This window comes from Amyelois transitella, chromosome 10 (genome assembly GCF_032362555.1).
Source record: "Amyelois transitella isolate CPQ chromosome 10, ilAmyTran1.1, whole genome shotgun sequence".
Taxonomy (NCBI): domain Eukaryota; kingdom Metazoa; phylum Arthropoda; class Insecta; order Lepidoptera; family Pyralidae; genus Amyelois; species Amyelois transitella.
The window spans coordinates 10,392,503-10,536,681 of record NC_083513.1 but is presented as its reverse complement, the minus strand read 5'-3'; the positions used below and the strand labels follow the sequence as shown (position 1 = coordinate 10,536,681).

The 144,179-nt window shown below is 35.8% G+C and overlaps 2 protein-coding genes across 2 annotated transcripts; one reads left to right on the top strand and one right to left on the bottom strand.

Annotated features, from left to right (window-relative positions):
• The first annotated feature begins 14,261 nt into the window (after positions 1-14,261).
• On the top strand, positions 14,262-15,289 carry LOC106133061 (uncharacterized). Its single transcript, XM_013332661.2, has 2 exons — positions 14,262-14,325; positions 14,784-15,289. The coding sequence occupies exons 1-2, from the start codon at positions 14,262-14,264 to the stop codon at positions 15,287-15,289; spliced, it is 570 nt and encodes a 189-aa protein (XP_013188115.2).
• A 52,295-nt stretch (positions 15,290-67,584) lies between these two features.
• On the bottom strand, positions 67,585-141,407 carry LOC106133081 (uncharacterized). Its single transcript, XM_060946181.1, has 8 exons — positions 140,678-141,407; positions 97,648-97,856; positions 96,921-97,056; positions 92,684-92,892; positions 81,658-81,793; positions 79,492-79,625; positions 74,751-74,952; positions 67,585-68,318 (listed from the first exon to the last, which is right to left on the bottom strand). Exons 1-8 carry the CDS (start codon positions 140,754-140,756, stop codon positions 68,233-68,235), a joined length of 1,191 nt encoding a protein of 396 aa, XP_060802164.1. The 5' UTR covers positions 140,757-141,407; the 3' UTR covers positions 67,585-68,232.
• Positions 141,408-144,179: the final 2,772 nt, after the last annotated feature.

Below are 144,179 nucleotides of genomic sequence, written 5' to 3'. Positions count from 1 at the left end.
TTCATCTTTCCACTTGCCAAGATCTCTGCATACATCTCTCGCTTCATCTATATTCATTCATAACTCTCTTCATGCAAGCTCGTCGGTATCGGGTACTTTTGACTTGACGTTTTACCAGAACGTCTTCGATATGATCAAGGTAAGTTCGTCTAGGTCTTCCCACTCCACTTTGTATATTTGCTTAGTCAACCAACTTTCATTCTTTATTTCTCGACATGGCCCACCCACCCAAACCATCTACGCATTCTCTTTTCAATTCCTGATACTACATTTTCTTTCACATCACCACATTCCCTTATCACGCTGTTCCTTATCCTGTCACTCAATTTCACACCGATCATACTCCTAAGTGCTCTCATTTCGTCACTATTTCGACACATTTATTTTTTGCAGAACCACTGTCTTTTTGTCCCAATGGTACCGTTAACTAAATTACTGTTTAAATAGTCTCAAAATATCACTAGCAAAATTTTTGTTTTTTACTTATTCAAAACCATGGCATAGCGTGGAAGACATTGCGTTTGCGATGTAGTTACCTTTTGTACTGTTTATATTCTTCTGTTTTGTTCTTTGTATTCTTTAGTGCCATAATGTTTTAACTTAGGTACTCTCTGGAGAACCAGAGGTTTAGTCTTTTCAAGGTTCTGACATTGAACTAATTTAGGAGTGCGGAGTCAGATGATTTTAGCAGAATGATTGTTGTTGGGCTTCTGGGATCGTGGGGTGTATGATTAGCGTACAAGTTATCTTCTGTAACCCGTTGATAGTTATTTGTGGTGACTACCATCGATTTTGTGTGCAGAAAAGGTTAATTGCTTATAAATATGGAACCATAGCCTTATACCATTAACTCAATGCCAACAATTCTTATCCGTACATTTTAATTACAAAATCAAGACTTAATCAAATTCTAACAAAACACGTCAACACTGTAAATGTTGACCACCGTTTCTCAAACTATAATCTGGATGCCGGACGAGTAAGCCAATGTTAACAAAGCTGGCAATGGGTCCAGGTATAATAAATTCACAGCTAATCCACGGCTGCGGCTCTCAAACTGCTGAGCTACAAAGGCTGCTTTAGTAATAACGGACAAGATTGGATGGTTTGGATACTGTTCGATATAATGTTGAACTAGCTTAATGATGCCTTCTCAGCTGAGCTACATTTGGGGGGTTATACTTTATTTATTATCTTTGCTTTTGTTAGCGTTGTATCTAGAGACAAGTCAAACTGAGATCCTGCTATGACAATGTAATTGTAAAGAAGATTGAAGAATGATTTGTGTGCAGGAGAAGATAAATCAGGTCATTACTGTTAGAATAAGTGAAAGCAGAGAGTGCAGTGAGTACGTTAGTTTATTTCATTTTAGATAAAATCATAGATACACATTAGACAAGACACAGCAAATGACAGAAGATAATAAGAAGTAGTTCTTATTTTTAATCTACTTGACACAATATACAATGGCCAGGGTGTTCGTTATTGATATTGAAACCATGAAGATTACCTTAAAACTAAGGTCACGATGCAGATCTTCTAAAGAAGAAAGTCCAATGTATCAAAGCGGATCTCAAACATTTAAGCATGGTGGCGTAGAGGGAGCAGCCGCGTCAGGAATATGAGCGAGGGCAGTTCATGCTCCGTGTGGTTTTAGTGGGTTCAAGCTCCACATAACCCGTCCAGCTTCCCGTAGCCGGCCGGGTAGACGAAGGCCTTTCCACACGTTAAAAAAAAATGTTAGCGTAGAGGGTGCAACTGGGAACACATAATGATAGTAGAGAGACGGCTCCGTACTGATCATTAGAGAACACATAAAGCTCTAATGGGACCCGATTCACTCATTCCCTAAGTCGCCTTTTACGACATCTATATTATGAAGAACCAATTTTGTTGGCATATCAAAATCCGGTTAATCCTCGAAGCTTGTCCAATCACAGCTATATGATTGATTATAAAGGTACGTGCACAAAAGGGAGCTGATCCTAAATCAACATGAGGTCTCCGAGTCTTGATCCATTCTCTAATAGCGCGTATTTCTGTTCGATGAAATCGAATTTTGATTAGGTAATGGATCTTGATAAAGTGACAAATATAATTGTAGATTAAATTTGTCACAAACAGTTTTAAGTGATAGACATGAGGTTTCTGGCAGGTCATAAGGAAAATTGAATGTTACTTGTAAATAAAAAATAGAATAGTTGAATAAAAAAATTATTTAAGTGTGGTCACTTAAATTCGGAATCTTGTACCCTTGAAAGATAATACATACATATAATCACGTCCATATCAGACAGGCAGACAGAGCCAACAGTCTTAAAAATACTGATAGGCCACGTTTAGCTGTTTGGCTTAATGATAGAATTGAGATTTAAACAGTGACAGGTTGCTAGTCCGTCGCCTAAAAGAAGAATCCCATGTATCCCTTAGTCGCCTTTTACGACATCCATGGGAAAAATATGGAGTGGTCCTAATCTTTCTTTTCTAATGGTGCCGAAAACCACACGGCGTAGAAAGATAATGTTTGTAACTTACAGCGTTACAGTCTATTGTAAAATTGCCAGATCTTTTAGCCAACCCCTAGCCGAGTAACATTCAATCAAAGTAAAAAGGAATTCTTCTTCTTCCTCCTGGCACAAAATCAAATTCAAAATGTTTATTTATTATTATAGGATACTATCATATCGCTTTATAATTGTCAAATCTTTTGGTTTCACAACATTTGTTTAAGGTCAAGTAAATTAATGAAAACTAAGTTTACTGCCGCTTCCAGTGCGTCAGTGCAGAAGAAACGGTAACAAACTGCACTGCAGCATTTACAGATTACATCCTCATCATTCTTGAGAGGAGCCCGGGGAATGCCTTTGACCATGGGTACTGGATTGAGTGACTTTGAATGGATCCTGGATTGTGTGACTTTGAATGGATCCTGGATTGAGTGACTTTGAATGGAACCTGGATCGAGTGACTTTGAATGGATCCTGGATTGTGTGACTTTGAATGGATCCTGGATTGTGTGTCTTTGAATGGATCCTGGATTGAGTGACTTTGAATGGATCCTGGATTGAGTGACTTTGAATGGATCCTGGATTGAGTGACTTTGAATGAATCCTGGATTGGGTGACTTTGAATGGATCCTGGATTGAGTGACTTTGAATGGATCCTGGATTGTGTGACTTTGAATGGATCCTGGATTGAGTGACTTTGAATGGAACCTGGATTGAGTGACTTTGAATGGATCCTGGATTGTGTGACTTTGAATGGATCCTGGATTGTGTGTCTTTGAATGGATCCTGGATTGAGTGACTTTGAATGAATACTGGATTGGGTGACTTTGAATGGATCCTGGACTGAGTGACTTTGAATGGATCCTGGATTGAGTGACTTTGAATGGATCCTGGATTGAGTGACTTTGAATGGATCTAGATTGAGTGACTTTGAATGGATCCTGGATTGAGTGACTTTGAATGGATCCTGGATTGAGTGACTTTAAATTGATCCTGGATTTAGTGTCTTTGAATGGATCCTGGATTGAGTGATTTTGAATGGATCCTGGATTGGGTGAGACAGGTTCAAACCTCCGCAATCTTTGCAGGCAAAGTCAGGAGGACGAAGATAAAGGCGAGCGTAAAGAATAACGGTATTCAGAACATTTGATTGTCGATGTGATCCCAAAAGATATAAGTCACAAACAACCATAAAATCAAGGACGGCGAACATAAAAATCGTCCCAAAACACCTTTTTGTGAATATTTCTATGACGGCAGTGAATTTATAGAGCTACTAGCTGTTGCCCGCGACTTCGTACGCGTGGAAGAGTCTGTCGTGGTTATTCTCCGTTGTATGCTGTAAAAAGTGTTATCATAAATGTATTTTTGTACAAACTTATTTTTGACGTACTGTTTTTTTTATCCAAAATTATAAAACACCCAATCAAATCTTTTCCACACCTGTTGTTGTTAAATACATAAGCAATTTAAATTTTCCTATGCTTAAAAGGTCATTAATTTTTTATTGGTACGTCAGATAGTTAAATAAATAGATGGGTAACATAACACATGGTAAAAATAACGCTGATCATAATACACTGATATCCATATAAATATCAAATATACCAATTATCCAATAGGGATAGGCAGAAAGAGTATTCCTCCTTGCGAAGAACCTTTTTAAAACTACATTCATGGTTGTAGCATCGCGTGAAAATCCCGCTGTAACTAATTCGCGTAGTCAGTGACCAAGACTCAAACTCATAACTATACATATATTGTCTGTTCTACATGCTTTTGCCGTAATTTCGCGTAATTAAAAATTATGAGAATTCCTGAAACCCATATTTTAAAAAAGCGCCACCTATTGAGAAAAAGCCGTTCAGCCCGCACAATTTTAACGCCACCTACAAAAGACCATAGGTCTTTCGATCCCACAGAAATTATAGTCTTTGCGGAATTAAGTAGAATAACCATAACGTAAAATATAAAATATCTGAGCCGCGCGGCGTGGTAGGTACATCGCAAGCCACAACTGTCTGTCTTCCTATCCTTATTCTAGTGAGTTATCTTAAAAGATGGACATATACTGTCGCAGACATTTTTTTAGATTATTTTAAGAGAAATAATTTTTTCTTACATATATTTTTGGTATCTTGAACCGTTTTCGCAGCGCACGCAACGGAAGCCCTCAAGGATGAATAATTATCCTCGTTTTTTTTCACATTTTCCATTATTTCTTCGCTTCTTATAGTTGCAGCGTGATGTTTTATAGCCTATAGCCTTCCTCGATAAATGGTCTATTCAACGCAAAAAGAATTTTTCAATTCGAACCAGTAGTTCCTGAGATTAGCGCGTTCAAACAAACAAACTCTTCAGCTTTATAATATTAGTATAGATTTAGCAAGCGAAGCGAAGCTAGTTATTCAAATGAAACAATCAATGAAATGAACGAACAAATTAATAAATAAGTAAACAAAACCAAATGAAATAGTTAAGTTAGCGCGACAAAACGACATCGGGTCTTCCCATCCTCCCTAAGGGGAAGGGGGTCGGAGTGATTGGTCAGGGCTTTTGGCCCTCTTCAATCATCGCTGCCTGCGACTGTAGGTCTTCACTGGGAGTTCCCATCGAAGGCAGCGAGGGGAGGGTTTCACCCGACGGTCCGGAGGGCGGGCGTGGAGCGGCGCGATGCCGCGCAGGTGGTTGTGTGAGGACGCGTCCGCCCTCTCGAACACCTTCGTGGCCAGCCGGGCCACGAAGTCGTATAGGCTCTCCCACTCCAGGTCCCTGAGGATCGTCGAGTTCCTCACGTAGCGCGTTGCTCCGACGACTGCTCTGAGACTTTGGTTTTCTTGTGCTCTGAGTCTTCTCTTGTTGGTCTCAGAGCAGCATGCGTACCACGCCGGGGCCGCACACGTGAGGCGGGATCTGACATACGTTCGGTATTCATAGCGCGATTTAAAATACACGCAGGCGCCATCTAGTGATTATGTCCCAAAGTTATAAAAAAATATTTGTTTGTTTTATATTTTTTTTTTACTTTTACTTTTTAATAACCACTAATGTAAATCCAATATTTTATGGCGCTTACTTCAAAAACGACGACTTGCAACCCCTATTTCACCATTGTGAAAGATTTTTTGAAATTCCTTTCTTAGCAGACGTCTCCAAGTCATAATCTATCATACTGCCATCTTGTATCTCCATTGATTAAAAATTCACTCCGCGCATTTAGCGCCACCTATGTAAGAGAGCACAGGTTTTCGCAAATCCCACGGGAACGATAGTTTTTTCCAGAACGAAAGGTATCATATGACCTTCTCCATACTCTGAACTATATATATGCGAAATTTCAAGAAGATTAATTCTAAATTCACTCCGCGCATTTAGCGCCATCTACGTAATTAGCGCCATCTACGTAAGAGTGCATAGGTTTTTTACTAATCCCACGGGAACGATAGTTTTTTCCAGAACGAAAGGTATCATATGTCCTTCTCCATACTCTGAACTATATATATGCGAAATTTCAAGAAGATTGATTCTAAATTCACTCCGCGCATTTAGCGCCATCTACGTAATTAGCGCCATCTACGTAAGAGTGCACAGGTTTTTCACTAATCCCACGGGAACGATAGTTGTTTTCAGAATGAAAGGTACCCTATGTCCTTCTCCATACTCTGAACTATATATATGCGAAATTTCAAGAAGATTGGTTGTGTAGATATCGCGTGAAAAGAAAACAAACAAACAAACAAACAAATTTACTTTCGCATTTATAATATTAGTTAGGATAGGATAACAACTTATTTGAAAGCCTCATATAATCTCTTAGGAAGTTACCTAACACCCAACCTAATACCGTTAAGTTCGTTTTCCACTAAAGGGGAAGCATCGCTTGAGAGCAATACGGCTGATTAATTATTTATTTTATATTTAATAATTATTTAATAACATGATACACGTAATAAAATACATTGCGTGAACTTTTGTTTTGATTTACATATGATGGAAAAGTCAATTTTTAAAAATCAAAATTATTGAAAAAATAAATTGGCTATGAATGAATAAAATATTGAATAACTTTTATTTAGGCATCATATCCAAAAAGGCAATGATTAAGGTAGTCGCCAAAGAAATAAGGTACATGGCACGAACAATATGCCTCTTTTAAATCGCTACTTAAATATGAATTTAGTAGATAGTGTTTTAGTAGCTTTTTAAAAGAGGCGTATTGGACTCGCCCAAATAAAGTGTTATGTATTTCGTTATATCTTAGGTAGTTTTTTGTTCATTAATACTTTAAATCAACCAATGTTAGAGTTTTTTGTAAAACTTAATAAAAATCACTTTAACAAAATAAAGGAAAAAGTGGAGAATATGGGTTCCAATTCATGTCTTTAGTGGAGAGCCGTGTGGTTCCCGGCACCAATAGAAAAAAGAATAGGACTACTCCATCTCTTCCCCACGGATCTAGTCAAAGGCAACCAAGAGATTGGTTTTTAAACTTGAGATTCTTCTTTTAGGCGATGGGCTAACAACCTGAACGTGGCCTTTCAGTCTTTTCAAGACTGTTGGCTCTGTCTACCCCACAAGGGATATAGGCGCGATTATATGTATGTATGTCTTTAGTAGTAGTTATAATAAGATTTAGGTTATGTGACGTCAATAAGTGATACCTTGTATCCAATTTTGAAAATAAATCTATTATAGCGGGCAACATTGTAGGCCCTTCCGGGGAGACATCGCGTCACCCTCCGCCCCCCTCGTCCATACCCCGCCGTTCCCAGCGCCCGCGTCGAGGACCGCCCGTGCGCCTCATTGAACAAGTCAGTCTTTAAACAACGCGCGGACCGGCGCGGTATGCACTTCTTATTAGCGAGCGAGTTTTGTTATTTCTTTTTATAAGTTACCGAAGTAAAGTTGTTATCCCGTAGTTGGGTTTCACTTCTCAATCTCGCCCCGCTATACTATTCTATTCTATTCTAGTGGAAATCTTACCTTAGGATCGATAATGCAAATTGTATGTAAAGATGAGGGGGAATTTTGGAAGCGGAGCCGATCCAATCAGTGAATCTTAATAATATGTATCGAATGTTTAGTTTGTAGAGGTACCGCGAACCCTTTATCTTAAATTAGCTTCATAGTAGTTCGTCTATAGCAGTTAGTTGATAAGATTTAAAAGGTAAATGTAGGGCCTATCAAACAAAAGAGTAATGAATGTGGATGAAACGAAAAAGTTTGCACGGACCGTGATAAGTGGAAAGATGTAGTATGTAGATGTAGTCTATGTCTAGTTAACAATTACATATTTATCATTATTTATAATCACGTCTATATCCCTCACGAAGTAGACACAAACCCAACAATCTTGAAAAGCCTGAAAAGAAAAAGCTACAATCAGCTGTATGGCTTGATGACGGAATGGAGATTCAAATAATGACAGGTTGCCAGCCCATCGCCTACAAGAAGAATCTCAAGTTTATTAGCCATTTCCTTAGTCGTCTTTTACGATTTTTTTTTATTGGTACCGGGAACCACATGGCACCCTTAATTACGTCTCTAAACGCATAATAAAATACTTACTACTATCGCGTACAAGGTCTAAATGCTTAATATTATATAATAGTTTTACCTCCAAATAAAGTCAAGATAAGCTTTCAGATAAGTCTCGAACTTTGATGTACTTCAAAGAAGCTCCTTTGACCATGACTTGACATAGACTTTTAAAGAAACAGCCATAAACTTTTTTCTCAACTGTGGTTAAAAATAAAGAAAATATTTTTAGACGTATTTTTTGCGAAGGATCCAATGGTTGACTGGCAGATAATAATGCTTCTAGCATAAAGTCAGCCAATTGTGATACACATTTGTATTTTGTGCATTGAAGTTTGAATAAATAGATATATACAATTCTTCCTCGTTTTGGTCCCAGTCACATACTTACCTCTTTGGAGAGCAACCCGGAGAGTCTTTTGACCACTACCCTGGATGGGGTAAGTCAGATTTTACACGAAGCGACTCCCGTCTGATCTGCATTAATGCAACTGCATTTTTTACATACTTAACCTATATTGGATATTGACATGACCTTGACCAGTACGTCCCTGATTTGATCAGGGTAAATTCATCAAAGCCATCCCCTTTCAACGTCAATTAAAATATATACATAAATACATATAGTCACGTCTAAATCCCTTGCGAGTTAGACAGAGCCAACAGTCTGGAAAAGACTGAAAGGCTACGTTTATGGCTGAACTGGCCTTCATTATGGAATTGAGATTCTAATTTGTAGCTCAACGCCTACAGGAGGAGTGGATTATATTCTTAAGTGCCTTAAACCATACATACATTACATTACATATAATCACGTCTATATCCCTTGCGGGGTAGACAGAGCCAAAAGTCTTGAAGACTGATAGGCTACGTTCAGCTATTTGGCTTTAAGATAGAATTGAGATTCAAATACTGACAGGTTGCTAGCCCATCGCCTAAAAGAAGAATCCCAAGTTTATAAGCCTACCCCTTAGTCGCCTTTTACGACATCCATGGGAGAGAGATGGAGTGGTCCTATTCTTTTTTCTATTGGTGCCGGGAACCACACGGCCTTAATCCATACGGCACAAAAATACATATTTTTATTAAAAAACTTACCAACTACGATAACAAGTAAGTCAAATGTAGTAAAAACAACTCGGCGACAGAAAACTTACGGCTCCTGTGTCAACTATGAAAACGTATTCAGTTCACAATGTTACGAGTTGAACAAGAATATATTGCGTTAGGACGTGTCCGGCCAAGGCTCGACTTGGGAGCGAACTTGGTCAAATTGACGACCAAGTGAATTTGTAACTCAGACGTCCCCATGACGCGTGTGTGAATGCTGCCTGATTGTGCATACAATATTTTTGGTTTGAGGTTCTGTGTATTTTTTTTAAATACATACATACATAAAATCACGCCTCTTTCCCGGAGGGGTAGGCAGAGACTACCTCTTTCCACTTGCCACGATCTCTGCATACTTCCTTCGCTTCATCCACATTCATAACTCTCTTCATGCAAGCTCGGCTCGGCTATTTTTGTTATTATTATAAAGAGTAGATATTTATAATATATATCTATCTATAGTCATACTTTATGTATGTAAACTGTATTATATGTAAGTGTATAAAGTTATCTATTATTCTTTTTTTAACAGTCTTTGCACCACCCGTACATCCATCTTAGTTTGGTCCAAAGGTTCGACTGACAGAGATTGCCTTGTAGCATTAAGTCCACCTGTTGTACGTTTTACATGCATAAAGTTTAAATAAATAACGTTACGAAATCAAATCTGGGTTCTATGGCCTTGCATATTGCATGTGCGCAATGAATCTGAATTTAAGATAGAAATTGAATACCCAATGTAAATGTCAGGTCATTATTAATTCTGTACTGTGCGCTAACGGATTTACATGTGTAAATTTTACGTTAATCCATCTAGATTGATAACAGACTATCGTAGAGTGAGTCTCTAGTAGTCCGTTCATTTTTGATCCTTTTTTTTTGTTATACCGGACAAATTACACAGATTGAGTTAGCCTCGAAGTAAGTTCGAAACTTGTGTTACGAGATACTAACTCAACGATACTATATTTTATAACAAATACTAATATAGATAAACATCCAAAACCCAGACCAATCAGAGAAAGTTCTTTTCTCATCATGCCCTGGCCGGGATTCGAACCCGGGACCTCCGGCGACACAGACAAGCGTACTACCGCTGCGCCACAGAGGCCGTCCTACCGTTTTAGTTACGTGTTCACCCCTTTGGAGACATGAAGTGGGTCTTTGACCATAATCAGAATATAAAAGTCTGTTCTTCCTCCTGGTTTTAGTCCAATACTACCCCCATTTAGTTACAAACTTACCTCTTAGAGAGCAGCCCGGATTGCATATTTTGACCACGATGCAGAATTGGGAGGTCTGATAGGAGTCGCTTCGTGTAAAAACCTGATTCACCCAATCTGGGATCCATGGTCAAAGGCACATCTCAGACTCCTCTCCAGAATGGTGAGGATGCAACTGGGACTAAATCCAGAAGGAAGAAGAAATAGCATATCTATACTAATATTATAAAGCTGAAGAGTTTGTTCGTTTGTTTGAATGCGCTAGCATTCAAACAAACAAACAAACTCTTCAGCTCTTCAGCTTCTCATTACAGGAACTACTGGTTCGAATTGAAAAAAATCTTTTTGTGTTGAATAGACCATTTGTCGAGAAAGGATTTAGGCTATATAACATCACGCTGCAACTTTTTGGAGCGAAGAAATAATGAAAAATGTGAAAAAAAAAAACGGGAAAATTTATTCATCCATAAGAGCTTCAATGATGCCAAAAATAACTATTCCACGCGGACGAAGACGTGGGCACAGTTAGTATCCAATAAAACTAAAAAAGAAAGATAATTGTTAATACCAAAGGTTTTGATATTACCGGCTGATCCCTAACCAAACCCATATATTGAACAAGCAGATCTGATTCAGCTGAAACTTTTTGATTTAATTTATAAACTTGTTTGGTTTTATCCATCCGCGCGGGAGTTTGTAAGTCATACGGAATTACCAACACCGTTGTTCAAAATTTTACATGGTTCATGTACTGATAAGTTAGATTAAGTAAAAGCACCCGTGGTAAAGTTGTTACAGTAGCTGGATTGTAAGCGTGTGGTGTTATGTTCTAATTTCAATGTAGTCTCATCATCATCAATGTATCTACATTTTCGAGTGATTGTATGTATGTATGTATGTATTTTTTGTGAGTGACGGTCAAGTAGGAATCATATATACATGTAATCACGTCTATATCCCTTGCGGGCCACTTTCAGCTGTTTGGCTTACTGATAGAATTGAGAGTCATATAAAGTAAATTAGCCTATCCCTTAGCCGCCTTTTACGACATCCATGGGAAAGAGTGTCCTATTCTTTTTTCTATTGGTGCGAAACCACACGGCGCAGAAAGATAATGTTGGTAAGTTACAGCGAATACAGATTAGCAAAGTTAGTTCAGATGTCACTAATCATGTGGAAATATGCAATACATACATTATCCCAACGCGTGAATGAATATTCATTCATTAAATAGTTCCAAAAAGTTTCCTTTAGTCGAACTCAAATGCGTTCGTGTTTAACATCAAAGTGGAAATCCTAAAACCCTTAAGCCGAGTTACGAATGTACAAACTTTTGACGGCAACAAAAATTTTGAATACCAATCGTATTGTTATAATTATAAAGATCATTTCGGTAGTAAAAATAATGCGGTATAATGGCAATGTGGATCCAAGAGGCAACTTTATTTAGCGACAATTGCCGACTAGGTTTTGCCAACTAATTGTATAGATTAAAGTTTGGATCGCTTACCAACTTTGTGCTTTTGATTTGGATTCAGTTGGGGTGAAACAGTATCAGATGATCACGATAGTTCGAATAGAATAGGTAGATTTATTTTCAAAATTGTATACAAGGTATCACTTATTGACGTCACTTGACATAAATCCAATTATAACTACTACCGCTTCTAAAGCGCGGAACAAACTATATATACTATCATTTTCACCGTACATCAATAAACAAATCTATATTCTCCTGTTATAATAAATAAAATCCTATAATTAAGCCATATAGCTGAACGTGGCCTTTCAGATTTTTCGAAACTGTTCGCCCTGTCTACTTCCTATGAGACGAAATTATAAACATGCATGTTTATTGGAAGGTAATAACTAATAGCCGTGTGGCTCCCGGCACCAATACAAAAAAGAATAGGACCACTCCATCTCTTTCCCATGGATGTCGTAAAAGGCGACTAAGGGATAGGCTTACAAACTTGGGATTCTCTTTTAGGCGATAGGCTAGCAACCTGTCACTATTCGAATCTCCAATCTATCATTAAGCCAAATAGCTGAACGTGGCTATTCAGTCTCTTCAAGACTGTTGGCTCTGTCTACCCCGCAAGGGATATAGACGTGACCATATGTATGTATGTAATAACTAAAACGACATTCGTCTGAACAGTATTGGTTTTTATTCCTAGTACTTTGTCAACATCGGCTCTTTGAGATTTTCCTTCAGCTGTTTTTCAGGTTGCCCGTGCCCATAACTTTACGCTCCATTTGCTATTGTTTATACCCTAGTGTATTATGCCTTCTAAGTTTGGATATTTGTGAAGTTGACGTTGTTGTAGAAAACGCTACAGTGCAGTTTGTTACCGTTTCTTCTGCACTGACGCCATGGAAGCGGCAGTATACTTAGTTTTTAGAAATTTATTTGACGTCAACCAATGTTGTGAATCCAAAAGATTTGACAATTATTAAGCGATATGATAGTATCCTATAATAATGAATAAAAATTTCGAATTTGAATTTGAATGCAATTTGCCGTCCGCATCAGGTGCATGCGATACTTTACTATTTGTTAACATCACAATAGCTTCATGATTTGATAATTCAATTTGAAACAATGAAGGATTTAAAGATAAGTAGTTAGGATTAACTATATTTAACCCTTTAAGTGACTGCCGGCTGCAGTTACCCCATACGGTATAAAGACGCGATAACTTTGATAAGGGAGAAAAGATATAGGTTCTACCTACCCCTTCGAGAAGATTATATTAATATAAATAATTAAGAATCAATAGGTAGGCTTATAAACTTGGGTTCCTTCTTTTAGGCGATGGGCTAGCAACCTGTCACTATTTGAATCACAATTCTATCATTGAGCCAAACAGCTGGAAATGGCCTATCAGTCTTTTTAAGACTGTTGGCGCTGTCTACCCCGCAACGGATAAAGACGTGATTATAATGTATATGTGTATTAATACATAATTGAATTCTCAATAATTTTCAGAGGTAGTAATGTAAACTTCAATTAACATGTACGAGTATGTATTTACTGTAGAAATACAAATATTTTTCCTGAAACTCCTTGTAAATTAACTTTTAATTACATTCCTTTTAAATTCATGCTGATAAATGTTCCAAGTTACTAAAATTTGTAGAACTTGGCGCTTTTTAAATAATTATAATACATTTTTTGTAGTCCAACAAAATACCTAAGTAAATTCTTTTTTTAAGTATCACTTTATTACAATTATTGAACGTGTTCCAAAAATAGAAATAAATATAAAAGAATAATTAAACTTATGTTTTGGAATTCCTTCAACGCATATCTCTTCCCCAATTCATACAATTTGGGAATTTTCAAGTCAATAGGCCTTATCTCGTTTCTCACCATACAGATAGAGGTCAAACGCGCTCAAATTATTATATATTGAAAAACATACATTATGGAATAAATCACCAGCTAAGTCACTCCAAAACTTGCGATAAGCAATACCATGCTGTAAAATAAATAGTTATGTAGTTAAACATCTAAAACCAATGTCAAGTATAGGCTTAATTTGAAATTCTGGGGCGATCGAAATAAAAAAACAAATGGAAATGCAAAATGTACGTATGCAAATTTTGAATATTTTTTTTTTATATATTTATGTACATCAAGAAAAATATGTATGCAACTTAAAATATAGAGAAATTCAGTACAAGTAATATTGTTCAAAAATATCGCACACTGCTTTCTCGTATAGATGATATGATTTAGCGCGCGCACCGGCAGTGTTAACTGGGCCGTATAGAACAAATGCTATTGTGCACTACTTTTATTTTTGACTACACTTCTGTGATATAAGGCACCTGTTGTGAACGACATTATTGCAGTAGCCCATGATACGAGATCAATATGTGGTGTTCAGTTTCAATTATAATCGTTTTAGGATATGTCAGTGCCCAAGAACTTACTGAAGGTAAATGTTTGATGATTATTTTTAACCAAAATTTTATTTATTTTAACAATGTTTTTTAGTATTATCATTAGCCAAATAGCTGGACGTGGCCTATCCATAGTCTTTTCATAATTGTTGGCTCTGTCAATCTCGCCGAGGGTATAGACGTGATTAGTTACATATATACATATGTATGGGTTTTATTAACATACAGTAGATTTTTTTTATACATTAAAAATTTGACATTATGTTTCTTAACTTTGATGGTTCTGGAATTTACATCTGCCCTTAATTATTAATTCAAGAGTCAAGAAATACTAAAGTTAGGCTTAAATTTCTGTTAAAATTTGGCATATATAGAAATAAAAAGTGAACATTTTGTCAAAATTTTTGTGGAAATAACAATAAAATGCTCAAAGGTTACGATTATATGTATATTTCACCGAAGTCATGTGCTATATACGAATTTCCCTTTACAGACCAATACTCGTCAAAATTAGGTCATCTAAAAGAAATACCCAGACGATTCGAAGTTCGCGGCAAACAAAGCAATCTATTCACGAAATACGTCAATGACATACAAAAAATAGCCGACGCGAACAACTTCACTGTACTATACAAAGTGAAAGTGGACTTAGCTAAGCCACAAAACAAGAAACATTTGAAGAAGATCACTTTTAAGTCAAAGAAGGTGAAATCAAAGAAGTACAATGTGCCGCTGAAAAAGCAGAGTATGAAATTGTCCAACTTCGAGATCATGCTAAGAAAAATCGCAGAAGAGAATGGCGTACGTGGTAGAATGCGTAAAGTAGATGAACACGAACACTTCACGACTGAGAATGTACTGTTACCGCAATTCTATAACAGCAAACAGTTCAAATTTCTCAAATTCAAACCAGAAGTGAGCAGAATCAAAATAAATTACACCAAAATCGTTAAGCCTGTTAAAAATAAAGTTATAACTTTGACATCGAAAATTGAATGAAATTTTTAAGAATTTTAATTCAATTTAAGGATATTTAGTTCTTAGATTTAAAAAAATATAGGAATTGATGTTGCAGCAGAACAAAAGGCAAACGATTTGTCAGCAATAGAATAGAATAGAACAGATATAAAATGTATTGTATAAAAATTCAAATATTTGTATCTACATAAGCTATGATAAAGCACAAAAGTGTATAAATAAGAGTAAATATCTGGCCATAAAATTGGTCCCCAGTTTATAAATATAAATTTAATTCTGAATATTATGTACAAATATCCAATTTGTATAACAGTTATAATGTTGTTGTCAAATATATGTAAGTGAATGCATGTAAATATAATTATTTTTATGATTTTTTTTTAATAAATACTTAAAAAAATATTATTTAATAAATCGTTCTTACAATATAATTTTTTTTTTTAATTGATCATAATATGACCCAAAGGAAATTAATAAAAGTTAATTCCTACATGCCCTGTCCGGGAATCGAATCTGAGACCTTGGTTGGGTTGAACTTCTACGCAAAAATGTACTTATAATTTTCATCTTAGGTAAAGCTATAAAGTAAATGGTTTTTCTTAAGACATTCGTTTAGTTTCGTTCTAAATGAATTCGCGTTACCATTTACTGACAATTAAAAAATAAATGGACGTTGTAAAAGTCGACTAAGGGATGAGGTTATAAAGTTGGGATTCTTCTTTTAGGCGACGGTCTAGCAACCTATCACTATTTGAATCTCAATTCTTACATTAAGCCAAATAGCTCAATGTGGCCTATCAGTCTTTTCAAGACTGTTGGCTCTGTCTACCCCGCAAGGGATATATACGTGATTACATGTATGTGTAAAAAAAAATTAAAAGCTTCGTGGAATCGTTGGCACCCGCATTTCAACAGTCTGTTAATATTTGTCAAATGACTAGCTTTTTTTCTTGAATTTCATTTCATCGAATTCACATTTTGTTGGCAGTATACGCAAAAAATATTTTATACGTATGTATACACATACGAGTACATGCATATTATAATAACGACTTTTTTCCTTACTCACAAAATAATATTGTTTAACTGTGGAAACTGATTTCTATGTGTAAAATCCACACATAAAGTACATATACACATACTCATTAAAACACGATTTAAGAGAACGCCATGGTGATAAAAGAAAAAGTATATTTCAGAGGATATAACGAAGGTAAAATTATAGTAGAACGATACGAATTAGTATTTATTTTATTTATTTATATATTTATGTACATCAAGGAAAATAAGAATAAAACTTAAAATAAAGAAGAATTCAGTACAAGGGTAATACTTATTTGTAGAGAAATTTCTTCCAGCAGGCTTTACAACATAAATACATACATAAAATCACGCCTCTTTCCCGGAGGGGTAGGCAGAGATTACATCTTTCTATTTGCCACGATCTCTGCATACTTCCTTCGCTTCATCCACTTTAATAACTCTCTTGATTCAAGCTCAAAAACTTTTAACAAACGTAAATATATAATTTTATTTCCTTGAAACTCAGTTCCATTGTAATCAGATCACTTCCTTGGTAAATGTTGTCGGGCGCAGCTTAGCGAGTGATGCGTCGCGATAGCCGACACTTACCTTCTTTGTTAATGATGTGACTTTATGTCAGGGAAATATCGATAAAATAGAAATTAAGTCCAACAATTTTTAGTCAAATTTTTCCTGGCTCAGATCAACTTGTGAAATGGCTGTTTAAGATATTAATGTAAGTATATTTACTTTATTTATTTAAAGCTTACTTAACTTCTCTGCGTAACTCAGAGGTAACATAATGCTTTTAGCATTAATTCCTCCGACTGTATCAATATTGATCGTATTAAAGAAAATTAAGTAATTACTATAATGCATTACTGAAAATAAAAAAATAGCCTCTTTTCATCTTTAAATAAGGGGGGAAATTCGAAATTTGTCTCAATTGTGCAAATGATTAAGTTCAAGGTTTTAAGAAAACGAATAAAAAAAGATGCCATTACACTGTTCTCAAAATCGTGTTATCTTATGATCATATTAAATTAATATAAACTGATAATTATAAAAATAAAATGCACTAATTAATTTTCATCTTAAATTGATAGATGAATTTTAGAAATGAAGTTAGAGTTAACAATTAGAAGACTTCAAAGCCGCATTCAGCTAAATAACTTTATCATAGAATTGATTGATTCGTCTAAAGAAATAGAACATCGATAATCCATACCGAACAAGGCACATCACTAGCGCACAGAGACTGCACGTCTAAAGTGTTGATGGTATCGTCTTAAGAACCGACTCTCTACTAATGTAAGCTCCTTACTGTTGTTTTGTTTTTAACCCTCAATGCAAAAAGCAGAGTAATATATAAGTTCAGTTTGATTACTTGTGTGATCGTTTAGGTTTTAGATCATAGGTAAATTTTAATCAATTTAAATTTCTGAGAGGGATGAAATTATAGATAAATTTTATTTTGTCTGTATTTTTCGTTTCTGCCGCAGTGCGCTTGTCTGTGACACCGGAAATCACAGGTTCAAATCCCGGCTAGGGCATGATGAGAAACAAACTTTCTCTGATTGTCCTGGGTCTGATAAGTATTTACTATAAAAAATAATATCGTTGAGTAAGTTTTTCGAGGCTTGCCCAATCTGTGTAATCTGTCCCGTATTTAATATATTTAAGTTGCTGAAAAGCAGGGATTTTTTATTAAATAAATTTAAATACATTCGCAATGTTTAAAATTACGAAATTGAAATGAATGTTATTTGCTGTAATAAAGTAAAATACAATATGAAATTATCAAGCGAAAGATTTTATTAAAATTCAGTTCATATTCATCTTCAGCACAATAAACAAATAATAATTAATTTAATTATTTTCGTTTAATATCAGGCTAAAGTTAATATTTTCTGTGCCGAGTGGTTTCCGGCACCAATAGAGAAAACAATACGATCACTCCATCTCTTTCACATGCATTCCGTAAAAGGCGACTAAAGGATAGGCTTATAAATTTGAGATTCTTCTTTTAGGCGATGGGCTAGCAACCTGTGACTATTTAAATCTCAACATACATACATATAATCGCGTCTTTATCCCTTGCGGGGTAGACAGAGCCAACAGTCTTGAAAAGACTGATAGGTCACGTTCAGCTGTTTGGCTTTATGCTGGAATTGAGATTCAAATAGTGACAGGTTGCTAGCCCATCGCCTAAAAGAAGAATCCCATGTTTATAAGCCTATCCCTTAGTCGCCTTTTACGACATCCATGGGAACGAGATGGAGTTAACACCAGCACCAATAAAAAAAAAGAATAGGACCCTTTTTTATTGGTGCCGGGAACCACACGGCACGTTAAATCTCAATTCTATAATTAAGCCTATCTGTTTTGACAAGAATTTAATAGACTGAGGCTCTGTCTACCCCACAAAGGATATAGTCGTGATTATAATGTATGTTAATAATTTATCAACGGAATGGAAAAAAGTATTATTTTCAACACGTGAATGTAATATTTCCGTGATGAAAACACATACATTGAATCCGTGGCGCCAAATATTAATATTCTTGATGGCGTAAGAGCAGAGAATTACTGAGTCATTTGATTCATTTAGAGTGCGCAATTTACAATTTCAATGAGCTGAAAAATTTATACGTTTATAACCTATTCTTGATATTTTCATTCATTCATATAGTCACGTCTATATCCCTTGCGGGGTAGGCAGAGCCAAAAGTTTTGAAGAGACTGGTAGGCCACATTCAGCTGTTTGGCTTTATGATAGATTTGTGACCTAAATAGAGACAGGTTGCCAGCCCATCGTCAATCATAATCATATAATCCCAAGTTTATAAGGGCATCCCTTAGTCGCCTCTTACGACATCCATGGAAAATGAGATGGAGTGGTCCTATTCTATTTTATATTGGTGCTGGAAACCACACGTTGCACTTAATATTTTCCATGGGCTTATATTAAGTGCAACGTATTAAGATGATACCTTGTTCTTCTTCCTGGCTTTAGTCCCGGTTGCATCCTCACCTATCTAGAGAGGAGCCCATGGTATGCCTTCGACCTTGGATCCTGGATTAAGTGAGTCAGGTTTTTATTCGAAGCGACTCCCTTTTGAACTCCGCAACCTTTGCAGGTTCCATGGTTACACATCCAGTTGCCTAAATGTGCAGGTTTCCTTACGATATTTTCCCCAATTGTAGGAGCATCGGTTTGTATTCAAACTAATGTACATAACGTTGAAAATAGTCAATGGTACATGGCCGAGGTAGGATTTGAACCTGTGCCTCTCTGCGCAACATGCATTTTAACCGGGCACATACATACATACATACATAAAATCAAGCCTCTTTCCCAGAGGGGCAGGCAGAGACTTCCTCTTTCTTTCTCTTAACCGGGCACCTTACAATGATACCTTCATCGTTATTAAATTAAGGCTAGGTAATCAATTTTACTTTGATGTTCTTATTATCAAGCTCTGTATTTTGTCCCCTATATATTTATATTATTCTATAATGCCGTGTGATTCCCGACAATAAAGAATAGGACCACTCCACCTTTTTCCCATGGATATAGTTAAGGACGGCTAAGGGATAGGCCTAATTTGATTTACGAGCCATAATGCGCGCTCTAACACAATGCAAACTCAATGCGTAAAACAAATTAAAATGCATCCTTACTGCAGTAATAAATAAACGTTAACCAGTGAACTGATGTGCTTGTAACTTGAATATTTTTATTACAAACGTGTGTAATTGAACATACATACATACATATAATCACGTCTATATCCCTTGCGGGGTAGACAGAGCCTACAGTCTTTGTAATTGAAACTGATAAAATTCACTGTGTTGATTGTATATTTTCTTTAAGAATGTCTTTCAAATGTTACACAGATTAAGTTATTGTCAAAGTAACGTGTTCGATAGCTATTCAATGATTCAAAATACTTCACTACTATAAAAAATAATACATACATGCATACATATGGTCACGTCTATATCCCTTGTGGGGTAGACAGAGCCAACAGTCTTGAAAAGACTGATCGGCCACGTTCAGCTATTTGGACAGTATTGAGATGCAAATAGTGACAGGAGCAACCTGTCACTATTTGCAAAATTTATTTAAAAAAAAATAATTAAATTCCTAGTCGCAATACGGTCTACGTTATCTAGACCGTAAGATTTAATTATACATACATACATATGTCATGTCTATATCCCTTGTGGGGTAGACAGAGCCAACAGTCTTGAAAAGACTGATCGGCCACGTTCAGCTATTTGGACAGTATTGAGATGCAAATAGTCACTATTTGCAAAATTTATTTAAAAAAAAAATAATTAAATTCCTAGTCGCAATATAGTCTACGTTATCTAGACCGTAAGATTTAATTATACATACATACATATGTCATGTCTATATCCCTTGTGGGGTAGACAGAGCCAATAGTCTTGAAAAGACTGATCGGCCACGTTCAGCTATTTGGACAGTATTGAGATGCAAATAGTGACAGTAGCAACCTGTCACTATTTGCAAAATTTATTTTAAAAAAAAATAATTAAATTCCTAGTCGCAATAGTGTCTACGTTATCTAGACCGTAAGATTTAATTATAATACATACATATGTCATGTCTATATCCCTTGTGGGGTAGGCAGAGCCAACAGTCTTGAAAAGACTGATCGGCCACGTTTAGCTATTTGGCCTATTGACAGTATTGAGATGCAAATAGTGACAGGTTGCTAGCCCATCGCCTAAAAAAAGAATCCCAAGTTTGTAAGCCTCTCCCTTAGTCGCCTTTTACGACATCCATGGGAAAGAGATGGAGTGGTCCCATTCTTTTTTGTATTGGTGCCGGGAACCACACGGCACATAAAAAATTATACTTGATTATAACCCTTGCAGTCGGGTATTATTAAAATAATAGTAAAAATTCGTGTGGTTTTATGCACTTCAGATACTTTCCCATGAATGTCTAATAGATATCGTGGGCGACTAAGGGATACGCCTATAATATTGGGATTCCTATTGTAGGCGATAGGGTAGCAACCTGTCACTATTTGCACCAACTTTTGCTGAGCTGACTTTTCAGTCCGGGAATTGAACTTAGAACGTAAAGTGTGTAAGTTCACTGAACTCAACAAAAAGTCAAGTATAGAATATTTCATTTTTTTCTGTATGTTCGTTAAACTGTTCAACAATTTTCGCTATTCATGTATTCATTAGTTACGGCGTAGACAGAGTTAATAGTCTCGAAAAGACTTGAAGGATGCATTCTGCTGAGTAACTGTCTTAATAATTGAAAGTCAACGAAATCCTTAAGTTTTTTAAGGATTAAAAATTCGTTGTACGTCAAATACCTTTAAATATAGAAAAAAAAACAGTGCTTCGATAAAAGACACTTCGATCACGGGACATTTTGAGCTTATCATGAGCTCTCGATAAGAACAGATTCGTCCTAAATCTAGCACTTTACAGTCTAGAAACTTCGGCGCGCCGGATCGAATAGATTTGCTGTTGAAGAATGAGTTTCCAGTGTCATTTGTGATGTAGCACCGTTTATCTTAAGGTTAAGATTATCTCGACTTTTCTTGTGTGCCGTGTGGTTCCCGGCATCAATAGAAAAAAAGATAGGACCACTCCATCTCTTTCCAATGTTGTCTTACGAGGCGACTAAGGGAGGCTTATATACATATATAGGATCAATCTTTTAGGCGATTCACTATTTGTATATAATATCTATCAATAAGCCAAACAGCTGAACGTGGCCTTTTAGTCTTTTGATTACTGTTGGCTCTGTCTATCCCGAAAGGGATATAGACGTGATCATATGTTTGACTTTTTTTGTATACCTAAGATGACGATTACTATAGAGTTTAATTAAATTATAGCTTTTACTTCGTAAAATATATGTAGCTGTATCTAAACTGATTACCTTGCGTGGAGTGAGTGTGGAGAACGTGGATAAAACGAAACGGGGATTGCGATAACATGTAGGCTCTGTCCAATCACCCAGAGAAGAGATGTGATTATGTAATTTAGTAGTAGTAATAGCCAGAAGGTTACGTTTACTAAAACAAAAATAACTTATCTCGATACTCGTATAAGTATCTAAAATTGATATAAATTCTTATAAATAATGAATACGTATAAAAATAACATTCAAATTTGCCTAGAAAAAAATATTGTGACAATACCTACCTACAATTTAGTAGTTTACAAACAAACAAACTTATTATTGACACAGATTTTTTTGAGGATAAAAATCAAAAGAAATATCTTCCAGACTCATTTATTTCACTTATCTCCAACTTAGGTCTTGAAAACAGACTTCAAGTCTCTAAGTTACTGGAAATTATCAGGTTCAATCAGCGTGTATTGAAAAGTTGGTAGCTACCGCGTTCCCTGAGGAATGGACGATAAAACTTGTTTATTTGTTCACGGTTCAAGAGCGTCTATGGTCGAATTGGTAAGGTGCCCGGATAAAATGCGTGATGCGCAGAAAGGCACAGGTTCAAATCCCACCACGGCCATGGACCAATGACTATTTTTTAAGTTATGTACATTAGTTTGAATACCAACCGATGCCCCTACAGTGAGGGAAAACATCGTGAGGAAACCTGCATATTCAGGCAGGTTAAAGTTATATGTACATTAGTTTGAATACTAACCGATGCTCATACGGTGAGAAAAAACCTGCATATTCAGGCAAATGGATGTGTAACCACGGATCCAATTTGGGTTAGGTTTACCTGTAAAAGTTGCGGAGGCCAGACGGGAGTCGCTTCGTGTAAGAACCTGACTCATCCAATCCAGGATCCATGGTCAAAGGCATACCCCGGGCTCCTCTCCAGAGAGGTGAGGATGCAACCGGGACTAAACCCAGGAGGAAGAAGATTTGTTCACGCTTTACGAAAATGTTATTCCCACTAGCGTTAAGCGAACGTATCTTGATCAAATTAAGGACGTCCTGGTAAAGGGTCAGGTCAAAAGTACCCGAAACCGCCGAGCTTGTATGAAGAGAGTTATGAATGTGGATGAAGCGAAGGAAGTATGCAGAGATCGTGGCAAGTGGAAAGAGGTAGTCTCTGCCTACCCCTCCGGGAAAGAGGCGTGATTTTATGTAGGTATGTATGTACTAGCGTTAGTCCAGGTTACATCCTCACCTCTCTCGGGAGGAGCCTGAGGTACGCCTGTTATAGCAAGTCTATATTGGGTAAGTCAAGTTTACGAAGCGACAATAAGCAACCTTTGAACGGTAACTTAATCCTATTTCATTAGGGGATCATGGTAACATACACTTGTTTAAATGTGCAGATTTACAAGCGATATTTGACCGATGAAGAAAAACATCGTTAGCAATCAAACTAATGTATAAGAACCCAGCAAAGAGTCGTTACTACAATAACCGTGGAAGTATTGATCCTGTGCTTTTCAGTGCATGCGCAAGTGGATTAGTTTTCACTTTAAAATTTAAAATTTATTTAAAAAAAAAATTAAACTCCTGGTCGCAATATAGTCTACGTTATCTAGACCGTAAGATTTAATTATACATACATACATATGTCATGTCTATATCCCTTGTGGGGTGGACAGAGCCAACAGTCCTGAGATACTGATAGGCCACGTTTATCTATTTGGCTTAATGATAGAATTGAGATTCAAAAAGGGACAGGTTGCTAACCCATCGCCTTAAAAAGAATCCCAAATTTGTAAGCCTATCCCTTAGTCGCCTTTTACGACATCCATGGGAAATAGATGGAGTGGTCCTATTCTTTTTTGTATTGATGCCGGGAACCACACGGCACTTAGTTTTCACTTTAAATTTAAAATTTATTCGAAAACAATTTAAATCCCTGGTCACAATATAGTATACGTTATCTAGACCATAAGATTTAATCTATACTAACAAAATAATCGCGATTGCGTGAGGATAAGCCGTCTATTGCGTAGAGAGTAAATTAACGCCTAAACTCAGTTTGAAAGCCCCAACACGTCCCTTCAAACAACCTAGAGACATAGAACTGTGACATGATTATGAACTTAGATGTAGTATCAAGTTAATATATAGTACCAATTATTGATAACATACATAAAAGCAAGCGCCTTTCCCGGAGGGGAAGACAGAAATTGCGTATTTCCACTTGCTGGAAAGTAGAAATGGAAGAATTATTTTCTTTCTTTCCTATTACATATCGCAAGAGGTACAAATCATGTTTAAAAAATGGTTTTTTTTTTTTTTTCATAACTTACATCTGATAAGGTTATATATACTTATATAATAAATATTTTAAAACCTCACCCATGCCATGAACAGAATTGTTAGTTGCAAGCCGATGTAACTTCTTCTACAGAGTAATATATCTATGATACAAAACTAAGCCCAGAATCAGCAAATTACAACATGCTATCAATTAAAACTTCAAGTCGAATTCGATTAACACATAATTTGACCCGGCTTTATTTTGGTTAATTTAACTTGAAAACTCCAACCATGATTAATGGAGCTGTTATCTATAGATATTCTAACGCATTAATTTTCAAAGTTTTGACTGCTGCAAGGAATTTGACGCCATTCGTATTGGTGACTGTTCTGATCTGTAAATAAGATGATTTGTTTTATTTGGAAATTATTTTTCATAATTATCTAGAATGATAATAATATTGTATTGTCATATCCCTCGTTAGACAATTTTATCTGAGTAGCGTCCATGGTGAAATTGTGATAATCAGACAAACATAGGCACACTATATATACACACTATATAATACATCTCTTTTTTGCACCAGAGGTTAGAATAAAAAAATAGGTTAAATTAAGAACACTCTCGACTAATTCATCAATACTTTAAAAACAAAACTAAATAACATACTGAGCTATCGTTCCACAGACAAACACATAGATACGTCAAACTTGTAACACACCCCTTTTTCTGCCGCGGTTAAAAGGGCAGCATGTAACTGGGACTAACACCAGGAAGACTAAGAAAGTATTTGATGAATTGTACACTCCGTAAGAAAAGATTGTCAAGGTGATGCCAGCCGTAACGCAAATAAACGTAGCTAAATCACTTGTGGTAGAATTTGTCCCGTCAATTTATATGAGACATAAATCTAATGGGATAGCGCCGGATCTAAGACACAGTATGATTTAGTGCAGTAGGGTAACGCATGGAGGTGAATTTTATGACATCGAAAACAATAGTGGGGATTTGTCGGACAAGTGTGTAAATAATTTACCCACGTCTATCCACTTATAGCTCTTTCTTTAGTGTTTATTTCTATGTTACTTATCGGATTTAAAGCGATGAGAGGCCTCTAAAAGTTCTGACAAGCAAAATTATTTGGATCTGCTACCGTTCTAAAAACAACCAGGACAATATATAATTCACTAGATATTTAATAACGAGTACTATTGTACGCTGTGTCGAGGGAAATAGTTTCAAGTAGGTAGGTACCTAAATACTTATTCTAAAAAATACAATATTTACATTTGTTTTCAATAACATTAATATTATAAACATTGGTTCAATAATGATGTTTTCGAAGGTTTTTTCAAAGCTCTAGGTCAAGTTTAACAGAATTTTAAAAATACTATTCAGTTTACATACTTACATACATATGGTCACAGCTTTATCCCTTGCGGGGTAGACAGAGCCAACAGTCTTGAAAGACTGAATGGCCACGTTCAGCTATTTGGCATAATGATAGAATTGAGACTATAACTATTCAGTTTAATTCTTCATAAATGTGCACTTATTGTACACAACTATATTCTATTGTACACAATACCGCAAAATAAATAATACGAGTATCATACTGTGGTTTCAAGTGAATAGCGTTCGAATATTATCACAGCGTTATGGTTTCTATGTGGTTGCGTAGTGGTATAGATTGACCATACATACATACATACATACATATAATCACGTCTATATCCCTTGCGGGGTAGACAGAGCCAACAGTCCTGAGCGGACTGATAGGCCACGTTCAGCTATTTGGCTTTAAGATAGAATTGAGATTCGAATAGTGACAAGTTGCTAGCCTATCGCCTAAAAAAAGAATCTCAAGTTTGTAAGCCTATCCCTTAGTCGCCTTTTACGACATCCATGGGAAAGAGATGGAGTGGTCCTATTCTTTTTGTATTGGTGCCGGGAACCACACGGCATTGACCACTTTGTCATAATTTTGTTTGCGTAAAAAGATTGATTAACGCGGATGAAGCAAAAAAAAATTTAATAGAACCGGCTATTATATTCTTCAATGTGTACGTATAAAAAACAGACTAGTGTTGCCGATTCATATTATGAACTATCGATAACGTTTTGGATAGAAAATCGATAGTATGAAAAAAGTAATAGTATCGATACTTACACAAGAACAACAAATAAAACGACAGCGATAAACAATGCTATCGATAACATTATTCTTTATCAATAGTATTCCTTTGAAACCGGTTTTCATTCTGAGCAGTAAAATCGTCCATTAGTTCTTTTAAATTATATATTACTTATAAATGTGTTGTTGATATATGAAATAAAGGTTTATTCGTTAATCGAAACTTCGATTCGATTAAAATTACCGATAATAAAACTATCGATTGTTCAGCCTCACTAACATAGACTTATTTAAATAGTCACACTGCATTACCGAGTCTGTGGCATTAGGTACATCACGCTCAGATTTTGTCGTTTCATTAAAGAAGCGAGTGAATCTTTCGCGAGAACGCTTCTTGCGAATTTCGATTTGATTTCGCGGTTAGCAATTTTGCTCTATACATTTGTGATAGATTTATGCGTTTTAATATATTTTTTGTTATTCTTAAAACTCGAATCTTAATTTACTACATATGTGGTACTACGCGTATGACTTTCAGCAACAATGAAAAAATGCCTTATAAGCCGCTAAATTAAAGGCCCCTCACTACCATCTCCTTTTCCCAGATTTACAATTAAAAATTACATCAAAAATAATCACACGAAATTTTGATGCAAACAGATTACTTATACTCGGACGATTGGACTCATCCGCACGGCTCGATGTTCATTTTCAAGTCCATAAATACTTCCGTTCCCTTATTCCATCTGGGACAAGTATATAATGTTTGTACACCCTTTTTTAATCAGTCGTGTAATGATGGCTTATAATCTCATACATACATAGGTATTGACAAAATCCAAAATAGCCACTGTCTCAAACTATTAAAAGGCAAGGAACCAGCAAAGCCACTCCAGGGTAAGTTTCGAAACAGGGATGTTTTTGTGAAACTTTGCTCTGCCATCGATAAGAAGAACTCACACCAGCTGTAAAATAAATTAAGCAAATTTAATAAGAAAAGGGGCTCCCCTGCTGAGCTTAAGGTCTGTTATATCCCAATGAGATATAGCCTTGATGGTATGTATGTATCTATGTAATAAGAAAAATAAGAAAGTGTATTATTAGTTGAACCTATGAAACAATTTTCCAGCATCATACAAATAAATAATAACTGTACTTACGTAAAAAAATAATTATAAGTAACTAAATATGTAGTTCCAAATATAATTACGCCGATAATTTGTGAATATTTTTGTTGTTTTTTTTTTATATATTTTTATTTTAAGATCCATTCATCTTGTATGTTTTAACTTAGATCTATTCATAGTATTTCAAGCTTTGCCAGGCTGGTGGTTTTAAGAAAAATAAGGAATTATTTATACACAAAAGTCGTTGATTGAAAATATTAAAAACATGGGTAGTTTCTACCCAAGTTTATTCACATCTCTAAATATTTCAGAGAGTTTTATAGTTTTGGGATAAAAATACGAAGGTTTTCCTAATGAGTTCATTAGAAAGCCCCCAAATTCTTATTTATTCTTAGTTAAAAAGGAAACTACAATAAATTAAGTTGTTAATAATTTAAATTAACATTTGGTAACACAAAATGATCCGCGTTAGTTGAACCAAAACCCCCGAACGCGGTTACGGTACTAACCACAGTTTTATTTGACAACTTTCCGTCGCCAAGCCACCGTTGACAACTTTATAGCTTATCATGTTGTATATGTATATATATGTATATACTAGCTATCCCGGCAAACGTTGTTTTGCCATATAAATATATTTTTAACTAATTTCTAGTTAAAAAAAAAACGGTGGACGCTAAGGGTTATAAAAAATAGATGTTGGCTGATTTTCAGACCTACTCAACATGCTCATAGCAGCTAACCTACATGAATGGTATTAGGGACATCTATACGTACGTTGCAGATTATATTTTTTACATTGAAATCTTTATCTACGGTTTTCTTATTAGGCAAGCCTGTACCGATTAAGCCAGGCATATCCCAATTATAAATTTGTTAAACTAGAAGTTTCCAGTCAGTCAAAAGTATAATTCTTTCAAGTTTCCTCTCAAATTGTTCTATTCCTATATTGTTCAGATGGACTTACTCAACTATCAATTAACAGTACCTACATAATTAAGTAACGCTAGTGGATTTCCTCTTCCCATTTTCTATCTCTGTCTTTCTCTTTATATGCAAATTTATTCTAATTTAATTTATTTGTAGGTAATCCCGCTTGCCTTTCTATACTTTGCACCTTCCCGAAGCATTTGTTGCATTATTTATTTCATCTTTTATTTTTTCTGTCAATATATCCATCACTTCAATAGTTTCTTTTCCAAAGCTTGTTCGTTTGTTATTCATATTTATTTTGATTTTGGAATTTTATTGCACATATACAATTTAAACTCTGGCTAAAATTAAATTTAGGCTCTGTCTACCCCGCAATGAATATAGACGTGACCGTATGTATGTATGTATTTATAGAATCTTTTATTTTAGTCTAACTGTTTGTCCATTACCATCTCTATCTTAATAATTCGCGATAAACAACTACTATTTGCGAGCGAAGCCACGACAAATTGCTAGTATAACAATAAAAAGGGGGGGGACTCGGAGGCTCAAATAGTAAACAGTCCAGTGTTATCAAGGACAATCGTTTGTGAAGTAGGTTTATTTGCGGAGGTTATTGCTAAAGTTTTATCAATCACATCGTTTCTATGTGATTTCGATGCCGGCACAAAGCACTAAATAATGCTGTCGTGATCGTCTTTGCTCTGTTGAGTCGTGATTTGTTGCGTAATGTCTGACCTAGATGTTTTTATCAGTTGCTTACCATTTTCATTGATTTCATCCTAAGAACTACATATAATCACGTTTGTATCTCTTGCGGGGTAGACAAAGCCAACAGTCTTGAAAAGACTGATAAGCTACGTTCAGCTGTTTGACTTAATGATAGAATTGTGATTCAAATAGTGACAGGTTGCTTACCCATCGCCTAAAAAAAGAATCCCAAGTTTATAATCATATCTCTTAGTCGCCGTTTACGACATCGATAGTAAAGATATGGAGTGTTCCTATTGGGTGTGTGGGAAAGTTCACATTCCTCGTTTTTATGATTTCTCATCCTTGTTTGTTTGTTTGTTTGTTTGTAATATCTTTAGTGCATAGAAATTAACACACTAACAAGAAAATAGTACATAGTTATAAAAGAAACAAATCACTTGCTTTGATCAATCCTTTTGAGATTTCCTTATCTTTATTATTCTTAGTGAATTTTGAATTATTAATTCTTTGCCTGGTAAAAAGCCTATAGTCACAAAAAGACTGACTTTGATCAGCTGATTGTATTTACAATAAAATAGAGATTTACATATTAGGTTAGGTTTTTAGAAGGCTAGTCGTTCGTAGGTAGTCTTTAGACTTAGGTCAAACGGAAACCTAACCTATTTATTTATTTGTTTTTGTACAAAAAATATATACAGGAACATTTATTACAATAATTCTAGTACAAAGGTCCTATGTTTGCAAGTTGTTGGACAAATAAAAAAAACACTAACATTATAATCCTTTTCTTTGATTATTTTTCAAAATAGGCAGCTGAAAGCTAAATATGTAGTACTTCTTTATCCGATCAGCATTGAAGCTTTAACTTAATGAATGTACCTTATAATAAGGATCTCTAAATCCATGGAAAAGTAATGGAATGGTCCATTCCCAAAATGCCGGTAACAACACGGCACTGCCTCATGAAGAAATCAGTGTAGTGCACAATTCACCGAATCACAAGTCGTGGTGACGTAACGATGAAGGTAGGTACACACAATATAAGAAAATCGAAGTTGGTATTACGGCGCAGATGTGTGAAACTGCCCCTGGCGACAAATTGTTTTATCGAAAATTACTTTCTGGAGCGAACGTATTGCAGATCAAGGAATGAAGGCGATTGAACTTGGCATGAGTTCGTCGACAATTTTCAATAAGTAATTTGAAAAGGAATCAACGAAAGGGTAATACTTATTAAAATGATATGTCTGGTCAAAATTTGTGAAAAACTAGATTTTTGATTGATTTGATTTTCTTATATATAATATAAAATCTTTATTTCGAGTGGGGCCAGAGCCATGTGGTTATTGTAATTTATTATATAAATATACTTTTACATTTCGTTTTTCATTTAGGCTTATAAACTTGGGATTCTTCATATAGGCGATTGGCTAGCAACCTGTCACTTCTATTATTAAGCCATACAGCTAAACGTGGCCTTTCAGTCTTTTCAAGGCTGTTGGCTTTGTCTACCCTGTAATGTATATATATGTGATTATATCTATGTATAAATGGGGATATACATATATGGGGACCGACCATGTATATAACTATGCCCTTCCTTATTCAACCATTAATTATGCAACCTAAAATTATGCTTAAACAATTTAAATTGGCATGTTTGGTTCTTGGGAAGGTGTATAGAAAATATTAGAATTTTTATTGATATTCCCACAGTGGAAATAAAGTTTTTTCTCTTATAGTTTCAACAAAACAAGTTAACACTATGAAATTAAGTCTTCAATGTACTGAAACAAACAGAGTTTAAAAACAAAAGCTTTAAAGAAAGGTATATCTGCTCTATGGAAATTGAGGTCGCAATCATGTCATATTTCATTCACTCTGTGGTCTCGTGGGTTGGATAAATTTCCATTTTTCTAATGGAACCGAATCGCATGGAAAAGGAACGGTGACGCGTCGCATTTCAATTGTGATTCTGAGGAAGGTTTTAGTTTTACTTAATTCCAACGTTTTTTTGAACGAAAAACTTACCGAGATTTGTTCGAATATTTGGTAGGTATTAGTGTGGATTTGTGGTCTTTTGTTATTATAGTACGTACGTCACACCGAACCGGCTTTACTACGTATTGTTTTTTTTTTTTTTGGATAAATTACACAGTTGAGTTAGTCTCGATGTAAGTTCAAAACATGTGTCACGAAATATTAACTCAACGATATTATATTTCATAATAAATACTGATATAAATAAACGTCCAAGACCCAGGCCAATCAGAGAAAGTTCGTTTCTCATCATGCCCTGGTCGGGATTCGAATCCGGGACCTCCTGTGTTGCAGACAAACGCGCTACCGCTGAAAGACTTTTCACCAAATGCATTTCACCTATTTTAATTTCTAGAAGTATGCAGGGATCATGGAAAGTGGAAAGATGTAGTAGTCTTTGCGTACCTCTCCGATAAAGAAGCATAATTTTATATATGAATGTATGTAAAAAAACGCATTCATATAAATACATTTTAATTTACAAATAAGTAATTGAATTGATTGATAGGAACTTCTCTCATTTCACAGCCCACTAAATACAATTCCTTTAAAAATGGCAGCATGATTTCTTTCAAGGTCTACTATATTAAGCCCGTCAAGTTTATGACTTTTGACTCGTATCATTAATCGCGAAGAAGTGAAGTTGGCAAAATCACTCAGTAACTTGGTTTACACAGACATAGATTAAGCTAGACCCCACGATACTATTCTCTTGTTTACTGAAATATTTGGAAACGTATCTCAAGTCGCGCATATAGAACTGTTTATTGTGTATCTGCAGTGATATTTATTATTATCCGTATTTTTTAAAATATATTATAGTGCTGAATTGAGCACTGTGAAAGTACCAAAATAATTTGTAACAGAATTTTAATAGCATACTCCAATCTGTGTTAAAAAAAAAGTCGTTTAATTTTCGTAACCACGATAATTTTTAAATAATAACTACATTATCGTAGTAATATCTACAAGAAGTACATATAATTATGTTACTTCAGCTTCTTAAGTCTTTCTAAGGGTTTTGGCTGTAATCCCTGACCTGACAGTCCCTCATAAGTGCAAATGTTTCAAATAAATAATAATTGGATTGACTGCACCCGTTGACTTTACAGTTTATTAGAAAAAAAATGACTAATTGATTGACGCCGCTATTTTTACTGTGCGTAAATATATCCACTATAAACGCATAAATAACATGCAGTAATATTCAGATTGGCAGTGTCTAGGAAGATTTATGTCTATGTCAGCTTCGTTGACAAGCGCTCGTTTAACTTTGCAGATTAACTTGGCGCGTTTTTTCACTTTCTCCCTTTGTTTTCGTAAGATCGATGTCCGGGGTCCTGGTTTATTAAATAGCCTTTAGGACGCCTCTGGAATTATTATAAATTTCATGTTTAAAACGATGTCTTTAACTTGAAACCAAAGAATATTAGAATCATATTATGATCTGGTATAAGATATTATGCGCAACTTTTTCAGGTTAACCAATATTGGATTATGGTAAAAGCTGCACTAGATAAATGTGCCTATTCCCTTTGTCGTCTTTTACGACATCCATGATTAACAGACGCAGTCACCTATTCTAAAGTGACACACGACACTATCTTACTAATACCACCATGGATAATTAATTGAATAATTATTTGCAACTTCGTTTGAGAGCACACCTAAAAGAGACTTGAAAAAAATCTGTAACCATTCAAAACCAGCGCTGTATCGCTTAAAATTTCAAGCAGTTCATCAAAACTGCAGCGTGATTTCACTCCCAATTAAGCGCGTTATTTATGCATTCGGCTAAATTTAGCTACCCTTGGCGCGTACTTATTCTGTAGCATTTTTTTTTCAATCGTATAAACTCTCGAAGGAATATATTTTATTATAAAAAAAACAAGCTGTGTTGTGATTTATTGTAATTGATGAATGATTCTAGGAGAGGCTGACGGTACATATTACATCTCGCGTAGCCATGCCACCGCCGAATGGTCGCCCTGATCTTTTAGCCGAAAGACCGCCGAATTTTCTTGTTTGAAAATAAATATCCTAAATACCATCATGGTTTATGTTTTCTTTCATTGCCTCTACGGGAGCCGCTCTGAATCATATGCCACTGATGTGCGCTGCCGCCTGGTTTGCCTCAGATCCCACGAGGTCGAAGTAGTAAAGCAGACTCACCCAGAGGGGTTAGACATTATCTAAAAAAATCCTATGCGCTTTGCTACTAGACTATCATGAACCAACTTAACCCCAAAAAGAACTCTCCAGAATAAGCCTGTAAACCTCCCATTACGGAAACACGAGTATTTGGCAAGCGCGAGGACAGGCTTGTATCATTTTAAATGGGTCGGTTAATCGCACCAGTCAGAATTAAATACGTTTTTTTTTTAAGTAACGCAACTTTTTCATTAATCCTTTTTGATGAGAAATTCCTGATTTATGTTTTATGACTTGGTTTCATGGTAGATTAAATGGGAATTATTAAGTACAATTTGATATTACTAGATTAATAGTGTTTACCTTTTACAAGGGCATCGTACCCGTGAAAATTTCCAGCTTTAATTTACTTTATTGAAATCAGTTTAGCCGTGAAAGTGTAACAGACAAACTTCTTCATGTAAACGTTAAGTGGACAATAAACTTTATATAACGGGAATTCCAAAAATTTTTTGAAAATGTTTCATCATTTTTGTCATTATGAATTCCAATAAAAATAAAAATATCTTTTTCCCTACGCACCTCATCAACATCCAGTTTCGTATTTTCATTCATTAGCCGAAATGGAAATTGTGAAAGTTATATTTTTATTCTTTGTTTAAATTCGAAATGGAGAGATTTACTGGTAGGTATATTATTTTTTTAATGCACATTTAAATTTGGAATTTATATGGATATCAAACTTTTGTTCTTTTTTAAAATTTATTTTTAATGGCATATTTTTTTTTTTAGATTGCTACTACTACTACGCTTTTAGAGGAACTTACGTTCTTTTATTAAAACGTATATTTTGATAAAAAGACGTACATAGGTATCAAGATTGTTTACACTTTTTGTAGGGCCTATAGAAATGGGCATATTATACAATAGGTCATACAGACTTTTGAGTTTTATTAGTAACACTAAAATGGAACATTCCTCGAAGCGATCTGCATCCGCGCTGCAGACAATAATATCGATGATTTTCAACGTTAACGATCCACTTGTCTCCAGAGCGCATTGTCTATTCGGAAGAGAACATCGTGGATATGCCGGTACAAAATTATTTACTATACATACATATGGTCACGTCTATAACCGTTGCGGGTAAGACAGAGCCGACAGTGTCAAAATACAGTAAATGCAGTATGTTACGTTCAGCTGTTTGGCTTAATGATGACATTGAGATTCAAATAGTGACAGGTTGCCAGCCCATCGCCTATAAGAAGTATCCTAAGTTTATTACGCTTCCCTTTAGTCACCTTTTACGACATCCATTGGAAAAAATATTTAGTGGTCCCATTCTAAAGCGCCGGGAACCACACGGCATTCAAATTAATATTATTGTCAGTTTCGCCATACAATTAAGTAACAAATGAATTAAATTATCACAGCTCACGCGGCGTTGATGAAATTCTATTCAATCAGATTCCAGTTATAGCAAACTGATCCAATTCATATTTACATATCACGTCCAAGTTTGACTGTTAGCGTTTGCTAGTTCTGATTTCAAGTGATCCATAAGGTTCGTGCAAATATTTTATCAAGCGCTAGCTGTGCTCGCGACTTCGTCCGCGTGGAATAGTTATATTGGGCATCGTTTCGAATCGTGTTACAATGATCCGTGGTCAACGAGCGACTGAAAACCAGCGGGCTATTGCAGAAAGTAAGTATATGTCTATGACTAGCTGTTGCCGCGACTTCGTCCGCGTGGTATAGTTATTTTTGGCATCATTGAAGTCGTCATGGATAAATAATTTTCCCCGTTTTTTTTCACAATTTGCATTATTTCTATGCTCCTTATAGTTGCAGCGTGATGTTATATAGCCTTCTATAGTCCTCGATAAATGGTCTATTCAACGCAAAAAGAATTTTCATAGCCTAGTTCAGCTATTTGGCTTTATGATTGAATTGAGATTCTAATAGTGACAGGTTGCTAGCCCATCGCCTAAAATAAGAATCCCAAGTTTAAAAGCCTATCCCTTAGTCGCCTCTTGCGACATCCATGGAAAATGAGTGGTCCTATTCTTTTTATATTGGTGCCGGGAACCACACGGCACATTTTTCTTTGTCCTATTAGAAAATGTTGAGAATCCATACAATTCTTTCACTATTTCTGCATCTACAGGAGCGTCCGTTATAAAAATCGTTCAATTCTATTCAAGTTTCGAACGAATGAGGCCTGAGAGCAATTCGCGAGCTAGCAACTCACATATTCTTAGAGACATAACACACTTGTGGAAGATCTTCTTTGTCCTGGTTCAATTCCCGGTTGCATCCTCATCACTCTGGAGAGGAGCCCGGGGTATGCCATCAATCACGGATCCTGAATTGGGTGAGTCAGGTTTGTAGAAGCGATTCCAATCTGAGCTCCGTAACCTTTGCAGGTAAATCTGACCCGTGTTGGATCCATGGTTGCACATCTCAGTTGCTTGAATGTGCAGGTTTCCTCACGATGTTTTCCCTCACCGTAAGCCAATGTATATAAGTTAGAAAATAGTCATTGGCTAGAATTAAAAAAAAAAACAAAACTCAAAAACTAAAAAAATTCAAAAATAATCAAAAATTGAGTGTAAGCATTTGTTTCTGTCATTAAAAATTTACTTACTGACCTGAAACATAAAATCAACTTTCACGTGCCATTTATTTCAATTTTGAAGAATTGTTAATATACTTTAAATTCCTTGAACTCAACGGTAGATGTTGTAAAATAAAAACACGAAAAATAAATACAATAATTCTCAGTGGCATCACTGTACGAGTATTCCCGACCTTACGTCGAGTGAACGCAAAAAAAATTGTCAAAAGCGTCGAAAAAGTAAGCAAAAGTTGTACGAGTGTGTATACTCGCCTTTAGATTTCACGGCACATCCAACACTATTCATCGCAGAATCGTTTTAATTGCGCAGAACTACACATAGCGAATGTGCGATGTGCATGCACCGTAAAAAATAAACAACCAACCGTGAATAAAACAAATTCGCGGCAAAAATGTACGCTCAATTTTTTTTTTTTCTAAGCAAAGAACGTTCAGTAATATTTCATTTTTATTTCGATATTGAGTTGGTGATGTTCGTTTTTTAAATTTATCTTCGTTCCGTATATGAAGCCGAGACATACATCTCAATAGATAACGGTAACATAATTTCTTTACCAAGTAGCTCGCTATCGCTCTAGCGGCTACTTGCTGGATCTCGTGTCTGTAACTAAACCCATGACCTATTTTAACTTATAAAACTAGTCCAAATAAAGAAAGTCTACATTTCTAAATTTTATAATCATCTCTCATTTCTCTTACCTGCGACTTTTTACTAAAACGCCACAATTATTATTGTGATATGCACAAATCCATACAGCTGAACGTGGCATTCAGTATTTTTTCAGACTGTTGACTCTGTCCACCCCGCAGGGATATAGACGAGACTATATTTATGTAGGAATTAATCACATATGATGTGCTATCAGTGCGTCTTTTTATTAACCTTTTTTTTTGCGAAAAAATTATGAACACCTTAAAAATAATAATGATCATTAAATTTATAAAATCAATTTCTATATCTACTTAAATGGTTGTCTATGGTTCTTACTGAATGGCTAGTTTTTGAACGGAACTACCTGTTTTTATAGTTTCCGATAGCACTGCAAGAAGAGAGATCTCAATCTTTATTGGCGATTTGTTATGGTGAGATTCTACTAATGTGAAATTTCCTTCGTAAAGCTTGCATCCTTTCAAATGAACATAACTTTAAATAAATTGTTTGTAATACTTACACTTTTCAAAGAAATCAAAATAATAATGCAACAGAAAGGAGACTTATTTAATCAAAAATATTTAGATAATGTATTTTTTTTCTATTTATCTCTATTAAAAGAAAAGATAAAGAAAAGAAAATATATTCGTGACAAATTACACATATTGAATTAGCGATCGAAGTAAGTTCGAGACTTGTGTATATTTTATAATAAATACTTATATTGAAAAACGTCCAAGACCCAGGTCAATCAGAAAAAGTTCTTTTCTCATCATGCGCTGGTCGGGATACGAACCGAGACCTTCGGTGTCACAGACAAGCGTACTACCTGCGCACGCTGCGCCACAGAGGCCGTCTCTTTCTTTCTTCTTTCTATTGCTATCAGGGAAAGGATTTTCAAATCGAAAGTAAACTAGCATTAAGTATTCAAGCTTTCGAGTGAGCAACGCCTCATCTTACTTACCATCAAGTCACTATGCTTACCATAAAAGTTTATTATAATAGTAAAAATAATTATTAAATAACCTATAATCACGTCTATATCCCTCGCGGGGAAGACACAGTCAAGTCTTGAAAAGACTGATTGGCCACATTGAGCTATTTGGCTAAATGATAGAATTAAGATTCACTTCACTAGTTTATTTTTAAAATTGGATAATAGTTATAACTTATTGACGTCACATCACTTAAATCTAATAATAACTACTACCGGTTCAAAAGCGCATGTGTAGAAGAAGCGTCGGAACAAACTACACGGATATAGACGTGATTATATGTATGTATGTCCCATAGATTCCGTAATAGGCGACTAAGGGATAGGCTTACAAACTTGGGATACTTTTTTAGGCGATGGGTTAGCAACCTGTCACTATTTGAATCTCAATTCTATCACTAAGCCAAATAGCTGAACGTGGTCGTATAATCTTTTCAAGACCGTTGGCTCTGTCTACCCCGCAAGGGATATACACGTGACCATATGTATATATGTAAATCTATTCTATTCATCATATTGACGTAACCGTGCACTTTACAAGGGCCCGATTCCGTAGTGATTTCACAGTACGGCCGGGCGCCGCTAAGTGACTTCCAATAGAACATATTGCGGTCTGACCTTTTTTGGGGTTATGGGTGGTTTTTACATTTTTTCTTATAAATTCACTTTCGTGTAGCCGTACCAGCCGTCGGAATTTGTAAAAATATTCGTTACACAGGTTTCGTTCAGGCGAAACGTTTAGTTAATGGATTTCTATTCGACTGTCCATTTTTAGAATACAATACTTTGCTTTTAGTTTCACAACGGTGGCGCGCGAATTTGCTCGCGTGTTAATTGAACTTACATATATATTTATCGCCATGTGTATATCCCTTGCGGGGTAGATAGAGCCAACAGTCTTGAATAGACTGAAAGGCCACGTTCAGGTGTTTGGTTTTTTGATAGAAATAGTGACAGGTTGCTAGCCCATCACCTAAATTCACTGAGTAAGTATTTTGTTTTTGATTTGACGTAAACCACAAGCTGAAGGAAGTAGGTATGATTATTGATATACATGGCATCACGCCTCTTTCCCGAAGGGTTGGGCAGAGACTGCCTTTTTCACTTGTCACACTGTTGCATACATGCATGCATATAGTCACGTCTATATCTTTTGCGGGCTAGACAGAGCCAACAGTCTTGAAAAGACTGACAGGCCACGTTCAGCTTTTTGACTCGATGATAGAATTGAGATTCAAATAGTGACAGGTTGCTAGCCCTTCGCTTAAAAGAAGAATCCCAAGTTTATAAGCCTATCCCTTAGTCGCCTTTTACGACATCCATGGGAACGAGATGGAGTGGTCCTGTTCTTTTTTATCACACTTTTGCTTCATCCACATTCATAGCTATCTTCTTGCAACCTCATCAGTTTAGGTTATCTTTACCTTAATTACACTACGTTAGAAAATATTCAAGTCACAGTATGTAACTCAGTAAGGGAGCATCCAAAATGGCCGCCAAAGAGGCTCACCCCATTAAGAGGCCACTAAACTTACCTGCAATAACCGACAACAGCCGTAAATCTCGTGCTGAAACCATAAATCCAGTTTACGACGCGTTCATACGTATATCCTCTTAATATTACCCAAATCCTGGGTTAAACTCATCTTAATATGTGTAGGGTTCTTGCAAAGCCTATATTTTTTACTAGCTGTGCCCGTGACTTCGTCCGCGTGGAATAATTATTTTGGGCATCATTGAAGCCCGCAAGGGTGAATAATTTTCCCCGTTTTTTTCACATTTTCTATTATTTCTTCGCTCCTTATAGTTGCAGCTTGATGTAATATAGCCTAAAGCCTTCCTCGATAAATGGTCTATTCAACGCAAAAAGAATTTTTCAATTTGAACAAGTAGTTCCTGAGATTAACGCGTTCAAACAAACAAACTCTTCAGCTTTATAATATTAGTATAGATAATACAGATTTTTGGTTGAGATGATAGACGCTAGCTAACTGAAGATACCAAAGACCGAACCAAAACTATCGCTGTCCTGTTTTACTTCGTAATAAAAAGCGAAAAAGCGATAGTCTTTCGCGCGGTAAAAATGGCGTCGCGCGTGTCACGCTACGGAGGAAGGTAAAACGACACATTCAACTACATCATCGATTCCCGAACAATTTTATGACAATTTTATAACACAATCATCATTTTGCACGGGCAATAAAATCAATAAGCCCTTTACCCTAAAAAGTCAATCTCCTTAATTAATGGGAAGGGGGATTCATATCCGACAAAATTGCCCGGCTATAAACCATTGGGATGCTACCTACCTTTCAATAACTTCACTCATCGATGGTATGTTTTCTTTGTCACTTTTTACTTGATTCCGGGTAAAATATAGGTATGTACTTGTGACATGTAATTTGACAATCTATCAATTGTGCATTTTAAATCGATGATGTTGGGATTTTGCTTGGGTTCCGATCTAATGCATGCATGCAAACCCTTGTCAGGTCGTAATGTAAAACGAAGACTTGTTATTGACCTGGCTCTTGTATGATTATTTATTATAAAGGGAAGTCGTTGAGTAGTGTCCCATCACAAACAACTTATATACGTAGTGTATCACATCTGTGTCACGTCTATATCCTTTGCGGAGCAGACAGAACCAACTGTCTTGAAAACATTGACAGGCAACGTTAAGCTGTATGATGTAATTGAGATTCAAATAGTGACAGTTTGACTAGCCCATCACCACAAGATGAATCCCGAGTTTATAAGCCCTACCCCGTTAGTCGCCTTTTACAACCCTGTGATCTGTGTGATAAGTCCAGAGTAATTGTCAAAAAAATGCTTTCAAAAGTCTGTTATAATTTTTGCCAAATCTATATCATAGGATGTAAAATATAACTAACGCGCAGAGCTAAGCAGGTCTTCAAGGACCAATGACTGATGAATCAAATTTAATAAGTCACAAATAATAGATGAAAAATAAATATTTAGCTACTGTTGCCTTTGTCCGTCCCATACCTACCTACATTCAAATCAATTTCTCATCATACTTTTCGCAATGAAAATAGATTTCTTATAAATAATTTTATTTGTAACACAAAGAGGTTAGAAAGGAACAAATCCAACTTTTCAGATACAGTCAGCCGACTGTTTGGCCAATTAAATCTTTACTGCCATCTCCTGGACGGTAACGTAATGTTTCGTTTTATGATTATCTATTTAATCATCAAACTGGGTATTAAGTTTGTGTACTTCAGTCTTTATTACGAGTATTACATTGTCTTTTGGATTTCATTGTTCACCGTATATTTTTTGTAAAATTAATGTCTGTAAATATTATGTTGAATTAATTTCGAATGTATTTCTTTGTTAAGAAGAATACTATCATAAAGTCAAACAGCTGAACGTGGCCTATCAGTATTTTCAAGACTGTAGGCTCTGTTTACCCCACAAGGGATATAGACGTAATTATATGTATGCACGTAACAGTTAATTATGATATACCTATGTAGGAAGGTGGGTATTTCTACATAAAAGTGCTTAAAATTTTTCATTTAATTCTTTTACGTTAAACGATTTTTAAGCTTTGTAAATAAAGCCGTAGGATTATAAGGGTCGGAACTGTCAACATGGCTCACTTTAACTAGATTTATGGGAATCCTAGTTGACTTTATTCGTTTTTGTTAGAAAGGTGACAAAAAATAACTTATAACTGTTAAGTTTAACTGTTAACTTATCCTGTGGAAGGATCCTGAGATAACCTTTATATTAGCTCCTAGTCACTCTGCGTTCAAACATGCTGTTAATGGGTTCTTTCTTCGGCAGATCAATAATGGGTCATCCTAATTTTATATTATATAATTATGTTGAATTGAGATTCATATAAAGGGACAGGTTGCTAGCCCGTCGCCTAAAAGAAGAATGTCAAGTTTATAAGCCTATCCCTTATTCACCTTTTACGACATCCATGGGAAATAGTTGGAGTGGTCCTATTCTTTTTTCTTTTGGTGCCGGGAACCACACGGCACCTTAATTGTTTAGAACTAATTAACTGTTTAAAAAACATTATTGACATGAGTTGAAAATGCATTGTCTTTTTCACTCTCTCCCTATTTCTAATGTATTAGTTACAGGTCGCTCAGTCGCTGTGTAATTGTGTATGCTGTTCGCAAAATATTCTCAAAATGTTCCTTGAATTATCTACAATGTACTTGTGAACGTTATACCCATGAAGGGAAAGTTATTTATACGCTGTGAAATTAAGTAAGTTCCTTGAACCCTTTTCAAAGATATTTATATGGTGAAAGAAAAAGAGGACATATAATTATATATCAGCGTCTACATATATTATCAGACAAGTACCGTCCGCGAACATTAAAAAGTAGAATAAATGGGTATCTCTAGGATGTACCGTGTGGTTCCCGGCAACAATACAAAAAGAATAGGACCGCTCCATCTCTCTCCCTTGGCTGTCGTAAAAAGCGACTAAGGGATAGGCTTCCAAACATGGGATTCTTTTTTTAGGCGATGATTAGCAACCTGTCACTATTTGAATCTCAATCGTACCATTAAGTCAAATAGCTGAACTTGGCCATTCAGTTTTTTCAAGACTGTTAGCTTTGTCTACCCTGCCAGGGATATAGACGTGACCATATGTATGCATGTATGTATGTATGTATCTCTAGGATAGGCATATGTTATGTCTTTGTTACATGCCTATCCAAGAGTAACTTCACAGTCCTATATCGAATAAAAAAAATGCTATGAAATTACTGTAAAGTACTAACTTTAAACATGTTCTAGAGATATTCATATTCAGGTAATCCAGTTAAACCCTGATCCGTATCCGGGAAAAACCTGACCTCCATAGTCATGGTCACAGACAGACTCCGGGGTCACATTCAGAGAAATGAGATCGCATGGGAGACTAACATAATAGGATGAGGCATAGCACTAATGAGGTTAAATATTCTAACTGTAATTGACAAAAGGATTAAGGCGAATTCTCTAATAGGGTACTGCAAATAATGTGTGGCTTTCAAACCTATTCATTAACAAAACGACCTGTTTTGTGTCATTCGCGGGATTTGTCCATGTGTGTGAGTTTTGCTCGACTTTAAACAAAGACTGTAAACTAGAATATCCTAACGCTAGTTTTTCCATTTTCGTGAGAATTTCGGGAAAACCTTTTTTTTTTCTCTTTTGTGTGTTCCTACACCAAATGTGAGAATAACACTGGTCTGTGCGTTAATATGTCAGTCACACATATATCATCACTCTGTTAACTTGAAAAAGATTATATATTGTCTTTATTTCGGTCACATCTCCATAGATGTGACCGAAATAAATCATGGGATTTAGATACTTATATGAGCGATATTACACTATATATAATGCATACATACATACATATGGTCCCTTGCGGGGTAGACAGAGTCTTGAAACAGACGACCTACAGTCTTGAAAAGACTGAATGGCCACGTTCAGCTATTAGGTTTACCTAATGATAGAATTGAGATTCAAATAGTGACAGGTTGCTAGCCCATGGTCTAAAAAAGAATCCCAAGTTAGCCTATCCCTTTAGTCGCCTTTTACGACATCCATAGGAAAGAGATGGAGTGGTCCTATTCTTGTTTGTATTGGTGCCGGGAACCACACGGCATTAATGGCGGCATAAACGGCATATAATGCAATCCGTAAAAATATAAGGGCGGACACTTAAATTAAAATTAGTGACTAAGGTGATTTACACATACATACATACATAAAATCACGCCTCTTTCCCGGAGGGGTAGGCAGAGACTACCTCTACTACTAAGGTGATTTCTGAGATAATAACACAGTGAAAGTTAACAAAAGGAAGTCAAACATGCTACTTATGAAGAAGAGTGGTTCAACTCTCATCCGATACCAATTGCGCCTTCCAAGAAATCTCACCCCTCTACCAAATACTAATTATTATTTAATTAACAGCGAGGCTTGAGTCCGGCTCTCGCCAACGCCGGTCTTCGCAGTAGCAACGGACTCCCCGTATGTTTCAATGAAAAATTTTCTTTTATAGCAAATGTTAAAAAAACTTCAATACCGCGATGTAGGAGTGGCTATTCGATTGGCTGATTCGAACGCGAGTGAGCGTAACCGTTCCGCTGTTTGCAGACGAGCATGTTGAAGCAACGCAATTTTGTAATTAGAATTATTACCGGTAGTAGATTTAAAACTGGAATTCCGTTTTTAAAAATGATTGCACATTTAAACATCTTGATAGGAAATTAATGTTTTTTTTTTTTCTTTTTATTCATCATATTTAAATATCGATCATGATGGAACTTCTTGGAGAGCTCATGGTCCATATAATCTGTCACTTTTATACACCGAGACAGTATATTTTTTAATTCCTTAGCTCTTCATGTGAGATCCAAGGGAAAATATATATGGGTCCTTTTTTAAAAAACCTGAATCACAACAGAGTAGTGTAAAAAGGTAAAAGTTCATAAATTGTGGGTTGTCATTATTTGAATCCAACTTATTATATTTCAACATGTTTAATTCAATTCAATAATCGTAGAAAAGCCTGAAATGCTAACTAATTATTTATAACATAATATATTATACATTAGGAGCATTTAGTTATTATTAGAATTAAACTAAAAGATCTAGTTTAAGTCTTTAATTTGTATTCTAACTAACATTTGTATGTACCTGATTTGAACTTGATACTTCTACGTAGCAAATGTTAGTGTAATTATAAAGTTATTTAAGTTATACAAACTTTTGAGTTACATCCAAGATATACAAGTTTAATGTTATTTGATGTTAATTCCTCTGGAGGACATGATTTCGCTTTTAGCTTTAATTAATGGGTTTCAAATCATAACTAATTAACTGTTTATATATGAACGAGCAGATCTCAATTTATTTGACGTACCTACATGCTTTAGTCTTAAATAGAAACTTATAAGCGAATGGTCAGGTCAAGTGTACCCGAAACCGACGAGTTTGTATGAAGAGAGTTATGAATGTGGATGAAGCGAAATCCATTCACACCTCAAGGATAGAAGCTTGATTTTATGTGGTGAATGGAGGGGAGAAATTTTAAATGTTAAATTAACAGTTTTTAAGTTGGAACAAGCTTAACACATCTGAAACAACGTCATTCAAATTGGAGGAATAGTTTTCGAGTTTTGCGAGTATAAACTTACAGACAAAAAGACCGATAGATACACGGAAATTCTCAAAATGATATTTTTGGTTTTGTTGGTGTTTCAAGTACAGATATCGGTCAATTATTATTTGTATGTCTATGTAATAGTATGTATGGATGGATACTTTCTCCTATAAGTCTAAGGTTTTCAATTGTAAATTTACTTTCTTCAGATCTTCCTGTGAGCAATGATAATTCGGACAATTTTTTTCCTAAGGCTCTATATACAATCTTTACATTTATCAAGTCTGTGCTAGAGTAGTCAGAAAACAATATTATTACATTCTATATCATCTGTGCCAACAATTTTCAAATTTCGAACCAAAAAATAAATTCAAGGGCTTCCATAATAAAAATTAAGCAGTTTAAATAAGCACAAAGCGGTATTGTGTACACAGGATTTTTGTTTGAACTAAATTCTCTTTGAGCTTTCTCTCCAATGCTTCCCACTTTAATCTAGCGAACGGTTTGTGAAATAATATTTAATTAATCCTAATTTGAGCCTCAAGATAAATTTTGTTAGGCTGTTGATTTTTCAGTGTTTGATTTATGTAAAATACATGACTCGTGAATTAAGCTATATTTTGTATGTAAGTATTATATTTTTTTTTGTTTCATCTGAGCATGTTCAAGCATTGCTCTGAAATAAGGCCAAACATTGTTAATGACATCATTTGACATAATTTGATTATACGCATACATTGTATATATCACATCTCAACAGAGTTAGTCACGGGTAGACACGGCTAATAAATTACAAAAATCGAAGGCCATTAAATAATGGAATTGATATTAAATCGCAATCTACCCAAGAATAGAATATTTAATTAAATTTTATTCCATATTATTATTTTATTCAAAAGGATATTTGTCAATGTTGGATAACATCGTATGAATATCATTAAAATTGACATAATAATATGTATGTACATCATGCTCCAATAACTTTTTAAAATTCCCACAAATTCAAAACGTAAGAATTATACAACCTTAGCAGTGCTGCTATATAAAGATTTGAACCTCATTTATAAAAGATGAGGTTCTCAAAACGCTTTGATACGAGAGCCAATAAATAGTGGTTCAGACGATAAGACACCAATCGATTCTGCAGCATCTCGATACATTATGAGCACACTCGATCATTATCTGATCGATTCTAGATAATCGCTTTCAGAGGTATTGCAACGTCGAGTTTAAAATGTTATATTTTCACCCGGCTTTTAAAAGGAAGTTGTATTTTTCGTTCGTTTATATATTATAAACTTTTTTACCCACTTCACATAATATTACTTACATACATACATATATTCACGTCTATATCACTTGCGGGGAAGACAGGGCCGACAGTTCTGAAGAGACTGACATTCCACGTTCAGCTGTTTGGCTTTATGATAGAATTGGGATTTAAATAGTGGCAGGTTGCTAGCCCATCGCCTCAAATAAGAATCCCAGGTTTAAAAGCCTATCCCTTACTCACCTCTTACGAAATCCACGGAAAATGAGATGGAGTGGTCCTATTCTTTTTTATATTGGTCCGGAAACCACACGGCATTTTCTCTTTTTAGTGCACACTAGACAATAAAAAGAACCTACATTTAAAATCTTTATAGGCACATTAAAATCACTAGTATGATAGGCAAAAAATATTGTTTATTTCTGACTTATTTTGACTAAAATTTAAACTTTATCGCATTGATAATAATAACGATATTTAACGAGCACAATCTATCCTCGCCTCGTTCATGACTTTATGAAGGGATGCGATTCGACAAAAATGGCGCCGTACTAAGAATTTATCACTCAACCTTTTCTTTATTGCAAAGCACAAGTCAACAGTAAAAGAATGGCATTATGCAACTAGTCACAGTTGACACTTAAAATGATAACGAAGAATAAAACACGAAGCTGTTATACAAATTCAAAGTTGCATTTCACACGAAGCAAGTTAGTACAAACTGCATACATTTACTGCAGCTCACATGAAAAGTTGAATCAAAGTTTGTATGGAACAGTTTCATGAATAATAACTTTTAGAGACACTTGTGGTGTCGGTATAAATTTTAACACGCAATTGTTGGCCAAAATGCTGTGTGCAAATTGAATTAGAAATTTGATATATTTTTACTACGGACGAGAAAAATTGTTTATGGGCTAAGTTGGTCTGAAAAGTTGGATTTTAGGGTTAAAGTTACATTAGTTTTTTTATTCTAAGTTTGGATCGTGTGAAGTTGACTTTGTTGAAGAAAATGCTGCAGTGCAGTTTGTTACCGCTTCTTCTGCACTCACGCCTTGGAAGCGGCAGTAAACTTAGGTTTAAGTAATTTATTTGACATCAGCCTATGTTGTCTTGTCCAACACAAGGCGTTTGTTAAATTACTTTTTGTCATCATAAGTCGATGTTTGCGAAATAAAAAAAAATACAGGCGAAGTTTCCAATAATTCTTAGTAGGTAAAGGTAAAAATTACTTGCTACGTGCTTTCGGAGTAGACGAAGCAAAGTCTCCAAAAGTTTTAAAAGCCACTTTCAATGAATGACTTAGTGGTGGAATCGGAATTTCAAATTTAAACATAAATTTACAAAAATCATTATCTTTCAAATATAAATTTTTATAAATAAGTATGCAAAGACCGTGCCAAGTGGAAAGATGTAGTCTCTGCCTACCCCTCTGGGAAAGAGCCGTGATTTTATGTAGGTATGCTTATATGTATTTTTAGAAGTCACTAAATTTAAAAGGCTTAAAAGAAGAATCCTTTATTAGTAATAATTAACCTTTACTTTTTTTAAGATTAGATAAGATAAACAGACACACACTATTATGTGTTTTTATTCTTATTCCGACCAGTATGAAAGTGTTAATTCTGAACATTAAATAATAATTAAATTAAATTATTTTCAAAGTTAAAAATAACTTTGCTATCTCAGTTTTTCTCAAGTAGTCAGTCTTGGAAAATGTTGAGCAAACTTTGAAGTCTGAACTACTGCCCTAACTTAAAAGTAAATGTTTATTTTAAAACGTTGATTCAATAGTAACATGAAATTGCTCTTAACCTTTATTTATGGTATTGAAGTTTACAACTGTAATAATAGGTAAGGAAAAGTAATAAGTAAAGTTAATTAAAATCTGAAAATATTATTTATTTAAACTTCATTGCTATCATACTAATGTATAGCACAATTGGCGAACTTAATGCTAGAAGCATTATCTACCAGTCAACCATTGGGTCTGACAGAAAACTTTATGTGAAATATTAACACTTTGTTAACCAATTCTGTCGACCAAAAAGTATTGGCCAGTAAGATACGAAATGATCTATACTAATATTACAAAGCTGAAGAGTTTGTTTGTTGGTTTCATTGAACGCGCTTATCTCAGGAACTCCTGGTTCGAATTGAAAAATTCTTTTTGCGTTGATTAGACCATTTATCGAGAAAGGCTTTAGGCTATATAATCTCACACTGCAACTATAAATAGCAAAGAAATAAAGAAAGATGTGAAAAACAAACGGGGAAAATTATTCATCCTTGACGGCTTCAATGATGTCTATAATAACTTTTCCACGCGGAGAAAGTCGCGGGCACAGCTAGTCATAGATATAGATAGATAGATAGATAGATAGATAATTCATTTATTTGATTTGCTACACACAATTTACAATGAACATACGGAATACAAATTAATTAGGGTGTGAGTTGCAGCAATACAAAAAGGTCACAACTCAACGAATTTATTGCTATAGAGCAATACGCTGATTTTCAGTTATGACCTAGGTGCTAGTGCAGGTCAATCTGCGTACGTAATAAAAAATAAACAAAGACTCGTGTCGTGATCGTGACTTAAAAGTTTCATTTGTATAAGTGTGATAAATGTAGCGGCTTAATAACCAAAAGAGTATCTAAAATATTTGAAAATTCAACACATGCCCCGGCATCGCTTGTGTAACGTTATAAACCTTTCTTGAAACATTTATTTAAATATATAATGGGAATGGAATAAAAGAGTACATGAGAAGCAGAAACCGCCATCAGTGCCGAATATGCATCAATGCCGATATTTACTTACTTTCTGCAATAGCCTGCTGGTTTTCAGTCGCTCATTTACCACGGATCATTGTAACACGATTCGCAAAGTCCGAGATAAAATAAAGGTGCGTCACGTGCGCGTTTAATACCTGTATTATTTATTTTATATGTATATAATACTTTCTTATGATATATAATTAAGTACTTATTAAAAAAAAGGTGAAGATAAAATATTTCTAATTTTCTATGAATAGATGTAAGGTAAAGTAACAAATATGGTTAATTAATTAATTATCCATAATTATTTCGATTACACCCACGACTCCGCCCGCGTAAACAGAAGAGTCTTGTTAATTTCTATTCCCGCGGGAATTATGGCCAATACTGTTTTATAACGTCCACATAAGGAAACTAGATGCTACAGAAATTGCGACTCTCGACCCAGCGTTTTGCTTATGATATTAGTTAGAGAGAAGAACATACGTTTATACATAAATTGGCATATATATACTTATATATATATATATATATATGCCTTACTGACAGAGCCACGGTTTCGAAAAGGTCAATAAGCCACGTTCAACTGTTTGAATTAACGATAGAGGAATCCTTAGTTTACAAACCTATCCCTTAGTCGTGTTTTACGACGATGAAAGATATGTAGTGGTTGATTTCTGAAGTACCGTAAACAATTTTATAATATTAAAAGATATGGATTTAATGTATGGATAAATCAATTAAGTAACGTTTAAGAAATTATACTTAGTGGCTTTAAACCCCTCTAGGTGCCTAACGTCAATATTTTGGTATTGGTGTGCAAATTGACTAACTTTGAGACAGGCAAGTTCTGGGAACAACAGCAATTGACGTCGGAAATTGTTTAAACATTGTTCAGCAGCTCAAATTCGCTTGCATTCCTAGTGAAATGTGATGAATTTTTGATTGGTCACATTTGTTAACTCATTCCCAACATAGCATAACATATAATCACGTATATCGTATCGCCTGCGGGGTAGATATAGCCGACAGTCATCAAAAAACTATAAGGCCACGCCTAATCATAGAATTGAGATTCAAGAAGTCACAGGTTGCAAGCCCATCGCCTAAAATAAGTATCCCAAGTTTATAAGCCTATCCCTTAGTCGCCTCTCACGACGTCCGCCGGAAATGAGATGGAATGGCCCTATTCTTTTTTTATTGGTGCCGACCACACGGCACTAATACAATACTATATACGCGATTATACCATAGCTATATGTTTCCAATTTGTTCGATTCCAATTCCCACTATTAAAGCAGAAATTTACATTTTTTTTTTCATATATAGTAAATATAAAAGTATCTGATATTATCCCAGTTGTAGCTCACACTGATCTCAAACATAATACATTAATATTCCACACACGGTTTCCATCTATCCTTCAAAGAACAAAGTGCCCTGCTGGGATGAAGTGGGAATTGGATAAGGTTCTCCGCTCTGATATTGGTTTTGCGACAATGGAACCATATCGCAGTAAGTTTCAAATGCGAGAATGATTGCGAATTTTTTTTTTTTTTTTTACTTTTCTGAATAGATTTACTCTTTGCGAATAGAGTTTTCAATATTGCCATGTTTGAAATATTCGATATTGAAATTGTACACCTGAATTACCTACGGCGGATTCCAAATTCAAATGCGCGTTCCAACGTTATGACATTATTTCATTTTTAAATGTTGGCATCATTGCATTTTTTATAAATCGACTCAACTTTACGGCCATGAAAGAATGCTTGTCTGTCTGTTTATCATCAACCAACTTATGTTTTTTACCATTTTCATAGATCGGTTTTCATAGTTTTTCATAGTTTGATCTACGCAACCTTTGCAAAGGATCCTAACCCTTATTGATGAAGGTACCATTTTACATACATCACGTCTATACCTCTTGCGGGGTAGACAGAGCCAACAGTCTTGAAAATACTGATAGGCCACGTTTACCTATTTGGCTTTCAGATAGAATTGAGTGTATCATTTTATACGGTTTTTACATAGATTAAAACTATATATCTCTCTCACATCCTTGCCTGTTCCCAGTTGCACCCTTTGACACAATGCCCCGGGACCTAGGGTCTACTCGTCAACATTTATTCTTCCTCTTCGTCCGGTAATGGTCTTCAGTTTTAAGACGCTTCCTTCAACCTGCCCTTTCTATAATACTACATACATATGGTCACGTCTAAATCCCTTGTGGGGTAGACAGACCCAACAGCCTTGAAAAGACTGATCGGCCACGTTCAGTGGCCTAACGATATAATTGAGATTCAAATAGTGACAGGTTGCTGGGCAATCGCCTAAAAAAAGAATCCCAAGTTTGTAAGCCTATACCTTAGTCGCCTTTTACGACATCCATGGGAAAGTGATGGAGTGGTCCTTTTTTGTATTAGTGCCTTGAACCACACGGCACTAATACAATACTATTATACGCGATTATACCATAGCATATGTTTCATGCTGTAAAAGTAAGAGAGAACGAACTTTCTAGGACCAAATTTTGAATGTCTTGAAAAAGGGAGATGTTAGGAATACTCGTACTCGTCGATATGCATAAAAAGAGTAATCAGTGTAGAAGAAGCGGGAGAGGTCTATAAGGATCGTAGTAAGTGGAATTCCATAGTCTCTGTCTACCCCAATGGGAAACAGGCGTGATGGTGTGTATGTATATATGGTATAGGTATATGTTTGACGGTGTTTTTTGGTGTTTTTTGACGGCCTCTGTGGCGCAGCGGTAGTACGCTTGTCTGTGACACCAGAGGTCCCGGGTTCAATTCCCAGCCAGGGTATGATGAGAAAAGAACTTTTTCTGATTGGCCTGGGTCTTGGATGTTTATTTATATAAGTATTTATTATAAAATACAGTATCGTTGAGTTAGTATCTCGTAACACAAGTCTCGAACTTACTTCGAGACTAACTCAATCAGTGTAATTTGTCCCGTATATATTTATTTATTATTTATTTATTTATGTTTCCAAATTATTTAAATGCTCACCGCGTGAAGGAATGCGGTCTCGTTGTTAAAATTTAGTTTCAGTTAACGTTATAATCATAACAACCTTTTGTAACACCAACAAACTATTAATTAATGTATTTTCAGTAGTACAATTAACACAATGAAACTAACTAAACGGCAGTACCTATGTTGCGTTGTAACGTTTATAATTTGTAAAGGAACCATCGTCTGCTCAGAGTTTCATTGTTATTAATATTGTACTTACTAACGTTGTGTTACTGTAACGTTTAAGGCTTTGTAATATTTGGATGCGGCATTTATTAAGGTGGTTTTAGAAAGTTGTGTGTTGTATTGTTTGATAGTGCCGTCGTGTGGTTACCGGCATTATATAGTAGGACCACTGTTTGTTCTTTCCATGGATGTCCAAAAAGACGATTTGTGAACTTGGCATTGTTCTTTTTAGCATTTTCATCAATTCATGTGTCGTGTGGTTCCCGGCACCAATACAAAAAAGAATAGGACCACTCCATCTCTTTCCCATGGATGTCGTAAAAGGCGACTTTGAGATAGGCTTACGAAATAGCGGTCCTTTTTTTTTAGGCGATGGGCTAGCAACCTGTCACTATTTGGATCTCAATTCCATCATTAAGCCGAGCAGCTGAAGTCTTTTCGGGACTATTGGCTCTGTCTACCCCGTAAGGGATATAGACGTGACTATATGTATCTATGTATGTCATCAATTCATGACGTACAAAATCTTGTTAGTCCTTTTGAAAAACTTCTCATTTACAGTCAAAAGCATATTTCTTTTCTTAACCTACATTTTTACTGTTTCAAAGTAAGTTATAACCTGAGGACGAAAGACTGGAGACTTGCCAAGCACTTGATGAGTCTAGTTTGAATAAATTTACTCCGTATGTCTTCTGTTTTGATGAGCGGCGCCAATTTCGTGACGTTATATATTTACTAGTTAATTCCTTTGGCATCCTTCGTCTATATTTCATTGGGAGGTGTGATAATAGGCGAGTGTTCATGGTATTATATTCTTGGGATTCTTCTTTTAGGCGATGGGATAGCAACCTGTCACTATTTGAATCTCAATTCTATCATTGAGCCTTACAGCGGAACATGGCCTATCAGTCTTTCACTACTGGCTCTGTCTACCTCGCAAGGCATATAGACGTGATTATATGAATGTGACGGAGTGTTTCGTTCTCTATTTCCAAAATACCACCTCAAACATTCCCTCTCCCTAACTAGCCCTTTGTTTGCGCGGCTTGACCACAAGTAATCCTATTGGTGCCACCTGCTTTAAACAAACGAGGGTACTAAATCCCAAAGACGCCTGTCACGCTATACTGTTATTAGCTGACAAACACCCATGTAATATGGCCAAAATTATTATATACATAGACTAGTTACTCGGATGGCATTTATGAATGAATGAACATACATAGGTACATATAATCACGTCTATATCCCTTGCGGGGTAGACAGAGCCAACAGTCTTGTGAAGACTGATAGGCCACGTTCAGCTATTTGGCTTTAAGATAGAATTGAGATTCAAATAGTGACAGGTTGCTAGCCATTCGCCTAAAAAAGAAACTCAAGTGTGTAAGCCTATCCCTTAGTCGCCTTTTACGACATCCATGGGAAAGAGATGGAGTGGTCCCATTCTTTTTTGTATTGGTGCCGGGAACCACACGGCACATAAAATGAATGAATGAGAAAGTATTAAAAAACCAGGCACATAGTGTACGGTGTATGAAAATGGTTTTGAATAAGGACCAAATTCAGCATATGTTGGTTATCTCGTGAAAGATGACTGACGCTGGCCTTTCGTTGGTACCTAAAGAGTAAACAGTAATAACAAGGACACTCGCAAGCGACTGTCCACTATTAACTACCTCGTTGGCTGTGTGATCACATTCAGAAAATGAGCATTTAATATTACCTTCCTCAGAAAACCCTCTACCCAACCTTTCACACAGAAACAAAATCCGACTACAACTTTCCGAGATTAGCGCATGCACTCAGACAAATAAAATGGGGACATACATAAAATCACGCCTTTTTCCCGGAGGGGTAGGCAGAGACTACATCTTTGCACTTGCCACGATCTCTGCATACTTCCTTCGTTTCATCCACATTCATAACTCTCTTCATGCAAGCTCGGCGGTTTCGGGTATTGTTGTTAAGCTTAACGTTCGTCTAGGCCTTCCCACTCCGACCTTTCCCTCCACACTCTCCTTGTATATCTGCTTAGTCAACCTGCTTTCATTCATACTCTCCGCATGACCAAACCATCTTAACATACCCTTTTCTATTCCTGTTATTACATCTTGTGATGTGAAAAAAGATTCTTTTACATCACAACATATCCGGTCACTCATTTTCATACCCATCATACTCCTTATCGCTCTCATGTCCACTGCATTTATTCTGCTTTCGTGCTTCTTTTGCTACAACCAACTTTCACTCCCATATATAAAAAGGTTGGGAATAGAATCTTAATTCCATTAATAAGCCATTAAACTGATCGTGACCTTTCAAGTATAAAAAAATACGATCATATTCAAGCCACTGTTTTGACGAAGCTTTGGATCGAGATTAAGGCTTAATTTTTGATTAAGCTGCGTTTACATCGCGCGCCCCAATTTGTTATGCCGGTATTATGGGATCGAGTAATGGAATAAAAATATTTGCAGACAATTTCTACCTTAGCTTTCTTTTTCAATCAAGAATTCGAATGTCTTCTTTTACATTTACATATAATCACGTTTATATCCCTTGCGGGGTTGACAGAGCCAACAGTCTTGAAAAGACTAATAGGCCACAACTTAACTATTTGGCTTTATGATAGAATTGAGATTCGAATAGTGACAGGTTGCCAGCACATCGCTTAAAAGTAGAATCCCAAGTATATAAGCCTATCTCTTAGTCGCTTTTCACGGCAAGACTGCTGGCTCTGTCTACCTCGCAATAGATATAGACGTGACTATTTGTAAGTAAGTAAAAAAATAAAATTACTTGTGGAATACGAAAGTTAACAACATAATTTACAACCAAACCTGTTAACTCGAAACCGTATTTATATTACGGAAGTTGTTTACGAGTATCAATAGTAATTACGTAAACAGGGACTTGAATCAAAATTTCAAATTACGCTGGTCGGTTTTTGGGTTTATTCCCTTTAGGTCTAGTTGTCACGTAACATACGTACGTGATGACTTCAGTCAATTTTGCAATGATCTCAGCAAATATAGATTTTCTTTTCGCCGTGTTGTTCCCGGCACCAAATAAAAAAAAAAGAATAGGATAGCTCTGCTCCGGCGACTAAGAGATAGATTATAAACTTGGGATTCTTCTTTTAGGCGATTTGAATCTCAATTCTATCATCAAGCCAAAAAGCTGAACGTGGTCCATCAGTATTTTCAAGACTGTTGGGTCTATCTTCCACGCAAGGGATAAAAACGTGACTATATGTATGTATTTATGTACATATGAGATTTTCTAAGACATCAATATTGATGTTAAAAATTATTTGTCACGAAGGTTCACAAAAAACAAACGTTTTTATTATAAACAGCTGAACGTATTTTTAAGACTGTGGGCTATCCACCCTGTAAGGGATTAATATTAAATTATATATATGTATGTATTGAAATAATACTTATACATAGGAAAAGTATGCTAACATATTGAACTTATTGAAAACGCACAGAAAATTGGTTGCAAAATGTCATAAACTCAAAGCCAGTAAAATTTCAATTCATTCTATTTTGAAGTTTCGTCCCTCTATTGAGTCTCTTATAGGGAACAACACAATACCCTTAGAATCGCATTCATCAAAACTTGAGAATTAGCCCCGATCCCTAATTAAACCTGCCGCAGTCGCCTCCTACGGGAATGCCGAATCTTACGTAAATATTGGCCTCAATAAAACTTTTATCATAGCTTTATTGGCGCTTAATACCTTGATCCCTTTTGTCAGGAAGGATTTGGTATCATTTGAATTTGATTCTTGACTGATATTAAAGTTTATGGTTAATTGCTTTATGGTGGAAACTAAGTTATCTTCTTCGGTAATACAATCAAAACAAGGGCTTGGTTATTATTATTGTTAAAATCATTCATTCATTCATACTATCACATTTTGAACCCTTGCGGTGTAGACAGAGCTAGCATTCTTGAAAGACTGAAAAGCTACGTGCAGTTGTTAGGCTTAATGATGAAATTACTAGACTAAGAAGGGTCCCAAGTTAATAAGCCTTTCCCTTTAAAATTTGAAGTAATGGCGGCTTTGTTTCCCGATATCAACAGTATCATAAGTCCCGATATCATAATATCTTACATTTACGGGATGGCAACCTATCGCTATATGAATCTCAATTCTATCATTAAGCCAAACAGCTGAACGTTGCCTATCAGTCTTTTCATGACTGTTGGCTCTGTCTACCCCGAAAGTGATATAGACGTGATAATATGTAGGTATGTACATACCTACCTACATTTGAGGAAATTTTAAGACCGAATAAAAAATGGACGAAGATCGGCAGTTTATTAGAAAAAGATCCGATTTTACGTACACATGTGTTTTATTATCTCGAATACAATAAGTATTTTTTTTTAAATAAATAAGAAAAAAACGTTTAATGCATTGTCGAAAACAAATGAAAGACAGAAACACTCAAAAATCAAAGTAAGTATTATTTGAAAAAATATATATTTACCTGTAGGTACCTAAATACAAATATTTATGTCAATAATATTTGGCGACATCACTCAGCCAATAGCAGCGAACAATCTAAATCGCGCAAACAAAGATTTCACAGATTGGAGCATAAATACAACCTCCGACTGAACTACGTCTGTCGAGGGGTTCCTCAGGCATAACATCTAGCCTGGCGGAAGATCTTCACTATGATGGCGGACGAACTATCGCTCCCGTTACAGGTCTAATGATAAACATACATACATACATAAAATCACGGCTCTTTCCCTTTCTTATTACAAATAATAAAATAGATACTTGTTACAAATATACTAGAAGCCCCCGCGACTTCGTCCGCATGGAAACCCTATCAATCCCGCGGGAACTCCGTGATAAAAAGCTTATATGTTATTCTGAATCTTCAGCTACCTACATACCAAATTTCATCGTAATCGGTGCAGTAGTTCTTGCGTGAAAGTGTAACAAACATCCATACTGACATACTCAAAAACTTTCGCGTTTATAATATAAGTAGGATTATGATTATAAGTCCAATTCAAAAAATTACTTAATCTACCCTTACTTGTTATATTTTCTTTGCTCATGTTATAAACTCTGAGGGAGAAAGTACACAAGTTCGCAGTATTGTTTCAATTTTCAAATGTCCAAACTTTGATGTCAACTTTTTCCATTGTCGTAAACAAAATAAAGTTATCCTATTCTGTATAAAAATGCCGGCACGACTTAAACATATATGGCATTGCTTTTTATTCATACTTCGACGTATTGACATTTTTCACACTATGATATGCCGTGTGGCTTTTCCATGGATGTCGTCAAAGACGACTAGGGAGTAGGTAGGCTAATAGACGTGAGATTCTTCTTGTAGGCTATGGGCTGGATACGTGTCACTTTATGGATCTCAATTACATTATTTATACGTACAGCTGAACGTGGCCTTTCAGTATTTTCAAGATTGTTGACTCTGTATACCCCGCAAGAGATACATACGCGATCATATTTTTATGTGTAGAATTTAGTTTACTTGATAATGTCAATATTGTGTAACATTGGATGAGTCAGGATTTTAAACGTCTCTCACGAAATCCATGGTAAAGAAATAAAGTGGGCTTATCTTACAGCGCCAGGAACCACACGGCACGATATGTAAGCAATAAGTATGCTGAGATATTTCCGCTATATTCATAGAATAGAGTAAATTTATTTTCAAAATTGGATACTATGTATCACTTATTGACGTCCAATAACTTAAATCTAATTATAACTACTACCGCTTCCAAAGCGCATGTGTAGAAGAAGCGGCGGAACAAACTACACTGCAGCATTTTCATCGGACATCAATTTACAAATATAGATCTCTAAAATCTAAATCGTGGAAATAATGAATGAATGTAGAACTAATAGTAAAGTAGCTTTAGCGTATCTTTTGAGCAGCATTCAGAGCGGTCTTTGGATAAATCCAAATGAAATGAAGGGTACCCCTAATTACACCACATCCAAGAAATGAGATTGGAACACGCGAGCGAAACACGCAAGGTTTTGTACAATGCTGTGTTGTGGTTTTAGAAAACCACACAGCACTAATTTCAATGTATTTTCCTTGTAAGTACATATAGTCACGTCTATATCCCTTGCAGGGTAGACAGAGGAAACAGTCTCGAAAAGCCTATCGAAGGATTTCTAGCGCTATATAAACATATATCTTGATCAAATTCAGGACGTCCTGGCAAAGGGTCAGGTCAAGAGTACCCGAAACCGCCGAGCTCGCATGAAGAGAGTTATGAATGTGTATGAAGCGAAGGAAGTATGCAGAGTACGTGGTAGGTAAGTGGAAAGATGTAGTCTCTGCCTACCCCTCCGGGAAAATGGCGTGATTTTATGTATTTATAAGCATATATCTATAGCACAAAAAAACCTTAAAATATTGAACAAAAATAATATTAAAAGCGTGCTTACAGCTTTAAGCTTCACTTCCCGAGGAAGTTCGCGTAACGACTGCTAGTACAAAAGATAAGATAAAACCTCTCCTGACGTCTTCCGAGCTTCCAGAGTATTTGATCGGTCGGGCGTGGTGCGCTGTATACTTTAAAAATCCTTTTAACTGATATATATATGTATATATATATATATAAATATGTTTTTGTCATTGCTTGTTCTTTTTTGTAGGTATTTTTATATGGTGAGGTGTGGTTCCCGGCACCAGTAGAAAAAATAATAGGACCACTCCATCTCTTTCCCATGGATGTCGAAAAAGGTGACTAAGGGATAGGCTAATAAACTTGGGATTTCTTTTAGGCGATTGGCTAACAACCTGTCACTATATTGAATCTCAATTCTATCATTAAGGCAAACAACTGAACGTGGCCTCAGTCTTTTCAAGACTGTTGGCTCTGTCTACCCCGCATGGGATAAAGACGTGATAATATGTATGTACGTTTGTAAACCGACTTCAAAGACGGAGGATATCAAATAGAGGCGCTTGCTCTCTTTTACCAAAGTTATTAAATAAAATAGAGATTTTACAAAGAGTTTTGTTTTTTTTTACGTACGAGTATGTATATCAAAATCGGTCATACAACGAGGCGTCGGATATTGAAAATTAACATGTGATCGTTTTGAATAGCATCCTTGAACATAATGAAGGCCTTGTTCAAACTTTTAATCACTGCGTAATGAACGCCCTGTCTAAACCAACCATTAATACAAAAAAAAAAACAGTACTAAACTGTCAAAAATTGTCACTGGCTGGATTCCTGAGTTATATAGGTAGTGTACTTATTAAGATTTTGTTTTAAGTTGCAGACATCAGCTATTTCTAATTATAAATTATAGAGTTATATCAGCCAATTTAGGTTTAGCAGCAATGATACTCGAATAAAACTTTACCTTTCCTCACGCTAAGGGCTCCCATACACTGGGCGTTTTTTGAGCATCTTCGTCTTACAAGCGCCTACGCGGCGTGAACTACGAGTATATGATGACATCCTGAATGATGCACATATGGCTACGTCGCTTGACAGAGTTAATCCGGTCTGACCCCCAAAATCTGATACTGTAATGGATCCATTTTATTTTACATACATGCTTCTATATATCTTGCGGGGTAGACAGAGCTAAAACTTTAGAAAAGGCCATGTTTAGCTGTTTGGTTCAGTGATAGATATGAGATTCAAATAGTTATAAGTTGATAGCCCATCGCCTAAAAGAAAAATTACAAGTTTATAAGCCTTTAAGTTTTATTTTTATTATTTTCTATTCCGTTCTAATCCCCTATTCAATGGGTCAGAACGGAATAAAAAATATTTCAGAGTGGAACAGATCGGACAAAATATTAAACAGTGTATCCGTTAAAGTGATCAGACCTGAATAACTAGCTCGACGCCGTATCGACGCTGCGTAGGCGCTTGCAAGACGACAGCGGTCGATAGACGCCCAGCGTGTAGGGGCCCTAACTCGCTCTAACTGAATTTCCCTGTACAATTTGAGGGTGACTCTCATATAACTGTCAAACTTTCTAAGTGTCATTGAACTTTGTATTTGACTTTTCGAATTGTTCCACTCCGCCTCCTGCTCGATATTTTTGCTCGACTACACAAAAATTGAAGCGATATCTATTTACATACATAGTATCACATATGCCGTGTGGTTCCCGGCACCAATAGAAAAAAGAATAGGATCACTTAATTTTTTTACCATGGATCTTGTAAGAGGCGATTAAGGGATAGGCTTATAAACTTGAGATTCGATTTTTAGGCGATGGGCTAGCACCTCGTCACTATTTGAATCTCAATTCCGTCATTTATAGCCAACGTTTTTTCAAGACTGAACGTGGCCTATCAGTATTTTCAAGACTGTTCGTTCTGCCTACCCTGCAAGGAATGTAAACGTGATTATATGTGTATATGTGTCACATATTTCAGGTTTTAATCGATTTTAAAAATGACTTTATTGTTAGCAGCTTAGTTCAGATTTTACAGAAAGTGATAGGTTGGTATATTATCGCCTAAAAGAACTTAGAATAAAATAGATTCCTAAGAAGAAGAGGCGAAGCCTCTTAGTAACAACATGATATCGTTTTTAAATCATTCGAATTTGTATCATATTCGAAGTAAATTACATGAGCAACGCTAAAGTTATTCATCCATCGAAAAAACAAAACGATAACTTTTTGTGAGCGTTCACGCGCATTCAAGTTTAACCATAAAATGACGAGGTTATAGAAATATAGCCGAGCGATTGTGACCTGAATTATTGGACAGAAAATCATCTGTTCATGATGAATAAATACTTAAATTTTAATAAAACTTCACACACAAAGACGACAACAAGATTCATTGGAATTAATTTAAAATTTTATTACCCGAAACCGCCGAGCCTGCATGAAGAGAGTTATGAATGTGGATGAAGCGAAGGAAATATGCAGAGATCGTGGCAAGTGGAAAGAGGTAGTCTCTGCCTACTCCTCCGGGAAAGAGGCGTGATTTTATGTATGTATGTATGTTTTATTCCATCAATGAGCCATCTGTTTGTACAATATTTTTGAGACCCTATATATGTACAATATTTTTGAGACTGTTGACTCTGTCTGGTCCTGTTAGTGATAAAGATAACGATTTATGTATGATACATCTGTATGTTGTGTAAGTAGCTTTTTGGAGTCATAAAATCAAGATTAGTGCCATTGCTGCATTCTTTTTAGAATAGAATAGATTTATTTTTCAAAATTGGATACAAGGTATCACTTATTGACGTCACAAAACTTAAATCTAATTATAACTACTACCGCTTGCAAAGCGCATGTGTAGAAGAAGCGGCGGAACAAACTACATTGCACCATTTTCACCGCACGTCAATTTACAAATATAGATCTCTTAAATCTAAATGGTGGGCGAATGCACATTGTCTACATCAAAAAAAAAACATGAATGTAATTGTAAAACTAATTTTACTAAATTGAGAAGGCGGAAGAGCTTCTTTTCTGTAGTTCGTTATTTTGTGGTTTGACCGTTTTTATATTAAGCATTCAGTGAGAGTACAGTGCCGTGTTTCAATTATATTTCGCGCGAAATTAAACGTCACACGAAAACATCCGAGACGGAGATAAACGTTAAAAAAAACCATGAACCCTCCGGGGGATGTTGTTAAAGTTTTGTAGCGGTAGGGTTAATGTAAAAAAATAATATGTTTGAGGTTCTTTTTGTACAACGTAAGTAACGTTTCATATTTCGTAGCAAAATAGAAAAAGGGACCTTGTCGAATTTCCTTTTAAAGAATTCGAAATAAAAATGCTAAAACTATACATACTATGAAGTGAAAACCCTGTTAATCTCTTGAATGCACTTGATTATATATTTTTTTTATATATTACTGGAGGCCGTCCGCGACTTCGTCCGCGTGGAATCAATCCCGCGGGAACTCCGGGATAAAAAGCCTATATGTTATTCTGGGTCTTCAGCTACTTACATACCAAATTTCATTGTAATCGGTTCCATAGTTTTTGCGTGTAAGAGTAACAAACACCAATAGGTACTGACATCCTGACATATTCACAAACTTTCGCATTTATAATATTAGTAGGATATTGATTGTTAAGAATGTATGATATGAGTATGAGAATGTATTTTATTTTATTGATAATCTTATTATTCTATATTTTCGCAGGCATTTCGACGAACACATTGTGAGCCATAAACGCTCGTTTACAGGTTAAAATGGCTCGTAAAATGGCCTTTATGAGTGGACAGGTTTGGCGGCCCTCCACCCATTATTCAGCTATTTACGCACGAGAAATTAAATTAATCGTATTCTGAGGGTATTTTGTTAAGGGCGTGATAGGTTAAGTGCGAAATGTCGTAAAACGAACCCCGGACTCCGAAGCGGGTACCATCGGAAACAGGAAAAAAGAGTATTGCAACCATTTCTCAATATTCTCTTGTTGGCGTTAGTCCCAGCAGCATCCTCACCTCATAACCTAGAGTCTACCTAGGATTAGTCAGAATGTTACGATAACAGCAACCCCCCTATAGCATAGAGCTCTCGGTAAGTCACAATGTTACAATAACCGACTCTCGTCAGACCTACGCAACCTTTGCAGGCGAATCTAATGTAAATGAGATAACGGTTTCAAAACTGGACATTCATTTGCTGGAATGTACTAATGGGATTTAGATATTTCAAGTGCATCGCTCAACAATTAATCTAATGCATGTAACCCTGAAAAGGGTCATAAACATACCCGTAACCTCTCGACCACTGATCCTCTCAGAGCTGCGTAGGTTCACATAGATTTTCATACAGATAATGTTTTTTTTTTCATTAACGATCATATTTCGTAAATGTAATCAGTTGATATCTCCTGCTTTATTAATTTCCAAGTAACTATTATTAGAACTCAATTTTAAGCAAAAATTTACATCAACCAAAGGCATAGGCTTAAATTTAATAACTCCATGGATTTAATATTCTCGACTTATTATAGAACAGCCCTTATAAATCTGAGTGGATTCAATTATTCAATTTTGTTATACATTCTGTAAGTCGGGAGAAAGTATTAATAAATTGCGTAAGAATTCATATTAGGTGAACTACATTTATAAAAAATAATTCTTTATGATCTGATGTCTTCATTTCGTTAATGGCGATGGGCTAGCAACCTGTCACAATTTGAATATTAATTCCATCATAAAGCCAAACACCTGAACGTGGCCTATCAGTCTTTTCAAGACTGTCTACCCCGCAAGGGATATAAACGTGATTATATGTATATATGGCTTAGTTTCCACTGCAAATGCTACGGAGGTCAGACGGCTTAGTAGCTTCGTGTAGAAACCTTACCCAATCGAGAATCATGGTCAAAAGACGTATCTTTCTAGTCATAATCGGAATGAATAACAGGATAAATTGTTCGATCAGATGTTAACATGACAACCAACAAGCTAGAGAGTTTGTGAGCTAATGTTTAGTCATCTTCTACGATTTGTTCCAAAGTAATGGTCCGAGTTAAATAAAAATTTAAGGTCCCTTATAATCTCTCTATAAATAGCTGGTTATAAAATATTTATAAACCGGGTCTTTAGCTGACCCTTCCCTTGGGAATTATAGGAATTTTATCATTAGCCAACATTCCTTACCTCTTACCTGCCAAATTTCTGCTTACTAAATCTACAACTTAATTGAGGTACTAGGTTCTCCGCAGTGATATAATGACGCGGTGTCGCTGCGGTCTGTACCTCTCTTCGCAGCCCTGGAGCCCTATATAAGCGCGTTCCGGACCTTCGCCCTTGGACTACTTCAGAGCTCACCAAGTCAAGTAGCTCGCTATCCTCTGGCCACTATTTGCTGGGTCTTGTGTCTATAGCTGGCTCTGTCTACCCTGCAAGGGATACAGACGTGAACGCGGGTGGAGCCGCGTGTAATTGATATAAAACCTCTAAAAAAAAAAACATAACCAAATTCGGATCATCCTAGGTTTTTGTTACTCAGCCGCTGCGAGGTCACAATTTGGTGCCCAACCCCAAAAAGACAAAACCATTTTCTAGTTCGAATTATCAATTACGATCTCAATTTTTTTTAATATTATTATTACATCAATTATGCAAATGCAGCCAGCGGTGAGAGGTTGTATTTCTAATTTACTCAAAAACATGTTTCCTTGAGAGAACGGTGCGAAATAAACTCGTTAAAGGAATTGTAATACATCATTCTTTGCTAAAAATAAAAGTCTTTTTTTTTGTCTTTGAAGGTAGATTGATGATTTTGTAAATATTTAGGAAAATAAAAAATAATTATTTGTTGGGTGTTTGTTACTTGTAATGAATTGTTTTGTGTCCATAGATACGAGTAACATTATTCCGTTTTATTTATGTTTATAATTATGAAAGTATTTTCATTGTTTCATTATAATGGCATAATAGAATCGTATCACCCCATCTCGGCGTCAAAGGCGACTAAGGGATAGGCTTATAAACTTGGGATTCTTCGTATAGGCGAATACTCTCAATTCTATCATTAAGCCTAACAGCTGAACGTGGCCTGTCACTATTTCAAGACTGCAGGCTCTGTCTACCCCGCAAGGGAAATAGACGTGACTATATGGATGGATATAATTGAGTAAGGCAAAAATATTACTATATATTTTTTATAATTTCCTTGTTAATAAGGTGAGAAAGATCTCTTTATGGTCCCAGATCTCCCTTGGACTAGACTCTTTCCGACATTTAGTTTCTACATAGTCCAGTCTTATTCGTAGTTTATTTATTTATGTACACAAAATTATATAAAGGAGCATTTAATGCAGTAATTCTAGTGCAAAGGTGCTTTTGGTGTTCTTTATGAAACGTTTCTGCTTTTTTAAACTGATGGTGCATAGATTTTTTAGGTCTAGAAAAAACTAATTTAGTATGTATTGTATTATTACAGCTTGAGAATGCTGCCTGCATGATGGGAACCCTACCAAGGGTTCATACTTAAATAATATTTGTTTTTAGTTTGTTGATTAGGATTTTTTTCTTTATTTTCATTAGGTAGTTATTTATTAGTATAGTTTAGAATTTGTAATAATTACATTTTGTCAACTTTATTAATTTAAAATATACCATATTTAGTACAGGATTAATTTATTTATGTTATTTTTTTTATACAAATAAGGTTATTTTATTACAATTCTATGATTGACACGCTATTGGCATGTCTTATAGACAGAAGGATGATGGAATTACTCACAAAATCAATATGAAGATCTTTTACTTTTAAAAAAGAAATTAAAAGTTCTGTAAGGCTAACTTTAAAAAGCCCGTATCGGAAACATGTCAAACGTTCGAATGTTTTTCTTCCTGTTTTTCCTAACTCTTTTCGTTAGAACTGGGAGTTTTAAACTAAAAACTTAGTTTTACAGATTCGTAAGAGCGTCGTTGGTAGAATCGGTAAGGTTAAAATGCATGATGCGCAGAAAGGCACGGCTTCGAATCCCACCTCGGCAATGTATCATTGACTATTTTCGAAGTGTATTTATATAATACATATAAGTATGTAGATTAGTTTAAATAGTAACCGACGCTCTTACGGTGTAGTAAAACATCGTGAGGAAACCTGCACATTCAGGCAACTGGATGTTGTAACCATGATTGATCAAATAAGGTTTAGGTTCCCCTGCAAAGGTTGCGGATATCAGATGGGAATTGCTTTCTTTTAAAAACCTCACTCAATCCAGGATCCATGGTCAAAGACATACCCCGGGCTCCTCCAGAGTGATAATAATGCTATCGGGACAAAAAGCCAAGAAGAAGCCTGAAGGAAAATTTTCCTTCCATCTCACTTGATGGTAAGTGACGATGAAGCCTAGGATGTTACATGCCTCTCAAAGAGATATATGGATTATAAAAATATGATAATGTCTTCGAAGCTGCATAAATGATGATTTAAAAATATGTTATACTTGAATTCCAATTAGCCAAAACTACTCTTAACTCCATTAAAATTAAGATGAAAAGCGGAGATAGGCAAAAATTTTATCAGTAAGTAATTACGTCTGCAAACTAATTTATTCATGAAATTCTGTATAATTTTGGACTAATCCCCACCTAATTGCTCCTTTGTCGTATGAAATGCCTATATTTTACCTGGAATTAAGCCTAGAATCCTTTATACAGACGTTGTTTCAGCAAAATATATTAATAATTTTGCTATAAGATAAAAATAATTTTACTCGACCAAAAGTAATCTAATAAAATGTAATAAAGGTGTCATAAAATGAATGTATCTTTCAGCGTTGTCGCATCCTTTTTTAAATAATTATTTGAATGTTTTTGACTTTTATCTGCACATTCAGGCAACTGGATTTGTAACCATGGATCCAATACGGGTTAGGTTTACCTGCAAAGTTTGCGGAGGCCAGATGGGAGTCGCTTCATGAAAAACCAAACTCAACCAATCCAGGATCCATGGTCAAAGGCATACCGCGCTCCTCTCAAGAGTGGTGAGGATGCAAGTTGGACTAAAGCCAGGAGGAAAAGGCTTACTTACAATATACTTTTATAGAAATCAATAAAATGTAATATGTAGGTATTTTTTTATATATTATTTTTTTTTATAAAATAATAAATAGTTATAAAAATAAAACCATCACTTCCGACATATATATAATTTGTATTAAATCAACAATATTCTTAGTCTTTACATCATTTGGTATAGCAGCTCGTTTAGTTATAGTTTCTATAATTAAATTCACAATTTCCTCCGCTGAGAATCGAATACATCTACCTATTTTTATAATAAATTTATCTTATAATTTATACAGTTTACAATTGACTAAAGACTATAAATTCTCGACATTTGGCTTGAAATATTAAAATTAGGGATTTCGAGCTGAGATTAATTCATCAAAGAATCGATTGTTCGAGCTAATATCATCGATTTTTAAATCGATATGTAAAACTGAATAATAGTTACATAAAATTGATCGAATTCCCTGATTTTACAGATAAGAAATCGTTAATTATAATATTTATCTTGTTTTTAATAATTATGTTATTTTTTTTGTGAATTGCTTCATTTACGGTTACGATTCGAATTGATTTAAAAATATATCTTTTTCGGAAAGAATCGTCATCACTAATTGAAATTGGACTTATTTATTATTACCGTAACATGTTATTACATTGGGTCACCAGTTTAGTTATAAAATCCATTTCTTTATGTACCTTGATACGTCTATTTATTGAAAAAAGGTTAGAAATTAATTTATAACAATGAAAAGATGAAACCAAATGAAATAAGTTGTCATAATTGACTACTTTTACTATAAACCACAGTTTATTTGAGACAAAAAATTTTGTTCATTTGTTAACAATTTATTACAAAAATAAAAAAGAACATATTAAAATACAGTTATTCGGATTAACAAAAATAAAAAAATAATACCTTAATATGTTTTGATTATATTATAAAAGTAATTCTAGGATTGTTTACCTTTACAGCATCTAAAGAAATAGACTATATCTCCTCTTCATTCTTGCCTGTTCCAAGGTAGAAGGTATACCCTGGAAGGGTATACCTTCTATCAGTTTCACCGCTATACTTCAAGGTTCAAGGCCCACATTTGGCATTACTTTCTCAACTTTCAAATGGCATAATCGTCAATAACGACGTCTTTTATGATTCAAAATATTAATATATCATTATTTAAATAATTGCACATTTAAAAATATAAACGAAAGACTAACCTTTAATTTTATTAAACGTGTGCTAGATCACCCATAAAAAAAAATTGTATTGCGATTTTTTTTTGTACAACGTAATTTTTTCTTAATCAAAAATTTTATAATATAAAATTATGTACATGAAATTTTTATAATTTAATTATGCAAATCGAGCATTTAGAGTCTTTGGCACTTTTTATATAAGTATAGTCTTAATTTGTCTATGTGTTATTTGCCCAAACTAACAGGAGAACTAATACTAAGATTTGGCACGCTTGCAGATTTGCGGAGGACCCTGGTGAAGTTACTGAAACAAAAAAAATACATTGTTATTTATCAAAATAAGGCCGTGTGGTTCCTGGCATGGCGTAAAAACCTTTGTAAATATCGTTACAATTAAAGAAGTTATTAAATTAAAAAATACATACATATGCATACAATCACGTCTGTATCCCTTGCGGGGTAGACAGAGCCAACAGTCTTGTAAAGACTGATAGGCCACGTTCAGCTGTTTGGCTTAATAATAGAATTTATATTCAAATAGTGACATGTTGCTAGCCCATCGTCTAAAAGAAGAATCTTAAGTTTATCCCTTAGTTGCCTTTTATGACATGCATCGGAATGAGATGGAGTGGTCCTATTCTTGTTTTTTAATAGTGCCGGGAAACGGCACTTATAAAAATAAAAAATAACCTGTTCAAAATATAACTATTAAAAAAAACGAATAATAAGAATATTCTCTTTAAGAATTTTCTTGAATAATATAACGTAGGTAAGTAATTTTAGCAGAACATCATCTTGGCACAAATGCACAACGTTTTGCGCCCGGAAGCCGCTAGTAATTCAATTTTCTGAGCTACAAGGTGCTGAAAGGAAGCTTACTGTTGCTACAATATAAATTTAATAATAAATTACCCTTTTAATGCAATGCTCAGAACATTTTACAGGTAAGTTTTTTAACTGACTGAGTCTTGTAGTTTATGTTAGTAAGTACATACATATATATTTATATAAATAAGTAATATAAAAATATAATATAAAAAGGATAGGACAACTCCATATCTTATCCACGGATGTCAAAAAAGGCGACTAAGGGATAGGCAAACTAGAGATTCTTCTTTTAGGCGATGGGCTAGCAACCTGACACTATTTAAATCTCAATTCGATCTCAAAGACAAATAGCTAAACGTCGCCTGTCAGTCTTTTCAAGACTGTTGGCTCTGTCTACCCCGCAAGGGAAATAGACGTGATTATATGTATGTATGTAACAAATAGCGGGCGACACGGCGCGCTGTGACCTCGCAATTACTGACCCGCATTACCATTAGCGTCGCCAAGCAAATTGACCACAAATGAACTGTAAAATATACAATTCAAATTGTAAAATCGCTATCCAAGTGAGAACGTTGGATGAAAGAAGAATCTGTCAAATCCTTGTTCAAATAAAGAAAAGGAACTGCGGTAGAAATTTCTTTTGAAATAAGAAGAACCTATGTTTTTTTGTGTTTATCATTCTTATATGTTTTCCATATATATATACGTACATACATAAAATCACGTCTTTATCCCTCACAGGGTTAACAGAGCCAACAAACAGTCTTGAAAGACTGATGGGCCACGTTTAGCTGTAATAATGGAATTGAGATTCGAATATTGACAGGTTGCTAGCCCATCCCCTAAAATAAGAATCCCAAGTTAATAAGGCTATCCCTTAGTCGCCTTTTGCGATATTAACGGAAAAATATACAGTGTCAAGTCCAGTCTTTAGTGGTTACGATAACTTGATTATAATACAGCTGAATGTGGCCTTTCAGTCTTCTCGAAACAGTTAGCTTTGTCTATCCCGCAGGTGATATAGACGTGACTATATGTATGTCATTTTCTTTTTTCTATTGATGCCGAAAACCAGACGGCACAGTACCGTATAAAATAAATATTAGGTAAGTACACATTCAAATCAAAACCATCATAATATATCGAAATACTAATCTACAACAATAAGTAACTACAAGCTAATAATACTATTACTGCCAAAGAGGGCAGCGTCCAATGAATTATTATTATGGCTTCCCTTCTCATTTGCGAGAACAATTTCCTCTCGAGCCACAGAGGAGCGTTGTGTGATAATAAATTTATCTTCGAAGTGATAAGGTTACTGACCTCTCATATCGTTGTTAGCTATTCAATACATCTCAGAGTTTTTCTCGATATGTGATGGGAATTTGATTATTTCGGCTCAGATCTGTTTGTTGCGTTTTGTTTATTGCTAACCGTTTCCCGCGGCACCGCTGTCCTACATATTATCAGGTCTACATCCCTGGCGGGGTAGACAGAGCCAACTGTCTTGATAAGAGTCATAGGCCATAGAATTGAGATTCAAATAATGACAGGTGGCTAGCCCGTCGCCTAAACGAAGAATCCCAAGTTTATAAGCCTATCCCTTAGTCACCTTTTACGACATCCAAGGAAAAAAGGACATACATATAGTCACGTCTTTATCCCCAGCGGGACAGACAAAACTTACTGTTTCTAGAAGACTTAAATATAAATAAATAAATATAAGCAGGACAAATTACACTGATTGAGTTAGCCTCGAAATAAGTTCTTTGAGACTTGTGTTACGAGATACTAACTCAACGATACTATATTTTATAATAATTACTTATATAGATAAACATCCAAGACCCAGGCCAATCAGAAAAAGTTCTTTTCTCATCATGCCCTGGCCGGGATTCGAACCCGGGACCTCTGATGTCACAGACAAGCGTATTACCGCTGCGCCACAGAAGCCGTCTTAGTAATGGAATTGAAGTTCTTATAATCAAGGTATCGTGACTACAAAAAAAAAACTTCACTGCTTAAGTTTATTACCGCCTAATACGACATTTGCTGGAAAATCTTAATGAAATTCAAATGCTTCGCCTGACAGAGCCTTAACTCGATAGATTATGATAATTTAATGTCCAAAATGACGGCGTAGTTTGCAATGCCTATGCCCGAATCAATTTCCATCACAAATACTCTGAGGCCCGCTGATGTCTATTACTCTATGCTGGACAGAATACATAATAATTTTATACTAGAAGCCTCTAGTAATTACATGTACCTAGTAACTACATAAGATATTTATGCACAGCCATTGAACTTTTTGTAGTCTATCTAAATAACTACGTTTATAAAAAGGACATTAACATAAAGCCTTCACATAACATATTAGAACTGAACGCGAACTCGCAGTGAGAGGAACAAACGCTGTTACTAGGCGAAGCGGTTATAAGAATAATTTTATAACGTCTGCCTGTCTGTTTTTACAGTGTCTGCCTACCCCTCCGGGGAAAAGGCGTGATTTTATGTAAGTATGTATGTATAAAAAGGACAATGATTGACTGACATGTCTATACACAGATAAAATTGCTATTTCTAGAGATCTGAAATTCGACATGAAGGCTTTTTATGTGTGCAGTATTTCTCAGTATTATACGTACATACTCCGGGCAAGGGAAAAGGTAAAGCTGCGGCCGTGTTCTAGTTAAGAACAAGTTATTAACGTTATTTTTATTATCGTTGAGAAGAAAGAGGAAAGAGGCGTGATTTTATGTATGTATGTATGTTTATTATAGTTAAAGAATTCCAAACATTATTCGTTTTGAACAAACTCCTGTAAATGCCTTCATCGCAAAGCGAACTGGTAATTTCTCATCAGAAATTATCATCCTGCAATTGGTCTTTCGTACACAATACCGTCAGCATTTATTATTCTTACATAGTCACAAGTCTTACTACTATTACCATGTTAAGTCTAGCATAAACATGCAAGTAAAGGTCGTTGGCATTACTGGATTAGTGAGGCGTGCTGCGTGTAGTATGCAACATACGCGGAACTGCTTCACCAAGTAACAGCGTTTATACCTGTTACTGCGAGTTTGGCGTTCAGTTTGAATATGTTATATGAAGGCTTTGTGTTTGTGTAATTACAACAAGAGTTAATTATGACGAGTTGATAAAATATACATACATACATATAATCACGTCTATATCCCTTGCGGGGTAGACAGAGCCAACAGCCTTGTAAAGACTTATAGGCCACGTTCAGCTATTTGGCTTTAAGATAGAATTGATATTCAAATAGTGACAGGTTGCTAGCCCATCGCCTAAAAGAAGAATCCCAAGTTCCCGGCACTAATAGACAAAACAATAGGACCAATCCATCTCTTTCCTAAGATTGTCGTAAAGGGAGACTAAGGAATAGCCTTGTATACTTGGGATTCCTCATTTAGGCGATGGGCTAGCAACCTGTCACTATTTGAATCTCAATTCTATCATTAGGTACCCTACCCCGCACCCTATACCTGCTTAGACATGATTATATCACTCTTGACCTGACCCTTTGCCAGGACGTCCTTAATTTGATCAAGATACATTCATCTAGGCCTTCCCACTCCGCCCTTTCCCTCCACACTCTTCTTGTATATCTTAGAGTATTAATCGCCTTATAAATATATATATAGTATTGGTAATCGCGACTCACAGAGAACACACTACTTCGTAAGCAAGTAACTCACTAACTTACTACTCTTCGCGTTTTTCAGTCAAAACAATTGGATCCAATTTTGCCAATTCGAACCGAATCCAATATTGCCATGCGATAGTGTCCGTTTCCTTTACTCGCATGGTGTTGCCAGAATACAATTTTCCGACCACAAACACTATGAGCAGATATTGCATGTTCGACCGTTCTGTATACAAACAGTGAGGTCAATTTGTAGATTTTCGTTAATAGTTTTAATTTTTTTTTCTTTGAGCTAGTGTTGCCTGTTTTGTCATTTCTTTTTTCATGTTTTAGTAACATTTTATGTATACGCTTTTACCTAAGTCTACGCGCGCGTTAAATGTAATATTTCTTGTTCTATTCCATTCTTGTACGAGTAGATATTTTTGGTGCCGGGAATCACACTGCACTAAAAATATCTACTCGTACAAGAAAACAGTCTTGATAAGACTGATAGGCCACGTTCAGCTGTTTGGCTTAATGATAGAATTGAGATTCAAATAGTGACGGGTTGCTAGCCCATCGCCTAAAAGAAGAATAACAAGTTAATTATCCCTATCCCTTAATCGCCTTTTATGACATCCATGGGAAAGAGATGAAGCGGTCCTATTCTTTATTGCCGGAAACCACACAGTACGGTAAAAATCTTAAGTACAAAGAAAGTATTACACTTCATGTAACTGCATAAGTTAATTGCTATTTTTATTGCCTCAAATTAGAACAAAGAACTAAAATATAAATAACACGCCAATTTTCTAAAACATGTGCCGTGTGGTTCCCGGCACCACTACAAAAAAGAATAGGACCACTCCATGTCTTTCCCATGGATGTCGTAAAAGGCGACTAAGGGTAAGGCTTACAAACTCGGGATTCTTTTTTAGGCGATAGGCTAGCAACCTGTCACTATTTGAATCTCAATTCTATCATTTATAGCCAAATAGCTGAACGTGGCCATTCAGTCTTTCCAAGACTTTGGCTCTGTCTACCCCGCAAGGGATATAGACGTGACCTTATGTATGTATTTTCTAAAACAAAGTGCTGGTCTTAGGGAAAATATGTGAAATTCAGTACTCTTGGCAGTGAAAATTTAATTCGCGTTCTGTTAGAAGTACAAAAGTACAATGTACATGCAATGTTACAAAGGAAAGTGCCGGGTTATATGAGAATTTCGCTGCATAGTTTCATAAACGTTTGACGTAAGGCGGTTTCGCTAGCAAGACGAATGTGCGGAGGGCATTCATTTATTTTTTACTAGAGGCCGCCCGCGACTTCGTCCGCATGGAAACCCTATCAATCCCGCGGGAACTCCGGGATAAAAAGTAGCCTATATGTTATTCTGGGTCTTCAGCTACCTACATACCAAATTTTAATTGTAATCGGTTCAGTCGTTTTTGCGTGAAAGATTAACAGTAACAACAGTCAGGATGTCAGTGTGGAACATTCACACTGACATCCTGACAACTGACAACAACTACAACACTGACAACAACAACAACACTGACAACTGTTACTGTGGATGTTCCACACTGACATCTTGACATACTCACAAACTTTCGCATTTATAATATTAGTAGGATTTGTTTTACTATTAACTTGTTACTGACTAAATGAAGTCTGTTCTTGAAAAATGTTAACCAAATACGAGTTAATCAATATGTAGTTTCTATATGACGAACAGAAGGCGAAAATATTACAGAAGGCAAAAAAAAATAAACTAGCTGACGAAACAGAAAAACTTTAAGTTGGTAGTGCAATAAAGTGCACATGTATACTGAAAATAACATACAAAAAAAAGAAATACCATCACAGAATCTTACATAAAACCAAATAACAGGTTAGATAGATAGATAATTCATTTATTTGATTTGCTACACTACGCTATTTCAAATGAGATACAAATTAATTAGGGTGTGAGTTGCAGCAATACGAAAAGGTCACAACTCAACGAGTTTATAGCTATAGAGCAATAGGCTGATTTTCAGTTATGACCTAGGTGCTAGTGCAGGTCAATCAGCGCACGTTATAAAAAAATAAACATAAACAAACAAAGACTCGTGTCGTGACTTAAAAGTTTCATTTTTATAAGTGTGATAAATGTAGCGGCTTAATAACCAAAAGAGTATCCCAAAATATTTCGATAATAGATATCCCAAAATATAATAAAATTCGATATGGTTATGATAAACAAACCTCTCTCAATTTTGGGGTCACTGTTGGCCGAATAAAGAGCCACAGTGGAGTCTTCTCTATACAAGTCTCCGACTTTGGCCTCGCACCGGAGTATAGGGGCGCCCCTCTCGTAATGGGCCGGCCACAGCTGGATCTGGACGTAAAGGTCAGCCCGGAACAGACCCTCGGAGGCCGGGTGCACTTGGTACAACCCTGGCATGACCTGCAGACAAAGGAAATTATGTTTATTTTCTTCTACATACCATGATTGCCGTGTAGTTCCGGCGACAATGCAAAAACAAGAATAGGATCACTCCATCTCTTTCCCATGGATGTCGTAAAAGGTGACTAACCGATAGGTTTATAAAGGATTTTATGACGATGTGCAACCAACATGTCATAATAAACAATAAATTTCAACATAATTAAAGATAAACATCATATCATATTACAAAAAAAAATACATTCCTCAATATGAACAAGTCACATACTTACATAGATAAATAATTGAATTTCCTAACTGTATCCGATGGTATAGTTATATCCAGTACACGACTCTCTAATGCAATTGTGACAATTGGATCCCAGCAGTCGGAACACGTCTGCACAAATTATAACGAAGTCTACGCTATACAAACCTTTTACAAGTTAGTTTCAAGTTGCTTAGTTAAAGTAATTTTTAATTAAGAAAAAAAAATTATGAGAGGAGAGATACGAAATTGAAAAGAGCGAAATAGAATTAAATATTTATGTAGCCTGTTGTTCATCATCAAGGTTTAACTATTTACACTTCTAGAATAATATATTCTTACCGGCTGAGCCCCGGGACTTCGCTTTAGTGGGAAATTTTTGAGATAAAAATATAATATAGTTGGAATAACATAATACTTATTATGTTATTTCAAGTTAATTATGTAGGTTACATAGTACCTTGTGGTTCCCAGCACTTATATAAAAAAGTAGGACCACTCCATATCGTTTCCATGAATGTCGTTAAAGGCGACTAAGGGATAGACTTATAATCTTGATTTTTGAAGAAATTCTTCTTTGAGGCGATGGGTTAGCAACCTGTCACTATATGAATCTCAATTCCATAATTAAGCTTAACAGCTGAGCGTGGCCTATCGGTCTTTCAAAACTGTTGGCTCTGTCTACCACGCAAGGGATAAAGACGTGATTATATGAATGAAGGAATGAATTAAATTATTTTATTTCGTGTAGAATCGTGCCCCAAATTTCATCAAAATCGGCCCAGTAGATTTTATGAGAGAAAAGAAACAATCATACATCCAGATATCTTTAAAAACAAATATCTCTCGCAATATCTCTCTTCCACGATACATACAACTGTGCTATTTCCGACGCAAGAGTGAAAAGGCATTATTTCAACTCGCGCGCACCACCTTAGGCTTCATCTTGCTTACCACCAAGCAGATTCAGGTCAAGCGCACTCAAATTATAATAAAAAAAATCTTACATATAGGTACTTTAAAAAAATGAGGTATGAATCTTAAAAGCATGTGAGGTTTTTAGTAAACTCCTAGTAGAAAAGTAACACTACCTCCTCTTGTAGATGTCGTAGAAGCAAAATAGAGGACAAAAAGCATTACCAAATTTTAATCGTGCATCTGCAATGAAAATTATAACTTCTCTTGCGCGGACAGTCTGCAATAATTTATGTAATAACTTTAGCTAAACACTTACGTAGCTTTTAAAATAACTGAAAATTCAAACGACGTGCACACGACAAAGTTTCAGTTGAAACCACGTAAACTATGGTTATTTTAAATCCTTTGAAAATGCAAATTTCTGGCTAAGCTGAAACGTTATCAAAGGAAATACAGGACTCGCTCAAATGAAATCTGCACTACAGTAATCAAACTCTATTCGAGTGAAATTGAGTAACAAACTCTCGACGATATATGGAACTGATTTTAGCAACGATAATTTTGTCTTTCGACTGCATTTCTTGCATACCCATCTCAACTTATATTGCTAATAGTGCCTTGTGGTTCCCGGCACCGATATAAAAAAGAATAGGACCACTCCATCTCTTTCCCATGGATGTCGTAAAAGGCGACTAAGGGATAGGCTTACAAACTTGGGATGCTTTTTTAGGCGATGGATTAGCAACCTGTCACTATTTTAATCTCAATTGTATCATTAAGCCAAATAGCTGAACGTGGGCCATTCAGTCTTTTCAAGACTATAGCTCTGTCTACCCCGCAACGGATATAGACGTGACCATATGTATGTATGTACTTATATTGTTAATGTGAAAGTAAGTTTATTTTTTGCCTCTACCCGCATTCTCTTCTGAACTAATCTTCTTGAAATTTTTCTTATGTGTAATTAGAAGTCTGGAGAAAGAGGTAGAGAACTTTTCATTGCGAGAATAACTAAATTTCCCGTCCAAGAGCTTCGATGGTCGAATTGGTAAGTCGCCCGGTCAGAAAGGCACAGGTTCAAATCCGACTTTGGCCATGTGCCAATAACTATTTTCAAATAGCATATGCAGGCAACTGGATGTGTTACATGATCGATCCAACACGGGTCAGGTTTACATTAAGATAATGACAGGTTACTAGTCCATCGTCAAAAAAAAAATTTCAAGGTATTAACCGTTTAATTTATTGGAATAATCAATTTGCAATAAGTTTTTTCCATTGAAAGCTGTTAGATGATGATGTAAACAATAATCTCGAAAAGTTGTAAATGGATTTTGTTCCTGTTTGAAATGTTGCAAAGAATATATTCTATATACATATATTCTGTAAATTCTACCCATGAGAAGCCGGGGCGGGTCGCTAGCAAGTAACAGTATGGATGCGAGAGGTGAACTACCTTATTTCATCTTATGACGTCAATTCCTACCTTAACTCCTAAGTTCGTTACGGAAGTCAAGCGCATTAAGCACTTAAAGGAGCAATAGTTCCAACTTCGGAACCCCCTTTAACTCAATTTAATTTCTTAAACTTCCATAGCTAGCTCCACGTAAGCTTGGTGGAGTTGATTTAGCGTTTTATTTACATACAGACGCTCGTTAGGAGATTATACAGGAGGACATTATACATATAATCGAGACTATTCCTCGCGAGGAAGACAGAGCCAACAGTCTTGAGAATACTGATAGGCCACGCTCAACTGTTTGGCTTGATGATAGAATTGAGATTCAAGTTGTGACAGGTTAAAGCCTAAAAGAAGAATCCCAAGTTTATAAACCTATCCCTAAGTCGCCTTTTAAGATATCATGAGAAAGAGGAAGTGGTCCTATTCTTATTTTCAATTAGCGTCGAGAACCATATGGCACTGGACATTCAACACGTTTTAAGACTGCTAAAACTCGCATTATAACGCATTCTCAATGATATTTTGATTAAAGATTTTCCTCCATATTTTTGGTTGACTGGATAAAGTCGCAATTGGGATAAGACCGCCGTTGTGCATATTCTTCTTAATTCAGTAACTGTTTTGTAATTTGTGATGGTTCCAGTACGGGTTAGGTTTACCTGCTAAGGTTGCGGAGCTCAGATGGGTGTCGCTTCGTGTAAAAACCTGACTCACCCAATCCAGGATCCATGGTCAAAGGCATACCCTGGGCTCCTCTACAGAGAGGTGAGGATGCAACCGTGACTAAAGCCAGTAGGAAACATCCACACCAACAATAAAACAATACACTCAGCTATACAAATGAACTTATTTAATTCAAACAAACTTTATGAAGCTCTCCCAATAGTTTATTCAAAATCCCCCGAGAACAATGAAACATCCAGAGACTAAAATCTCCGGCTTACCACCAGAATCCGCATCTGCCGCATTAAAACTTACCACTACGCTATTGTGCAAAGTATTTTAGTGAAAACAGACGTTATTGAATTTATAACTTTGAAAAACTTGTGTGAATATTGAAATTTTGAGAGATCAATGCGCGTTTGTTGATTAATATCTAGACAATTTGTTTTATCGATTGTATTCAGTGCGATTTGGTTTTGATAAGTTGAATCTTTCCCATTCGTGGGAAAGCTTACACGGATTTTCGACTACCCCTGTCACTACCGCAGAACAGTATGAATCAAGAAACCTAAACAATTTTCACATGTTTCATTACATTAAGGACATCCTGGTAAAGGGTCAGGTCAAAAGTACCCGAAACCGCCGAGCTTGCATGAAGAGAGTTATGAATGTGGATAAAGCGAAGGAAGTATGCAGGGATCGTGGCAAGTGGAAAGAGGTAGTCTCTGCCTACCCCTCTGGGAAAGAGGCGTGATTTTATGTATGTATGTATGTTCATTACCTTATCTTGCTTTTACTAGGGCTCTGTCTATGTGATCAAAAAGTGGTGACAGGTCCTAACCTATAATGCCTACATTATAACGAACATTTCGTCTGCAATTCTCTTTCAGTTTCTATTCAAAGAACATTTGCTTAGTCATCCAGAAAATAAAGACTTTCACACATACATACATATGGTCACGTCTATACCCTCGTGGGATAGACAGACCCGCCTTGAAAAGACTGAATGGCCACGTTCAGCTATTTGGCTTAATGATAGAATTGAGATTCAAATAAAGACAGGTTGCTAGACCATCGCCAAAAAAAAAATCCCAAGTTTGTAAGCCTATCCCTTTTACGATATCCAGGGGAAAGAGATGGAGTGGTCCTATTCTTATTTGTATTGGTGCCAGGAACAAGACGGCACACAAAAGACAGACACACACACACACACAAAGACTTGGTTATTTTTATTAACAGAAATACTCACAGGAAGGTCGTTGATGAAGAACTCTAGCACGGACGGGGGTCGGCTGGGCCCTGATGAGCAGTTGGCCTTCATCACGTCTCCGGGCGTGTAGTAGTGCTGACTGGTGTGTATTGATGGAGAAGACGGTGGTAAAACTGGGGGAGAATAAAAAAAAATATGAGAAAAACTTAACAGTTGTGTCCTCAACTTCATTACTAAGGTGCCGTGTGGTTCCCGGCACCAATACAAAAAAGGATAGGACCACTTCATCTCTTTCCCGTGGATGTCGTAAGAGGCGACTAAGGGATATGCTTACAAACATGGGATTCTTATGAAGGCGATGGGCTTGCAACCTGCCACTATTTGAATCTCAATTCTATCATTAAGCCAAATAGCTGAACGTGGCCATTCAGTATTTTCAAGACTGTTGGCTCTGTCTACCCCGCAAGGGATATAGACGTGACGATATGTATGTACACAAAATTATATACAGAAGCATTTAATACAGTAAATGTAGTACAAAGGTGCTACTTATTTCATTCTTATACTTAGCTAATTACTAGGTCAAAATTTTATTAGCAAAGTGCAGTATCATTCGATTCGTATAATAATCATACGAATTTCATGAAAGAAATAATTTGTAAAGACATACAAAAATTACAACGCAAACGCCTTAGGCATCTTTCAGACATGAAAACTTTTTCTACCCAGCCAAAATAAATGGGTTAAGTATCACGGTCTCCACGAAGTACTGTGGAGAGTGTGTACGTGTTTTTCACTTGGAATGTAAAAATGAAGACTTAGTTGTGCCAAATGTAAGTCTACGGGTTTCAAACGTACATCTATACTAATATTATAAAGCTGAAGATTTTGTTTGTTTGTTTGTTTGTTTGAACGCGCTAATCTCAGGAACTACTGGTTTGAATTGAAAAATTATTTTTGCATTGAATAGACCATTTATCTAGGATGGCTTTAGGCTATAAAACATCACGCTGCAACTATTAGGAGCGAAGAAATAATGGAAAATGTGAAAAAAAGGGGAAATTATTCATCCTTGAGGGCTTCAAGGATGCCCAATATAACTATTCCACGCGGACGAAGTCGCGGGCACGGCTAGTACGAGTATAATTAGGTCTTGATCCTTTGCCGGGTATGACGGCATCTGTGGCGCAGCGGTAGTGCGCTTGTCTGTGACACCGCAGGTCCCGGGTTCGAATCCCGGTGAAGACATGATGAGAAACGAACTTTCTTTGACTGGGTCTTGGATGTTTATCTATAAGTATTTATTATAAAATATGTATAGTATCGCTGAGTTAGTATCTCGTAACACAAGTCTCAAACTTACTGCGAGGCTAACTCAATCTGTGTAATTTGTCACGTATATATTTAAAAAAAAATTAACAGAGCCATAAGCCACATTCAGTTGTTAGGCTTATTGATAGAATTGTGATTCATATAGTGACAGGTTGCTAGCCCGTTGCCTAAAAGAATAATCCCAAGGTTATAAGCTTTTCCCTTAAGTCCCTTTTACGACATCCATAGGAAAGAGATGGAGATCTTATTCTTTTTTCTATTGATGCGGTTTTCATTATATACTAAAATTTGTAGTGATGTTGATTTAGTCAAAACGTAAGATTGTATTAACTATTTGTATTGACGTTTAAGTTATGTTTAGACTAAATTTACTGCTGCTTCCAAAGCTTCAGTGACAAATTTTCTTCAAAAACTTCCAACTTCACAATTATCCAAATTAAAAATTTGAATAGAAATGTAGACGGGATAATACATTGTTATGATTCATTGATTTATTAAATTCGGCCTTCTATTTTCGAGGCTACCATCTTTGTCTAATCCGTAAGGAATAAAAACGTGATATACAAACCATATAGTTTCCAAAATAACAATTTTTTAGAGAAAAGAAACAATATTTATAGATATCTTTTTAAAGATAGGTCGGAGTGGGAAGACCTAGACGAACGTATCTTGATCAAATTAAGGACGTCCTGGTAAAGGGTCTGGTCAAAAGTACCCGAAACCGCCGAGCTTGCATGAAGAGAGTTATGAATGTGGATGAAGCGAAGGAAATATGCAGAGATCGTGGCAAGTGGAAAGAGGTAATCTCTGCCTACCCCTCCGGGAAAGAGGCGTGATTTTATGTATGTATGTATCTTTTTAAAGATAACTTACCAACTACTTCCATATTGTTTGAGACGATGGAGGTAGCGAAGGAAGGAGCGTCAGCCGTCACCTCGCAGCTGAAATTCCCTGACAGTCCAAAGCTGACCCTCGTGAGGACCACCTGGCTCTGGTTCGACCGCGCCAACTGTTGACAGAAAAATATACATACATACATACATACATAAACTCACGCCTCTTTCCCGGAGGGGTAGGCAGAGACTACCTCTTTCCACTTGCCACGATCCCTGCATACTTCCTTTGCTTCATCCACATTCATAACTCTCCTCATGCAAGCTCGGCGGTTTCGGGCACTTTTGACCTGACCCTTCACCAGGACATCCTTAATTTGATCAAGATATGTTCGTCTAGGTCTTCCCACCCCGACCTTTCCCTCCACACTCTCCTTGTATATCTGCTTAGTCAACCTGCTTTCATTCATCCTCTCCACATGACCGAACCATAAAAATATAACTGATTTTAAACTTTCAAATTCAAAACTTCATTGTAAAACATAGGTAAATTCTACATTAATTCATGTTTTTTAATGTAGACAATGTGCATACGTCCACGATTTAGATCTAAGAGATCTATATTTGTAAATTGACGTCCGATGAAAATGCTGCAGTGTAGTTTGTTCCGCCGCTTCTTCTACACATGCGCTTTGGAAGCGGTAGTAGTTATAATTAGATTTAAATTATGTGACGTCAATAAGTGATACCTTGTATCCAATTTTAAAAATAAATCTATTCTATTCTATTATAGTAGTAGAGATCTGTTACATGTCTTTATAGTATCACTATGTTTTATCCTGGAGAGGATGTACAATAGTTGATTATCACTCACAAAATATCGTTTCGCAATGCACACTATTTATTAAATTATAATAGTGCCGTGTGGTTCCCGGCACCAATAAAAAAAAGAATAGGACCACTCCATCTCTTTCCCATGGATCTCGTAAAAGGCGACTAAGGGATAGGCTTGCAAACTTGAGATCCTGATCCTTGAGCAACCTGTCACTATTTGAATCTCAATTCTATCATTCAGCCAAATAGCTGAACGTGGCCTATCAGTCTTTTCAAGCATGTTGGCTCTGTCTACCCCGCAAGGGATATAGACGTGACCATATGTATGTATGTCCGTGGTCCGGTAACGTTTTTGCGGTAAAAGTCTGGATTTAAATAAAAACTCTCGCGCATAAAGCGCGCACGCAACGTACCTTAATTTTTGTCTCGGACGTTTCGAATCATGTTGTAATGATCCGTGGTCACTGAGTGAGCGTGGTCGGTCGGTGACCAATCAGATGAAATAAAGGTACGTTACATGCGCGTTTAATACCTGTATTATCTATTAATAGACAGAAAGTTACTATAAATATTGACATCCAAATAAAAAAGTTCCGTGTGGTTCCCGGCACCAATACAAAAAAGAATAGGACCACTCCATCTCTTTCCCATGGATGTCGTAAAAGGCGACTAAGGGATAGGCTTACAAACTTGGGATTCTTTTTTAGGCAATAGGCTAGCAACCTGTCACTATTTGGATCTCACTTCTATCATTAAGCCAAATAGCTAAACGTGGCCATTCAGTCTTTTCAAGCCTGTTGGCTCTGTCTACCCCGCAAGGGATATAGACATGACCATATGTATGTAGATATGTATAAAAATATAAAGCGCGCACGCAACGTGCCTTAATTTTTGTCTCGGACGTTTCGAATCATGTTGCAATGATCCGTGGTCACTGAGCAAGCGTGGTCACTCGGTGACCAATCTAATTTAATACCTGTATTATCTATTAATAGACAGAAAGTTACTATAAATATTGACATCCAAATAAAACACAGGCTGACTGATTGATTGACCCACGCACTGCTCAAAATGCTGGCTATAAAGAGAGAATAGAGGTTTAAAATTTGGCGTAGGTTTTTCAAGTTCAATTCACTTAGAGACGTGGATAAAACTATTTTCGTTTTAATATGGTTAGAGTAACCATCGAATGAATCTAAGTTGATAAAATCTGAGTATATACATAAAAAAATAGAAAACAAAAACCGTCTTCAAGACTAAATAAGGAAAAGATACAACGCACTGTTATTATCACGGCGGGCCGAGAAATAGGAGGTAAAGGGTTAAATTTATGAACATCTGGTGTCTAGATGACGATGGGAGATAGTCCGACGTTTAGGATAATTGCCTTGAAAATTGGAATACGGTTTTTGGAAAATAGTGCTAAGTTTTTTATTTGTAGCCTAAGTAAATAAATAAATGTATAAATATATAGGGGACAAATTACACAGATTGAGTTAGCCTCGAAGTAAGTTCGAGAGTTGTGTAACGAGATACTAACTCAACGATACTATATTTTATAATTAATACTTATATACATAGATAAACATCCAAGACCCAGGCCAATCAGAAAAATTTCTTTTCTCAGCATGCCCTGGCCGGGATTCGAACCCGAGACTCCGGTGTCACAGACAAGCGTACCACCGCTGCGGCACAGGGGCCGTCCGGGAGATAGACCGACGTTCAGGAAAAAAGGTCTTGAAAATTGGAATACGATTTTGGAAAATAGTGCTAAGTTTTTTATTTGTAGCTTAAGTACTTCTTAATTTCTTGTGCTTAATAAATTTCATTTCAAATGTAATGTATTAAGCACACACTTGCTACATTGGCTATACATCCGGTCGTATATTAGGTTAACTGTCATGTGGTGACCAGTATTTTTGACCACAATTATAGAGTTAAAATATTATCAATTATCAAATTCTTCATTTGTTTATGTTGATTTATTTTATATAAATTCATTTATTTATAACATAACATATAAAATTTATCTATATCCCTTGCAAGGTAGATAGGATCATCAAAAGGCCTTGTTCTGCTGAATTAATATTTTAAAAAGAGATTTCATTAATTCTCACTCGCATTTCTTTCTTAACCATAGATTTATTATAGGTTAGGATTATTACTAAAAACATGACTCTTCCACTTCATACACCCTGTAACCAAGATAATCACTGACGTACCCCGGGCTCCTTTCTCAAGGACTAAAAATAGGAAGACATTAACTCTTCACGAAACCTCATCGATTTCACACACGCATAACTAATAGAAAATCCTCTTCATTCAAATTTATTGTAATTTTAACGGATGGCGGTTTAATTGGACCCTTCAAAGGAATTATCACATGAGCTGAACGTTAAGTAAAACGGGACTCAAAAGGAATTTCAATTCATAGTTTAATCTAAATGCCGGGATGTCCATCGGACAAAGGGTAGGAAAGATAACAATAATAGTGTATTATAGAATGTTGCTGAGGCGTTGGAGCAGTTGTACTTTGTCATGGTACAGGCTAGAGACTTAGAGCGATTATCAGTCATTATATACTTCTTGATGTAGTTACAGGAATAGATAAGGGTATGTTAAGATGGTTCAGTCATGTGGAGAGGATGAATGAAAGCAGGTTGACTAAGCAGATATACAAGGAGAGTGTGGAGGGAAAGGTCGGAGTGGGCAGACCTAGACGAACTAATCTTGATCAAATTAAGGACGTCCTGATAAAGGGTCAGGTCAAAAGTACCCGAAACCGGCGAGCTTGCATGAAGAGAGTTATGAATGTGGATGAAGCGAAGGAAGTATGCAGAGATCGTGGCAAGTGGTCTAGTAGTCGTCTCTGCCTACACCTCAGCATTGACGACAGCGGGTCTTCCCATACTCCCTGAGGGGAGTCGGAGTCATTGGTCAGGGCTTTTGGCCCTCTTCAATAGCTTATTCGCTGCCTACAACTGTAGGCAGGTCAATGGAGCGGCCGTGGCGGCCTGGGTCTCCAAGCATTGGTCGTGGTTAACATCATAAGCTATCTGGAGAACAGGTCCTGCACTGTTACTACCTTGATCGTGGATTGGTTGAATCAGATTTAAACGAAGCGAATTCCATCTGAGCTCTGCAGAGGAATTTAACTCGTATTGGATCATGGTTAGGTACATATTATGTGCCGTGTGGTTCCCGGCACCAATAAAAAAAAGAATAGGACCACTCCATCTCGCTCCCATGGATGTCGTAAAAGGCGATAAACCACCACCATAAACTTGTAAAATTATATCGACCTGGTCTTGGTGAATTAATAATAAAAAAAAATAATGTAATAAAGAATTTACATGAAAAGAAAGAGACTACATCTTGCATACTTCCTTTGCTTCATCTACATTAGTTCTAGTCTTATGGATAGCCTTATAAATTAAAGATTCTTTTTTAGGCGATGGGCTAGCAACCTATTTGAATTTCAATTCTATCATAAGTCAAACAGTAAAACGTGGCCTTTTGGTCTTTATGAGACTTCTTTTTTCTACTGTTGCCGGAAACCACACGGCACTATTAATGTTTTCAATTCGAAAAAAAAAATTCAATTCACTTTCAAACCGTTCATGACAATACACAATCGTGTAGTTCAATGACAAATAAAAAAAAAATACAATATCGTAGAAGCAATACACGATGTTCCACTCAAGCAAATGGAAACTTAAGTCTAAGTGATGTGCATCGGACAAGTACTGTTGTATCATTTTGAACCACCTTGTGCAACTCAGCAAGCGATCATAGATAAATAATAAATCGACTGTGTGACCTGCGTGATACGTCGATAGTCCAATCGGTAAGGTGCCCGGATAAAATGCGGTTGCGCATAAAGACACCGGTTCGAATCCCACCGCGCCCATGTCTATTTTCGAAGTTATGTACATTAGTATGATACTCGTAACTAACCGATGCTCTTACGGTGAGGAAATCAATGTATTCTCTCGTCCACGTTCTATTCTAAGTTTGGATAATTGTGAAGTTGACGTTGTTGAATAAAATGCTGCAGTGCAGTTTGTTACCGCTTCTTCTGCACTGACGCCTTCGAAGCGGCAGTCAACTTACTTTTAAGTAATTTATTTGACGTCAACCAATGTTGTTAAATCATACGTTTTGACAATTATTAAGCGATTTGAAGTATCCTATAATAATGAATAAAAATTTTGAATTTTGAAATTTTGAAAAACATCGCGAGGAACCCTGCACATTCAGACAACTGGATGTGTAACCATATGATTCAATACGGGTAAGGTTTGTAAAAGCTTGTTGTAAAAACCTGACTCACCCAATCCAGGATCCATGGTCAAAGGCTTACCCGGGCTCCTCTCCAGAGTGATGAGGATGCAACCGAGACTTCAGCCAGGTGGAAAAGGAAGATTAGACTAAGCACTTCGATATTCTCTTCAATCTAAACCTATACGTATAGTAGCTCTTCTTTCAGGGAGTAAAAGGCTAAATTTTTCTGGAAATTAGTCATAACAATTTCTTAATAGGACCACTCCATCTCTTTCCCATAGATGTCGTAAAAGGACTTTCAAGACTGTTGGCTCTGTCTACCCCGCAAGGGATATAGACGTGACCATATGTATGTATGTATGTACAATTCCTTAATTGCTATACTCAAAGCTAAGGTTCTAGGAATTACTTTTTTAACTTATATATGCATATTTATATTCGTGTGGTGCCGGCAGAGAAGAATAACACCACCCCATGTATTCCCGTGGGAATCGTAAGGGGATGTGCAGTGGGAGGTGGGCAGTAGCACCTCCTACGCTGATATGACAACATAGTCCGAAATCAATAGATACTGCGGTCTGCGGTCACCAACCTGCCTGCCCAGAATGGAGACTATGGGTAAAATCCCCCCATTTTAAGGAAGATCTTAGTCCAGCAGTGGACTTTTATGGGGTGTTAAGGTATATGTATATTATCTTGGAATCGAGTTATTTATCATCGATATTACAGAGTACTCTTTAAGATCAAGCAACTTCCTTGTTCGGAGGTTGAATAATAAAAAATATTTTTGCAAAACATGCCGTGTCTATTTCTTCACCAGTCTATGTTGTTCATCCTTGCGTGTGATGCTTTCGCGATACAATTGCATGCTCGATGCAACCTTGTTCGAGCTTCTTGTATTCCACAGAGCACAGGTCGCCCGCTCCCTTTGCTCTGTGTCGGATTCGGGACTGAACAAGGTGAATCTCCTCAGGTAGAGTGCTTAGTTTTGTGTTGCAAAGGAAACGAGAGATATTGTACAAATACGCTTCCATTTGTAAAATGGATTCAATTTTCTACTCGCATCAAAGATTGGAAAGAATACTGAAAGGACAAAGCTTGGTTGGTGAAACTTTACATATACATACATACATGTTATCACGTCTTTAGCTACGGGGTAGACAGAGTCAATAGTCTCAAAAAGACTGAAAGGCCACGTTTAGCTGGAGATTTGAGTAGTGACATGATGTAAGCCCTAATAAGACTGAATACTTTATATTATTATACGAATATTATAATGCGAAAGTTTGTATGTCAGGATGTCAGTATGGATGTTTATTACTCTTTCACGCAAAAACTACTGAATCCATTACGATGAAATTTGGTATGTGGGTAGATGAAGACCCCGAATAACATAAAGGCTACTTTTTATCCCGGAGTTCTCACGGGATTGATAGGGTTTCCATGCGGACGAAGTCGCGGGCGGCCTCTAGTACTTTATACTATGGTGAAATAAAAAAACAAATTTCTACTTATTTCATGGACATAATTTTGAAAAGGGTGTCAGGATATTTCGTCTAACTAAATAAAGTCAGTACTTAAATTAAAGTTCCTCGCAATTGTGCTCGTAAGACTCGAAGATTTGCCGAACAACTAATTAATTTGAGACAAATCTGTATTGAAGAGTTTGCCAAAAATAAAAATAGAACAAATTGACAATCCTATTTTTGTACTAAAACGTTATTTATTTTGGCAGTTTACAAAGCTACGCCCTGGAACTCCAGGGCGTAGCTTTGAAAACTGCCAAAATAAATAGGTTGATGGGAACTGGTATTTATAAGTAACTTACTTACAGTTCCCATCAACCTAGAACATAAATCAAAAATAAATCATTGGTACAAAACCGTCGCTAGATTTGAACCTTTCCACTTTTTGGCACCACAACCGTTCGCCCATCAACTATCACCGTCACTCCAAATACCAACAGTTAATACGGCTTAACCCACAATCGAATTAACACCTGCATAGCTGGGCCAACTTGCCCGGAAGGGCTTCCTAAATACATAGGCAATAATTGCCAGGAACTGACATAGGGTGTTTAATAGATCCAAAATTCGAGTGACTGGATGAGTGATGCATAATTTCTCACTATCATTGATTAGGTTTGAAAGTATAGAGTAGTTATATAGTCTCTTCTTTTTCCTCCTGACTTTGCCTTTTGTCTGGCTTGCCTTTGACCATGGATCCTGGATTGGGTGAGTCAGGTTTTCACACGATGCGACTGCGGTGTGACTGTCGACCATTGCAGGGGAACCTAACCCGTATTGGAACGATCATGGTTCTATAAATTTACTGTGTAACCATAATGGAACCAATACGGGTTAGGTTACCGTAATATAGTCTCTAGAGGTAGGAACACCTTTATTTATAACATCGTGCCGTGTGATTCCCGGCACTAATACCTACTAAGGTAACTTACCCCGTAAGGTATATGGTCACGTCTATATACCTTACGGGGTAGACAGAGCCAACAGTCTTTAAAAGACTGATACTACCGCGTTCGCTGTGTGGCTTAATAATAAAATCAAGATTCAAATAGTGACAGGTTGCTAGTCCATCACCTAAAAAAAGAATCCCAAGCCCATCTCTAAGTCACCTTATATCATAATATTTAAATTAAAAAAATAATATGGAATACATTCTGATAAGGATAAATGAACCTTATCAACAATAATGAAATCTTTTTATTCCATTTTTAACGTTAATAATGAACGTATTCATCCGCTATCTCTTATCACTTTCAATTCAGCCGCCGTACAATAAGGAATTATAACTAGGAATTTAATTAATACAAAAGGGAAATAGGTAAATATTGTTTATAATAACTTGACAAATGATAAATGGATAATACCATCTGTTCTGTTTCTGACTGTTTGATATTGTCCACGAAAGCATGAATTTGTATTAAGATTTGATTAGATTTGGTTGGTCATTAGAATTGTATTTTTTTGCTCTGAAATATTAAAGTAAGCTTAGTAAGATATAGAGAGGGCATTGCTATGTTTTCATTTTTATCGTAATCAAGATTATACCCATAGTTTGATTATATTATAGTGCCGTGTGGTTCCCGGCATCTTAAAATAGAACTACTCCATATCATTGCCATAGATGTCGTATAAGGCAACTTAGGGAGTAGCTTACACTTGGTAAGATAACATAATCATACATATTGTAATTAAACTAACACATACCTATTTAAAATCAAGCCTTTTTTAGCCCCGCCTAGCGAGTACCTAGGCGATCAATACTTGAAGACTTTCTTCTTCTGTTCTTACCAGCGGTCGATTTGTCTGGTCAACGTACCAACGCGATTTTGGGGAGGGTGACCGTTTCAAGGAGCGTTTCGTTCTGTTCTTTAAAGAGATTCTGTGTCCGTTCTGAAGAGCGAGCCATTCTTTTCCTTTAAGGGGACCCTAGCCTCAAGTGCTTAAGTAGTTGGTAGCTTGTACCTTTTTGTCAAGTACTAATATATTGGGTATAAACTAAAATTTAATTAATTGAAATGTAAAATGACGTGAAGAAGTGGCTGCGAAAGCCAGTTTTCTGAATACAATTTTAATTTTATTATTTTTCATGATCCTCCATTGCATACTTATTTCGTTTCTTCATCCAAATTCACATAAAAGTATACTAAGTACAACTACTGAGTACAGATTCTTTTCTCACTGTCACGTGATATAATCAAATTTACCAAAAATTCTTGAAGGAAAACTTAATCTCATTCATAATTCGGGCCGTTATTTTTACCTGTTGAACGGAGACATTGCGGCTTGGAATTCACTTAATGTGATGTTCAATTGCTCAGAAAACTGAGAATATTTACTTTGTAAAATATGGTTATAATTTTTTTTTTGCGTGATATCTTTTAATGAAGAAGATTATGTTATTGTCCCGTGTATTTCCCGGCACCAATACAATAAAAGAATAGGTCCACTCCATCTCTTTCCCATTGATGTCGTAAAAGGCGACTATGTATGTTATCTTACCATATGTATCTACATATGGTCACGTCTATATCCCTTGCGGGGTGGACAGAGCCAACAGTCTTGCAACGACTGATAGGCCACGTTCAGCTATTTGGCTTTAGGATAATATTGAGATTCAAATAGTGACAGGTTGCTAGCCCATCGCCTAAAAAAGAAGCCCAAGTTTGTAAGCCTATCCCTAAGTCGCCTTTTATGACATCCATGGGAAAGAGATGGAGTGGTCCTATTCTTTTTAGATATCTTATTCCAAAATTATTCTAGTCTTAAAATACGTTCAATTTCAATTTTGTTCGTGATAATATCTTATTTATACCTTACAATCCAAACCTGAATTTAAATGAAGCTAGCAGTTTGTGACAGTTCTCCCGAGACAAATCATCTAAACTTTCCCACGTATGTACGGAAAATTTGAGATACAGCAGTTACGTAACAAACCCAATAGAGCCCAAGCTTTGAATAACGGACTGAATGCACATCGTTACATCAAATTATTAGATAATAGCATGACCAACGATATAAATATTAAACAAAAAAAAAAACAATTTAAATATCGAATTTTAGCACCCACTAGCTGTGCCCGTGACTTCGTCCGCGTGGAATAGTAATTTTTTGGGCATCATTGAAGCCCTCAGGGATGAATAATTTTCCCCGTTTTTTTTTTCACATTTTCCATTATTTCTTCGCTCCTAAAAGCCTTTCTCGATAAATGGTCTATTCAATACAAAAATATTTTTTCAATTCGAACCAGTAATTCCTGAGATTAGCGCGTTCAAACAAATAAACAAACTCTTCAGCTTTATAATATTAGTACAGATATTTGACATGATAACAACAGCGCCGAATTGCAGAAGGTTAAATAATTACGAGCATTTTATGCATCACTTGGTTTAGTTAAAAAATTTTAGCAGTAAATGTATGTAATGTATTGTGTAAGTGTTTACTTTTGAAATGTTTGAAATGGAGAAAATGTAACTTGGTTAGATGAAATGAACTAAAATAGTATATAATTCTTATAAACATGCACTTATTAATCTGGTTTTTGTTTAGATGCCAAAAAAAATTTGAATTTTTTTCACTAACATTCCATCAAATAAAAAATGAAGTATTGTTTTTATAACTGGCCAGCACTTGGCTAGCAACAAACAAACAGCAACACAAAGAGGTTGAATGTTCCATTCATAGAAGTTTGAACAGTAAGTATGCTGTATTCAATAAATTTTTACATACTGCTTCCTTACCGCACAGATTGTAACAGTCTATAAACGACAGTGCTTATAAACTTAGTATTATTTTTGTACTCCGATGAGCTCATAATTAAGCAATCCAGCCATGATTGGCTTAACCTTCGACATAATTTACTGTTAGCTCTGTCTACCTATAGGGGATGACGCTTGGACTCCCTACTAAATCTACTCTATGACAATATAGGTATATGTGCGCTATGTCATATGTTTCCACTCATAACTTGGAGATACGGCCGTTGTACTGACTTTTCGAGTTTATGACTGGCTGTCATACCATGTTTTGACATTTCTTTATGTTTCCGGTTCGTTTCACATAAATTCCGTCGGTGTGACGGTTATATTTGTTTGATGTCAAACTTTTACTTTTTCTTGTTACCTTGAAATATATGTACGTTTCAACTTAAAGATATGTGGTTTATTTTCCTTTCAGGGTAGATAAACCCAACGGTCTTGAAAAGACTAAAAGGCCACGTTCGTCTTCATGGCTTAAACATTGAATTGAGATTCAAATACTGATAGATTGTGAGCCCATCGCCTAAAAGAAGAATCCCTAGTTTATCAGCTTATTCCTTAGTCGCCTTTAACGATATCTACGGGAAAAATATGGCGTGTTTTTATTCTTGTTTCTATAGTTGCCGGGAGCCACACGGCAATCGAACTTACTGGTTTCAATACTTACATCAACATTAATCCCAGCGAAAGGGAATATCTTCGTAGCTGGCGTCTCAGTAGGCGAATACCGATAGAACTCGTGCCTACCCCGGTACCACTTGACGGAGTACAGTGGGGCGTCCGTCAACTCGTACAAGCAGGCGAGGGTCGCGTCTGAACCACGCTGTACGACTGGTGGGGATATCCTCAGTTCTGTTGCTCGGAGACCGCCGATCCCTGGTGGTAGAAGTTAACAAAATTTAAAGTATATACATAACTAGCGACCCGCCCCGGCTTCGCACGGGTGCAAAATTATAAATGTTATTATACATAAAAACCTTCTTCTTGAATCACTCTACCTGTTACAAAAAACCGCATCAAAATCCGTTGCGTAATTTTAAAGATTTAAGCATACAGACAAACAGACTAAAATAGCGACTTTGTTTTATACTATGTAGTGATATATGTCCCGGCGGTTGTTTTCCATATAAATAATTTTTAAGTTATTTCTAGTTAAAAAAAATGTTGAGGGTGGACATTCCTCATCACTAAGGGGTATGAAAAATAGATGTTGGCAGATTCTCAGATCTACTCAATATGCTCACAAAATTTCATGAAAATCGGTCAAGCCGTTTCGGAGGAGTAAGGGGACGAACGTTTTATATAAGCTAATTAGATTAAACATCCCAAGACCCAGGCTGGTACCTCTGGTATCACAGACAAACGCACTACCGCTGCGCCCCAGAGGTCAATACCGTGTGAAAATTTAAAATAATTTTTGATGTCGTAAAAGGCGCCTAAGGGATAGGCTTATAAGCTTGGCATTTTTTTGGGCGATGGGCTAGCAACCTGTCACTATTTGAATCTCAATTCTATCGTTAAGCCAAACAGCTGAACGTGGCCTATTAGTCTTTTCTAAACTGTTGGCTCTGTCTACTCCGCTAAGGATATAGACGTGATTATATGTATGCATGTTTTTCATTAATGTACGGTAATTTGTCATTTCAGGATTTTGATTTCAGCCACTTTCATTCTTATGCAAATGATATATGCAAAGTATAATTAACAAAAACTTGACCACAACGGAGCTACCCGAAAAGTTACTTGCACTATAGCAGTATTTTTGTCTACAAAAACCACAAATGCCGTGTGTGCCGTGTGGTTCCCGGCACCAATACAAAAAAGAATAGGACCACTCCATCTCTTTCCCATAGATGTCGTAAAAGGCGACTAAGGGATAGGCTTACAAACTTGAGATTCTTTTTTTTTTTAGGCGATAGGCTAGCAACTTGTCACTATTCGAATCTCAATTCTATCTTAAAGCCAAATAGCTGAACGTGGCCTATCAGTCCGCTCAGGACTGTTGGCTCTGTCTACCCCGCAAGGGATATAGACGTGATTATATGTATGTATGCATGTAAAAACCACAAATGGAGGTCACTTTACTTTCGTCGAAATGCTCACATAATACCAAACAGGATCACATCAAAAGCTAACCTAGATAAGTAATTAATGAGATGCCGCCCTAAAAGGACAAAGCGTAGTTACGGTTAGGGCCATGTGTCTTTATTTAGAGCCACAGAGTTTGGAATTGATAGAGCTGTCACTTAAAGTTTAAATCTCAGAGCAATGTCAATAAGAATCGTCGAGTTAGTATCTAGTAACACAAGTATCGAACATAATTAATAGGCTAATTCGATCTGTGTAATTTATCATTTATTAATATTAATAACATTTCATCTTTCATACCCTCAGGCAGATTTAGGTTAAGCGTATTCAAATTACCAATAAAAAATATAGTATAAAAAACTAGATGTGTAAACTGAAGAAAAATAGTATAAATCACAAAAGTTTCAAAAAAACAAATAAATGAACGTTATAGTAAAAAAAAAAAAACATTTCATGAAGGAGAAAAAAATAAAACATTCTTTCCATGTTTTCTTAACTCTATAAATAAGTGAAACCTTTTTAAAGGTCCGACATGTTTGAGTTCTTGATTCCGGACTAAAGATCGTGTGTCTTTGTTCTTCTCTTTGAGTCAATATTTTTGTAACTTTATCTGACTGACCAAAGCCTACACGTACAAATTGGCGTTTGATAGGTAAAAGAAAATATTTGTCTTCTTCAGTTAGATAAAGGTTAACTAAGGACGTTTGGCTAGGTTCTGGCCGGTTAATTTCTAAAAGTAATAACACATATCTACCTACATATTACAATCACGTTTTTATCCTAACGGGGTAGACAGAACTAACAGGCCCAAAAAGACTGATAGGCATTATTTCGCTGTGGCCGTGCTTATAGATGAAATTGAAATTCAAATAGTGTAAGGTTGCTAACCTGTCGCCTAAAAGAAAAATCTTAAGTTTATAAGCCTAACCCTTAGTCGCCGTTTACGACGTCATTTTTACCTAGTATCGAATCTCAATTCTATCATTAAGCCTATCAGCTGAACGTGGTATATCAGCCTTTCAAAATTACTGGTTTTGTCTACCCCGCAAGGGATATAGACGTGATTATATGGATGGATGGTATGTATCAAATAGTTGCAAATTTGTCCTTCGTACAAAAAAACATTGTGTAATGAAATCCATTAGATACAGAAGCAGGTGCTTTGTCTTTTTATAGGCTATTCTCCGTTCACATTAGCTGTCCTAATACGTTAAAAGGATCTATTAATTATTGTGAAAGTACTTTGTCTTCCAGTAATAGGATGAATGAAGAAATTATAGGTATTTTTGAGCGAGAGCATAATTCGGAGCCGATTACTGAGTGAAGATATTCCACCATTACCTTTGAATCGCAGCTGAGATAGTGTATTTTTTTTTAAAACAGAACAAAGTTTGTTTTTTTTATTTATTTTCATGCTAGAAGTTGCACGCGACTTTGACCGTCATAAAACAAAAAAATGTTGACCCCCGCTAAACGTCTCACCCTTTTAAGGAGGTTGTACCTCCTTAAAAGGGTGAAGGGTGAGACGTTTAATAACGTGATTCGAAACGTCCGATATAAGTACGTTTCGTGCGCGTTTAATACCTGTATTATTGAAAAACAGACACTACAAAACTAATCCTACTAATATTATAAATGCGAAAGTTTGTGAGTATGTCAGTATGGATGTTTGTTACTCTTTCACACAAAAACTTTTGAACAGATTACGATGAAATTTGGTATGTAGGTATCTGAAGACCCAAGATAACATATAGGCGCGGGCGGCCTCTATTATTTTACAAAAATCTTATTCAACACATAACAATGCAAAATCTGCAGAAATCGCGTTTGTTTATCATTAACTCCACACAATTCAGTTCCTAAGTACGTACATAACGGTACATCCATAACGGGGCGGGTCAAGGAAAAAAACTGACAGATAAACAAGTAGATTCATTAGTAATTTGTCTCTAATTGGATTTGTGAGACTTCCTCTTTTCCCTGGATTCTGCAGACGGTGACCTTTTTATTTCGCTCGAGAAAAATCAAGAATAACACCGTAAAACGTGACAGACGTTTTATTTTAAGAGCTCGAGTCTGAAAAAAGTTTTCTACGTTTTTGTCGTTTCGTTTTAAATTAATACGAAGCTTGATAATTGTTTTTAGGAAAAACTTGAGAGGTCATTACACTCTTGGGGTTGGTACAGGTTAGGTCTTTCTTGGGAAAGGAATATCTATACTCACCTAGTGTGGGTAAGCAGGCATAACGATGATAGAGAAGGGAGATGTTATTTTGGACAAAAATTACAGTATATTTTCTGTTTGTAGTCAAGTGAACCCTAATATCTAACCAAAAATTCACTGTCTCATCTGCTTTTTAGATAAGAAAGAATTAATCAAATGTTTTTTGAGAATGGAAAGTGATTTAGATAATAAACGGTTTGTAAAAAATGGTTCTTAATAAAAGCAAAAGTACATTCAAATACATGCATATAGTCACGACTTAATCCTTTGCGGGGTAGACAGAGCTAACAGTCTTGAAAACAGTGAAAGGCCACGTTCAGCTTTATGATGGAATTGAGATTCAAATAGTGACAGGTTACTAGCCCATCGACTACAAGACGAATCCCGAATTTACAAGTCTATTTCGTAATTGCCTTTTACGACATCTAAGTGAAAGAAATGGAGTGGTCTTATTTTAAAATGCCGTAAACCACACGGCATGTATAGTGAGATGGCAAGTGGCAAAACAAATTGGCAAAATGTAACATACTGTGCTGACTCCATATAAATAGTGGTAACGTAGAAGAAGACCAAATAATGATAGAAGAACTTACCAACTACATCCAGTCTACCCATGGCAGTATAGTGGGGGTATGAAGGCGCGTTTAGTATGACTTCGCAGCTGTAATTGCCGCTAAGCGCTGGCGTAACTCGCACTATCACTACGTGTGTCTCGTTCGACCTTAACCTCTGCAAAAGAAAAAAAAAGACATATTTTTAAGTCATCTTTTTTAACTCAAAACTTAAAATGATAAAAAAAAATAATCTTAAAATATATAATAGGTATATAGCATTTTGGTTTATGCATATGTTTTGAAAGGTGTTGAATTTATTGCTGTCTCATTTCGGAGTTTCAATGTTGGAATTTAAAGGTCAGATGGGAGTCGCTTTTGGTAAAAACCCGACTCACCCTATCCAGGATCCATGTTCAAAGGCATAACCCGGGCTCCTCTCCATAATGGTGAGGATGCGACCGGGACAAAAGCTTGTAAGAACAAGAAGGTTTAAAATAAAAAAGCCGTGTAGTTCCCGACACCAATACAAAAAAGAATAGGACCCCTCCATCTCTTTCCCGTGGATGTCGTAAAAGGCGACTAAGGAATAGGCTTACAAATTTGGTCCTTTTTTAGGTGATGGGCTAGCAACCTGTCACTATTTGAATCTCAATTCTATCATTAAGCCAAATAGCTGAACGTGGCCATTCAGTCTTTTCAAGACTGTTGGCCCTGTCTACCCCGCAAGGGATATAGACGTGACCATATGTAAAAAAAAACAACTTACATCAACCTTAATCCCAGTGACTGGCATCACCCTGGTCGTGGGGTTTTCCAATGGCGAGTATCTGTAGAACTCCTGCGCACCCTTGTACCACTTCACGGAATAAATTCCATAATCGTTAGACTGATATACACACGCCATTGTGACATTTCTACCACGTTGTACGACTCGGGGGGTAATGCGTAGTTCCGTGGTACGAAGACCTCCGGCTTCTGTGGACAAAGAATATATATGTATATATACGGGACAATATATTATATATACACGGGACAAATGACACAGATTGAGTTAGCCTCGAAGTAAGTTTGAGACTTGTGTTACGAGATACTAACTCAACGATACTATATCTTTTTATAATATACTTATCTAGATAAACGTCCAAGACCCAGGCCAATTAGAAAAAGTTGTTTTCTCATCATGCCCTGGCCGGTATTCGAACCCGGGACCTCCGGTGTCACAGACAAGCGTACCACCGCTGCGCCACAGAGGCCGTCCAGAATGGTTTATTGAATTACTATTATGAGCATAAAGTATAGAATAGAATAGATTTATTTTCAAAATTGGATACAAGGTATCACTTATTGACGTCACATCACTTAAATCTAATTATAACTACTACCGCTTCCAAACTGCATGTGTAAAAGTAGCGGCGGAACAAACTACACTGCAGCATTTTCATCGGTCGTCAACATGTATGTATACATACACATAGTCACGTCCATATCCCTTGCGTGGAAAACAGAGCCAAAAGCCATTCTAATATTTCTCTTTATAAACCTAAAATGAATTTAGAAAACATTAATTTACTAAAAAGTAATAAAAAATGTTGTTTCAGCCACAAAATAGAACATACATTCATTCATATGGTCACATCTATATCCCTTACGGGGTAGACAGAGCCAAAAGTCTTGAAGAAACTGGAAGGCCACGTTTAGTATTTTGGCTTTATAATAGGATTGAGATTCAAATAGTGACAGGTTGCTAGCCCATCGCCTAAAACGAGAATCCCAAGTTTTATAAGCCCATCCCTTAGTTGTCTCTTACGACATCCATGGGAAATGAGATGGAGTGGTCCTATTCTTTTTTATGTTGGTGCCGGGAACCACACGGCACATACAGAAGTGGTATAATTGGCGAGCTACCAATTGAACGTACATCAAACTAACTCAAATCGCAAAGACGTGATTGGCGACGGCTATTCCTTACGCCGTGTGCCGTGTGGTTTCCGGTACTTTAGAATAGAACCACTTCTTAGTCTACCCATGAATATCGTAAGAGACGACTTAGCGATAGGCCTAAAAACTTGGGATTCCTCTTATGGGCGATGGGCTAGTGACCTGTCATTATTTGAATCTCAATTCCATCATAAAGCAGTATATGTAGGTGAACGTCACCTGACAGCCTTTGTGAGACTGCTGGCTCTGTCTACCCCGTAAGGGATATGGACGTGAATATATGTAGACTAAAAGGTGAAATATTTTTAAAGTTTTGAAATCCAGAGAAATGAAAACATTATTTAATGTCGACCAAGAAGTATATTAACAAGAAACAAGATGAATTTGAAAGTTGCAATGCAGAAGTTGTTATTTGTGGAACTAAAAGAGCATAAATTCAAACAAACAATAGTTGTTCAACGCCACGATAAAATAAAATGTTTAACATTTTCTTTAAGGTTACTTTTTTTATACTTTGTCTATAGTTACCGGCAGTGCCGTGTGGTTCCCTGTACCAATAAAAAAAGGAATAGGACCACTACATCTCTTTCCCATGAATGTTGTAAAAGGCGACTAAGGGATAGGCATATAAACTTGGGATTCTTCTTTTAGGCGATGGGCTAGCAACCTGACACTATTTGAATCTCAATTCTATCTTAAAGCAAAATAGCTGAACGTGGCCTATCAGTTTTTACAAGACTGTTGGCTCTGTTTACCCTGTAAGGGATATAGACATGACCATATGTATGTATGTATGTTCAGAATATCAGTAGGTATAATGTTTTTTTTTTGTGACAGGTTGTTAGCCCAGCCCCTAGAATCCCAAGTTTGTAACCCTATCCCTTAGTCGTTTTTTATGATATCCATGGAAAAGAGATGGAGTGGTCTTATTGGTCATGGTGGTTATTCTTTTTTGTATAGGTGCTGGGAACCACACGGCACAATATTCAGAACGACGACGAGTAATTTTGTTATTATTTTTTCACCTTGCTTTATCTAAACAGACAAAAAAAGCCACGATGAATAGATCTGCTAATAATATTACCCTCTTTTAAGATAAGTGGTCTTCACAATATGAAAGACATAACATAATGGCTTTCAATGTCATAACCTTTAATGAACTTGAGGATATTACTATACAAACAAATATAATGTGACTTTGACCTGAGCTTATTTTATTGTATTCTGAGAAAAGCTTACTGTAATGAAACCAAAATACACACATTTATGTGAAAGGCAATTTTGTAATTCAGTAACTTTTAGGGAGTTGAGTAATTTTGTTTGTGATGCCTTTATATTTGGCGACCTCTATGGCGCAGTGGTAGTACGCTTGCCTGTGACATCGGAGGTCCCGGGTTCGAATACCGGCCAGGGCATGATGAGAAAAGAACTGTTTCTGATTGGCCTGGGTCTTGGATGTTTATCTATATAAGTATTTATTATAAAATATAGTATCGTTAAGTAAGTATCTCGTAACACAAGTCCCGAACTTACTTCGAGGCTAACTCAATTAGTGTAATTCCCGTATATATTTATTTATTATATTGGATAAGTATGACGTTGGAATTAATGTACCTACAACTTATTTTTAATCAGTTTAAACTGTGTAAATTTCTGTGCAATAAAGATATTACAAACAAACAAACTAAATAAAAACATAAAATCACGACTCTTTCAAGTGGAGATAGGCAGAGATTCCAATAAACGATACCTGCAAACCTCTTGTATCTTCCCTTGTTGACTAAAGGAACTTCTCTTGTGCCATAAAAATAATTTTAAAAAAATAAGCTTAATTAATAATATTCAGTCTTTCATAAATTTTCAGTCTTATAAGACTGTTGGCTCTGTCTACCCCGCAAGGAATATACACGATACTATATGTAAGTATTCTTAAAAAGAGGCTTCCTTTTTTGTTTGTTTTTTGTTAAGCATTGTTACAAACTCCAGTTGCTTGTCAAATGAGTAAGTTGGAAATCTACTTCACTGGATCTGCATGAAGTTTTAAAGTTCACAAAATGAAAGTAACATATATCTTAGGGTTGCTAGAAAAATCTTATCATATTTCTGTAAAATTTGAGTGAGATCGAGTATAATATAACCGGTCGTATTTTATGACCGAATCGACTTAAAAAATAAGTATAAGTCTTAAACTTCAAAAGGCAAAAAATGTACTCGTACAAATGAACTTTAAGTTCAGCGCAATGGTCCTGAATTGGATAACTTGCTGACTTACTAATATATATAATAATGATATACCTAATTATAAAATATGAAAAAAATATTTATAGTGGAACCTGCCTACCATTACGACTAGGCACACCCCTCTTCGGAGAGGTGAGGTTGTAAAAATTTAACGCCGGGAGGAATAAAATGTGTACTGTGCCGTGTGGTTCCCGGCACCAATACAAAAAAGAATAGGGCCACTCCACCTCTTTTCCATGGATGTCGTAAAAGGCGACTAAGGGAAAGACTTACAAACTTGGGATTCATCTTCTAGGCGATGGACTAGCAACCTGTCACTATTTGAATCTCAATTCTATCATTAAGCCAAATAGCTGAACGTGGCCTATCAATCTTTCGTAGACTATTGGCTCTGTCTATGTATATACCTAGGGCTACCTAGGGCTGTCCTAGAAGTACATAATACATAAAGTTATTTTTCTTTTATGTAATAAGTATTTCTAAGACAGCCCTAAGTAGCTCTTAATTCACATTTCCGAAGTTCTGTTCACAACGCATAAAACGAGTTTATCACAGTGCATCCAAAGTTCGACGACGAAAAACTGAGTAATTTCGAGCGAAATTCCAATGAACAGACGTTTTATTAGAGTTTCGCTTTTGCAAACTCCATTTTTATATCTGACGTGTTTACGTTTACTTATAACAAGCTTCCTGTAATAAAAAATGTAAGTAAGAAAGTACTGAACACTTTAAAGCGCCACGAAAAAAATTACACCTAATATTATTATAAATGCCAAAGTGAGTTTGTTTGTTTGTTTGTTACATCATCACGCGTTATCTACTGAACCAAACGTCTTGAAATTTTGCAGGTATGTCATTGAAAGTGTAGGTGTAGGATATTCCATAGTAGGATAGGATAGTCCATGTGGAAATTGAGAAAAATCTGTATTCATTTGTACGTGACACTGAATTCGCGCGTATAGCTGGCGCTTACACCGCGCGGGCGAAGCGAACAGTATATAAAACAAACAAAAAAATATACATACATACATATATATATTATCACGTCTATATCCCTTGCGGTGTAGATTGAGCCAACAGTCTTGAAAATACTGATGGGCCGCGCTCAGCTGTTTGGCTTAGTGATAGAATTGAGATTCAAATAGTGATAGGTTGCTAGCCCATCGCCTAAAAGAGGAATGCCAAGTTTATAAGCCTATCTCTAAGTCGCCTTTTACGACATCCGTGGGAAAGAGATGGAGTGGTCCTATTCTTTTTTGAAATGGTACCGGGAACCACACGGCACATACATATATATATTATCACGTCTATATCCCTTGCGGGGTAGACTGAGCCAACAGTCTTGAAAATATTGATAGGCTACGTTCAGCTGTATGTTTTACTAATAGAATTGAGATTCTAATAGTGACAAGTTGCTAGCCCATCGCCTATAAGAAGAGTCCCTATTTAAAATGCCTGTCACTTAGTCGTTTCTTACGACATCCATATGAAGGTATGGAGAGCTATCCTTAAGCGCCGGTAACTACACTACTTTACTTGCTTGTTCAATACACAAAATATAAATTAATGTTTATCATCTTTTTTTATATCTGAAAATGTTCCAACGTACTCGTATTTAAAAAACCGCAGAAAAGTAATGTACAATTTTTTGTTTCGCTTTAAAAGTATTTTGCTTTGAGAAAAAATCAATAGCACTTAGGCTTTAACGAAAAATACTTTTATATTTCATAAATGTATTTTACTATAAGTACTTCTGTTTATAAATTTTCAAAGAGAAAATTTTGTGTGACATTTTTTATTTAGGTATTATAAACTAGGGATTGTTCTGGTAATGAGAAAGCAAATTATCACTATATGTTATTCAATACATTATTAGGCTGAGTGTAGCCTTCAATTTAACAACTTTTAACCTTTAACGTTTTGGTTTTGCCTACCCCGTATGGATAAAGACGTCAATATTATATTATTAGGTACTAAAGTCCCGCCCCGGCTTCGCACGGGTAGCATTTATTTATATAAACCTTCTTGAATCACTCTGTATATACATATAAACTGCGCCGTGTGGTTCCCGGCATCAATAGAAAAGAAATTGGACCACTCCATCTCTTTGCCATGGATGCCGTAAAAGGCGACTATCCCTTAGTCGCCTATCGGCTTATAAACCTGAGACTTTTTTTGGCGACGGTCTAGCAACCTGTCACTTTATATGAATCTCAATTTGATTAGTAAACCAAACAGCTGAACATGGCCTATCAGTCTTTCAAGACTGTTGGATCCCGCAAGGGATATAGATATGATTATATATACATATGTATGTAAGTATAGAAACTGTATCACATGTGTAGTTTTAAAAATCTAAGTGTACATGCATAGAATAGAATAGATTTATTTTCAAAATTGGATACAAGGTATCACTTATTGACGTCACATCACTTAAATCTTTTAATTATAACTGCTACCGCTTCCAAAGCGCATGTGTAGAAGAAGCGGCGGAACAAACTACACTGCAGCATTTTCATCGGACATACAGATATAAGGACAGACGCGAGAAGCTACTTTGCGAGATGATGATGATGGAGAGAGAAAAGTCGGAAGGCAGACCCTGGGCCCCGAAACACTTCTGTGGAGGGCGCAACAGGGAACACGCAGAGATGAGACTTAGCTTTCTGTAGTGCACAGTTATTATTTATTAAACAGTGTAAACTACTTTGGATTCCATTAGTTACATACATACATATCGTCATGTCTATATCCCTTGCGGGGCAGACAGAGCGAACAGTCTTCAAAAGACTGATAGGTCACCTTTACTTGACTTAATGATTGAATTGAGATTCAAATATTGAGAGGTTGCTAGCGCACCGCCTAAACAAGAATCCCAAGTTTGTAAGCATATCCCTTAGTCACCTTTTACGACATCCATGGGAACAAGATAGAGTAGTCTTATTCTTTTTTTATTAGTGCCCTACACACACCAACCAACATTCCATTAGTTCTCCGGTAAAAAAGGTGCAATTTCAAATTAGACGGACAATAAAACAACTTTCATCTCAAAATAACACGAACACAAACATAATGTTCGACAATTCCTATCAAGGGAAGGTTCATCCCGTGTAAAATCAATTTCCGCCACTTACATAAAAGAACACACGTTCAGAAATAACGCTTCACAGGACATGACATAGACTGTTAATTTTATTTCGCTGGAATGATTTCTTGGGGCCATTCCGTTTACATAAAATTAATTCCGAAACATTGAATTATGATGTCATTTTATTAATGCATTATAATAAATGCAGTATTTACACATATACATATATATAATCACGTCTATATCCCTTGCGGGGTAGACAGAAGACTGATAGGCCACGTTCAGTTATATAGGTAGGTATGATAGAATTGAGATTCAAATAGTGACAGGTTGCTAGCTTGTCGCCTAAAAGAAGACTCCTAAGTTTATAAGCCTATCCTTTAGTCGCCTTTTACAAAATCAATGGGGAAGAAATGTAGCGGTACTGATCTTTTTTCTAATGGCACACACAGTTGTATATAATAATTTTATTTCGTTTCGAAGCCAAATATAGAAATCAGTTAACAAGTTTGCAGAAATAAAAACAGATCTTCAAATATTATTTGATGATTTATTTCCTTAACTAGCTTTCACCCGCAGCCTCGTCTGACAGTAGTTTTATTTTTGAAATTAAAAAATAATTATTTGGAAACACATACCTAAACTTCTTTCCATTCTTCTTTTAAGCTATGGGCTAGAACTGTTGAAACCTGTCACTCATTAAGCCATAGGTATAGATGAACGTGGCATTTCAGTCGTTTTGAGACTGTAGGCTCTGTCCACATCGTAAGGGATAAATACGTGATTATACATATGTATTCGTTATTGACGGCCCTTGTGGCGCAGCGGTAGTACGCTTGTCTGCGACACCGAAAGTCCAAGGTTCGAATCCTGGCCAGGGCATGATGACAAAAGATTTTTTTCTGATTAGCTTGGGTTTTGGATGTTTATCTATATAAGTATTTATTATAAAATATAGTATCGTTGAGTTCGTATCTCGTAACACAAATCTCGAAATTACTTCGAGGCTAACTCGATCTGTGTAATTTGTCCCGTATATATTTATTATTGGTGCCGTGTGGTTCTCGGCACCAGTACAAAAAATAATAGGACCACTCCATCTCTTTCCCATGGATGTCGTAAAAGGCGACTAAGGGATAGGCTTACAAACTTGGATTCTTTATTTTAGGCGATGGGCTAGCAACCTGTCACTATTTGAATCTCAATTCTATCATTAAGCCAAATAGCTGAGCGTGGCCTATCAGTCTTTTCAAGACTGTTGGCTCTGTCTACCCCACAAGGGATATAGACGTGACCATATGTATGTATGTATGTATGTATATTTATTATTTATTTATTTATCCATCTACGTGAACAGTGTTTTATGTTTCTCTGCAGGCGACTGTAGATTCCAAGTCATCACGCCGACAGCTGTGATAAATGACGTTAGACAAACAAAAATACCACTTATTATCCCTTGTAAATCAGGAACGTGATTTTATAAATAAATTTAACATCCACGCATTCTAAATTACATTGGTATTTCAAAATAAAGCCGTGTCTCTTAATTTGCTGGAGAGAATGTGATGAATTAGTTTTATTTTGTTGAAATAGATTGGAAATGTTCGTAGTGTGTGGATAATGCCATAATAAAAGTTTAATTAACGACAGCTGAAAGTGGACATCCGTCTTTCAAGACTGCTGGCTCTGTCTACCCCACAAGGGATATAGAAGAGACGAGCTGTGCCCGTGATTCCGTCCACGTGGAATAATTTTAATTAATATTTTTTTTCATTTTCCATTATAACTTCGCTCCTAATAGTTGCAGCGTGATGTTTTATAGCATAAAGCCTATCTCGATAAATGATGAATTCAACACAAAAATAATTTTTCAATTCGAACCAGTAGTTCCTGAGATAAGCGCGTACAAACAAACAAACATACTCTTCAGCTTTATAATATTAGTATAGATTAAATGAGTGAATGAATGATAGTTTATTACGCTTCACTAGAATATTGTGTAAATAACCCAAAGCACTTTGACAGGATTCAGGATGTTAAATACGTATAAGGAAACTTTTCAACAAACTCCCAGAGTATAATGGACCCGATTAAGGATCCTTTGAATTAAATATGCTTCTATTGCTATTTGTGTTTTGAAGTTACAACAAAACGAGGTACGTTATTATTTGGTTTGAGTCCGTAAGTTCAGGGTTTTTAGTTCAAATTCAACTCTACACAGTCGCCTTAAGTTAAGTTTTTAAATTTCAAGAATGTCATTATTTTAATGACTTTCATGAAATCAACACACATAAACCCTGTCGAATTCGCTTATATTTTTTCGTTTTCTTTTACCAGACATTAATTCATTCATTCATATAATGGGTCATGCAAATGGGTCTATTATATTATATTGCGTTTATTATATTTATTTTTGAAGAAATTTCTTTTAAAATAAGTAGCATCTTTGTACTACAAAATTACCTACTGTAATAAATGCTGTTGTATACAATTTTGTGTACGTAAATAAATAAATAATAATGGCTAAATAGCTGGATGCTTTGATGTTGGAATTGAGATTCACATAGTGACAGGTTGTAAGTACATCGCCTTAAAAAATAAAGTTTATTGAAACCAATTTTTTACAATTCAAGTAACGTAGTCAGTAAATTAGGCTAAAATTCAAAGGGAAATACATTGTGAAATTCTCCGCCAAAACGCCTACGGAATAACAAAGCCAATTTGTTTAGTAAGTCGTAAAAATGGAGACGAAATTGTTTTTGACACCTGTCAATAAATAAGGACGGAAAAAGAAAACAATAAAAATTAAGTTACTGTATGACAGGCGCGGCCTTGAGGGTAAAAAAAGATGTGGAGTATATATGTGGTGCCGTGTGGTCCCCGGCACTATTACAAAAAAGAATAGGACCACTCCATCTCTTTCCCATGGATGTCGTAAAAGGCGACTAAGGGATAGGCTTATAAACTTAGGATTCCTCTTTTAGGCGATGGGCTAGCAACCTGTCACTATTTGAATCTCGGTTCTATCATTAAGCCAAATAGCTGAACGTGGCCATTCAGTCTTTTCAAGACTGTTGGCTCTGTCTACCCCGCAAGGGATATAGACGTGACCATATGTATGTATGTATGTATGTATGAGTATATATCACAGAGGAGAACGCATGATTGGGTAAAAAAAATCTGTTTTACCAAAGTCGTGAATTGAATAACATATTGCAGGAAGCGTGTTTGCTATATATTTTTTTTTTCACCATTGTCATAGAGTAAATAAAACATTGTTGAACAGATGTCTTAATAATATGTTTTTTTTTAAATCAAAATCGTGGGGTTAATATCATATTGGAGACCGCATGTATATATACAGCTATTTAAACCACACTTGTATTTAGAAATATCTGCTATTAGATTTGTTAAAAATATAGTCGTTTGACTTGTAAAATAGGTCGGATGACGAAGTTGATTGCTAAGTATTCTCAAATACTGGCTATACTGTGTTATAAAACAATGTCATGTTATGTTTATAAAATTACAACTGTTATTGAGCATCTTATACGTTTACTGATAGTACTTTTTATTTGTAAATAAAATTATGTAACTTAATGTAAAAGGCGGACTCGATGCCATTTGGTATTCTCTACCAGTCAACCAGCTGACCAAACAGAAAAAGTTGGTGGTGCGATAAAGTGCACATGAATATTTACAGCTATCATAAGACAGTATTATTATCCTGTTTCATTTTGTAAGAACTTCATTTTCCCCACACATGCAACCTCCATTATCTATTTCCTCCGTGTAAAACCAGTGAATATTGAAATGATAAATATTTTTTTCACATGACGACTGTAAAGTACATTTGCGTGTCATTCATGAAATATAGCTTTGTATTCGATTGTACTTTTCGGGGCCATTATATAATGGTCTGTGTTTGAAACAAAAGAATGGTATTTGTATAGATTTTCGTCATGAATTACATATATCATGTGGAAGCTTTGTTTGCATTGAATATTTGGTTTAATTTAAATGTCAAGCAGAACATATTTCAGAATGGTGACATAAAATTTAAATCGTCAGCTTTTTTTGTGATACATAAAATTGGTCCTGAAGGCTTTCTTAAACGTTATAAAATGGTACATGGCTTTCTAAATGGCCTGTTTTATAGGTATAAAAAGTTTTTAGGCCTGTTTTTACCGCAATCGTATCAAAACTTTAAACTTTGATTTTTTTGTGTAGTATTAGCTGTCTGGCTAGACACTGTCTAAAGACTAAAGACTGTCTCGTAGACAGTCTTTTTATAAAATTTTGCCTGACGCACCATAACGGCACAGGATCAAATTGGTCACGTTAAATACCTACGACTATTTACTAAATTATGTACATTGTTTGAATGAATTAAAGGTGAATAAACCTGCGTATCTAGGGTGCAGAGGTCAGACGAGAGTCACTTCGTATAAAAACTCTGACTTATCTAATCCAGGTTCAAGAGTATCTAGTATGCGGAGGTCAGACGAGAGTCACTTCGTATAAAAACTCTGACTTATCTAATCCAGGTTCAAGAGTATCTAGTATGCGGAGGTCAGACGAGAGTCACTTCGTATAAAAACTCTGACTTATCTAATCCAGGTTCAAGAGTATCTAGTATGCGGAGGTCAGACGAGAGTCACTTCGTATAAAAACTCTGACTTATCTAATCCAGGTTCAAGAGTATCTAGTATGCGGAGGTCAGACGAGAGTCACTTCGTATAAAAACTCTGACTTATCTAATCCAGGTTCAAGAGTATCTAGTATGCGGAGGTCAGACGAGAGTCACTTCGTATAAAAACTCTGACTTATCTAATCCAGGTTCAAGAGTATCTAGTATGCGGAGGTCAGACGAGAGTCATTTCGTTTAAAAACTCTGACTTATCTAATCCAGGTTCAAGAGTATCTAGTATGCGGAGGTCAGACGAGAGTCACTTCGTATAAAAACTCTGACTTATCTAATCCAGGTTCAAGAGTATCTAGTATGCGGAGGTCAGACGAGAGTCACTTCGTATAAAAACTCTGACTTATCTAATCCAGGTTCAAGAGTATCTAGTATGCGGAGGTCAGACGAGAGTCACTTCGTATAAAAACTCTGACTTATCTAATCCAGGTTCAAGAGTATCTAGTATGCGGAGGTCAGACGAGAGTCACTTCGTATAAAAACTCTGACTTATCTAATCCAGGTTCAAGAGTATCTAGTATGCGGAGGTGAGACGAGAGTCATTTCGTTTAAAAACTCTGACTTATCTAATCCAGGTTCAAGAGTATCTAGTATGCGGAGGTCAGACGAGAGTCACTTCGTTTAAAAACTCTGATTTATCCAGGTCAAAGATCATACACACACCTCAGACTCCAAGGAGATGACGAGGCAACCAGGACTAACGCCAGAAAGGTGATCACTGGTGCCGTGTGGTTCCCGGCACCTATACCAAAAAGAATAGGACCACTCCATCTCTTTCCCATGGATGTCGTTAAAGGCGACTAAGGGGTAGGCTTACAAACTTGGGATTCTTTTTTAGGCGACGGGCTAGCAACCTGTCACTATTTGAATTTCAATTCTATTATTAAGCCAAATAGCTGAATGTGGCCATTCAGTCTTTTCAAAACTGTTGGCTCTGTCTACCCCGCACGGGATATAGACGTGACTATATGTATATGTATGTATGTAGGTGATCACGTAACGTTTTCATACAAACGCTTAGTATACTACTGAGCGAAACAAGCCGACCAATGAGAACAAGCCGCGAATCTGCAATTGGCAGCGAAACAGTACAGGCAGCCTCACAAAGAGAAGCGTACAAATCTACCGGCTTATATCCGTCGGCGGCTAATCCTGTCTTCCTCATCTCGATTTGGTTGATGTAGTCTCATTGTTCTTATCGTTTTGTCCCCACCTTTTTAATTTGCATATAGAAAATTAAGGACTGTCTTATTCATTTACGATAGCTCATCCGAAAACACACTGAAAGAAATTCTCTAAAATTTTTGGCGTCAAGTTATAATGACGTCATCTCTAAAGAAGATCTTTTTAATTTTCTTATAAAACCGAAAAACCCACAAGAATATTTGAAAAGAAACGTTATAATATATGTTATTTACGACGCGCGGCTAATTGAAATTGTTGAACTGCATTTGTGGAAATTATCATAAATTCTCAAGAAATTGTAGTCTGGTGAAGATACTCGTAGTACAAACAGGAGTACAGCGTTTGGTTGCCAAGTGATTTCAGATTCATTCCGTACATCGGTACGGTACCCTACTTTCGGGGAATTGGCCAATAAATCCTTTACTGACACCTTTTTTGGGTGATTAATTTTAGCGTGATTGATTGATATCGGTGATGTAAATGTTAACAGTTCGTTCAACCAATAGATCCAGATCGGCCAGTTTAGATACATTTAAAAAAAGCCTTCATAAACTACTCGTTGAGAAATGCTATTATAAGCTTGATGACTTCCTAAAAGACAAACTGTAATCAATGTTAATTATTTTATTTTTTATTTATGACTTTATATTTGTACGCCACTTTGGCAAAATACATAGCACCTTAATTGTATTGACATCTTTGTATTTACCTGTATTTACAAATAAATTATTTTGATTTGATTTGATTTGATCCAGGAGATATTTGAAAATACCGCAGCAATTTCAAATAATACTACTATACTTTACTACTACCGCAGAAAATTCAGGTTGGCTGGAAGAGATCCTACTTAGGGATAAGTCCACCTTTGTACTGTACTGTTTTTATTTGTAATGTACTACTCCTTTAGTGAACAATAAAGCATTTACTTACTTACTTACTTAATACTAGACAAGATTCGAGGGAGCATTCAACAAGTGAGCAAATTAAAAAAAATCATTTATACATTTCGAAGTCATTTAGGAATACTATTACATACATAATCACGTCTATGTCCCTTGCGGGGTAGGTAGAGTCAACAGTCTTGAAAAGACTGAAAAGCCACCATCAGCTGTATAGCTTCACAATGGAACTGAAATTCAAATAGTTACATGTTGCTAGCTTATCGCCTACAAAAATCCCAAATTTATTAGCCATTCCTACATATAGCCATTCCTATATTAAAGTGCTAACTACACGTCAAAATCACATACTCAATACAACGAACTCAATTTAACGGTCACTTTGAAATTCGCCGTGTGGTATCCGACATTTGGCATAGGACCACTCCAAATATTTCCCACGGGTTTTTGTGTTTAAGACTAGCGACTCGCCCCGGCTTCGCACGGGTGCAAAATTCGGAAAAAATTATACATAAAAACCTTCCTCTTGATTCACTCTACCTGTTTACAAAAAACCGCATCAAAATCCGTTGCGTAATTTTAAAGATTTAAGCATACAGACAAACAGACTAAAATAGCGACTTTTTTATACTATGTAGTGATAGTGATTCCTACATATAGCCAGTCTTATACTTAAGTGCTAACTACACGTCAAAATCACATACTCAATACAAAGCACGTTTAAGAATTTTGAAGACACTAGATTTGAGTTCATAAAACAAAGAAACATTTATGAAGAAAACGCTAAACTATTCTAAAACTCCACAAGGCAGTTTCACAAACTGTAGGTACAGCATCACGGAGTCCTACGGGACTTATTAACGCATTCCACTCCCCCTGCCGTGATTCACGAGCGTATTCCAAATGCGTCCTTTATGTGGTTTGGTGCGAGGATAAAGATTTTAGAGATTTTCATTACATTTAAAATACGTGAGTGAATCATATTTTCTTTTAATCTGTTTTTGTTTACGTAGAATTAACAGAAATTAACTGGAACATTATGTGAAAATAATTTTATTTAATTAGCAATACGGTGTTTACTGATTATATTTTTGAGAACATACCTACACGTATTTTTTTCTTTTTAATTGTGTTTTGTAAAAGACGTAGTGTTCTACACTTTAGACACAAAGGCTTGATTTTAGGTGTTTCAAAATCATATTTCCCAAAAAGAAAAAGAACTAGCGATGCTAATGTTATCTCTGTGGACAGTTTTCTCAGAAATATTTGATCTGACCAACCGCTTCCGCTTATGACTTGTTCCGTTTCAGATGTTTTTTAAATAGCCTTTTCGTAGCTTTTTTCAATTTCTATTTGGGAATGCCTTTGTGAGTCTGGAGCGCGCCGTATGATTTGTGAGTGCGAATATTTGAAATTCTGTATTTTGATTTACTCATCTCTGTTTGGAAACTAAAAGGAACTATTTTCAGTTATAATTAATGCAATTTTATGTTCTGTTGTGCGTTGCACCAATGGTTTCCGGCAATTTAAATCCTTTCCTAGTAAGAATCCGAAAACGACGAGCTTGTATGAAGAGAGTTATGAATGTGGATAAAGCGAAAGAAGTGTGCAGGGATCGTGGTAAGTGGAAAGATGTAGTCTCTGCCTACCCATCCGGGAAAGAGGCGAGATTTATCCTAGTGAGACCCCCTTAATTTACACACATACATACATACATAAAATCACGTCTATATTTTTTGCGAGGTAGACAGAGCCAACAGTATTGTCACTAAACAAGGAATTCTCGTAACAGGAACACCTAGCGTGGTGAACATCAAGTTGAGTAAGCATCAGATTTTTAGAAGTCCCGAACTTAGGTTGTTCTAAGTTAGGACTGAGTAAGGGACTTGTTAGTGAAACAATAATTTTAAAAAACTTACTTTTTAGTTATCAATAAAGCTTATATCTGAATAACATTACCGTTAAAAGACCACTGAATCAAAACGCTCTCAAACATAATGGCGTCAACAAAATTACCATTAAAGATCACAATATCCGGCCTTTAATCGCCCGCTTTGAAATTATCAACAATTCCTCATTACAGAATGTAAACTTCTTCGTCCCGGTTAACCGGGAATCTTCACTCTTCTGGAGAGGAACCAGGGGTGCGCCATTACGACCTTTATTCAAGATAGCTGTGCCCGCGACTTCGTCCGCGTGGAATAGTTATTTTGGGCATCATTGAAATTTGAATAAATTTCCCCGTCTTTTTTTCACATTTTCCATTACTGCTTCGCTCCTAAAAGTTGCAGCGTGATGCTATATAGCCTTAAGCGTTCCTCAATAAATGAGGTGGGATTTGAATCTATAACATGCACATTTTAGCCGGACACCTAAACCGTTCGTCCACCGGCGCTCTTTATTATGGCATGTAAACATCAACAGGCTAAACACATTACATGCTGCTAATGGGAAGCTTGGGTCCTCTCACTGGGCATAAATAAACGTTGGGCGACCGCCTTTGTGCTACAAACTGTACTACTTTCAGACAGGATATGATGTTTATGATCTTCTTGTAAACATTTGAGAAGTGATAAGTCTGTGGTGGGCCGGTTTTTAATGATATTCAGTATTTTTTCCATGTTCGTCAGTTGCTATTCTTCTATCAGAGCTTTTACAACTCTAATAAATTCTTAGTCATGAACGAACCAAAGAAAATAATAATAAAGACTAAAATCAAATTTCAAGCTGCAATCACAGATTGTTTACAATTGTGTTTGAAAATAACAGATTTGCAATGATTCTAAGGGGTAGGTTTATAAACTTGAGTCCTGAACTGAACTTGAACCTGTCACTATTTGAATTTCAATTCTATCTTAAAGCCAAATAGCTGAACGTGGCCTATTAGTCTTTACAAGATAGTTGGCTCTGTCCACCCACAAGGGATGTAGACGTGATTACATGTTTGTATGTACATATGTATGCAACGATTTTTCTAATTTATTCCGAGATCAAAATAATGAACTCAAAAAACGAGTCAAACTTAAGACGAATACAATAAAATTGCGGACTTTGATCATGAGTCCACTTCAACCTTTAACAATTCCTGTTAAAGAGAGAGTTTCTTGGAACTAATATTGAAGGAAAAGTGGAAACAAACTTTCAAAGCAATATCATTTTAAAAAACTACAAAGAAACTTCATAGCGCTTTATCGGCACTAGATGTTTTAAGGAGAGGAATAATTTAGTTCCGTATGCTCTCCACTTCGACTTTTTATATTTATTGCGTTGTTTATTATTGACTTCTTTTGAAGTATGTTTGATTATGTTCCCGGCGCCAATACAAAAAAAGAATAGAACCCATCCATCTCTTTAACAAGGATGTCTTAAAAGGCGACTTAAGGATATACTTATAAACGAAGAAGAAAAGAAGGTACTTACGAGTATTGTAAGTGTGTTCCATCAAACAATATTCCTTCTTTACCATACTGATTCCGACGTTAGCGTAAAACGAGGAAAATGTTACAGTAATAATGCAAAGAAAGATATATGATTACTAATGTAACGAAAAACAATATTTTATTTTCCGTCGCCTGTTATTTTAGGACGGGATAATATCCCATTCGAAGACCCTTAAGCAATATATCTCAAAGAATAATGCATAGATTTTCCCTAAAGAAACAAAGGCGTAAAAATTACATTTATTTTTATATACATACATTATACGTACTTACTAACATATGTATCCGCTGATATATACGTGATTATTCACATCTATATCCCTTGCGGGGTAGACAGAGCCAATGGTTTCGAAAAGACTAATATGCCACGTTCAGCTGTCTGGCTTAACGATAGAATTGAGATTCAAAAAAGTGATGGCTAGCCCATCGCCTAAAAAAAAAAATCCCAAATTTATAAGCCTATCCCTTGGTCGCCTTTTTAAGACATTATTGGGAACAAGCTGGAGTGGTCTTATTCTTTTTTTTTATTAGTGCCGGGAGCCACACGGCACTTTTTTTACAATACGTGTTCTTCACCAGTCCCTCGGGATTTTGTATAGTTATTATTATACTTATTTCATTCAGTATTTTGGAAGGTCAAACGTTGGCGTCAGATATTAAATGGCGTAAATTTCCAGTTACATCCTTCCTCACCTCTCGTGTTAATATCTATCATAATCAGGGTCATCATCATCATCAAAAACTGAATGAATGTGCTTATTCCCTTAGTCACCTTTTACGAAATCCACGGGGTAGAGAAGGAATGCTTCTTTTCTAGTGCTGGAAACTACAGGGCACAACAGATTTTAAAATATTCTGACCTTTGTGAAAACGATTTTCTATCCGGAAAAGAATGGCCTATTTTTCAAATTTTACGATTTGCACAAAATTATGTGGTTCATTTTCTGAAATATTAAAAATTTGGTTTATTTACATTATTAATATTTTAACTTTTTCGATAAATTATTCTTATAGGTATATTAAACTGATTTCAACAAATTTGCAAATACTTTTTTTTTAATAAGAATCGCGGGCGAATGCTAACTTTCTAAATCGCTCGTATAGCTTAAAGATATTATATTTCCTTACTTAATATTTTCCAGACGCGCCGCTTACGGTTTACGGCTTCTGTTATTGACAGTTTTCCCGCTTTTCTTTATTTCAGGAAAATATAGTTTTACGGTAACATGCGCTGCCGTTGGCGGTAAAATGGCTAAAAGCCTCAACACAAACGCTCAGTTTCTTACCAGAATAACCGGATAGCTATTGTTTCTTATCGAGAGTTATCGAGAGTTATCGAGATTGAATTGCTTCAACGTGTATTTATTAATAAAAATATTTTTTATTTTCAAACTTTTGCATTGCATTGTAGGTACCTACTTACTCTATGTGAATACCAGCTCCTCTCTAGAGAGGTAAGGATGTAGTTGAAATTAAGGCCAAGGGGAAGAAAAAGATGATCACAAAACAACAAAAATATTTATCAAAAAAAAAAACTAACATTCGATGAAAAAAATTGAGTGAGACAATTATAGTATGTATAAAAAAGATTGTACAAAATCAGTTAACAACTGTTAATAACTGGCTGGGTAAATGTGTAACAAATTAAAAATAAAACATACATTTAAATTTACACCTACTTAAACAAAATTATTTAAAAAAAGAAGAAGTTTAGTTTTCATTCAAATATACGATGCTGAAACCGTTCCGTTATTACATAGTGTTTCTAAATTTAATTTTGACAACCAGTGTAGTTACAAACTATAAGAATTGTTAGCACAAATATACTTATTTCCGCGTTACAAATTAAACGTCCTAGTTTACGTAGTAAATCAAATATCCCATTGAAACTTGTGTACTTAACCCAAAGGTAATTAATATAGCTGAAGTAAAATGAAACTTATAACGAGCAGTGCAAAGCTCACTTTGAATTAGCGACTGAGATAAAGAGATAGATTAAAACTGGAAGTTCTCAAAGTTGTAACAACTTCATTGTATCAAAGACAAGTTGGGAGTAAGAAATGTACTGATCTCAGTTAACTATAATTCGAAGTGTTTTTGTCTGCGTAGGTATTTCCTGTATAAATAATTCCAATTCCAACCAAAATTGCGAAAGCTAGTTTATTAACTGAACTAATCTTCTTGAAATTTCGTGTTAGATATAGGCAATAGATAAACGAGCAGACAGATTGAAATGATTCAGTTATAGTTCCATTTCTTTCCAATGGATGTCGTAAAAGGCGACTAAGGGATAGGCTTACAAACTTGGGATTCTTTTTTAGGCGATGTGTTAGGAACCTGTCACTATTTGAATCTCAATTCTATCATTAAGCCGAATACCTAAACGTGACCATGCAGTCTTTTCAAGACTGTTGGCTCTGTCTACCCCGCAAGGGATATAGACGTGATCATATGTATGTAGGTATGTATCATTTTTTCATGTATCTCATGCAGCTGCAGCGAAGTCAATGCGTATGGCCCAATTGAAATGTCAATGTATGCATTCAGATTTCACACTTCATTGTTATATTACTACAATAGAACAACAACGAACACTTCTAGAAGCCTTCACACGATAGAATCTGTGTCATTGTAGTATTGCTTACAATCGGCTATCGATACGTTATAGAGTAAAGGTAGTAGTCCATAGCTGAGCATGGAGAAGCTACGAGTTGAAATTTGTATTAAAGATTTGAAAAAATTGATTTGAGATTTAAAAAAAAAAAATTTCTATTGGTACCATACGGCACCAAAAAAAAAAAAAAGAATAGGACTACTCCATCTCTTTTCCACGTAGTTTTACCAAATTCGTAAATAAAGAAATTCTGATTCTATTTTGGGATTACAAATTCATTTTAAGTACTTTTTAACACTGATTAAATTAATAAATAAATATATACGGCACAAATTACACAGATTGAGTTAGCCTCAAAGTAAGTTCGAGACTTGTGTTACGAGATACTGACTCGTCGATACTATATTTTATAATAAATACTTAAATAGATAAACATCCAAAACCCAGGCCAATTAGAAAAAGTTCTTTTCTCATCATGCCCTTCCCGGGATTCGAACCCGGGGACCTCCGGTGTCACAGACAAGCGTACTACCACTGCGCCACAGAGGCCGTCTAGATGGAAATGAGATTCAAATTGTGACAGGTTGCTAGCGCATCGCCTAAAAGAATATCATGTTTATTAAGCATATCCCTTAGTCGCCTTTCACTTAAATTTAGATAATGTAGTTACAACGATACGGTCGATTAGACCCACGATTGTATTTACAATATATAACTTAAAATTACAGAATGGTAATCTGTGCTATGGAGTCATTACCTTATACAGCAAATCATACATTTAGCCTATGTTCTAAACAGTGTAATGTGCCGGGGCTATCAATATTTAGATAGCGGATTCAGTCAGCCAATGAAGAGCAAATGTGTCCGATTTCAGTTCAAATGATAATTTCTACATGATAGGATCTCTTTCATAGTCTCACTCCCATCATTAATGATGATACCTGGATAGCAGTGTCAGTAATCTACTTCACATCTCGTGGTTTACTAAGTAAATGCTGGAAATATGGACATATACATATATACATCTGGACGTCCTGGTAAAAGGTCAGGTCAAAAGTACCCGAAGCGAAGGAAATATGCAGAGATCGTGGCAAGTGGAAAGAGGTAGTCTCTGCCTTCCCCTCCGGGAAAGAGGCGTGATTTTATGTATATATGTATGCTGGAAATATAACGTATTAATGTCATACGGGCTAAACAGAGCCAACAGTCTCCAAAAGACTGAAAAACGTGCAACTGGTTGGCTTAATGATGAGTTATGATGAATAGATTTGGCAATTTTTACAATAGGTATCAGTTTTGCATTTAGATAGCTCGGTCATTGGATTGCACCAGTTTATATTGAGGTTCTGTAGAGGAATAGTGTCTTCTTCTTCCTCCTGGCTTTAGTCCCGGTTGCATCTTCACCACTCTAGAGAGGAGCCCGGGGTATGCCTTTGACTGTGGTAGTTTGTCTAAGTCAGGTTTTTAGGCAAAGCGACTCCCATCTGATCTCCGTATCCTTTGCTGGTTGACCTGACCCATATTGGTTTTATCATGGTAACACATCCATTGGCCTGTTTAGGTTTCACTACGATGTTTTCCTCACCGTAAGAGCATCGGTTGGTATTCACATAACTTCGAAACTAGGCATTGGTACATAGCCGAGGTGGAATTCGAACCTGTGCCTTTCTACGCATCACGCATTTTAACCGGGCACCTTACCGATTTGACCAAAGATGCTATTGAATCGTGTTTGTGTAATAATAAATTGTGGGGGGTCAACAGCATAAAACAGAGTGGGGGCAGACCGCCAGGGCCCACCATGGGCTGCACCAGTTTTAAACCTTAAAAGATCTTAAAGGACTATCCCAATTGTAAGTTTATTTGTTTGGTCGTCTCTTATTTTTTTCGTGGGTTAAATACGAATTCATTTTCGGTAAAAACCGGTTGATTTGCAAATTTTGTAGTTATCGCTAAATTCGTTCGTTTTTGTAGGTTCCGCTAATTTCTTCACTTTTTTTGTAGATGGCGTTAAATTTGTTCCTTTATTGTAGGCACTAAATTTGCACGTTTGTTGCAGCGAAAGGGTATGCAGAAATCGTGGCAACTGAAAATATTTAGTGTCTGTCTGTCCGACTAAAAATTAGAGTTTTATGTATGTAAATAAAATGAGAATCAAAACAAACTGCGCACTTCCATAAACTTCTTATATAACAAAGTACGAGTATACGAGTTACCGAAGCGGCAAAAAACAGCTTCCTCGCTAAGAAACTTACGAAAAATACAAAGTAAGCAAATATATATACTGAGTAAACATATATAAGGAGTATAATAGCGTCATGTTTTGGGTGGTAGCCAAAAGATAAGGGTGATGTAATGGAAGAGAAAACATATAGGCCGGTTACGATGTTGCCTCAGATAACTGAAAGCTTAAAACGTTGGAATATCTTGGTATCGCATCGGGAATCGCTTAGTGGTGAACATATGTACATACATACAAACAATTACGTCTATATACCTTGCGAGGTGGAGGAGACAGCAGTCTTGAAAGACTGATAGGCCACGTTCAGCTGTTTGGATTAATGATAGAATTGAGATTCAAATAGTGAAAGGTTGCTAGCCCATCGCTCAAAAGAAGAATCGCATGTTTATAAGCCTATCAATTAGTCACCTTTTACGACATCCACGGGAGGAGAGGAGGGAGGAGAGATGGAGAGGTCCTATTCTTTTTCTATTAGTGCCGGGAACCACACGGCACACATTCTCCTATAACAACTTTGTCTTTATATAAGTAAAATTACTTATGACACATCATTGAAATGCATTGCAATTTGGAATGATCAAAGTGGAAGCAACTATTATTCGCTTTGATCATCGCAATGTCATTTTGAACAGAAAGCGTTAGAACTAATGGCTGTTAATGATACTAATACATATGTAATATCCTTGGTTAAAGTTTTAGTGCACTGTTTACACGATAAGTGGGTACACTATGTGATTGTGGTTTCTAAATGCGTCAACATCATATTGGTTACAATTTTGTTTCTATATCTTAAAAATTATTTTTAATTGAATAATTCAAGTTTAATTTTATTTACAATACAATTTTGTTTCTATATCTTAAAAATTATTTTTAAGATATAGAAACAAAATTGTATTGTAAATAAAATTAAACTTGAATTATTCAATTGTAATTAAAATACAGTGTTTGTGGCGGAGCGGTAGTACGCTTGTCTGTGACACCGGAGAAATGTTAGTCAATCGGTCAGTGTCTTCTTATATAATCACTAGCTTTTGCCCGCGGCTTCGCCTGCGTTAATTTCGCTTCCATAAAAAGATTGCTTAGATTAAGAGCCTTGCATTGACATAAACTAATATTATGCAAAAAAATAGATGTGCCTACGTGAGTGCGTGTTTGAGGATGCTATTCAATCATGCAAATTCAACTGGATAGATTTTGATGAAACTTACGTACACGGGAAGAATAATGCCTGGAATAGAACATAATTTATTTTTCCTACAAAAGCAAAGTCCCGGGGGCGCAGCTGTTAAAAAACGAATAAATTCTAAAGACAAAAAAAGGTATAATAATGGAAAGTTAAAGTATCTCTTTGTATACAACATTTGCTGGAGACATCACAAATAAACTGTCACAGCTGGTGACCCGCGAGCAAGCGACGTAGAGCTGTCCGTGGGAGAAGCAATTCGTCCTGAGGTCGACTCCGGCTGCTCCAAGACTTTGCGATTTGTTAATTGTCATCGCGAAACATATAGCCACTGGAAACTGTACACGCTTAAATTGAAATGGAAAGTTGTTGGGAATGAGGGGAATGCGCGGTATAAAAACAATTTCACCAGCTGCACAACCAGTAAGAATTTTAGCTTCTATAATATTGTTATGAAGCGACACCACTTTAAGGCGAGTCCCATTACAACGTTTCGGCGGCGTTAAGTTGGAATGCCTACTTTTAGTGCAATTGTATGCGCGGGCAGTCCAGATGCCGAAAGTGAATTAAGGAACTCTACCGGATAAGTTGTAGCATCGGTACTATCTAAAACTGTTTTTATGGATTGGTATATAATTTTTTTTCCAAAATACTTAAATTATTAGCAGCTGGTTGCTCATTTTTGGGTGTTAGGATTGCTCGCTCGCATATCCAAGAATCCTCGTGATGAATTATTTGAGATAGTTCTCCATAAACGAAATGGATAAGTTCCTTCACCGAAGTGACTACTTGACAGAGGTTCTCTGGCAGAGTCACCAATCCGTTCGATTCAGGCAACGTACCATTACCGATTTTAAATAACACATTTGAGAATTCTTGCGCTCGAGGGTTACCACCTAACGTATTACGTGTTAGACTTAATTTCCTAACCTGAGGCCAGAGTATGGATCGTTTGAGACATGCGCTTACTTCATCAGCTCTAGTACCTCGGCTTATTACGGGTAGAGTCTGGCGGAAATCACCACAAAATAATACAGTGGTACCACCCATAATGCTATTCCCTGTTATTTTCTCCAAATAAGTAAATGTCTTAACCATGGAAACTAAACCAATGAAAAAAGAATTTTTAATTAATTAAATAATTTGCCAGCGGCTACAATCGCGTTATTTCTTAAATTCTCATGTGGCGCCATCTCGTATCGGGTGGTCAAAAAATAAATATCTAAACCACGGGAACTAAATCAATGGTGAAACGGTAAGTACTGACGTTGCTATATGTGTGTTATTCCTGCTAATCTTGAGGAACATGGCAACCGTCGCCGCTGCGGGGTGCGTCAAACTACCTACATAAAAAAATCTTCTCATACATAAAAAAAAATCTTCTTAAAGATGTGGTGAAACGGTAAGTACTGGCGAAACTAAAATTACTTAATTAAAAATTAATTAATTAAAAATTTTGCCGGCGGCTACAATCGTGTTATTTCTTAAATTCTCATGAGGCGCCATCTCGTATCGGGTGGTCAAAAAATAAATACCTAAACCACGGGAACTAAATCAAGAAACAAAGCATAATGAATTAAATCAATAAAATGCTATTTTTTTAATCATCATAATAAATATAAGAATTAATTATTTATAGTGCCGTGTGGTTCCCGGCACCAACACAAAAAAGAATAGGACCACTCCAGCTCTTTTCCATGGATGTCGTAAAAGGCGACTAAGGGATAGGCTTACAAACTTGGGATTCTGTTTTAGGCGTTGGGTTAGCAACCTGTCACTATTTGAATCTCAATTCTATCATTAAGCCAAATAGCTGAACGTGGCCATTCAGCCTTTTTAAGACTAAGACGGGGTAGACAGAGCCAACGCTCTGTCTACCCCGCAAGGGATGTAGACGTGACCATATGTATGTATGTATAATTATTTATAGCTTTTTATATCGATTTAAATCAAAAATGACGAAGTTCCATACAAACTTGCACCCCCTATTTCATCCCCTTGGGATAGAATTTCAGGATAAAAAGTAGCCTATATTCTAATCCAGGTTACTAACTATATCTGTGCCGAATTTCGTTCAGATCCGTTCGGTAGATTTTGCGTGATGCGCGTACAAACATACAGACAGACAGACGGACAGACAGACAGACAGACAGACAGACAAAAATTCTAAAAAAAATTGTTTTGGCTTCTATTGACCCTAAAAAGACCCCTTATAATTTTTTTTCTTAAATATCTTCAATGTACAGACAAAGTTGAGTTACAGTTTTATTATATGTATGGATGTAAATAAACATTATATGTAATGGACTTAAAGCTATACAGGTAACATCATTGAAAATTAAAATAAAATCGTGTACCTTGGATTCAAAACATGACAGCTCAGGTTGCAACTAACAAAAAGCCATAATAAGAAAGACAAAGAGAGAAATTATCAAATTATAAGTAGTTAAATTTTAATAAACTAGCTTTTACCCGCGGCTTCGCCTGCGTGAATTTAGCGCCATCTACAAAAAAAGCGACGATATTAACAACACCTACAAAATGATGGTACAGGTTTTTCGTAAATTCCACGGGAACTGTAGTTTTTACCGGGAGAAAAAGTTTTTAGACTCTTTATTATATTACCCGTGAAGAGATAACAAATAAACTTACATTCGCATTTATGATATTAGTTGAAATAAAATAAACGCGTAATAAAAATATTAACAACGAAGTAATAGACATAAATCCTCCTATTGTCAAACACATTTCTACACTAAAAGGTTTCTTTATATCAGTTTTTTCTATTAAAGAACATACTACAGCCTCGCTTATACGAAACAAGACTACTATCTTCCATTCTCATCTAACAATACCTATTGACCAAGCTATTCAACGCAAAAAAGACCAATTTAGGAAGGTAACTCTTAATATTGCTTTGGAATACCAACCTACGCTGATCTCCAGTTTCATTCACGTACGCGGTGGCCCTAAAGTCAACTATTGAGGCATATGTAGGGCGACCACACGCCTGGCAATTTGAATGAAATTTACGGGAGACAACGGAATTCAATTTATCGAAAAATGCTTTTTGCGGAACATCGATGGTTTCCAAATGAAATAATGGAACGTGTGTACTTTGTAGACTGGTTTTTATTTTGTCGAATGCTGACGGTTAAATGATTAAATTGTGTTTGTTAAGAATGTTTTAGAATTAAATTTTGAGCAATTATTAAATAAACTGGAAAGAATCACATTTATTGAGCGGGACCCAATGTAAGTTCAATACTTGTGCCCCAAATAATAATAATACACGAAGATACTTAATTAAACTTCTAGACTAGAAATTACAAAATTACACTAGAACTTCTAGTGTAATTTTGTAAATTTTTGCGGCTAAAAAACAAATAAATTATTTTGAGTTCGACTCTCTTTTCCATGGATGCCGTAAAGGGCGACTAAGGGATAGTGATTGGCTAACAACCTGTCACTATTTGAATCTCAATCATTTCATTAATCCATAGTGCTGAATGTGGCCTTTTAGTCTTGTCAATACTATTGACTCTATCTACTACGCAAAGGATATAGACGTAATTATAACTATGTATCAACTTGATTAATAAAAGTGGGTAGTACGCATAATAGATATATATTTGTAAATTGACGTCCGGTGAAACTACTGCAGTGTAATTTGTTCCGCCGCTTCTTCTACACATGCGCTTTGGAAGCGGTAGCAGTTATAATTAGATTTAAGTGATGCGACGTCAAAAAGTGATACCTTGTATGCAATTTTGCAAATAAATCTATTCTATTCTAAAATATTTTGAAACTATATAATTTCTGAACAATGTCGAAAAAAAAAAGACTTCTCCAGTGTTTCACAACATTTTTCTGCCAAAACAACCAGAAGAGACTTCACGCAACCTATTTATCAACTGGAATCTTTTTAAAACAAAACTCTACGACTCACGGCTGTCAGTCAAACAGACTGACAATGCTATTTTGAAAGCTTTTTTTTTAATTTAACGGCATTTTCAATGGCTGTTATCATTAAGAGCAGGTAAAGTCTTTCGAGAATAAATTGCCGATTCATTTTTTTTTTTTTTTGCCAGTGATATCTTGAATTTGTATTTTATTTTTAATTAAATGTTAATAATAGGATTCATTTGTATGGAAAGTTTTTGTGATTTTTGACTCTGTCTAGCTCTAGTAGGGGATAAAGACGTGACATATCTATGTGTGTTTCAACCACGATTCAATATTGGATCCAATTTTATACTTTTCACAGGATACGCGAAAAGCGATCTTTACGCGGGTTAAGCCGCGGACAACATCTACCTATACCGCGGCAACATGTGTGTGTATGTTTATAACTATAAAGGTTTTTTTGAAAGCGCCCTCGAATTATATTCTTAAACACCTCTTTGTGCTATATACATCATCATCGTCTATCATCATCCAATAAAAAAAAATAGTACCACTTCATCTCGTTCCCAAGGATGTCGTAAACGGTGACTAAGGGATAGGCTTATAAACTTGGGATTCTTCTTTTAGGCGATGGGCAGGCAACCTGTCACTATCTGAATCTCAATTCTATCGTTAAGCCAAACAGCTGAACGTGCCATATCAGTGTTTTCTAGACTGTTGGCTCTGTCTACCCCATAAGGGATATAGACGTGATTATATAAATGTATGTATGTATTATCTATACATTAAAATCATGCATATAATCACGCCCTTATCCCTTACGGGTACGACAAAGCCAACAATCTAGAAGAGACTGAAAGCAAAGAACAATTTTAAAAAAAAGTTCTAACCGTTAAAGCCGGATGGCAAAAGTTAAACATTAACCACCTGCACAAAAGGTTAACGTGTGTTATCAGAAGTTAGGAAAATGGTTACCACGAAAACCGCCAGTAACTAAATTCGTGAGCACTGGCAAAGTTGCTATTTCAAGTTATAATGAGGTGTGTGTATGTTGAACTGTTATTATTAGTTAACAATTTCAACATAATTTAGACGAACGTATCTTGATCAAATTAAGGACGTCCTGGTAAAGGGTCAGGTCAAAAGTACCCGAAACCTCCGAGCTTGCATGAAGAGAGTTATGAATGTGGATGAAGCGAAGGAAATATGCAGAGATCGTGGCAAGTGGAAAGAGGTAGTCTCTGCCTACCCCTACGGGAAAGAGGCGTGATTTTATGTATGTATGTATGTATGTAACAATTTCAAATGTCATGTAGTTAAATATTGTGGTTTGAAAGCGTCGGTGGTTTGGGTTTGGATTTTTCTCTGTAACCTTATATCGCATAATGCTCCCCACATACATACATAACATATGGTCTATATCACTTGCGGATAGACAAAGCCAAGAGTCTTGAAAAGACTGAATAGCCACGTTCAGCTAGACTTACCTAATAATAGAGACAGGTTGCTAGCCCATCGCTATAAAAAAGAATTCCAAGTTTGTAAACCTATCCCTTAGTCGCCTTTTACGACATCCATGGGAAAGAGACGGAGTGGTCCTTTTCTTTTTTGTATTGGTCCCGAGAACCACACGGCACTGTTTCCCACATATTCCTTACTAAAACATACTAAACATACATACATTAACCGGTTACCTAATCACGTTATGTACATTGCTAAACAGTGCTTTGAGATGTGTTGGTAGACGAGCTTCAATCAGCAGCTTGAGGTTTATAATGATGGCTGCTTAGTGCTTAAAGCTCCCGATACACATGCAAATTGCTTAATATATACATACATACATATAGTCACGTCTATATCCCTTGCGGAGTAAACAGTCTTGAAAATACTGACAGGCCACGTTTAGATTTTTGGCTCGATGATAGAATTGAGATTCAAATAGTGACAGGTTGCTAGCCCATCGCCTAAAAGAAGAATCCCAAGTTTATAAGCCTATCCCTTAGTCGCCTTTTACGACATCCGTAGGTAAGAGATGGAGTGGTTCTATTCTTTCTTGTAATGGTGCCGGGAACCACACGGCCAATATACATACATATAGTCACGTCTATATCCCTGGCGGAGTAGACAGAGCCAACAGTATTGAAAATACTGACAGGCCACGTTCAGATTTTTGGCTCGATGATAGAATTGAGATTCAAATAGTGACAGGTTGCTAGCCCATCGCCTTAAAGAAGAATGCCAAGTTTATAAGCCTATCCCTTAGCCGCCTTTTACGACGTCCATGTGAACGAGATGGAGTGGTCCTATTCTTTTATTATATTGGTGCCGGGAACCACATGGCACATTACTTAATGTCACATTTGAATTATTACAATTGTGCGTACCATTAGTGGTGACAGTTCTCTTAAATAACAAAGTTCTATAGAACCGTAGTTTCATATTGCATTCATAAAAGTACATATAATCGCAGATACTTAGTCATCTATTGAGCTTAAATGTTGATTTAACGACGCTTGACTGTATTCAATTAAGATGAGCTTTATTTTTGCAATTTTCTTGATTAATATACATACTCTATGCTAATTAATCATTTATTTGTTACTTCTTATTTCATACAAACATAAAATTACGCCTTTTTCAGTAGGCAGATACTACATCTTTCCACTTGCCACGATCTCTGCATTTGGCTTCATCCACATTCATAACTCTTTTCATGCCAGCTCGGCGGTTTCGGGTACTCTTGACCTGATCTTTTGCCAGGACATCCTTTATTTGATCCAGGTTCATCCTCAGGTATATCCTGAACTCTCTGGAGAGGAGCCTGGGGTGTGCCTTTTGATAAAAGTGCCTGGAATAAGTAAGTTAAGTACACGAAGCGACTCCCGTCTGACCTGACCATTCTTTACAGCGGAACGTAACTCATATTGATTCTTATAAAAAGCTGCAATGGATTCATGTGCTTATATTTAATCGCCTTTTATGATGATAGTCTTTACAAGACTGTTAGCTCTGTCTACCCCGCAATGAATATAGACGTGATTATATGAATGTATGTATGTTTATGACGCCCATGGAAACAAGATAGAAAGGCCTATTCTAAAACTCCAATTTCTTAATCTTACCTATATATAAAATTCTCATAACAGAATGTTCGTTCCCATAGTCCTCCGAAACGGCTTGACCGATTTTCATGAAATTTTGTGAGCATATTGAGAATCGGCCATCATCTATTTTTCATACCCATGCAAAACAACGTTTGCCGGGATAGCTAGTATTCATATTGAATGCAACTAAGAATTTGGTATGACGAGAGAAAGAGAGAATGAACGCTATAACTACAGAACTATTCGACTTCTGCTTCAACTTAAGATCATTTAAAACTTTGTAATTGGATTTTTTTGTCTTCTCAAGGCGAGTGCCGGAGATGCGGAGTTCCATAATAGTATTTCTGAGAGCCTTTAGCTTTAAAATTCCTTTCTCATTCGGTCTGTTCGACTTCTGGGTTTTAAGTAGGTTGGTGTTAAATGATTTTCTTTGAAGTGGTGCTTTCGTTAACTATGATGTAAGGTCGAGTCTCAATTCTATCATAGAGATATATACAGACAAGACTGTTTGCTCTGTCTACCCCGCAAGGGATATACACCTGACAATATGTATGTTAATATACGGGACTAATCACATATATTGAGTTTACCATAAACTGATATATTAAATAAAATTGATATATCAGTTTTATGATTTCAGACTATAGACTCGAAGAATAAAATATTAGTTCTAAAGTGCTGAGAATCATACGACAAAGTTAAGTTATGTTACTGACACCGTAAATTTAAGCGTTGACCTATATACAGCAATTAAGTAACACTATTTAGACGAGGGTCAGACCAGTAAATAACTCCAAGATAACCTTTCCACGTATCACACGTAACTTTAAGAGATCCCATCTGCACCTACGTCACAGTTAGCCATAAATTTAACGGTCACTTTGAAATTCGCCGTGTGGTATCCGACATTTGGAATAGGACCACTCCAAATATTTCCCACGGGTTTTTGTATTTAAGATATTAATATTTGTAAATTGACGTCCAGTAAAAATGCTACAGTGTAGTTTGTTCCGCCGCTTCTTTTGCACATGCGCTTTGGAAGCGGTAGTAGTTATAATTAGATTTAAGTGTCGTGACGTCAATAAGTGATACCTTGTATCCAATTTTGAAAATAAATCTATTCTATTCTATTGGTGCCGGGAACCACACGGAATGCACACCTTATTTGAAATTACTGTTAAGCATTCATCTTTTCGTGTCCAGGCAAATTATGGTCTTGTAAAAATCTATCCAATTTTAAGGTGCAACAATCCCAAACTTTCTTGTTGTTGAAGTAAATGCTGCAGTGCAGTTTGCTTCTCCACTTCTTCTGCACTGACGCCTTGGAAAGGCAGTAAACATAGTTTTAAGTTATTTAGTTGACGTCAAACAATGTTGTGAAACCAAAGATTTGACAATTATTAAGCGATATGAAATATAATACCTATAATAATGAATAAATATTTTCAAATTTGAATTTTTTAATTTGAATTTGTAATGTGTGCCGCCATAGAGGCAGCAATTCTGGATTTTCCTTTTTATTTCGCTTGACTGGAAGAAATCCCGATTGGGCTTAGTCCGCCATTGTACATATTCTTCATAATCCAATGACTGTTAAATATTTTGTTATATTTCATTTAATGTTCAATAAAGAGTTCGCAAATAATTTATCGGACTGAAAAGAAAAGTTATTTCTTTTCTAAATAAATATGGACAAATCACACACAAGCTAATTTTTATTTTTAGTTCAGTAAAAAATCACAGCAGATGGTAACACTCAGCCAAATCCATTTTACGCATAAAAGAAAGTCGCGTACAAAATTATTCTACAAATAGACTAACAACATCAATTTATCACCAAACATTGGTCTCTTCCGTTCCTATTCACGCAATACATATTTCAAGCCAATGCGTATGTTACATACGCGTTCTCTCATAAATTGTAGTACGTGCTTTTACCAGTAATGTCGTGTGGAGATCTGTAAATGGCTAATTTGGAGTCATCACAGATATGCGGAAAGCAAAATGGAATTCATATGACGCTTACGCTGTGAAAAATTGTAAATGCCTGTTCATTTGCTTTAAAATGTTTTATATGTAGCCTATTAGATGAAAAAAAAATGTGGGACATAATGTTAACATCAGTTTTGTGTGGCATTGTTCGGAAAAATCTAAAAATTTAAATCTGCAGATCTCTCAAAGTTATGTTCGTTGTGTCGTCGTTAACGTTTATAATGATAAACGTTAACGTATAAGCGGGCCAGTCACCTGTCACTATTTGTTCTCAATTCTATCTTCAAGCCATACAATTAAATGTGACTTTGCGAGTATGTTGGCTACTTATGCCCCGTGAGCGATAGAGACGTTAATATAAGTATGTATTATGTATATACTTTGAGTTGTGGCAATAACAATATTTTGAGAGATTTTAGGACTTTCTACTAGTATATTTTCGTCGGAAATAGAAATGTCATTGATTTTAATAAAACACCAGGATCTTTGATCAAGAACAATTGTTAACTACAGGATCCAAGGGACAAAAAATTCACGCTTTCCTTTTTTGTTTTTATCGTGTTCAAGTGATTACATTTTATTGTTTTAGTGATGGTGAAAAGTTATGTTATACCAACGGCAATGCGCCGTGCCGACTTTCTGGACTGTATATTGCATTTTTGGAGTTGGTGTTGCCTCGCTGCAGTTAATAAAACTACTGGGCTTCAGATAAACATGTATTCTACCCAAAGTATTGAGAGCAAGTGAGAGAAAAGCTATGTTACCATTTTACAAACATTTCTTAGAAAAATAATAAATTTGGTCTTTCTAGTTGTAACATGCGTGGAAACATTAATAAAACATTAATAACTAACACTACATCACCAAAATTACCCGAACACAATTAAAACAGGGTAATAAAATTAAAATGCGGCAACGTATTATTCTTGTTTGAGGGTAGATTAAGTGGTTGGCTGGGGACGTAGCGTTAATTGGCAAGAATTCGAGTGGCTGAGCGTTTTGGCAACTGGAACGGTCGTTTATAGAATATGTCTCCGGCATACAATGCGCTATTTGGGATCTCTAATGTGTTATCTAGATTTTGATATCTTTTTCCTCCTAACTTTAGTCTCGGTTGCATCTTCACCTCTCTGGAGAGGAGCCCAGCGTATGCTTTTGACCATGGATTGGGTAAGTAAGGTTTTTACACGAAGCGACTCCCATGTGACCTCCGCAACCTTTACAGGTAACCCTAACTCGTATTTGATATATTTGAAAAAGCGCAAGCTATTTGGTCAATATAAATTCGCGTAGTGGTTAAAATCCTTTGCTGGTCTAATAGCTAAAAAAAAACATGTTGAGCGAGCAAGAGACTATCAAGGAAAAGGCTTACATAATAACATACCATCACCATATCAGTTGCAGGATAGACAGAGGCAACAGTCTTGAAAAGACTTTTAGGCCACGTTGAACTGAATGATAGAATCGAGATTCAAATAGTGACAGGTTGCAAGCCTAGAAGTAGAATCTCAAGCTTATGTAACCCAACTTTAACTTATCACTACAGCTGAAAAGTGTGCTGAATTGTGACAACTTTGAACAATGATACCCGAATATCTAGCTCATTATAAAAAAATTCACACTACATAGCCGACAACAAAGAAATTGGAGTAAAAATAACAAAAGATAATTAATAACAAGTTTTGCTGCGAACAATGTCTTGGCCCGTAAATGCCTCGCCATATATTTTAAAAGAAGCTCATTTACTATAGAAAATTAACTGGTATCGCGCCTGTTGTTTCAAAGTTGAAGTTGTAATGAGTTTTATAATAAGAAGAAAATTTTATCATAAAAGGTGTATAATTACTAAGTTTTGATAATTAGACCTTTTTGATGAAATTAACTGGTAGTGGACACAATGATGACATGGGTATTTTTGTCAGGCTACGACGCTACCTACGAAGCAAAGATTTTTTTTGAAAAATCATATTTTGAGGAATCTGTCATATTCGAGGGGCTGAATGTGTCCAAGTTTTTAGGTCAATCCAAATTGCAGTACAAAGGTGCTACTTGACTTATATAAAAAATCTCGTCGCACAATGTTCGTTCCCGTACTCCTCCAAAACGGCTTGTCCGATTCCCATGAAATTTTGTGAGCGAAAAAACGTTTTTTTCGTTCTCCATAGTGACAAGGGTTGTCCACCCTCAACATTTTTTTATATAACAAAACAACGTTTGGCGGGAAAGCTAGTTTCAATAGAAATCTCTCCCAGTTGACCCGATTAAAATAAGGTAAAATTAAAAGGGCACAGCCCACATTACCTTAAAACCACTCTTGAAACTTCAAATAAAAACAACAGAATACATAACTTTTTTAACAAAAAAAGAACTGCCCATTATTGGCTTGATGCGAAAAGTTAGTGACTATTTGACTTTCGTTAACAAAAGTCGTCATACGGGCGTGGGGTTGAAATGTATACGGGCTGTCTCCTCCATCCCTCATTAGTGGAGCGGAAATGTGAACGTCTTCTGAGTATCGCTCGTGAATATTTTTTTAACTTAGCTGTCGATAAAATGATGTGTACGTAACACTTCATTTTATAGACAACTAAGATATTAGGGAAAGTTTAATAAACTTAGGATTCCTCTTTTAGGCGACGGGCTAGATAAAATTTTATGGCGTTTTGCGAATAATTCTTTACTTTTAAATTTCTCCTTGTGACCATGTACCACAAACCCACAATCTTTTAATTAAAATCTACAATAGAAATATTTTATTTTTATAATAATTATTTTAATATATTACTTTGCCCATTTGAAGTAATAGAAAATATTTTATCATCTACTTAGCCCAAGTTGAGGAAGCTTCTCGAGTTGAAAGCTACTTTGGAATTTTCAGAATCCAAGTAACTGGAAATGTTAGTTTACGTTAGTTTTATGTAAAGTGCAGAGGTAAGGAAATCTTAAAATTGTTTGAAAAATGCATGCAATTTTTCTATTGTTATTCTATTATTTTTCTCAGTAAAAATTAAATCATTTGTTATTATGTTCATTATTACTATTCAGACCTGAAATGAAACAAGATTTTTGATCAAATTTTATTCCTCGTAGGATAATATCCGATGGATTTTATTCAAAACTTTTGCAAATCACATTTAACTCTTATTTTCAAGTCTCATCTCATTATCTTGTTTATAGAACACAAAGAATCTTATGCACCGTCATTCTCCTGCCATTAGTCCTAGATCTATCTCAGTCTGTCTTTAGAGTGAAGTCCAAGAATTCCAGGGTCTGCGACTCCCGCCTTACCTCCGCAACCTTTGCAGGAGAACCTTACCCGTATTGAATCATGTTCCTATCATTCTCATTTTAACGCCTCAATAGTCAGTCAGTCAGTTTGCTCAGTAGAATTATTGACCACTTAATAGCTTAAAATAGCCTCTAAGAATAAAATAATATTCTAACCCACATTCAAACTAGGAGGTTCCCAAGACAACTAAACTCGGAAAATCGAGACTATAATAGAGAATTGAACGCCAACCAAGCGTTTTCATTGAAATACCACAATTAGTGCATACCACTTGCACTACAGATCCCCTGGCACAGACGTAATTGCTTTCAAATGACAATTTACTTTGAATGTACCTTTAGGGGTTATAGTGTCTTTGAACATGTCCGTTCGCTGTGAACTTAGACTTCGCGAACGCTTTAAATGTTTACAAATTTATGCATATCTCACAAACTAATGAACCGATTTTGATGCCCTATTAAAAATTCTATTGACATAGATGCTACAAACATTTTAATTTTCATCAAAATCGGACCATCGTTCTTTGAGTTAGGTATCGCGTTACAAAAATACATAAATACTTAAAAGAAGTCTACGCTGCTAAATTGTTATCTGATAAATTGATAAAGTTGATAAATGATTGATTGATATGCGAGTACCTTATTTTTGGAAAAAGTAATGAATGCACATTGCGTGAACTGCTGATAGAAAAATCTTATAACTTTATTAGAACTTTATAAAGTCCTATTCCACTTAATATGTGAAGTGTCACGGAAGTCAGATTAGGGCTTTATTGTGACACAATGAAATTTCCACCAACTTTACAGTGCAAAGTTTCTTAAGGCCAATTTATGCCTGTGAGTATTGTTCGACTCGCCTTTATTTGAGCTATTGTCTGCTTGAACGATGATTCGGCTTTTGCTCAAGAAAAAAAGTATTTTGTCACACGTTTATTGATTTCATATAAGTGACGGCCTCTGTGGCGCAGCGGTAGTGCGCTTGTCTGTGACACCGGAGGTCCCGGGTTCGAATCCCGGCCAGGGCATGATGAGAAAAGAACTTTCTCTGATTGGTCTGGGTCTTGGATGTTTATCTATATAAGTATTTATTATAAAATATAGTATCGTTGAGTTAGTACCTCGTAACACAAGTGTCGAACTTACTTCGAGGCTAACTCAATCAGTGTAATTTGTCCCGTATAAAAAAAATCTTTATAGCGTCGGTGGTCGAATTGGTGAGATGCCTGTTGGCTCTGTCTACCTCGCAAGGGATATAGATATAACCATATGTATGTATGTATTCATTTTTTCTTAACATTAGAATGTTAATAATCTAAATTCATCGCAATATACTAAATCAGAAAACTTAATGACTATACATTTGCTATTCAAGGTAATGCCCCATATATCAGGGTCCAAGTGTATATTTACATATGATACAGTTCTTTATAAATATTTCATGGCATATTCAAATATTTCGGCAACGCAAATTCTGTGTCGACGTGCGTGATACATCAAAGTGTTTTATTTCGTTGTTTGTTAGCACAAATTTTTGTTGTATGATTATGTATGACTTCTTTTCTCCTTAACGGATTCACATACATACACACAGAATCTAATTTTTTATCTCTTGGAGGGGACCGAGCCAATGGTCTCATGACTCATGAAGTTTGCTTTAGAATTTAAAATTATGATGATTGAAACACAAAAATGTCACTTAAGATAAACAACAAGAGGAAACTTATTCGTTGAAACTATTTTACCTTCATTGAAAACGAGAATATTCAGTTTCAAAAAGAAAAGTTAAAAAAAAGTGATTAAAGTACATTTTAAACTTTCACATTGCATTATACTATTTCTAAATAATACTGCTGTTTAGTTAACGGCAACAATAAAAAAAGAAATGCCGTGTAGCTCCCGGCACCAATACAAAAAAGAATAGGACCACTCCATCTCTTTCCCATGGATGTCGTAAAAGGCGACTTAGGAATAGGCTTACAAACTTGGGATTCTTTTTTAGGCGATGGGCTAGCAACCTGTCACTATTTGAATCTCAATTCTATCATCAAGCCAAATAGCTGAACGTGGCCATTCAGTTTTTTCAAGACTGTTGGCTCTGTCTACCCCGCAAGGGATATAGACGTGACCATATGTATGTATGTATATATGTATAAAAAAAGAAGAATAGGACCCCTCCATCTCATTTCCATGGATGTCGTAAAAGACGACTAATAAACTTGGGACTCTTAGGCGACGGGCCAGCAACCTGTCTCTATTTGAATCTCAATTCTATCTATAAATCAAACAGCTGAACGTGGCCTATCAGTCTTTTCAAGACTGTTAACTCTAACTACCCCGTAAAGGATATAGACGTATGTATATATTTATGTAAATGATACAGGTATTAAACTCACAAGTAACCTTATCTTTATTTTATATCGGACGTTTTGAATCATGATACAATGATCCGTGGTTCCCTAGCAACTAAAAAAAAACATTTTAAATAAATGTACGTTACGTGCGCATTAAATACATGTATTATTTATAAATAAATAAAAGATTTTCCAAGCGTATTTAACTTAGAAAAATATGCCAATCACCAACACATTTTTCTCCCACAAAGAATTTTTCACACAAAATCGGCGGGCAGATAAAAAATTTACACGGAAAAAATCGTATAACGCACGCACGCGTTTTATTTTGTGAACAGCAAAGTCCTTTTCCATTCAATTAATTTGATTCAAAACACTCTTTTGCCTTTGTACATTTATTGGTATCAATTTAGAAATTTAATTCGATATCATTGGAGTGCTTTATATCCCTGATATCGAGTTTCATTAAGATTCGATTACGATCTTATTCAGGTTATTCGTGTTTTGTCAATCTCACTTGATTGGGAGACTTATATTGAACCAAAATTATCTTTAGTAATGATTCGTGTCTTATTAAACTACTATTTCTCTTTTAGGAAGGATGTAAGGATCGCTTCTGAATAAAACTACTACAATAATACCGCGGTTCTAGTTCATTTTTCGTTCTCGTGGGAATACCGGGAAATCTGCTTTAAGTGCTCTTTATACTACCTAAGCGTAATGAGTTTCAGTTAACTTACTTTTTATGTTCATGACTGATATCTGATATCTGACTGATATTTTATGTTCGATACTGATCGATGCAGATAGCATTAAAAAAAAAGGAATTATATCTTTAAACAAAATGTCATTGGATAAAATAATATATATATACATTCATTAATCACGTCTCAATCTCATATGGGGTAGACAGGCCCAACGAGTCACGAAAAAACTGAAATGTCACAAAACATGTTTTGTCTATTTTGCCGTATAAAGCAAATATATCAGAGTTAAATGGAACCATTAACAATTTGAGGTATATGGACGTGTGATCATGATTATAAGGGGTTAGGTCCCCCTCCAAAGGTAGTGGAGGTCAGGCGGGAATCCCTTCATGTAAAAATCTGACTTACCCAATCAAATTTGACTCACTAAAACCTGGATCATGGTCAAGTTGAATTAATGAGGATTATAAAGAGGCGGCAGAATAGAATAGCACCATCCCATATCTTCATGTTGACATTGTAAGAGGCGATTAAGGGATTAAGCGGGACGTGAGCAGCAGCGCCTCCTACCCTGATATGATGTTGTCAAATCCAAAGTCGATAGACACTAGGTTACCAACCCCCCTTTCCAGCGTGGTGACTATCGGTAAAATCTCCTCATTTCTGGGGAGACCTAAGTCCAGTAATGGATTTCAATAGGCTGTTAAAGTATAAAAGCTATAGCAACAATTGCAAATGTGAAAAAATAAAAATAATTAAGAAACAACGGGGCTGACAAGCACGCGATTCGAAGTTTTCATCGCGCGATAAACTATCGCTGTCCCGTTTCAATTCATAATGAATAGCGAAACAGCGATAGGTTTTCGCTCGACTGAAATGAAGAACAAGGAAGGAAAACTTATTCAATCTATAGTGAACAGAAACCTAGGGGGAAGTGTCATGAAATGTAAAACTTTTGTCGTGATACACGAGTGAGTGTGATGGCCGTAGATTTGGGAGGGAGTTAAACGCTGGACGCTGGCAGTTTAAATAAATATATTAATATATAAGGGACAAATTACACAGATTGAGTTAGCCTCGAAGTAAGTTCGAGACTTGTGTTACGAGATACTAACTCAACGATACTATATTTTATAATAAATACATATATAGATAAACATCCAAAACCCAGTCCAATCTAAAAAAGTTCTCATCTTGCCCTGGCCGGGATTCGAACCCGGGACGCCCGGTGTCACAGACAAGCGTACTACCGCTGCGTCACAGAGGCCGTCAATATATAACGGCAAAGTTTTTACGAAAATACGTTCAGTAAATTTTGCGTAAAATAATAACAAACACCACACATTCCTACACATTCTTAAACATTCGACTAGTGACTTAATTTTAACTATTGTAGTTTTTTTTTTTTTATTTAAGTACATTGAGGATTATTTATCTGATCCACCGAAGCCTTAAAATATAAACAAAACTAACACTAACTACTCAAATTAAAATTATTGATTGTGTATTATCCCTGTCAATACATATTATGCCCATATTAACGTTCATGTTATGTTCGTTCAGAGATTTTTTTTTTAAATATTTTTACTCTAATCATTATAATAAAGAATATTATTTTCCTATGTAATTATGAATTTAAATATATAATTACACACGCATCGAAACAGCTGTGTTAACTCACCTCGTTCCAAGGGAAACTTCTCAACTCAAATTCCATTGCCAACTTCGAAGACCGCCTAAGAATATAATTTCTTAGATCTCATTCAAATGAAGTCCTGAGTGTACTCAGTGAAAACTTGGCCCAAATTTTCCGACTAATTATACAACTTGATTGAGAAAATGGAAGTTTTTAATGGGTATTATGCATATGTTAATTTTTGGGATTGCTATGATATCACATTTACCTAATGCCTTTATTTTCTAAGCCTATCCGTAAAAGGCATAAGGCTTATCCTACTAATATTATATAATTGCCGTGTGGTTCCCGGCATCAATACAAAAAAGAATAGGACCACTCCATCTCTTTCCCATGGATGTCGTAAGAGGCGACTAAGGGATAGGCTTTTAAACTTGGGATTCTTTTTTAGGCGATGGGCTAGCAACCTGTCACTATTTGAATCTCAATTCTATCATTAAGCAAAATAGCTGAACGTGGGCATTCAGTCTATTCGAGACTGTTGGCTCTGTCTACCCCGCAAGGGATATAGACGTGACCATATGTATGTATGTATGTAGTATATTCTATAGATTAAGACATCCTTTTTTTTTTAATAAAAAAAGGTCCATCTATTAAACCATACATCCGAACGTGGCCTCTCAGTATTTTCGAGATTATTGGCTCTGTCTACCCCGCAAGGGATATAGACGTGACTATATGTATGTATGATGAAAACAATGATAAAACTTTAACCGAAGAGTTCATCCGCTGAACTATTACGCTATTTATTTGTTTAATGGACTGTTCCTTTTCAGTGCGGAAACATTAATTGCGTTTGTGCTACATTCGTCTGTATGTGTTGTGCCGTGTGGTTGCTGGAACATTGGAAAAGAACTAATCCATCTATCTAACTTAAAGATAGGCTAATAAACTTGGGATTCTTCTTTGAGGCGATGGGCTAGCGACCTGCCACTGTTTGAATCTCAATTCCATATCTAAGCCATGCTGATAGTGGTATTTGAGTGTTAGTGAGACTGTTGGCTCTGTCTTCTTCGTAAGCTATAAAGACGTGATTATGTCCATATGTGTCAACTTGTGTGTGTTTTTATTAATATAGTAACTGATGGAGTATTCCTTTGGATGTCGTAGAAAGCGACTAACAGGCAAACGTGAAAACTTCAAAAGCTCCTTACAGTCTTCTAAGAAAATTTTGACTTTTAGAACATCATGGCTTCAAAGCACGTTTAGTTTGCTTAAAACTTATCCACACATACGCTTGTATGCATTTTAAAGTCACGTTTTCCCCAAACTTAGCCCCGGCTGGGGAAAATATTGTTTGTAGCCGGTATTCGTGGCTGCACTCGCCTGCATATTATATTTTAGCATAAATCCTACTACGTAGGTACCTACTTGCATACATTGCATGTGCTATTTCAAAACCTTCGAAATCCTACTAATATTATGAATGCGAAAGTTTATGAGTATGTTAGGATGTCAGTATGGATGTTTGTTACTCTTTCACGCTAAAAGTACTGAACTGATTACGATGTAATTCGGTATCTAGGTAGCTGAAGACCCAGAATAACAATTTTTATTTGACGAAGTCGCGACGGCCTCTAGTAAATAAATAAATCTATAAGTACGGTGATCTGAACAGGATATATCTATGTTATGGCTATATAATGACAAGGATAGAGTTAAGTTTCAAATTAAGTTGTAGACATGTCATAGGTTAATTAATCATCGAAAGTCTATTTTAAAATATATACTTGAAACATGTGCGTGTGGATTTCGGTACTTTAGAAAAGAACCAGTCCATATTTTTCCATACGAATATCGTTAAAAGCAACTAAGTGATAGGCTTATAAAGTCTCTTGTAGGCGATCGGGTAGCAACATCTCACTATTAGAATCAACTAGAAGAATTCAAATAGTGACAGGTTGCTAGCACATCGCCTAAAAAAAATAATCCCGAGTTTGTAAGCCTATCCCTTAGTGGTCCTATTCTCTTTTGCACTGGTGCCGGGAACCACACGGCACGGAGAAACGCGTTAATGCAAACGTATCTCGTTTCAAGTAAGTACAGTGGCCCATTATTCTATGTAATCATCAGTTGTGATTAATTCCAGTCTGACCGTCTTTGTTCTTGTTAGTTTTCAATCTCAGTTCGAACGCCGTCTAAATCTTACTTCCAACTTTTGGAGTCGAGTTCAGATTATATTTTTAATTGGTTTTTATAGAGTTACAATGTTACAAACTTGGGATTCTTTTTTAGGCGATGGTCTAGCAACCTGTCACTATTTGAATCTCAATTCTATCATTGAGCCAAATAGCTGAACGTGGCCATTCAGTTTTTTCAAGACTGTTGACTCTATCTACCCCGCATGGGATATAGACGTGACCACATTTATATATGTATGTTTCAATGTTACGAACGCTTTGGTAGTTAAATTTGTTTAGAAGCAATTTTTAAGAAATGTTGTTATAGAATTTGATAGTGAGGGTTGATTATTATTTTGTATATGTATTTGTTTATTTTTATTATTAGCTGTAGATATGTGTAAAGCGGTCGAAGGCTTCGCTTGTTTATAGAATACGATTTTTAAAAAATCAGGCATTGTTAAGTCAAATTAAGTATGAACATGTGTTGTAAATTATAAGAACAATTCGATATGACTTCCCCTAGGATTTTACACCTGGTCAAGTAACAGTTAACAGTTTATGCAGTAATAGTATAATAATCAGCAGAGATCAATTTTACATTTTTGTCACATTTTATCAAAATCGATCTAGTTTTCAGTTACCTCGTTTTTAATGTTAGTAAGAATACATACATTCCATTTTGAGAATTTTTGGTATTACTAAAATATGATTATAATACATGTTATACAAACAAATTAAAATGAACAGCTAAACGTTGCCTATCAGTCTTTTTAAGACTATTGGCTCTGTCTACCCCGCAAGGGATATAGACGTGATTATATGTTTGCATGTAAATTAAAGTGACACCAATAAATTATATTATATTAATACGTATTTTTCTTTTGTGCTCCTATTTGTGTTTGTTCTATAATTTGCCTAAAATGAAAATTTTCAGCAAGAAAAACAAAATTGTTACATATGTTTTAGGTTTTTATTTTAATTACAATTTAAGGCATAAGTGATTCCGCATTTTTGAGGAAAACAGAGCAGAGAGTAAGTGTTTTTTATATAAATTTAAAGGTACTGTTTAAATCATTTACTGTTATTATAAAACTTACCGTAAATTAGCGTAATGAACAGCAAAACCGCTTTAAGCACACAGGAATGTCTCTTCATCCATTTCAAATTACAAGCCATTTTATATTATTTTACACACAACTGTTTTAAATTGACACTCTTCTTCTTTTCATTGTCACTTTTATGCCACAAAGTTCCTAATTAGCATAAATCGTCCAAATTAATTAACCCTATAGTTTAATTACTAAATAGCTTAGAAGCATCATGTCACAACTTATCTCTATCTGCTTCCACTAAATCTGTCAACATTTATTCTTGTCCGTAATTAACTCGTTGACAAATATCCAAACGACATCTTCAGCCTTTAAAATTAATGACACCCCGTATATTAAAAGTTTTTTCAAAGATAACTCGCTTCTATTTTTACAAAGGGTCGTTACGTGTAAGTGGTTCGTACAAGGTACGACTTTAGCACAAGCGGGAGTGAGGATTAGCTATATAACGTAATGAATAGGAAGCTTTTAAAATAAACTCCGTATCTCCGTTGTTTTCCGAAATAAATCTTGTTTTAATCTCAGCGCGCGAGTTTAAAAGATAGGTACTCCGTTTCGGCACCTCATTTCCGTTCCTGATTTACGATCACAAAGCATCACTTGGAACACTGTCATTTTATAATTTCAAACTAGCTTTTGATATCACTTCGACCTTTTTGAAATCGAGTGTTCGGCTTCATTTTTTGAGGAGCGCCGTATACGCGTGCTCCCCGCTGGAGCGACGTGAAAGCACTGACTTACATAAGGGATTTGGCCCGTGCCAGGCAGGCGTCTGTCAGACAAGGACAGGAGAAAATTTTCATAAGGGTTGCAGGTTGCGTGTTGAAATCAGAAAGGGACGGATGAAATTTTCCCACACGAGCCCCGAATACAGTAGAAATCTTGTGTAAAGAAGCAATTAAATTGTACGTAAATTTGAAAGAGATATTGGTACTACACTGAGTTAATAACCGTCTAATCTAAGAGTTAATTTACTCGTTAAAGATAATTTAACATAGAAGGGGTTTATAACATGCAATCATAATTCATTTAGGATAATTAACTTAATTTGGTTTCGTTTTGTAAAATAATTCATTTGTGTAATTAAGTAATTTGAATATGTAAGTTACCTACCTACAAATAAGTAATTTTGTATTCAGCCCATGTGTGATTAAATGAAATTGTTTGTGTGAAATACGATCATTAATGTTGAAAGCTTTAGGGGTGATTTTGGAAATGGGGATGTTATACTTTTTTTTTTAAATTCAGATACATATTAAAATAACTAAATAAAATAAATAAATACGGGACAGATTACACAGATTGAGTTAGCCTCTATAATCATATAATCACGTCTATAGCCCTTGCAGGGTAGACAGAGCCGGCAGTCTTGAAAGACTGATAGGTAGGCCACATTCAGCTGTTAAGATTAACGATAGAATGGAGATTCAAATAGTGACAGGTTGCTTGCCCATCGCCTAAAAGAAGAATCCAAAGTTTAAAAGCCTATCCCTCAGTCGCCTTTTACGACATCCATGGGAAAGATATAGAGTGGTATTATTTTTTATATTGGTGCTTGGAATCATACAGCCTAACAAATAAATTATTGGTCAACATATATGTAGATAAGATGGTACTTTTAATCTGATATCACAATTCTTGTTAATAGTTATCAGAATCTGTGAAGAGTTATCAAATGTCACGTTTCAATTAAATCTGAACCGACCATAATCCGACATAATTGAAGGATTTCTTCTGTGTTTTTTTAGTTTAGGTAAAATTTATTAGGTCACAAGTTTTTCATTTAAATACTACAGCTGTTTCCTGCGACTTTTTACACGTGGAAAATGCGTTCAGCAAGTGTCCTAGTAACTAATGAATTGCACCCTATAAGTTGCCTAATTATAGCTGTACAACCAAAAATGTTCTAGAGATTAGCTTGTACAAACACACTAACAGTTTTATTATGATCATCATCATCATGCGGTTTTGATCATCGATTAGTTTACAATGGAAAACTACTTAAGATAATTCACTAAAATTCTGAATCTCTTATAGTAATTTCATATGAAAATTCTTAATCTCACAATGGGTAGTCAGAGCCAATTTTCTCCAAAAGGCTCGAAGCATTTGGGTAGTGTAATGATTTGGTTTATATTATTTAATTAATTTTAAATTAATTCATTGGGAACTATTTGTCTTAACAATAAAAAAGATATTAACTAAGTTCATATCTTTCGAACCATTAACTTGCTTCTAATAAAACACATAAAATATGAACATAACGTTGAAATAACGTAATCAAAAGAGCCGATTTTTCAGTTCAATGACACGAGATTGGACAAAGCTTAGCGGGGCTTTTATTGGCGGAAGTAATGCTTTCAAGTTTAAAGAGTTGCCTTCAGAGACTGATTCTGATTTGATTTAGATTCAGCCAGATTAAAAAGCTAGAATATTGCATGGTATTTTCATTCATATTGTAATAAGAATTAGGGTGATAATCCGTTGGTAGTTTGAAAAGTATGAGTGAAAGGGACAATGAGAGGGGACGGATTTATAATTAACTGCAATCAACACTGACGTATTGAATTTCAGGAATGTGGTACAGTCGGCAAGAAAAATGAGATGAATTAAAATGAGTCATTTTTAAACATGGAATTACGTTTTGTTAGATGTATTGTCGTCGAGAATAAAAATTTTATATTGAGTTTTTTTTTAAAGAGATTTTTCGCACATGACAATTGGTATGTACGATGTTTCAGTTTAATACAAAGGATTCTATTTCTAGATAAAGCTAAGCTAATCAGAAAAGTATTTTTTTATTCACTGCTTTCTTTATTTAATTTGTTTGTAATTAAAAGCGAAACAGCGATAGTTATTCGCATTAAAAAAACGGCGTTACACGTAACATGTTACGCGGGCTGAACAATACAAAAAGGACAAATCCGTGCTAATATTATAAATGCTAAAGTGACTGGCTATCTGTTACGCTAAATTTTAATGAAATTTAGTACAAAGATAAAGTTTATATTAAAGAAGAACATAGCCTTCTTCGTATTGCGAAAAAAGGCGGTAAAATATCACACGATAAAGGTCCCGGGCAAAAGCCAGTGTTAAATAATAATCAGTATAAAAATAAACTTGTGAAACACTTTAGCGCGCGACTGTACAACTCGTGTTCCCCAACAGATGCTAACATACGTTGTTTGTTTTCTTTCTTTGAGAGATATGTTTGTTATTTTTTCCTAAAAGGGAATGCCCTTCAATTTTATTTATGTCACAGAAATAATTAACTGTCCCAAGACTTTTCAAAGATAAAATTTCTTAATAGCCTGGGCGTTGTTAGCTTTTGAAAATGAGTCGGGATTATTTATTGCATCTGTGAATGTGATTCGATGTTTATTTGTTGCTTTTTAGGTTTTGTTTTATTGGTAGTGACTTTAAATTAGGGTAAAATAACTTTTAAACTTTTCCGGTCCTGATGTGAGTGAACATATACTTATGTACAGCT

What these genes read in the sequence shown, in the direction of transcription:
- LOC106133081 (XM_060946181.1), bottom strand. Translation starts at nt 140,756, where the DNA reads ATGGCTTGTAATTTGAAATGGATGAAGAGACATTCCTGTGTGCTTAAA. An exon ending in GGGTAGACTGGATGTAGTTG is followed by an intron (nt 92,893 to 96,920) that starts GTAAGTTCTTCT and finishes TTCTACCACCAG; the next exon opens with GGATCGGCGGTCTCCGAGCA. An exon ending in TCGCTGGGATTAATGTTGAT is followed by an intron (nt 81,794 to 92,683) that starts GTAAGTATTGAA and finishes TTCTGTCAACAG; the next exon opens with TTGGCGCGGTCGAACCAGAG.
- LOC106133061 (XM_013332661.2), top strand. Translation starts at nt 14,262, where the DNA reads ATGTGGTGTTCAGTTTCAATTATAATCGTTTTAGGATATGTCAGTGCC. An exon ending in TGCCCAAGAACTTACTGAAG is followed by an intron (nt 14,326 to 14,783) that starts GTAAATGTTTGA and finishes TTCCCTTTACAG; the next exon opens with ACCAATACTCGTCAAAATTA.